Genomic DNA, 142,213 nt, shown 5'->3' on the forward strand with positions numbered 1-142,213 from the left:
TGCTCTCTCCCCCTCCCTCCAGGCCCGCATCTCCTCCTGCCTTCAGGACATCTCCACCTGGATGTCTGCCCGCCACCTAAAACTCAACATGTCCAAGACTGAACTCCTTGTCTTCCCTCCCAAATCCTGCCCTCTCCCTGACTTTCCCATCACTGTTGACGGCACTATAATCCTTCCCGTCTCACAGGCCCGTAGCCTTGGTGTCATCCTCGACTCCGCTCTCTCATTCACCCCTCACATGCAAGTCGTCACCAAAACCTGCCGGTCTCAGCTCCGCAACATTGCCAAGATCCACCTTCTCCTCTCCATCCAAACCGCTATACTGCTCGTTCAAGCTCTCATCCGATCCCGTCTGGACTACTGTATCAGCCTCTTCTCTGATCTCCCGTCCTCTTGTCTCTCCCCACTTCGATCCATACTTCACGCAGCTGCCTGGATTGTCTTTGTCCAGAAACACTCTGGACATGTTACACTCCTCCTCAAAAATCTCAAGTGGCTACCAATCAACCTACGCATCAGGCCGAAACTCCTCACCCTCGGATTCAAGGCTCTACATCACCTCGCCCCCTCCTACCTCACCTCCCTTCTCTCCTTCTACAGCCCAGCCCGCACCCTCTGCTCGTCTGCCGCTAATCTCCTCACCGTGCCTCGTTCTCGCCTGTCCCGCCGTCGACCCCCGGCCCACGTCATCCCCCTGGCCTGGAATTCCCTCCCTCCCAGCATCTGCCAGGCTAGCTGTCTTCCTCCCTTCAAAGCCCTACTGAGAGCTCACCTCCTCCAGGAGGCCTTCCCAGACTGAGTCCCCTCCTTCCTCTCCCCCTCATCCCCTTTTCCATCCCCCCCGTCTTCCATCCTTCCCTTCCCCACAGCACATATATGTGTGTGTGTGTGTGTGTGTGTGTGTGTTTGTACATATTTATTACTCTATTTATTTATTTATTTTACTTGTACATATCCATTCTATTTATCTTATTTTGTTAATATATTTGGTTTTGTTCTCTATCTCCTCCTTCTAGACTGTGAGCCCACTGTTGGGTAGAGACTGTCTCTATATGTTGCCAACTTGTACTTCCCAAGCGCTTAGTACAGTGCTCTGCACACAGTAAGCACTCAATAAATACGATTGATTGATTGATTGATGGGGACCTGGGCAGGTAGGCAGAGGTGGACCAAGACCAGAAGGCAGAGGGGTACCTAGACCAGGAGACAGGGGGACCAGGGCTAGGCGGTAGAGGGGGACCAGGGCCTAGTGGCAGAGAGGGACCAGAGCTAGGAGGCAGAGGGGGGCCTGGCCCGGAGACGGGGTACCAGGGCCGGGAGGCAGAGGAGGATGAGGGCTGGAGGCAGATATGGACCAGGGCAGGTAGGCAGAGGGGGGACTAGATCCACGAGACAGAGGGGTAGCTGGGTCTGGAGTTGGGGGACCAGTGCCAGGAGCCAGAGGGGTACCTGGGCCGAGAGAGTAAAGGGGACCAGAGTCGAAAAGCGGGTTGGGGGGGAGGGCTGGGTGGGCGAGGAGGACCAGGGCCAGAAGGCAGGTGGGTACCAAGCCAGGTAGACAGAGGTCGACCAGGGCCAGAAGGCAGAGGCGTACCTGGACTGGAAGGCAAGAGGGCCAGGGCAGGGTGGCAGACGGGAACAAGGGACGGGAGGCACAGAGGGACCAGGTCCGGGAGGCAGAGTGGGATCAGGGCAGGATGGTAAGGAGGGACCAGGGCCAGGAGGCAGAGGGGTACCTGGGCCGGGAGAAGGGGGACCAGAGCCGGGAGACATAGGGAGTCCAGGGCAAGGTGGCATAGGGGTACCTGGTCTGGGAGGCAGAGGTGTACCTGGGCTGGAAGACAGAGGGATACCAGGGCCGGTAACCGGGGGGACCGGGGCAGGGAGGTAGAGGGGGAGCAGGGCCGAGAGGCAAAGAGGTACCTGGGATGGGAAACAGAGGGAACAGGGCAGGTAGGTAGACGGGTACCTGGGCTGGGAGACAGGGGGACAAGGGCCGGGAGGTAGAGGGGACTCAAGTCTGGGATAGAGAGAGGCACCAGGGCATGGAGGAAGGAGACCAGGACCAGGACATACAGAGGGACACTCTTAATCCCCATTTTGCAGATGGGGTAACTGGGGCACTGAGAGGTCAGGTGACTTGCCCAAGATCACACAGCAGACATATGATGGAAGCGGGATTAAAACCTATTTCATTCTGACTCTCAGGCCCAGCTTCTATTCTCTTTCTTGGCAACAAGTTAAAGTACCCATCCCATTCAATCTTTGCACGTTCAGGTCTCTGCTTTCTCAGGCCACCGCCATCAGTACCGGACAGATTAGGCGTGTAGGGCAGGCTTTGCACTGCCTCAGGTTCCGTCTGGGTGGCACTGATTGGGCCTCAGAAAGTAAGAGGGCAGGACACAGGGAGGCTGGTCTTTGGGGCCTAAGTCAAACCCGTGGCGTAATGGAAAGCACATTTTGCTGGGTTTTTATCCTGGTTCTGCCCCTAACCTGCTGGGTGACCTTGGCTGAGTCACTTAATTTATCTGGACCTCTTTGTCTTACCTGTAAAATGGGGATAAAATGTCTGCCTCTCCTTGTTTCACAGAGGTGTTGGGAGGATAAAATGAGACAACTGACCTGAATGTGATTCAGAAAAGTAAAAGAGCTATAGTATTATTGTCATCATCATCGTGATAATTGTTGAGCCTTTATTATGTGTCAAGCACTATTCTAAGTACTGGAGCGCATTTAATCAGGTTGAACACAGTCCCAATCACACTGGGGCTCATAGTCTAAGCGGGAAGGAGAACAGGTACTTGATCTCCATTTTACAGTTAAGGAGATTAAAGCATAGCATAGTTAGTTGACTTGCTCAAGGTGTCAAAGCAAGCATCTGGAAGGGCTGGGATTACAAACCAGGTTCTCTGACTCACTGGGCCTCGCTCTTTGCACTAGGACATGCTGCTTCCATGAAAAGTATTCTTGTCTTGTCTTAGGCCGACGAGTCTTTTCTGACCCATAGCGACTCCATGGACGCATCTCTCCCAGAACACCCCACTCTCCACCTGCAGTCATTCTGGCAGAGTTTTCTTGGTAGAGATAAGGAAGTGGTTTACCATTGCCTTCTTCTGAGCAATCAACCTTTGTCTCCGCCCTTGACTCTTGTACATATTTACTATTCTATTTATTTTATTTTCTTAATATGTGTTGTTTTGTTGTCTGTCTCCCCCTTCTAGAGTGTGAGCCCGCTATTAGGGAGGGACCGTCTCGATATGTTACCAACTTGTACTTCCCAAGCGCTTAGTACAGTTCTCTGCACACAGTAAGAGCTCAACAAATACGATTGAATGAACGAATGGATGAATGGGCTAGAGAGAGGGACCAGGGCTTGGAGGAAGGAGACCAGGACCAGGACGTACAGAGGTGGACCAGTTCTGGGAGGCAGAGGGGGACCAGTGCCAGGAGGCAGAGGGGGATCACTGCCAAGAGCCAGAGGGGGATCACTGACAGGAGGCAGAGGGGTACCTGGGCCAGGAGGCACAGAGGGTCCGGGGCCGGGAGGCACAGAGGGACCAGGGCTGGGAGCCAGAAGGGGAATATGGCAAGGCAGCAGAGGGGGACCAGGGCCAGGAAGCAGAGGATTACCTGGGCCAGGAGATGGGGGACCAGGGTCGGGAGGCAGAGGGCGACCAGTGCCAGGAGGCGGAGGGGTACCTGCGCCGGGAGGCAGAGGGGGGCCACGGCCGAGAAGCGGGGGGGACCAGAACAGGGAGTTAGAGGGGTCCAGGGCAGGGAGGCAAAGTGGGACCACGGCAGGGTGGCAGAGGGGGATCAGGCCTAGGAGGCAGAGTGTGCCTGGGCTGGGAGAAGGGGGAGGGACCAGGGCAGGGAAGCAGGGGGGACGCAGAGGGGGACCAGGACTGGGAGGCAGAGGGGGACCTGGGTCGGGAGTCAGAAGGTGACCAGGGCCGGGAGGCTGAGGGATACCTGGACCGGGAAACAAAGGGACCAGGGCCGGGAGGTAATGGAGTACCTGGGTCGGAGGCCATGGGGACCAGGGCTGGTTGGTAGAGGGGAACCAGGGCTGTGAAGGAGAGGGACAAGGCCCTGGAGGTAGAGGGGCACCGGGGCAGGCAGGCAGATGGGGACCAGGGCCAGGAGGCAGAGGGGTACCTGGGCCGGGATACGGGGTCCGCGGCCGGGAGGCAGCGGGGTTCCTGAGCCGGCAGTCAGGGGGACTACGCCCGAGTGGCAGTAGGGGACCAGAGCCGGAAGGCTGAGGGGGACCAAAGCCGGGAGACAGGGGGACCAGAGCCGGAAGGTAGAGAGTTACCTGGTCCCGGAGTAGGCTGACCATGGCCGGGATGCAGAGGTCGACTACGGCCAGGAGGCAGCGGGGTAACCTGGCCGGGAGGCAGAGGGGTACACGTGATGAGAAGCTGGGGGGACCAGGGAAGGAAAGCAGAGGAGGACCAGGGCGAGGAAGCAGAGGGGTACCTGGACTGGGAAACGGGGACCAGGGCTGGGAGGTAGAGGGGTACCTGGGCAAGGAGGCAGAGGGTGACCAGGGCAGGTCGGAAGAGGGGACCAAGGCCGGGAGGAAGAGGGGTCCCTGGGCTGGGAGATGGGGTCCTGGGCCGGGTGACTGAGGGGGACCAGGACCGAGAGTTAGAGGAGACCCTGAACTGGGACTGAGAGAGAACCAAGGGCCTGAAGGTAGAGGGAGAACAGGACCTGGAAGCACACTAGGTCCAGGGCCGGGAGGCAGAGGAGGACCAGGGACAGGAGCCAGAGGGGTACCTTGGCTGGGAGCCAGAGGGGTACCTTGGCTGGGAGACAGATGGACCAGGACAGGGAGGCACAGGGTGTGCCTAGGCCGGGGTACAAGGTGACCAGGGCCGAGAGTTAGAGGGGGACCAGGGCTAAGAGTCAGAGGGCAACCAGGGCTGAGGGGCAAGAGGGGACCCTGGCGGGGAGGCAGAGGGGGAGCAGGGCTGGGAGATAGAGGGGAACCCGGGTTGGGACGAAGAGAGACCCAAGGGCCTTGAGGGAGAAGGAGACAAGAACCGTGAGGCATAAAGGGTCCAGGGCTGGGAGGCAGAGGGGAACTAGGGAAGGTCGGCAGAGGTGGACCAGGGCAAGGAGGATGAATGGTCCCTGGGCTGGGAGACAAGGCAACCAGGGCCTGGAGGTAGAGGGGACCCAGGGCCAGGATGCAGAGAGACCCAAGGGCCTGGAGGTAGAAAGAGACTAGGGTCTGGAGGCACAGAGGGTCCAGGGCCGGGGAGCAGCAGAAGACCAGCGCAGGGCAACAGAGGGGTGCCAGGGCCAGGAGGCAGTGGGGTAAATGGGCCACGATGCAGAGGGACCAGGACAGGAAGGCAGAGGGGTACCTTGGCCAGGAGATGGGGAACTAGGTCCTGGAGGTAGTGGGAGACCAGGGCTGAGTGGCGGGGCGGATTGGGGCAGGGAGGCATGGGGGACGAGGGCCGGAAAGTAGAGAGGACCCTGGGCTGGAAGGGAGAGAGACCCAAGGTTCTGAAGGCAGAAGAAAAACTGGTCCAGGAGGCACTTAGGTACGAGGGCCGGGAGGAAGAGAGGGACAAGGGCAGGCTGGTAGAGGGGAACCAGGGCCAGGAGGCAGCGGGGTACCTGAACCATGAGACCTGGGCACTACGGTGTGGAGGTAGAGAGGTACCTGGGCCGGGAGATGGGGACTAGGGCCTGGAGGGACTAGGCCAGGAGACCGGGGATCAGGGCCGAGAGGGAGGGGGTACACAGGGCTGGGACGAAAAAAGACCCAAGGGCATGGAGGTAGAAGGAAACCAGGGCAAGGAGGCACAGAGGGACCAGGGCCGGAAGGCAGACGGGAAGCAGAGCAGGGAGGCAGAGGGGGACCAGGGCCAGGAGGTATAGGGGTACCTGTGCAGGGAGACAGGGGGACAAAGGCAGGCAGGCAGAAGGGTACTTAGGCTGGGAGACGGGGGACCAGGGCCGGAAGGTAGAGAAATACCTCGGCCGGGAGTTGGAGGGGACCCAAGGCCGGGACGTACAGAGACCTAAGAGCCTGGAGGTAGAGGGAGCCCAGGGCCAGGGGGCACGGAGGGACCAGAGCCTGGAGGCACCAAGGGACCAGGGCAGGGAGGCAGAGAGGGACCAGGGCCAGGAGACAGAGGGTTACCAGGTCCGGGTGGCAGACGGGTACCTGAGTCGGGAGACAGGGGACCAGGGCTGGGAGGCAGTGGGGCACCTGGGCTGGGAGATGGGGTCCTGGGCCGGGAGGAAGAGGGGGGCCAGGGCTGCGAGGGAGAGGGGACCCTGGACCAGGACGGAGTGAGACCCAAGGACCTGGAGGCAATAAGGAGACCAGGGATGGGAAGCACAGAGGGAACAAGTTCAAGAGGAATAGGGAGACCATGGCAGGGCCGCAGAGGGGGACCAGGGCCAGGAGGCAGAGGGGTATGTGGATTGGGAAACAGCGGGACCAGGGCCAGTAGCTAGAGTGGACCCCGGGACGGGACAGTGAGTGACCCAAGGTCCTGGAAGTAGAAGGAGACCAGGGCTGGGAGGCCCAGAGGGACCAGTGCCGGGAGGCAGAGGGGAACTATGCTGCCAACGTGTACTTCCCAAGCGCTTAGTACAGTGCTCTGCATGCAGTAAGCGCTCCATAAATATGATTTAATGAATAATGAATGAATAGGGCAGGGCACCAGAAGGAGGTCAGGGCCGGGAGGCACAGGGGCACCTCAGCTGGGAGACGGGGCACTTGGCTGGGAGGCAGAGGGGGACCAGGGCCAGGAGACAGTGGGGTACCTGAGCGCGGAGGCAGAGGGGGACCAGGGCTGAGAGGCCAGTGGGACCAGGGCCGGGAGGTAGAGTGGGACCAGTACTGGGAGGGAGAAGGGGCCCAGGGCCAGGAGCAGGGGGGACCAGGGCAAGGAGGCAGAAGGGGACCCGGGCCAGGAGGCAGGAGGACCAGGGCCTAGAGGCAGATGGGTACCTGGGTCTGAAACCAGGGGGACCAGACCTGGGAGGTAGAGGGGACTCAGGGCCAGGACAGAGAGTGACCTAAGGGCCTGGAGGTAGAGGAGACCAGGGCCGGGAGGCAGAGTGGGACCAGGGCAGGGCGTCAGAGGGGGACCAGGCTCGGTAGGCAGAGAGATACCTGGGCTGGGAGGCTGAGGAGGACTAGGGCAGTGAGTTGGGGGGGACCAGGGCAGGGAGGCAGAAGGGGACCAGTACCGGGAGGTAGAGGAGAACCAGGGCCGGGAGCCAGGGGGGTATCTGGACCGGGAAACAGGAGGACCAGGGTTTCGTTGTAGAGTGGTACCTGTTGTAGAAGATATGAGGACATGGGCCGGTTGGTAGAGGGGATCCAGGGCCGGGAAGGAGTGAGGGACAAGGGCCTGGAGGTAGAGGAATACCAGGGCCGGGAAACAGAGTGCCAAAACCGGGAGGCAGAGGGCGACCATGGTGGGGAAGCACAGGGACCAGGGCCAGGAGGCAGAGGGGTACCTGGTCCGGGAGACAGGGGGACCAGGCCCAAACAGCACAGTGGGACCCGGGCAGGAAAGCAGAGGGGGATTAGTGCCAGGAGGCAGATGGGTACATGGGCTGGGAGGTAGAAGGGGACCAGGGCCAGGAGGCAGCGGGGTACCTGAGCCGGGAGGCAGATGGGGACAGGTGCTGAGTGGCGCTCCGGACCAGGGCAGGGAAACAGAAGGGGACTAGGACTGGGAGGCAGAGGGGGACCAGGGAAGGGTGGCAGAGGGGTACCTGGGCTGGGAGACGGGGTCCCGGTCTGATAGCCTGAAGGGGACCTGGTCGAAGAGGCAGTGGGGTACCTTGGCCGGGAGGCAGAGGGAGACCAAGGCTGAGAGACCTTGTGGACCAGGGCAGGGGGGTAGAGGGGGACCAGGACTGGAAGGCGGGGGTTACCTGGGCTTGGAGGCAAAGGGGAACCAGGGTCAAGGGGCAGAGGGGTACCTGGGCCCAAGCACGGGGGGACTAGGGAAGGGAGGCCCTGAGGGACCTAGGTGGGAAACTGGGGGCACAAGGCCGGGAGGTAGAGGGAACCAGGACCTGCACGGAGAGAGTCCCATGGATGTAGAAGGAGACCAGAGCCGGTACTAGCAGAGGGTCCAGGGTCAGTAAGCAGAGGGGAACCAGGGCTGGGCAGCAGAAGGGGGCCAGAGCCAGGAGGCAGAAGGGTACCTGGGCCAGGAGACGGGGACCAGGGCCAGGAGGGAGAGAGAACCAAGGGCCTGAAGGTAGAAGGAGACCAGGGACGGGAGGCACAGAGGGACCAGGGTCGTGAGGCTGAGGGTGACCAGGGCGGGGCGGAAGAGGGGGACCAGGGCCAGGAGGCAGAGGGATACCCGGGCCTGGAGACAGGGGGACAAGGGCAGGGAGGCAGAGGGGAACCAGGGCTGGGAGGCAGAGTGGGATCAGGGCGGGGAAGCAGAGGGGGACCAGGGCCACGAGGCAGAGGGGTACCCGGTCCTGAAGACAGGGAAGACCAGGTCTGGGAGGCAGAGGGGTACCTGATTTGGAAGACAGGTGGACCATGTCCGGGAGGCAGCGGGACGTAGGCCACGAGGAAGAGGAGACCCAGGCAGGATCGAGAGAGGGGCCAGGACCTGGAGGTAGAGGGAGAGCAGTGCTGGCAGGCAGAGGGGGACCAGGGCAGGGTGGCATTGGGGAGACCACGACTGAGAAGCCGGGGGTGACAAGGACCTAGAGGCAGGGAGGGACAGGGCTAGGAGGCATAGGGGTACCTGCGCCAGGAGATGGGGACCAAGGCCGGAAGGCAGAGGGGGACCAGGGCCAGTAGACAGGGGGACCAGGGCCGGGTGTCAGAGGGTTACCTGTACCGGGAACAGAGGGACCAGGGCCGGGAGGAATAGGGGTACCTGGGCCTACAGACAGGGGGACTAGTGTCTGGAGGCAGAGGGGCCCAGGGGCGGCAGGCTGAGGGGAACCAAGGCCAGGAGGCAGAGGGGGACCAGGGCCAGGAAACGGGGACCCGGGCCCACATGTAGGGCGGTACCCCTGCTTCCCTACACTTGTCCCCCTCGCTTCTCGGATGTAAAGGGGAACTAGAACTGAAAGGCAGAGGAGGACCGGGGATGAGAGGCCCGGGTGGACAAAGGCAGGCTGTCAGAGGGGTATCTGGGCTGGGAGGCAGAGGGGAACCAGGGCCGAGAAGTGGAGCGGACAATGGCAGGGAGGCAGAGGGGTCCCTGGGCCAGGAGGCAGAGGGGTACCAGAGCCGAGAAGTGGCAGGGACCAGGGCAGGTTGGCAGAGGGGTACCTGGGTTAGCAGACAGGACCTAGGCCGGGAGGTAGAGCGTCCTGGAGCCGGGACGGAGAGAGGGGCCAGGGCCTGGAAGTAGAATGAGAACAGGGGACCAAGGCCCGGAGGTAGAGGGGACCCATGGCCGGGACGTAGAGAGACCCAGTGACCTGGAGTTAGACGGAGACCAGGGCCCGGAGGCTCAAAGTGACCAGGGCCGGGAAGCAGAGGGTGGGCAGGGCCTGGCAGCCGAGGGGGACCAGGGACGGGAGGCAGAGGTGTACCTGGGCCTGTAGACAGGGGTAAATAGGCTGGTAGGTAGAGGGAATCCATGGCCGGGACGGAGAGATGGGCCAGGGCCTGGAGGAAGAGGGAGACCAAGGCTGGCAGGTACAAGGGGATCAGTGCCGGGAAACACAGGGGGACCAGGGCCGAGAGTTCCGAGGCGACGAGGGCTAGGAGTGACCGGGGCACTAATGCCGGTAGTCAGAGGGCGACCAGGTCCGGGCAGAAGATGCGGACCAAGGCAGGGAGGTAGATTAGACCTAGGGCCGGTGGGAGAAGGGTAACGGGGCCAAAAGATAATCTGGGACAGGTGCTGAAAGCCAGAGGGTGACCAGGGCCAGGAGGCAGAAGGGGACCATGGCCAGGAGGCAAAAGTGTACATTGGCCGGGAGACAGGGGGATTAGGGCCGGTTGGTAGAGGGGACCCAGGTCCGGAAATGAGAGAGACCCAAGAGCCTGGAGGTAGAGGGAGACCAGGGCCAGGAGGCGGAGAGGGACCAGGGCCTGGAGGCAGAGAATGACCTGGGCTGGGAGGCACAGAGAGACCTGGATAAGGAGGTAGAGGGGGACCAGCGCGGGGAGGCAGAGGGGGACCAGGGCCAGGAGGCAGAGGGTTACCTGGGTCGGGAGTTGGGGGACCAGGGCAGGATGGCAGAGAGATACCTGGGCCAAGAGACGGGGGACTAGGGCCTGGAGGTAGAGGGGACCCAGGGCCGGGACAGAGAGAGACCCAAGGGGCTGGAGGTAGAAGGAGACCAGGGCTGGGAGGCACAGAAGGACCAAGGCTGGGAGACAGAGGGGAACCAGGGCAGGCTGGCAGGGTGGGACCAGGGCCAGGAGGCAGAAGGGTACCTGGGCCGGGAGACAGGGAGACCAGGGTCGGGAGGCAGAGGTGTTCCTGGGCCGGGAGACAGAGGTGTACCAGGGCCGGGAGGCAGAGGGGGACCAGGGCAGTCTGGCAGAGTGGGACCAGGGCGAGGAGGCAGAAGGGTACCTGGGCCGGGAGACAGGGGGAGCAGGGCCGGGAGGCCGAAGGGTACCTAGACCGTGGAACAGGGGGACCAGGGCCTGGACGTGGAGGGGTAACACGGTCGGGTGACAGGGGAATCCGGGCCAGGTGGTGGAGGGGATCTAGTTAAAGGAAGGAGAAAGACCCAAGGGCCTGGAGGTAGAGGGAGTGTAGGTCCAGGAGGCAGAGAGGGACCTGGGCCGGGAGGCAGAGGAGTACCAGGGCCGGGAGCTACAAGGCGACGAGAGCTGGGAAGACCCGTGTCACAAATGCCGCTAAGGCAGAGAGGGACAAAGTTTGGGCGGAAGATGGGGCGAAGGAGGGGAGGTAGAGGGGACCTAGGGCTGGAGGGAGAAGGGGACCAGGGTCGGAAGTTTGACAGGGGGCCAGGGTCAGAAAGTAAAGTGGGGTCAGAGCTGAAAGACAGAGGTGTCCAGGGCCGAGAGAATGGGGGGACCAGGGCAGGGAGGCATATGGGGACCAAGGCCAGAAGGCAGAAGAGTACCTGGGCAGGGAGACGGGGGGACTAGGGCCGGGAGCTAGAGGGTACTCAGGGCCGGGACGGAGAGAGACCAAAGGGACTGGAGGTAGAAGGAGATCAGGCCCAGGAGACAGAGGGGTACCAGGGCAGGGCGTCAGAGTGGGATCCGGGCCAGAAGACAGAGGGATACCGGGGCCGGTAGGCAAATGGGGACCTGGGCTGAGAATTGGGAGGGACCAGGGCAGAGAGGCAAGAGGGGACCAGGTGCAGGAGGCCGAGGGGGACCAGGGATGGGAGGCAAGGGAGACCGTGGGTGGGAGACAGAGGGGCATCCGGGCCTGGAGGCAGTAGGGTACCTAGGCCAGGAAGTAGAGGGGGACCAGGGCTTGGAGGCGTAGTGGTACCAGGGCAGGTATTCAGAGGGGGACCAGGGCCAGAAGGCAGAAGGGTACCTGGACCGGAATACAGGGGGATCAAGGCTGGGGGTCAGAGGGTTAACTGGGCCGAGAGATGGGGAAGCAGGGCGGGGAGACAGAGGGTGACCAGGCCTAGGAGGCTGTGGCGTAACTGGGCCGGGAGGTAGAGAGGGACCAGGGCCTAGACGTGGGGGTGTTCAGGGCCAGGAGGCAGAGGGGGACAAGGGCCTGGAGGCCTAGTGGCACCGGGACAGGTAGGCAGAGGGGGACCAGGGCCAGAAGGCAAAGGGGTACCTGGGCCGGGTGACAGGGGGACCAGGTCTGGGAGGCAAAGTGGAACCAGGGCCGAGAAGCAGGGCGGGACCAGGGAAGGGAGGCAGAGGGGGACCAGGGTGGGAAGGCAGAGGGGAACCAGGGTCGGGAGGTATTGGGGTAACTATCATCTCTACGATGATGACACCCAAATCTACTCTCTGCCCCTGCTCTCTCTCCCTCGCTCCAGACTCGCATCTCCTCCTCCCTTCAGGACATCTCCATCTGGATGTCTGCCCACCACCTAAAATTCAACATGTCCAACACTGAACTCCTTGTCTTCCCTTCCAAACCCTGCCCTCTCCCTGACTTTCCCATCACTGTTGACGGCACTACCATCCTTCCCGTCTCACAAGCCCTCAACCTTTTTGTCATCCTCGACTCGGCTCTCTCGTTCACCCCTCACGTCTAATCCGTCACCAAACCTGCCGGTCTCACCTCCGCAACATCACCAAGATCAATCAATCAATCAATCGATCAATCGTATTTATTGAGCGCTTACTATGTGCAGAGCACTGTACTAAGCGCTTGGGAAGTACAAATTGGCAACACATAGAGACAGTCCCTACCCAACAGTGGGCTCACAGTCTAAAAGGGGGAGACAGAGAACAGAACCAAACATACCAACAAAATAAAATAAATAGGATAGAAATGTACAAGTAAAATAAATAAATAAATAAATAAATAAATAAATAAATAAATAAATAAATAAATAAATAAATAGAGTAATAAATATGTACAACCATATATACATATATACAGGTGCTGTGGGGAAGGGAAGGAGGCAAGATGGGGGGATGGAGAGGGGGACGAGGGGGATAGGAAGGAAGGGGCTCAGTCTGGGAAGGCCTCCTGGAGGAGGTGAGCTCTCAGCAGGGCCTTGAAGGGAGGAAGAGAGCTAGCTTGGCGGATGGGCAGAGGGAGGGCATTCCAGGCCCGGGGGATGACGTGGGCCGGGGGTCGACGGCGGGACAGGCGAGAACGAGGTACAGTGAGGAGATTAGCGGTGGAGGAGCGGAGGTTGCGGGCTGGGCAGTAGAAGGAGAGAAGGGAGGTGAGGTAGGAGGGGGCGAGGTGATGGAGAGATCCGCCCTTTCCACACCATCCAAATCGATACCCTGCTCGTTCAAGCTCTCATCCTATCCCTTCTGGATTACTGTGTAAGCCTCCTCTCTGATCTCCCATCCTCCTGTCTCTCCCCACTTCAATCGATAATTCACGCCGCTGCCCGGATTGTCTTTGTCCAGAAACACTCTGAACATGTTACTCCCCTCCTCAAAAAACTCCAGTGGCTACCAATCAACCTACGCATCAGGCAGAAACTCCTCACCCTCGGCTTCGAGGCTCTCCATCACCTCGCCCCCTCCTACCTCACCTCCCTTCTCTCCTTCTACAGCCCAGCCCACACCCTCCGATCCTCTGCTGCTAATCTCCTCACCGTGCCTCGATCTCGCCTGACCCGCCGTCGACCCCCGGCCCACGTCATCCCCTTGGCCTGTAATGCCCTCCCTCCGCACATCCGCCAAGCTAGCTCTCTTCCTCCCTTCAAGGACCTACGGAGACCTCACCTCCTCCAGGACGCATTCCCAGACTGAGTCCCTTCCTTCCTCTCCCTCTCCTTCCCCTCTCCATCTCCCCCGCCTTAGCTCCTTCCCCTCCCCACAGCACCTGTATATATGTATATATGTCTGTATGCATTTATTACTCTATTAATTTATTTTATTTGTACATATTTGTTCTATTTATTTTATTTTGTTAATATGTTTTGTTTTGTTCTCTATCTCCCCCTTCTAGACTGTGAGACCACTGTTGGGTAGGGGACGGTCTCTATATGTTGCCAACTTGTACTTCCCAAGCGCTTAGTACAGTGCTCTGCACACAGTAAGCCCTCAATAAATACGATTGAATGAATGAATGAAATAGGGGTACCTAGGCCTGGAGACTGGTGGACCAGGGCCAGGAGGTAGAGGGGACCAAGGGCCGGGATGGAGAGAGACCCAAGGGCCTGGAAATAGAAGGAGACCATGTCCGGGTGGCACAGTTGGACCAGGGACGGGAGGCAGCTGGGTTCCTGGGTCAGGAGACATGGGGACGACGGCCAGGTGGCAGAGGTGTACCAGGCCGGGAGATGGGCAGCAGGGCCGGGTTGTATGGGGGACCCGGGCCTAGAGACAGAGGGGGACCAGGGCCTGGAACCATAGGGAGCCCAATGTCAGAAGGCAGGGGGGTACCTTGGCCGGGAGGCAGAGGATGACCTGGGCCAGGACAGAGAGGGGTACCTGAGCCGGGAGGCAAAGAGGGACCAGGGCGGAAAAGCAGGGGCGACAAGGGCAGAGAGGCAGAGGGGAACTAGGCCCGGGAGTTCGAGGGAGACCAAGGCCTGGAGACGGAGAGCGAACAGGACTAGGAGGCAGAGGGGTAGCTGGACCAGGAAACAGAGCGACCAGGGCCAGGAGATAGACGTGACCCAGGGCTGGGACAGAAAGAGGGACCAGGGCATGCAGGTTAAGGGAGACCAGGGCTGGGAGGCACAAATTAACCAGGGCAGGGAGCCAGATTGGGATCAGGGTGGGGAGACAGAGGGGGACCAGGGCCAGGAGGCAGAGGTGTACCTGGGCAGTGAGGCAAAGTGGGACCAGGGTCTAGAAGGAGGGGCGACAAGGGCAGGGAGGCAGAGGGGTACCAAGGTTGGGAGGCTGAGGAGCATCAGAGCCAGTAGGCAGATGGAGACCAGGGCCAGTAGGCACAGGCGTACCTGGGCCGGGAGTTGGGAGACCCGGTCTGGGAGGCAGAGGGGGACCAGGGCTGGGAGCCAGATGGGGACCAGGGCAGGTAGGCAGAGGGGTACCTGGACCAGGAGGCAGGGGGACCAGTGCAGGGAGGCGGAGGTGTCCGTGGGCCCGACACAGGGGGACCAGAGCCGAGAGGCAGAGGGGGACCGGGGCTGAGTGGCGAAAGGGGGCAGGGACCGGGAAGCAGAAGGGAGCCCGGGCCAAGAGACAGGGGGACCACGGCCTAGAGGCAGAGGGGGACCAGGGTCAGGAGACGGGCAGCAGGGACGGGTGGTATACCGGACCCAGGGCTGGGACGGAGAGGGGGATCCAGGCCTGGAGACATAAGGGGACCCGGGCCTGGAAGCATAGTGGGACCAGGGCAGGTAGGAAGAGTGGGACCAGGGCCAGGTGGCAGAGGGGTACCTGGGCCCGGAGATGGGGGACCAGGGCCGGGAGGCAGAGGGGGACTGGGGCTAGGAGGCAGATAGCGACCAGGGCACGTAGGCAGAGGGGCACCAGGGCCAGATGGCAGAGGGTTACCTCTACCGGGAGACAGGGGACCATGCCTTGGAGGCCGTGCGGGAGCACGGCCGGGAAGCAGAGGGGTACCTGGGCCAGGAGGCATGGGGACCAGGGCAGGGAGGCAGAGGGGTACCTGGACCGGAAGTCATGGGGACCAGGGCAGGGAGGCAGAGGTCTCCCTGGGCTAGACCCAGGGGGAACAGAGCCGAGAGGCGACGGGGGGAAAGGACCGGGAGGCAGAAGGGAGCCTGGGCTGGGAGACAGGGGGACCGCGGCCTAGAGGCAGAGGGGGACCAGGGCCAGGAGACGGGTAGCAGGGCCGGGTGGTATATCGGACCCAGGGCTCGGACGGAGAGGGCGACCCAGTCCTGGAGGCAGAGGGGGACCCGGGCCTGGAGGCAGAGGATTACCTAGGCCAGGAGATGGGGAACCAGGGCCAGGAGGTAAGAGTGATCCAGGATCGGGATGGGGAGAGACCCACCGGCCTTGATGTAGAAGGAGACCAGGGCCGGGAGGCAGATGGGGACCCGGGCCAGGCTGCAGAAGGGTACCTGTACCGGGAGACAGAGTGGGACCAGGGCTGGGAGGCAGAGGGGCATCAGAGCAGGGAAACGGGGATCAGGCTGGCAGGCAGAGGGATATCTCCCTGCCCTTGTCCCCCCACCTGCTTCTCGGACGTAAAGGAGAACTAGGGCCGAAAGTCAGAGGAGAACCATGGGCGTGTGTCGGGGGGTGACCAGGGCAGGGAGGCAGAGGGGGACCAGGGTGGGGAGGCAGAGGGGGACCATGGCCAGGGTTAAGAATGTTACCTGGTCCAGATGACCGGGGAAACAGGGCCCGGAGGCTGAGGGGATGCAGGTCTGGGAGGCAGAGGGGGACCCCGGTAGGCCGGCACTGGGGGACCAGGGCCAGGAGGCAGAGGGGTACCTGGGCTGGGAGACGGGGGACCAAGGCCGGGAGGAAGAGGGGGACCAAGGCCAGAGGCAGAGCGGTACCTGGGCCGGAAAGCAAAGATCGACCAGGGCCGAGATGTGGGGATCAGGGCCGACAGGCAGAGGGGTTACTCTTCCTCCCTGCCCTTGTCCCCCTGCTTCCTGGAACTAAAGGGAAACAAGGGCTGGCAGGCTCAGGGGAACCAGCGATGGGAAGCAGAGAGGGAACAGGAAAGGGTGGTACGAGGGATCCAGGCCAGGAGGATGGGGGGCCCAAGGCAGGGAGGTAGAGGGGGACCTGTGCAGGGAGGCATAGGGGGACCAGGACCAGGAGCCAGAGGGGTACGTGGGCCGAGAGGAAAAAGGGGACCAGAGTCGAAATTCCTTTTCGGTCCTTTCCCACTGGGTTTTCTATGCCACCCCCTGCAGAGGAAACCCCCCTCCACATCCCACGCATTCTGCCAAGCAGGTACGGTGTTTGTTCTGGAAAGGATGAGCTGCTCACGGGCATAGTTCCCTCAAATGGTGGCCCACTACTCAGCTGCTCCCAATGAAGGGATTGCCAGGCGGTTGAATCCCGCCCCTTTCCTATTCCATATAAGGCCCCCGGAGGGTGGGCCTTCTCCCGGTTGCTGCCGTTTCAGTACCTTCCCGGTGCCTGCCCTCCTGTCTGTATTCCCGGGTCATGGTGAATGAGGGTAGGGGGCTTATTTTGACTTTTTCACTGCTCCCTGGGGGTAGGGGCTTTTGCTCTGTCGGAGTTTGTGTTGTTGATCCTGATTCGGGTCGTGGGCAGATGCATGTAGGTGTAGTTTCTCTGTGCGGAGGGGGCCGTCTCGAGTTTGGTCCGAGAGGTCAGAATGACCCACCTGCCCCAGTTACGGTGTGGCTGCACGAGTTCCATTGGAATAATAATTCCATCTAATATAGTAGCATTTATTAAGGATTTATTATTTGCAAAGCACTATTCTAAGCGCTGCAGAGGTTACAAGGTAATAGGGTTGTCCAACAAGGGGCTCACAGCCTTAATCCACAATTTACCGATGAGGGAACCGAGGCACAGAGAAGTGAAGTGACGTGTCCAAAGTCACACAGCTGGTAATTGGTGGAGACTGGATTTGAACCCATGACCTCTGCCTCCAAAGCCCGTGCTCTTTACAGTGAGCCACGCTGCATCTCTAATTATTTTTGTCTTTCTATTTAGATTAATGACTGACCCAGAGCCTTGGGAGACGTGGCTGTTCCTCCACAAAACCTCTGCAAGTGAGGAGCATACAGACTTTTTTTTTCCCTGGTGCTTCCTTTCCCCTTTTCTCTATCTAGTTCTTCTCATAAAAAGGAACATCTGTAGAAGGTTTTAATCCAAAACCCCACAACCTCCCAATTTTTAAAACGAAAATCACTCTCCCCAAGTGAAGCCTGCAAGAGCAAGCGCTTTCTTGGTGATCATGGCAGAACAAATCTGTTGATTTGTGCCCACGGTCGCAAAAACGATTTTTAGGTGGTTACAGATATCTGTCCGTAGATACCCTAATGAGTGTTTTGGGAACCAAGGGGAGGCGTGGCCGTCGGTCGAGGTTATTGTCGATGCCCACACATGCCCGAAAGTGCGATTGGGGACCACAGGGTCACAGGTTAAACTTAAATCACCGTGTGGGGGCCTAAACCGGTTTTCGGTCCGCAGCGGTGCCCAAATTGATTTTTGGCTGGTGATTTGGATTTCCTGATGCGAGGAGAAAGGATATCAATATTCTAGATGTCCAGAGGTACTTTGATTTCCTTGAAAATCCATGGAGATCACTCTGGAAAATGAAACAGACTCGGTTGAGTTGCCCGGCTAACCATGTGTCCACCCCCATGCTGGAAGGAAAGTGGATGGGCCTTTCAAAAAAATCCCCAAAACACGAAAACTTTTTCTGGCTGGCAATTCCATTTGTCCATCCTCTAAAGGAACCACCTCCCTTCCCGGGACACCATGGATATTAATAGTCAGATGATGCATTGGCTTTTTCATTTCCTCTTAAATTAAACAAATTTAAGCGGAAATCAAAACGCCAATTACTTTTTCATTTCGGTTCCTTTGTGGTTCTGAGGTTTCTAAGGCATGTTTCAAACCTGTCTATTCTTTTGGGGGCCATCGTGGTTTTTTTTTTTTCAGTTTCATTTCCCTGTGGGATTTAGGGCACTCTTCCCGGGGTCCACCTCTTGCGATGGACAGTTGAAAATCGGCGTTGGTCCAGTTCCAGTCTCGTTGGGTCCTCACTGTCCAAACCGAAAGAAATTTGATTTAATTCCCGCCTCATGGGGACAGAATGTTGGATCGGGAAACTTTCAGTTCCGTTTATTTTTCCTTCTTTTTAAATAATCATCTAGGCCGTACCCTAGCTCTCCCATCCCCTGGGTACATTGGAGTACCCGAGATTCCTTTTCGGGCCTTCCCCACGGGGTTTTTCATGCCACCCCCTGCCGAGGAAGCACCCCTCCACTTCCCACGCACTCTGCCAAGCAGGTACGGTGTTTATTCGGCAAAGGATGAGCCGCTCAAGGGCACAGTCCCCTCCAATGTTGTTCCACTACTCAGCTGCTCCCAATGAAGGGATTGTCAGACGTTTGAGTTCCGCCCCTTCCCTGCTCTATATAAGGCCCCCGGAGGTTGGGCCTTCTCCCAGTTACTGCCGTTTCAGTACCTTCCCAGTGCATGCCCTCCTCTCTGTATTCCCTGTTCGTGGTGAGTGAGGGTAGGGGGCTTATTTTGACTTTTTCACTGCTCTCTGGGGATACGGGCTTTGGCTCTGCCGGAGTTTGTGGTGTTGATCCTGAGTCGGGTCGTGGGCAGATGTCTGTAGGTGTAGCTTCTCCGTGCGGAGGGGGCCGTCTCGAGTTTGGTCCGAGAGGTCATAATGACCCACCTGCCCCAGTTACTGTATGGCTGCTCGAGTTCCATTGGAATAATAATTCCATCTAATATAGTATTATTTATTAAGGACTTATTATGTGCAAAGCACTGTTCTGAGCGTGGCAGAGGTTACAAGGTAATCGGGTTGTCCAACGCGGGGCTCACAACCTTAATCCCCACTTTACCGATGAGGGAACCGAGGCACAGAGAAGTGAAGTGACGTTTCCAAAGTCACAAAGCCTGTAATTGGTGGAGGAGGGATTTGAACCCATGACCTCTGACTCCAAAGCTCACGGTCTTTACACTGAGCCATGCTGCTTCTGTAATTATTTTTGTCTTTCTATTTAGATTAATCACTGACCGAGAGCCTTGGGAAACGGGGCTGTTCCTCCACAAAACCCCTGCAAGTGAGTAGCTTACAGACTTTTTTTTCCAGGTGCTTCCTTCCCCTTTTTCTCTATCTAGTCCTCCTCATATAAAAGGAACAACTGTAGAAGGCTTTTAATCGAAAACTCCACCACCTCCCCATTTTTAAAACGAAAATCACTCTCCCGAAGTGAAGCCTGCAAGAGCAAGCGCTTTGTTGGTGCTCATGGCAGAATAAATCTTTTGATTTGTGCCCACGATCGCAAAACCGATTTTTAGGTGGCTACAGGGTCCAAAAAAATTTCTAGTGCCCGTAGATAACCTAATGAGTGCTTTGGGCACCAGGGGGAGGTGTGGCCGTCCGTCGAGTGTATTGTCGACGCACACACATGCCCGAAAGTGCTACTGGGGTTCACAGGGTCACAGGTTAACCTTAAATAACCGTGTGGGTGCCTAAACCGGTTTTCGGTCCCCAGCGGTGCCCATATTGATTTTCGGCTTGTAAGTTGGATTTCCTGATGTGAGGATAAAGGGTATCAATATTGTAGATGTCCAGAGGTACTTCGACTTCCTTGAACATCGATGGAGATACCTCTGGAAAATGGAACAGACTCGGTTGGGTTGCACGGCTAGCCATGTGTCCATCCCAGTGCTGGAAGGAATGTGGATGGGCCATTCAAAAAAATCCCCTAAACACGACAAATGTTTAGGGCCATCAATTCCCTTTGTCCATCTTCTAAGGGAACCACCTCCCTTCCCGGGACACCATGGATATTAATAGTCAGATAGTGCATTAAATTAAATAAATTTAAGAGGAAATCAAAACACCAATTACTTTTTCATTTCTGTTCCTGTTGTTTTTGTGAGGTTTCTAAGGCATGTTTTAAACCTCTCTACTCTTTTGGGGGCCATCGTGGTTTTTTTTTTTTCAATTTTATTTCCCTGTGGGATTTAGGGCACTCTTTCCGGTGTCACCTCTTGGGGTGGACTCTTGAAGATCGGCAGGGTCCCAGTTCCAGTCTCGTTGAGTCCTCACTGTCCAAACCGAAAGAAATTTGATTTAATTCCCGCCTCATGGGGACAGAATGTTGGATCGGGAAAATTTTAGTTCGGTTTATTTTTCCTTCTATTTAAATAATCAGCTAGGCCGTACCCTAGCTCTCCCATTACCTGGGTCCCTTGAAGCACCCGAGATTCCTTTTCGTTCCTTCCCCACTGGGATTTCCATGCCACCCCTTGACGAGGAAGCCCCCCTCCACATTCCCCGCACTCTGCCAAGCAGGTAGGTGTTTGTTCTGCAGAGTATGAGCCGCCCACGGGCACAGTCCCCTCCAATGGTGACCGACTACTCAGCTGCTCAGAATGAAGGGATTGCCAGGCGGTTGAGTTCTGCCCCTTCGCTACTCTATATAAGGCCCCCGGAAGTTGGGTCTTCTCCGGGTTGCTGCCGTTTCAGTACCTTCCCAGTGCCTGCCCTCCTCTCCGTATTCCCGGGTCATGGTGAGTGAGGGTAGGGGACTTATATTGACTTTTCCACTGCTCTCTGGTGGTAGGGGCTTTGGCTCTGTCGGAGTTTGTGTTGTTGATCCCGAGTCGGGTCTTGGGCAGATGCCTGTAGTTGTATTGTCTCTGTGTGGAGCGGGCAGTCTGGAGTTTGTTTCGAGAGGTCAGAATGACCTACCTGTCCCAGTTACGGTATGGCTACACGTGTTCCATTGGAATAATTTTATTTATTTTACTTGTACATATTTATTCTACTTATTTTGTTTTGTTTTGTTCTTTGTCTCCCCCTTCTAGACTGTGAGCCCATTGTTGGGTTGGGACCGTCTCTATATGTTGCCAACCTGTACTTCCCAAGCGCTTAGTATAGTGCTCTACACACAGTAATCGCTCAATACATATGATTGAATGAATGAATGAACCTGGTCTGGGAGGCAAAGGGGGACCAGGACGGTGAAGCAGGGGCAACAAGTACAGGAAGGTAGAGGGGGATCAATTCCGGGAAGCAGAGGGGGGCCAGAGCCTGGAGGCCGAGGTGTACCAAGGCCTCGACTCAGAGAGGGACCACGACTAGAGGTGTACCTGGGCCGGTAGACAGCGGGGCCCGGGAAGGTAGGCAAAGGGGGAACAGTGCCAGGAGGCAGAGTTGTACCTGGGCCAGAAGCGATAGGGGTACTAGGACCGAGGAGCAAGGGGAACCAGAGCAGGGAGGTAGAGGGGGAGCAGGGCTGGGAGGCAGAGAGGTATCGGGGCAGGGCGGCAGAGGGGGACCAGGGCCGAGAGGCAGAGGGATACCTGCTTCGGGAGACATCAGTACCAGGGCCAGAAAGTAGAGGGGTCCCAGAGCAGGACGGAGAGAGACCCAAGGGCTTGGAGGTAGAGGGAGACCGTGACCGGGAGGCACAGAGCTGCCAGGGTCGGGGGGCAGAGGGCGAATAGGGAAATGTGGCAGAAGGGGACCATGGCCAGGAGGCAGAGTGTTACTTGGGCCGGAAGACAGAGGACCAGGGTCGCGAGGAACAGCAGGACCGGGTCAGGGAGTCAGAGGAGCATCTGGGCCAGGAAACAGAGGGACCAGAACCTAGAGGAAGAAGGGGCCCTCGGCTGAGAGACAGATGGGTACCAGGGCCGAGACGCAGTGAGGGACCAGTGCCAGAGGCAGGGGTGCACCTGGGCTGGGTGATGGGGTCCAGGGCCGGGAGACAGAGAGGAACCAGGGTCAAGAGGCACTGCGGTACTTGGGCTGGGAGGCAGACAGGTACCAGGGCCGAGAGGCGGGAGGTACCACGGCAGGGAGGCAGTAGGGGACAAGGACTGGTAGGCAAAGGGGTACCTGGACGGACCGGGAAACAAAGGGACCAGGGATGGGAGATAGTGGGGTACCTGGACCGGAAGTAATGGGGACCAGGGCCGGTTGGTAGAGGGGAACCAGGGCTGGGAAGGAGAGAGGGCCCAGGGCCTGGAGGTAGAGGGAGACCAGGGCCGGGTGGTACAGAGGGACCAGGGCGGGGAGGCAGAGGGGGACCAGGGCCAGGAGGCAGAGGGGTACCTGGGCCGGGATACAGGAGGACCCGTGTCGGTAGGTAGAGGGGACCAAGGGCCAGGCCCGAGAGAGCGGCCAGGGCCCCGATGTAGAGGGAGACCAGAGCTGACAGGCACAGGGGGACAAGGGCCCGGAGGCAGAGGGGCACCAGGGCCAGGAGGCTGAAGGTTTCCCGGGCCAGGAGGCAGAGGGGTTCCTGGGCCGGGAGGCAGAGCGGCACCAGGGCCAGGGACAGAGGTGTACCGGGACTGGGAAACGCGGACCAGGCCACGGAGGCAAAGGGGGACCATGGCAGGGCGGCAGAGGGAGACATGGACCAGGAATACAGAGTGGTACCTGGACCAGGAAGCAGAGGGGTACTAGGGCCAGTAGGCAGAGGGGTACCTGGGCCAAGAGTCAAGGGGACAAGGGACTGGAGGTAGAGGGCACCCAGGTCCGGGGCAGATTGAGACCCAAGGGACTGGACGTAGAGGGAGATTTGGGCTGGGAGGCACAGAGCGACAAGGGCCAGGAGGTCCAGGGGGACCTGGGCCGGGAGGCAAAGGAACTAGGGCCGAGAGGTGGGGGGAAACCAAAATAGGGAGGCAGAGGGTGACCAGAGCCTGGAGGCACAGGAGGACCAGGATGGGCAAGCAGAGGAGGGAATTAGGCCCCAGAGGCAGAGGGGGTACCTGGGCCTAGAGACAGGGAGACCAGGGCCTTGATGCAGAGGGGCAAAGGGCCAGGATGCGGCAGGGTACCTGGGCAGGAGGCAGAGGGGGACGAATTTCGAGAGGTGGGGAGGAACAGGGCAGGCAGGGGGTGACCAGAGATGGGAGGTAGAAGGGGAAAAGGGTGGCTAGGCAGAGAGGGACCAGGGTCGGGAGGTAGTGGGGTACCTGGACCGGGAAACAGTTGTACTAGGGCCTGAAGGTAGAGGGAACCAAGGGTCGGGATGGAGAGAGACCCCAGGCCTAGAGGCAGCAGGAGACCAAGGCCGGGAAGGACAGAAGGACCAGGTCCGGGAGGCAGAGGAGTACCTTGGCCAGGAGACAGGGGGCCTACGACCAGGAGGCAGAGGCGTACTAGGCCAGGAGATGGGCAGCAGGTCTGGGGTGTATATGGCTGGGATGGAGAGGGGAAGCCGGGCCTGGAGGCAGAGGAGGACCAGGGCCGGAAGGCAGAAGGATACCTGGGCTGGGAAATGAGGGACCAGGGCCGGGAGGCAGAGGGTGACCTGGGCCAGGAGAGAGAAGAACCAGGGTCGGGAGGGAAAGGGGGACCAGGGCAGGGAAGCAGAGGAGGAGCAGCGCCGGGAGGCGGAGGGGGACCAGGGCCTGAAGTCAGAGAGGATCAGGGTTAGGAGGCAGGGGGGTACCCGGCCCGGGAAACGGGAACTAGGGCTTGGAGGTAGAGGTGACCCAGGACCGTGACGGAGAGAGGGACCAGGGCCTGGAGGTTGAGGAAGACCAGGGCCGGGCGGCACAGAGGGACCAGACCCGGGATGCAGATGGGGAACAGGGCAGGGAGTAAGAGGGGGTCCAAGTCCAAAAGGCAGAGGAATACCTGGGCTGGGAGACAGGGGGATCATGACCCGAAGGCAGAGGGGTAACTGGGCCGAGAAACGGGGCACCAGGGCCGGGAGGCAGAGGGGCAACTGGGCTGACAGACGGGGCACCAGAGCCGGAAGGCAGAGGTTGACCAGGGCCAGGAGGTAGAGGCGTACCCGGGTCAGGAGGTAGAGCGGGACCATGGCCAAGAAATAGTGGGGACTGGGATCGGGAGGCATAGGGGGACCTGGGCCGGAGACAAGGGGACCAGGGCTGGGAGGTAGAGGGTACAAGGGGCGGGAGGAAGATGGGGATCATGGCGCGGAGGCAGAGGGGGACCAGGGCCAGGAAGCTTAGGGCTATCTGGGCCGGGAGACAAGGGATCAGGTCCGGGAGGCAGACGGGTACCTGGGCCAGGAGAAAGGAGGACCAGGCCTGAGAAGCAGAGGGGGACCAAGGTCGAAAGTCACGGGGCGACATGGTCATAGACACAGAGGCGGACCAGGGCCGGGAGGCAGAGTGGAACCTGGGCCAGGAGACGGGGGACCAGGGCCGGTGGGTAGAGGGGACCTGGGCCGATATAGAGAGAGCGACCAGGGCCAGGAGACACAGAGGTAACAGGGGCAGGTGGCAGACGGGGATCAGGGCAGGGCGGCAGATGGGGACCAGGGCCAGGAAGCATAGGGAAGCATAGGGAAGCATAGGTAAAGGTGGCCTGCTGTAGGAGCATGGCCCACAGGAAGCTGTCCCTGGCTATCGCCTCAAGGTCTCCCATGGCTATCCCGACATGGACTACAGGGTAAGTGGCTGAGAGCGCCACTACCCTCTGTATGGCGTTCTGGCAAAAGCGACCGAGAAGCTCAGTCTCCTTTGGGAGAACACGGGAGGGGTTTCGAGGATAACACCATTCGAGAATCACGGCTCCTTGGTGTACAGCCACGAAAAGGCTACCCTCCCGAAATATGGTGACCTCCATGGTGAGGTGGGGTTCAGCTCGACAAGTATGGCTACCCACCAACCGCTGTGTGATTTCTCGGAGTGCGCTTTTCGCGGACTCCGTCCATTCGCGGTGCGATTTAAGATTGGGGTCTCCTTTTAGGAGATCGTACAGGGGTTGCATGAGGGCGGAGGGGATGGGCGTTCTCACGCGCATCCATTGAATCTTCCCTAACAAACCCTGCATATCGTTTAATGTGACATATTTTCGGGGGTCAATTTGGGGTGGTCTTTGAGTCACCCGGGTCTCGGTGACGTCAAACCCAAGGTACGTGTACGGGGCTGATTCTTGTACCTTCTCAGGTGCTACGAATAAACCCTGGGCTGCGAGGGCAGCCACCACTCGCCGGGTGAGCGTCTGTACCTGCCCTTGGCCGGGCATACCCAGAAGGATGTCGTCCATGTAATAGACGATCGTCGCCCCCGGGTATTCCTTGCGGAAAGGGGCGAGTATCCGCCCCACGAACCACTGGCATATGGTGGGACTACAAGACATGCCCTGTGGCAGCGCCTTCCACTGGTACCGGAGTGCTGGTTCCGCGAAATTCGGGCTCGACACAGTAAAAGCAAACTTCACCCTGTCGTCAGGGTGTAACGGGATGCTGTAAAAGCAGTCCTTAATGTATATGACCCGGATCTGGTGATTGTTTGGAATCATGTTAGGGGAGGGCAATCCGGGTTGTAGGGGTCCCATTGGCACAATGAGCGCATTGATTTTTCTTAAATCCATGAGGAAGCGCCTCTTCCCCGCGGCTTTCTTTTTTATAACGAATACAGGGGCGTTCCAGGGGCTGAACGATTCCTCTAGGTGCCCCTGTGCAAATTGGTGCGCAACTAGGTCCCTCAGCGCCTGCAGCTTGTCCTTGGTCAGGGGCCACTGGTCCACCCATACCGGTGGGTGTGGAAGCCATACCAGTGGGGGTGTTGACAAGCCCCGGAACCCAGTGGCCCCACCTAAAAAGGATCAGCTTCATCTATAAGGTGGGCTCCCAGCCCCAGCAGAACATCTCTACCCCACAGATTCATACGGAGCCCTTGAACGCACAGCGGGACGAACGCACCTTGCCGTCCCCGGCATGACCAAATCAACGAACGGCCCGCCTCTCTTGCGGCTTGCAGTCCCCCCACGCCTTGCACCCCCATCGAGTGGTTTGCTAGTGGCCACTCCGCTGCCCAGCAGCAATCCTGAATAACGGAGCTGTCGGCCCCGGTGTCCAGGAGCCCTTTAAGGGGCTTTCCCTCAACTAAGAAGGTCGGCCACAGTTTATCAAGGGTTATTTCCTGTATTATTCCAATAGCTGGGGGCGGGGCATCAGGGGGCGGGGGGTCAAGGGGCGTAGCGCGAGCAATGACCATTACCGATCCTAGGTATATACCATACGGATGATGGTTGGTGAGGGGAATCTTCCCGGGCCCTTCCCCCCGTTCGGACGAATGAACGACCCCCGCCGCTCTTGTCTGAAGCCACACCACTAGGGCCCTCCAAGGGAGGGGCTGTATTGGGACGTTTACAGTGTCCCCGGGTCGGATTTCCACTGGGGCCAGGCATCGGACTTCAGCCCAAGTGGCTCCCGGGACCGAAGCCTCTGGTACTCCTCTTTCCTGCCCCGCTTCCTCCTTGTCAGTCTGGCAGGTCGCGTCAAACTTACGAACGAGTCTCTCTGGCCCTTGAAAGGCCGCACGGAGGATACCGTGTATAAGAAAGTCCACGTCCTTTAGCTCCCCCGGGTGGGAGTCTTCATAGGCCGTCATCTGTTACCCAATAACGTCCCATCGCTCCTCCGTGATCCCGGAATCAAGTATCCACGGGGAGGTCATAGTTACCTTCCCTATAAATTCCCTTATTGTTTTCAGCTCAATCTTTACCCCTTTACTTTTCAATATCTTGTAACAGTGCCGGGTGTACAATTCCTTATCTTCTGGCTTATATATGGGCAGCGATCGTACCGTCCCCATCTTCCCGCCTGACCTTTAGCTACCTGGCCTACGGGGCACTCTCCCTGGTCTTCCCCTATGGGGGTACCCGAGCCCCACTTTGGGCGCCAGTCGTTGCTCCCCGGGGTTTCGGGGGCAACGCTCGGGTTCTTACCCTCTCCGGGTCTTCGGACGTCTCCGGACGCAGGCCGCGCCTTCACACCAGGAAGAGTCAGCCAGAGGTCCAAAGCTTGGTTGCCGTTTATTTGCTATCAGCGATTACATAGTTAATAAAGAAAGAGAGAACGAGAAAGAGAGAGAAAAGGAGGGAGAGAGGGCACGTGTGTGTGTGTGTGCGTGCGCGTGCACCGCTCCCTTGTCTTGTTCGTCTCTTATACCCCCCGTTGCCCGGGGGCAGGATTTTCTCAGGCCATGTAGCACACTCACTCGCCACCCTCCAGCCACTAGCCTAACAACAGCTCTGTCCATCACGAAAGCGTTTGCTCTGGCTGGCCCCCAGCCACCCGTTGCCAACCATTGCTGGCTGCGGATATGGCCTTGAGGTTGCCTCCGAGCTTTGCAGGTGCAAGCTTGTTTTTCTTGCCCTGGTCCCTTTATCTCCTATTGTTGAGTCTGTTTGGCTTTGAGCCGTTGGGTACAGTTTGTGTGCACATACTCCCTATCTTTCCCACGTTCCCCACGGGCTGGGAGGCAGAGGAGGACCAGGGCTGAGAGACGGGGGGCACCAGGGCAGGAAGGCATAGGGGACCATGTCCAGGGGGCTGTGGGGTATCAGGGAAGGGCTGGGAGGCAGAGAGGGGCCAGTACTGGGAAGCAGAAGGGGACCAGGGTAGGGAGGAAGAGGGGTCCCAGGGCTAGGACAGAGAGAGAACCAAGGGCCTGAAGGTAGAAGGAAAACATGGCAAGGCAGGGTGGCAGGGGAGAGCAGGGCCAGGAGGCACAGGGTTACCTGGGCTGGGAGACTGGGGACCAGGGCTGAGTGGCAGAGGGGGACCAGGGCCGAGAGGTATTGGTTACAAGGGCCTGGATGCAGAGAGTGACCAGGGCTAGGAGGCAGAGGGGTACCGGGGCCCGGAGAAGGGGGACCAGGGTCGGGAGGTAGAGAGGGACCAGGGCTAGGAGGCAAAGGAGTACCTGGGCGGGGAGACTAGAGTTCCAGTGCCAGGAGACAGGGGGACCTAGGCCGGGAGGTAGAGGGTCCGTGGGCCTGGACGGGGAAATGGACCAGGGCTTGGAAACCAGGGCTAGTAGAACAGGGGGATCCATGGCCGGGAGAGTGAGAGATCCTTGGCCAATGGTTTGGAGGGAGAGGGGGACCTGGGCCAGGAGACAGGGGGACCAGGGCCAGATGGTAGAGGGAGATCAGGTCTGGCAGAACAGGGGGACCAGGAGCAGCAGGCAGAGGGGGACCAGGGCCCAAAGGTTAAGGGGGACCAGATCAGGGAAACGGGGATCAGTCCGGCAGGAAGAAGGGTACCTCTAACTCCCTGCCCTTGTCCCCCGCGCATCTCGGAAGTAAAGGAGAACTAGGGCTGAAAGTCATAGGGGGACCAGGGACTTGTGGCAGGGGGCGACCAAGGCAGGGAAGCAGAGGCGGAACAGTGCTGGGAGGCAGAGGGGGACCATGGCCCGGATTTAGAAGGGTACCTGGGCCAGGAGACTGGGGGAACAGGGCCCAGAGATTGAGGGGACGCAGGGCTGGAAGGCAGAGCGGGACCCCGGTAGGGCGGCACTGGGGTACCAGGGCCAAGGGGCAGAGGGGTACCTGGGCCGGGAGATGGGCTACTAGGGTCGGGAGGAAAAGGGGGACCGAGGCCAGGGGCAGAGCGGTACCTGGGCTGGAAGGACAAAGGGGCCAGGGCCTAGAGGCAGGGGGCGACCACGCCAGAGAGGCAGAGGCCTGCAAAGTCTGGGAGGCAGACTAGGACCAGGGCCAGGAGGCTGAGGGGCACCTGGGCCAGGAGATGGGGGACCAGGGCCAGGAGGCAGAGATGGACCAGAGCCCGGAAGCAGAGGGGTACCTGGGCCGGGACGCTGAGGGTGACCAGGGCCGAGAGAGGGGACCAGAGCAGCGAGGCAGAGGGGGACCACGACCGGGAGGCAGAGGGGGACCAGGGCCGGGAGGCAGAGTGGGACCAGGCCTGGGAAGTACAAGGCGACAAGGGCCGGGAAGAATCTGGCCTCCAATGCTGATAGGCAAAGAGGGACCAGGTCCGATCAGAAGACGGGGACCAAGGCAGTGAAGTAGAAAGGACTTACGGCCAGAGGGAGAAGGGCAACAGGGCCGGAAAGCTTGAGGGAATAAGGACCAGGGAGCAAAGGGGTACCAGGGCCGAAAGTCAGCGGGGGACCAGGGTTGAGAAGTAGAGGGGGACCAGGACGAGAGGCAGGGGATGACCAGGTCAGAGATGCAGAGGCAGACCAGAGCCGTGAGGCGGAGGATTCCCTGTGCTAGGAGGCAGGGGGATCAGGGCAGGGAGGCAGCGTGGGACCAGAGCAGGGCGGCAGTGGAGGACCAGGGACGGGAGGCAGAGGACGACCAGGGCAGGGAAGGCAGAAGGGCACCTGTGTCTGGAGACAGGGGGACCAGGCCCAGGAGGTTGAGGTTACCCAGGGCTGGGATGGAGAGAGACCCAAGGGCCAGGAGGTAGAAGGAGACCAGTGCTGAAAAGCACAGAGTGTCCATGGCGGGAGGCAGAGACATTTCTGGGCCGGGAGACCGGGGTACCAGTGCTGGGAAGCAGAGGGGTATCTGGGTCCGGATACGGGAGGACCAGGGCTGAGAAGCAGAGGGGGACCAGGGCCGAGGTGCAGGGTGGGACCAGGTCCGGGAGGCAAAGGGGGACCAGGGCTGGGTAGCAGAGGAGGACCGGGGCCAGGAGGCAGAGTGGGACAAATGCTAGGAGGCAGAAGGGTACCTGGTCCGGAAGGCTGAGTGAGACCAGGGCCGAGAAGCGGGGGGACTAAGGCCGGGAGTCAGAGGGGGACCAGAGCTGGGTGGTAGAAGGGGACCAGGGCTGTGACGGAGAAGTACCCAAGGGTCTGGTGGTAGAAGGACATCAGGGACGGGAGAGAGAGGGGGACCAGGGCAGGGAGGCAGAGGGGTACCTGGGCCGGAAGACAGGGGGACTAGGGATGGTGGTGTAGAGGACCCAGGACCAGGACAGAGAGACAGAGGGCCTGGAGGTGGACGGAGACCAGGGCCGGGAGACACAGAGGGACCGTGGCCGGGAGGCAAGGGGTACCAGGGAAGGACGGCAGATGGGAACCAGGGCCAGAAGGCAAAGGGCTACCTGGGCCGGGAGGCAGATGGGGACCAGGGCTGAGACGGGCGTTGGGGGGTGGGGACAGGGCAGGGAGGCATAGGGGGACCGTGTCTGGGAGGCAGAGGGGGACCAAGGTAGGGAGGCCGAGGGGGACAAGGGCCAGGAGTCAGAGGGGTACCTGCGGTGGGAGACAGGGGGACCAGGGCATGCAGGTAGAAGGGACCCAGGGCCGTGACGGAGAGAGACCGAAGAACCTGGAGGTAGAAGAACAGGGCTGGGAGGCACAGGGGGACCAGGGTCAGGAGGCAGCAGAGGACCAGGGTAGGGTGTCAGAGGGGGACCCGGGCCAGGAGGCAAAGGGGTACCTAGGCTGGGAAACAGGGTGACCCGGGTAGGGAGGGAGAGGGGTACCTGGGCAGGTAGCCAAGGGGACCAGGGACCGGAGGTAGAGGGGACTCAAGTCCAGGATGGAGAGAGGGACCAGGGCCTGGAGAAAGGATACCAGGACCTGGACGTTCAGAGTGACCAGGTCCGGGAGGCCGAGGAGGACCAGTGCCAGGAGGCAGGGGGACCAAGGCTGGGAGGCAGAGGGGTACCAGGGCCGGCAGTCAGGGGGACGAGGGCCGAGCGGTAGATGGGGACCAGAGCCAAGAGATGGGGGGGGGGGGTGACCAGAGCTTGGAAGCAGAGTGGGACCAGGGCCAAGAGGCAGAGGGGTACCTGGGCCGGGAGACAGGGGGACCATGGCCGGGAGGCAGAGGGGCACCTGGGCCAGGAGACAGTGTGGTACATGTGCCGGGAGGCAGAGGGGGACCAGGGCTTAGAGGCTGGAGAGACCAGGGCTGGGAAGCAGAGGGGGACCAGGACTCGGAGGCAGAGGGGTATCTGGGTCGGGAATCAGTAGGTGACCAGGGCCAGGAGGCAGAGAGGTACTTGGACCGGGTAACAAAGGGACCAGGGCGGCGAGGTAATGGGGTACCTGGGCCGGAGGTCATGGGGACCAGGGCCGGTTGGTAGAGGGGAACCAGGGCTGTGAAGGAGAGGGACCAGGCCCTGAATGTATAGGGGCACCGCGGCAGGGAGGCAGAGGGGGACCAGGGCCAGGAAGCAGAGGGGTTCCTGGGCCGGCAGTCAGGGTGACCAGGGCCGAGTGCCAGTAAGGGACCAGGACAAGGAGGCAGAGGGGACCAGGGCCTGGAGACAGGGGGACCAGAGCCGGAAGGTAGAGGGGTACCTGGGCCAGGAAACAGTGGGGTACATATCAATCAATCAATCAATCGTATTTATTGAACACTTACTGTGTGCACAGCACTGTACTAAGCGCTTGGTAAGTACAAGTTGTCAACACACAGAGACGGTCCCTACCCAACAGTGGGTTCACAGTCTAGAAGGGGGAGACAGAGAACCAAACAAAACATACTAACAAAATAAAATAAATACAGTAGATATGTACAAGTAAAATAAATAAATAAATAGAGTAACAAATACGTACAAACGTATATACATAAGTACAGGTGCTGTGGGGAAGGGAAGGAGGTAAGGCGGAGGGGATGGAGAGAGGGAGGAGGGGGAGAAGAAGGAGGGGGCTCAGTCTGGGAAGGCCTCCCGGAGAGGGTGAGCTCTCAGTTGGGCCTTGAAGGGAGGAAGAAAGCTAGCTTGGCGGATGTGGGGAGGGAGGAAGGACGGGAGGCGGGAGGGACCAGGGCAGGGACGCAGAGGGGGACCAGGACTGGGAGGCAGAGGGGGACCTGGGTCGGGAGTCAGAAGGTGACCAGGGCCGGGAGGCTGAGGGATACCTGGACCGGGAAACAAAGGGACCAGGGCCGGGAGGTAATGGAGTACCTGGGCCGGAGGCCATGGGGACCAGGGCTGGTTGGTAGAGGGGAACCAGGGCTATGAAGTAGAGGGAACAGGCCCTGGAGGTAGAAGGGCAACGGCGTAGGGAGGCAGATGGGGACCAAGGCCAGGAGGCAGAGGGGTACCTGGGCCGGGAGAAGGGGTCCACGGCCGGGAGTCAGAGGGGTTCCTGGGCCGGCAGTCAGGGAAACCAGTGCCGAGTGGCAGTAGGGGACCAGGGCAGGGAGGCTGAGGGTGATCAAGGCCAGGAGACAGGGGGACTAGAGCTGGAGTTTAGAGAGGTACCTGGGCCCGGAGTAGGCTGACCAGGGCCGGGAGGCAGAGGTCGACTACGGCCAGGAGGCAGCGGGGTACCTTGGCCGGGAGGCAGAGGGGTACAGGTGATGAGAAGTTGGGGGGACCACGGCAGGAAAGCAGAGGAGGACCAGGGTCAGGAAGCAGAGGGGTACCTGGACTGCGAAACGGGGACCAGGGCTGGGACGTAGAGGAGTACCTGGGCCGGGAGACATGGTGACCACAGCCAGAAGGTATAGGGGACCCAAGGCCGGGAACGAGAGAGGGACCAGGGCCTGGAGGTAGAAAGTGACCAGGGCGGAAAGACAAGGAGGGATCAGGGGCGGGAGGCAGAGCGGACCAGGATGGGGAGGCAGAGGGCTACCGGGGTCGGAGAAAGGAGGCCAGGACCTGAAGTTAGAGAGGACCCAGGGCTGGGAGAGAGAGAAGGGCCAAGGCCAGGAGGTAAAGGGAGATGAGAGCTGGCAGGCACAAGGGGACCTGATCTGGTAGGCAGAGCGACCAGGTCTGGGCGAAAGATGGGGATCAAGTCAGGGAGGTAGAGGGGAACTAGGGCCAGAGGGAGAAGGGGACCAGGGCCGGAATGTCGGGGGGGACCAGGGCCAGAGAGTAAATTGGGACCAGGGCTGAAAGGCCGGGGGGGGTGAAAAGGGCCAGGAGGAAGAGGGGGACCAGGACCGAGAAGCCGGAAGGGGGGACGGGGACCAGGGCAGGGTGCCAGAGCAGAACCAGGACCAGGAGGCAGAGGGGAACCAGGGCCAGATTTCAGATGGGGACCAGGGCCGGGAGCCTGAGGTATATCTGGGCCAGGGATCATTGATACCAGTGCCGGGAAGTAGCGGGTACCCAGGGCCGGGATGGAGAGAGACCCAAGGGCCTGGAAGTAGAGGGAGACCAAGACCGGGAGGCACAGAGGGACCAGGTCCCGGAGGTAGAGGGGGACCATGACAGGGTGGCCGAGGGGGATCAGGCCCAGGAGGCAGAGGAGTACCTGGGCCAGGAGGGAGGGGTGACCAGAACAGAGAGGCATAGGGGTACCTGGGCCGGGAAACAGGGGGACCAGGGCCAGAAGGTATAAGGGACCCAGGGCCGGGACAGAGAGAGGACCAATTGCCTGGAAGTAGAGGGAGACTAGTGCCGGGAGGCACAGAAATCCCAGGGCCTGGACGCACAGAGGGACCTTGTCCAGGAGGCAATTGGGGACCAGGGCCTGGAGACAGAGGGGTACCTGAGCCAGGAGACCGGGGGACCACGGTGTGGAAGTAGAGAGGTACCTGGGCCGGGAGATGGGGACTACAGCCTGGAGGGACTAGGCCAGGGGATGAGGGGACTAGGGCCGAGAGGTAGGGGGTACCCAGGGCTGGGATGGAGAAAGACCCAAGGGCCTGGAGATACAAGGAAACCAGGGCAGGGAGGCAACGACGAACAAGGTCCGGGGAGCAGACGGGGAGCAGGGCAGGGCGGCAGAGGGGGACCAGGGCCAGGAGGTATAGGGGTACCTGCGCAGGGAGACAGTGGGACAAGGGGAGGGTGGCAGAGGGGGTACTTGGGCTGGGAGACGGGGGACCAGGGCTGGGAGACAGCGGGGCGCCAGGTTCAGGAGGCAAAGGGGTACCTGAGCAGGGAGACGGGGGGACCAGGGCCGGAAGGTCGAGAGGTACCTTGGCCGGGAGGTGGAGGGGACCCAAGGCCGGGACGCAGAGAGGCCTAAGGGCCTGGAGGTAGAGGGAGCCCAGGGCCAGGGGGCACCGAGAGACCAGGGCTGGGAGGCACCAAGAGACCAGGTCAGGGAGGCAGAGAGGGACCATGGCCACTAGACAGAGGGGTACCCGGTCCGGGTGGCAGAGGGGTACCTGAGTCGGGAGACAGGGGGACCAGGGCTGGGAGGCAGTGGGGCACCTGGGCTGGGAGATGGGGTCCTGGGCCGGGAGGCAGAAGGGGGCAGGGCTGGGAGGGAGAGGGGACCCTGGGCCAGGACGGAGTGAGACCCAAGGACCTGGAGGTAGTAAGACCAGGGATGGGAAGCACAGAGGGAACAGGTTCAAGAGGCATAGGGAGAACATGGCAGGGCGTCAGAGGGGAACTAGGGCCAGTAGGCAGAGGGGTACGTGGGTTGGGAAACAGGGGGACCAGGGCCAATAGTTAGAGTGGACCCCGGGACGGGACGGTGAGTGACCCAAGGTCCTGGAGGTAGAAGGAGACCAGGGCTGGGAGGCCCAGAGGGACCAGTGCAGGGAGGAAAAGGGGGACTATGTTGCCAACTTGTACTTCCCAAGCGCTTAGTACAGTGCTCTGCACGCAGTAAGCGCTCAATAAATAAGATTGAATGAATAAGGAATGACTAGGGCAGGGCAGAAGAGGGGACCAGGGACGGGAGGCAGAGGGGCACCTGGGCTGGGAGACGGGGCACTTGGCTGGGAAGCAGAGGGGGACCAGGGCCAGGAGGCAGTGGGGTACCTGGACGCGAATGCAGAGGAGGACCAGGGCTGAGAGGCCGGTGGGACCAGGGCCGGGAGGCAGAGTGGCACCAGTACTGGGAAGGAGAGGGGGCCCAGGGCCAAGGGCAGGGAGGACCAGGGCCAGGAGGCAGAAGGGGACCAGGGCGTGGAGGCAGAGGGGTACCTGGATCTGGAAACAGGGGGACCAGACGTGGGAGGTAGAGGGGACTCAGGGCCAGGACAGAGAGAGACTCAAGGGCCTGGAGGTAGAGGAGACCAGGGCAGGGAGGCAGAGTGCGACCAGGGCAGGGCGGCAGAGTGTGACCAGGCTCGGGAGGCAGAGAGGTAACTGGGCTGGGAGGCTGAGAAATACTAGGGCCGTGTGGTGCGGGGGACCAGGGAAATGAGGCAGAAGGGGACCAGTACCGGGAGGTAGAGGAGAACCAGGGCCGGGAGGCAGGGGGGTATCTGGACCGGGAAGCAGGAGGACCTGGCTTGGTGGTAGAGTGGTACCTGTTGTAGAAGACATGAGGACCTGGGCCGGTTGGTAGAGGGGATCCAGGGCCGGGAAGGAGTGAGGGACCAGGGCCTGAAGGTAGAGGAATACCAGGGCCGGGAAGCACAGACTGCCAGAGCCGGGAAACAGAGGGCGACCGTGGTGGGGAAGCACAGGGGGACCAGGGCCAGGAGGCAGAGGGGTACCTGGTCCGGGAGACAGGGGGACCAGGCCCAAGCAGCAGAGTGGGACCAGGGCAGGGAAGCAGAGGGGAACTAGTGCCAGGAGGCAGATGAGTACCTGGGCTGGGAGGTAGAAGGGGACCAGGGCCAGGAGGCAGCGGGGTACCTGAGCCGCGAGGCAGATGGGGACGAGGGCTGAGTGGCGCTCGGGACCAGGGCAGGGATACAGAAGGGGACTAGGACTGGGACGCAGAGGGGGACCAGGGCAAGTTGGCAGAGGTGTACCTGGGCTGGGAGACGGGGTCCCGGTCTGATAGCCTGAAGGGGACCTGGTCGAAGAGGCAGTGGGGTCTCTTGGCCGGGAGGCAGAGGGAGACCAGGGCTGAGAGGCCTTGGGGACCAGGTCAGGGGGGCAGAGGGAGACCAGGACTGGACGGCAGAGGTTTACCTGGGCTGGGAGGCAGAGGGGAACCAGGGTCAAGGGGCAGAGGGGTACCTGGGCCGTAGCACGGCGGGGACTAGGGCAGGGAGGCAGAGAGGGACCTGGGTGGGAAACTGGGGGAACAAGGCCGGGAGTTAGAGCGGACGAGGGCCGGCACGGAGAGAGACCCAAGGGCCTGGAGGAAGAAGGAGACCAGAGCCGGTAGTAGCGGAGTGTCCTGGGCCAGTAGGCAGAGGGGAAGCAGGGCTGGGAAGCAGAAGGGGGCCAGGGCCAGGAGGCAGAAGGGTACCTGGGCCAGGAGACGGGGACCAGGGCTGGGAGGTAGAGGGGACCCAGGGCTAGGAGGAAGAGAGACCCAAGGGCCTGAAGGTAGAAGGAGACCAGGGACAGGAGGCAAAGAGGGACCAGGGCCGTGATGCAGAGGGTGACCAGGGCGGGGTGGCAGAAGGGGACCAGGGCCAGGAGGCAGAGGGGTACCTGGGCCGGGAGACAGGGGAAAAAGGGCAGGGAGGCAGAGGGGAACCAGGGCTGGGAGGCAGAGTGGGATCAGGGCGGGGAAGCAGAGAGGGGCCAGGGCCACGAGGCAGAGGGGTACCCGGTCCGGAAGACAGGGGGGACCAAGTCTGGGAGGCAGAGGGGTACCTGATTTGGAAGACAGGAGGACCAAGTCCGGGAGGCAGGGGGACGTACGCCACGAGGAAGAGGGGACCCAGTCAGGATCGAGAGAGGGGCCAGGACCTGGAGGTAGAGGGAGAGCAGTGGTGGCAGGCAGAGGGGGACCAGGGCAGGGTGGCAGTGGGGAGATCAGGACTGAGAAGCCGGGGGAGACAAGGGCCTAGAGGCAGGGAGGGGCAGGTCTAGGAGGCAGAAGGGTACCTTCGCCAGGAGACGGGAGACCACGGCCGGAAGTCAGAGGAGGACCAGGGCCAGTAGAGAGGGGGACCAGGGCCGGGTGGCAGAGGGCTACCTGTACCGGGAGACGGGGGGACCAGGGCCGGGTGGCAGAGAGGTACCTGTGCCGAGAACAGAGGGACCAGGGCCGGGAGGAAGAAGGGTACCTGGGCCGGGAGACAGGGGGACCAGGGCCGGGAGGCAGAGTGGTACCTGGGCCGGGAGACAGGGGGACTAGTGTCTGGAGGTAGCGGGGGACCAGGGCCGGCAGGCTGAGGGGAACCAAGGCCAGGAGGCAGAGGGGGACCAGGGCCAGGAAACGGGGACCCAGGCCCGCATGTAGGGCGGTGCCCCTGCCTCCCTACACCTGTCCCCCTCGCTTCTCGGATGTAAAGGGGAGCTAGGGCTGAAAGGCAAAGGGGGACCGGGGACGAGAGGTACGGGTGGACCAAGGCAGGCTGGCAGAGGGGTACCTAGGCTGGGAGGCAGAGGGGGACCAGGGCCGAGAAGCGGGGGGGGGGGGACAAGTGCGGGGAGGCAGAGGGGTACCTCGTCCAGGAGGCAGAGGGGTACCAGAGCCGAGAAGTGACAGGGACCAGGGCAGGTAGGCAGAGGGGTACCTGGGTTGCGAGACAATACCTAGGCCGGGACGGAGAGAGGGGCCAGGGCCTGGAAGTAGAGTGAGAACAGGGGGACCAAGGCCCGGAGGTAGAGGGGACCCATGGCCGGGACGGAGAGAGACCCAGTGACCTGGAGGTAGACGGAGACCAGGGCCCGGAGGCTCAACGGGACCAGGGCCGGGAAGCGGAGGGTGACCAGGACCCGGCAGCCGAGGGGGACCAGGGTCGGGAGCCAGAGGGGTACCTTGCCCTGTAGACCGGGGTACCTAGGCCGGTAGGTAGAGGGAATCTAGGGCCGAGACGGAGTGATGGACCAGGGCCTGGAGGAAGAGGGAGACCAGGGCTGGCAGGTACAAGGGGATCAGTGCCTGGAAACACAGGGGGACCAGGGCCGAGAGTTACGAGGCGACGAGGGCTGGGGGTGACCAGGAAGCTAATGCCGCTAGTCAGAGGGCAACCAGTTCCGGGCAGAAGATGCGGACCAAGGCAGGGAGGTAGATTGGACTAGGGCCGGAGGGAGAAGGGTACCGGGGTCAAAAATTTAGGTGGGACAAGTGCTGATAGGCAGAGGGTGATCAGGGCCAGGAGGCAGAAGCGTACATTTGCTGGGAGACAGGGGGATCAGGGCTGGTTGGTAGAGGGAACCCAGGGCCGGGAAGGGGAGAGACCCAAGAGCCTGGAGGTAGAGGGAGACCAGGGCCAGGAGGCAGAGGATGACCTGGACTCAGAGGCACAGAGGGACCTGGGCAGGGAGGCAGAAGGGGACCAGGGCGGGGAGGCAGAGGGTGACCAGGGCCAGGAGGCAGAGGATTTCCTGGGTTGGTAGATGGGGAACCAGGGCAGGATGGCAGAGAGATACCTGGGCCAGGAGACGGGGGACTAGGGCCGGGAGGCAGAGGGGACCCAGATCCGGGACAGAGAGAGACCCAAGGGGCTGGAGGTAGAAGGAGACCAGGGCCGGGAGGCACAGAAGGACCAGCGCCGAGAGACAGAGGGGGACCAGGGCAGGCTGGCAGAGTGGGACCAGAGCCAGGTGGCAGAAGGGTATCTGAGCCGGGAGACAGGGTGACCAGGGCCTGGAGGCAGAGGAAGACCTGGACCGGGGAACAGGGGGACCAGGACCTGGAGGTAAAGGTAGTCTAGGTCCGGGAGGCAGAGAGGGACCTGGGCCGGGAGGCAGAGGGAGACCAGGCCCGGGTGCTACAAGGCGACGAGGTCTGGGAAGACCCGGGTCACCAATGCCGCTAGACAGAGAGGAAGCAGGTATCGGCGGAAGATGGGGAATAAGGTGGGGAGGTAGAGGGGACTTAGGGCTTGAGGGAGAAGGGGACCAGGGTCGGAAGTTTGGCAGGGGCCAGGGTCAGAAAGTAAAGAGGGGTCAGGTCTGAAAGGCAGAGGCGTCCAGGGCCGAGAGGCCGGGGGAATCAGGGCAGGGAGGCATATGGAGACCAAGGCCAGAAGGCAGAAGCGTACCTGGGCAGGACAACGGGGGGAACAGGGCCGGGAGCTATACGGTACTCAGGGTCGGGAAGGAGAGAGAACCAAGGAACTGGAGGTAGAAGGAGATCAAGCCCAGGAGGCAGAGGGGTACCAGGGCAGGGCGCCAGAGTGGGACCAGGGCCAGAAGACAGGGATACCGGGGCCGGTAGGCAAAGTGGTCCGAGGCTGAGAATTGGGAGGGACCAGGGCAGAGAGGCAAGAGGGGACCAGGACCAGGAGGCCGAGGGGGAACAGGGATGGGAGGCAAGGGGGACCGTGGCTGGGAGACAGAGGGGGATCCGGGCCGGGAGGCAATACGGTACCTTGGCCAGGAGGCAGAGGGGGACCAAGGCCTGGAGGCGTAGTGATACCAGGGCAGGTATTCAGAGGGGGACCAAGGCCAGAAGGCAGAAGGGTACCTGGACCGGGATACAGGGGGAGACCGAGATACAGGGGGATCAAGGCTGGGGATCAGAGGGTTAACTGGGCCGAGAGATGGGGGAGCAGGGCAGGGAGGCAGAGGATGACCAGGGATAGGAGGCTGTGGCTTACCTGGGCCGGGAGGTAGAGAGGTACCAGGGCCTAGAACTAGGGGTGTTCAGAACCAAGAGGCAGAGGGGGACCAGGGCCTCGAGACGTAGTGGCACCAGGACAGGTAGGCAGAGGGGGACCAGGGCCAGAAAGCAGAGGGGTACCTGGGCCGGGTGACAGGAGGACCTGGTCTGGGAGGCAAAGGGGAACCAGGGCCGAGAAGCAGGGTGGGACCAGGGAAAGGAGGCAGAGGCGGACCAGGGTGGGAAGGCAGAGGGGAACCAGGGTCCGGAGGTATTGGGGCAACTATCATCTCTAGCTGATGACACCCAAATCTACATCTCTGCCCCTGCTCTCTCTCCCTCCCTCCAGGCTCGCATCTCCTCCTGCCTTCAGGACATCTCCATCTGGGTGTCTGCCCGCCACCTAAAACTCAACATGTCCAAGACTCAACTCCTTGTCTTCCCTCCCAAGCCCTGCCCTCTCCCTGACTTTCACATCACTGTTGACGGCACTACCATCCTTCCCGTCTCACAAGCCCGCAACCTTGGTGTCATCCTCGACTTCGCTCTCTCGTTAACCCATCACGTCCAATCCGTCACCAAAACCTGCCGTTCTCACCTCCCCAACATCGCCAAAATCCACCCTTTCCACTCCATCCAAACCGCTACCCTGCTCGTTCAAGCTCTCATCCTATCCTGTTTGGATTACTGTATCAGCCTCCTCTCTGATCTCCCATCCTCCTGTCTCTCCCCACTTCAATCCATACTTCACGCTGCTGCCCGGATTGTCTTTGTCCAGAAAAGCTCTGGGTATATTACTCCCCTCCTCAAAAACTCCAGTGGCTACCAATCAACCTACGCATCAGGCAGAAACTCCTCACTCTCGGCTTCAAGGCTCTCCATCACCTCGCCCCTCCTCCCTCACCTCCGTTCTCTCCTTCTACAGCCCAGCCCGCACCCTCCGCTCCTCTGCCGCTAATCTCCTCACCGTGCCTCACCGGCCCACGTCATCCCCCTGGCCTGTAATGCCCTCCCTCCGCACATGCGCCCTGTTAGCTTTCTTCCTCCCTTCAAGGCCCTACTGAGACCTCACCAGGAGGCCTTCCCAAACTGAGCCCCTTCCTTCCTCTCCCCCTGGTCCCCCTCTCCATTCCCCCCGCCTTACCTTCTTCCCCTCCCCACAGCACCTGTAAATATGTATATCTGTTTGTATGTATTTATTACTCTATTTATTTATTTTATTTGTACATATTTATTCTATTTATTTTGTTAATATGCTTTGTTTTGTTCTCTATCTCCCCCTTCTAGACTGTGAGCCCACTGTTGGGTAGGGACCGTCTCTATATGTTGCCAACTTGTACTTCCCAAGCGCTTAGTACAGTGCTCTGCACACAGTAAGTGCTCAATAAATACGATTGAATGAATGAATGAAATTGGGGTACCTGGGCCTGGAGACTGGTGGACCAGGGCCAGGAGGTAGAGGGGACCAAGGGCCGGGATAGAGAGAGACCCAAGGGCCTAGAGGTAGAAGGTGACCAAGTCCGGGTTGCACTGAGGGACGAGGAAGGGGAGGCAGATGGGTACCTGGGTCAGAAGATATGGGGACGATGGCCAGGTGGCAGAGGTGTACCAGGCCGGGAGGTGGGCAGCAGGGCCGGGTTGTATATGCGACCAGGGCTGGGACGGAGAGGGGGACCCGGGCCTGGAGACAGAGAGGGACCAGGACCTGGAAACATAGGGGGCCCAGTGTCAAAAGGCAGGGGGGTACCTGGGCCGGGAGGCAGAGGGCGACTTGGGCCAGGAAGCAGAGGGGTACCTGAGCCGGGAGGCAAAGGGGGGCCAGGGTCGAGAAGCAGGGGCGACAAGGGCAGGGAGGCAGAAGGGTACTAAGGTTGGGAGGCTGAGGAGCACCAGGACCAGGAGGCAGATTGGGACCAGGGCCTGGAGGCACAGGGGTACCTGGGCTGGGAGTTGGGGGACCCGGGCTGGGAGGCAGAGGGGTACCAGGACTGGGAGGCAGATGGGGACCACGGCAGGTAGGCACAGGGGTACCTGGGCTGGGAGTTGGGGGACCCGGGCAGGGAGGCAGAGGTGTCCCTGGGCCAGACACAGGGAGACCAGAGCCGAGAGGCAGAGGGGGACCAGGGCTGAGTGGCAAAAGGGGGAAGGGACCGGGAAGCAGAAGGGAGCCTGGGCCAGGAGACAGGGTGACCACGGCCTAGAGGCAGAGGGAGACCAGGGCCAGGAGACGGGCAGCAGGGACGGGTGGTATACCGGACCCAGGACTGGGACACAGAGGGGGACCCAGGCCTGTAGGCATAAGGGGACCCGGGCCTGGATGCATCGTGGCACCAGGGCAGGTAGGAAGAGTGGGACCAGGGCCAGGTGGCAGAGGGGTACCTGGGCCGGGAGATGGGGGACCAGGGCCTGGTGGCAGAGGGGGACTAGGGCTGGGAGGCAGATGGTGACCAGGGCAGATAGGCAGAGGGGCACCAGGGCCAGGAGGCAGAGGGGTATCTCGGCCGGGAGACGGGGGACCAGGGCTGGGAGGCAGTGGGGGACCATGGCCGGGAGGCAGAAGGGTACCTGGGCCAGGAGATAGGGGGACCAGGGCAGGGAGGCAGGGAGTTCGGGGCAGGGAGGCATAGGTCTCCCTGGGCCAGACCCAGGGGGACCAGAGCCGAGAGGCGACGGGGAGAAAGGACCGGGAGTCAGAAGGGAACCTGGGCTGGGAGACAGGGGGACCACGGCCTAGAGGCAGAGGATGACCAGGTCCAGGAGACGGGCAGCAGGGCCGGGTGGTATATCGGACCCAGGGGTGGGACGGATGGAGGGACCCAGGCCTGGAGGCAGATGGTTACCTAGGCCAGCAGAAGGGGGACCAGGGCCAGAAGGTTAGGGTGATCCAGGGCCGGGATGGGGAGGGACCCACCCGCCTTGATGTAGAAGGAGACCAGGGCTGGGAGTCAGATGGGGACCCGGGACAGGAGGCAGAAGGGTACCTGGACCGGGAGACACAGGGACCAGGGCCTGGAAGCAGAGGGGTACCTAGGCTTGGAGACGGGGTGCCAGGGCTGGGAGGCAGAGTGGGACCAGCCCCAGGAGCCAGAGGGGGACCAGGGCCAGGAGGCAGAAGCGTGCCTGGGCTGGGAGATAGGAGAACCAGGGCCGGGAGGCAGAGTGGTACGTAAACCAGGAGAAGGGGTACCAGATGGGGAAAAGGGGCCAGGATGCTTCCAGGAGGAGACAGGGTACCTAGGCCAGGAGTCAGAGGGGGAATCGGGCAGAGAGATGGGGGAGACCAGGGCAGGGAGGTAGAGGGTGACCAGGGCTGAGTGGCAGAGGGGGACCAGGGCTGGGAGTCAGAGGGGGACCAGGGCCGGGAGGCTGGGGTGGGCCATGGCAGGGAGGCAGAGGTGGACCATAGCCGGGAGGCAGAGGGCTACCTGGACCTGGAAACAGGGGGAACAGTGCCGGGAGGTAGAAGGGTACCTGGGCCAGGAGACAGGGAAACCAGAGTGGGCAGGTAGAGGGGACCCAGGCTGCAACGGAGAGAAGGACCAGGGCCTTGAGTTCAGGGAGTCCAGGGCCGGGAGGCACAAAGGGAGCAGGGAGAAGGAAGACAGGTAGACCAGGTCCGAGAGGCAAGGGGACCTAGGCCACGAGATAGAGGGGACTCAGACGGGATGGAGAGAGGGAGACCAATGCTGGTAGGCACAGGGGAACCAGGGACTGGATGCAGAGTGGGACCAGGGCAGGGAGGCAGAGGGGTCCTTGGGCCAGGAGACAGGGGGACCAAGACCGAGATGCTGAGGGGGACCAGGGCCGAGAAGCAGGGGTGGATCAGGACAGGGTGGCAGAGGGGGACAAGGCCAGGAAACGGGGACGACGACCAGGAGGCCAGGAGGCAAAATCTCCTCACCCTCGGCTTCAAGGCTCTCCATCACCTCGCTCCCTCCTACCTCACTTCCCTTCTCTCCTTCTACAGCCCAGCCCGCACCCTCCACTCCTCTGCCACTAATCCCCTCACTGTGCCTCGTTCTCGCCTGTCCCGCCGTCGACCCCAGGCCCACGTCATCCCCCTGGCCTGAATGCCCTCCCTCCACACATCCGCCAAGCTAGCTCTCTTCCTCCCTTCAAAGCCCTACTGATAGCTCACCTCCTCCAGGAGGCCTTCTCAGACTGAGCCCCCTCCTTCCTCTCCCCCTCCTCCCCCTTCCCATCCGACCCCGCCTTACCTCCTTCCCCTCCCCACAGCACCTGTATATATGTATATGTGTTTGTACGTATTTATTACTCTATTTATTTTATTCGTACACACTCATTCTATTTATTTTTTTGTGTGTTAAAATGTTTTGTTCTGTTGTCTGTCTCCCCCTTCTAGACTGTGAGCCCGCTGTTGGGTAGGGGCCTTCTCTACATGTTGCCAACTTGTACTTCCCACGCGCTTAGTACAGTGCTTTGCACACAGTAGGCACTCAATAAATACGATTGAATGAATGAATGATGCAGAGCGGGACCAGGGTCGGGAGACATGCATTAGGGCTGGGTGGTATATCTGACCAGGGGCTGGGATGGAGAGGGGGACTCGGGCCTGAAGGCAGAGGGGAACCTGGGCCTGGAGGCACAGTAGGACCAGGGCAGGTAGGCAGAGGGGGACCAGGGCCAAAAGGCAGAGGGGTACCTGGACCGGGAGACAGGGGGATTAGGTCCAGGAGCCAGAGGGGAACCTGGTCCGGGAGACAGACGGTCCAGGGTCGAACTTCCCAAGCGCTTAGTACAGTGCTCTGCACACAGTAAGTGCTCAATAAATATGATTGAATGAATGAAAGGCAGAGGTTAACCAGGACTGAGATGCAGGTGGGAACAAGGGCAGGGAGGCAATGGGGGACCCGGACCAGGAGGCAGAGGGGGACAAGGGCGGGGAGGCAGAGGGGTACTTGGGTCGGGGGACAGGCGGACCAGGGCCGCAGATAGAGGTGAACCAAGGCCGGGGCGGAGAAAGACCCAAGGGCCTGGAGGTAGAAGGAGACCAGAACTGAGAATCACAGAGGGACCAGGGCCGGGAGCCAGACGGAGACCGGAGCAGGGCGGCAGAGGGGGACCAGGGCAAGGAGAGCTGAATGGTCCTTGGGCCGGGAGACAAGGCGACCAGTTCATGGTGGTAGAGGGGAGCCAGGGCCGGGGAGGAGAGAGACCCAAGGGCCTGGAGGTGGAAGGAGACCAGGATCTGGAGGCACAGAAGGTCCAGGGCCGGGAGGCAGAGGGGGACCCGGTAGGGCGGCAGAGGAGTACCAGGGCCAGGAGGCAGTGACGTAACTGGGCCATGACACAGAGGTACCAGAACAGTGAAGCAGAAGGGTACCTTGTCCAGGAGACAGGGGACCAGGCCTGGAAGGTAGTGGGTGACCAGGGCTGAGAGGTGGGGTGGACTGGGGCAGGGGGGCTTAGGGGAACAAGGGCCGGGAGGTAGAGGGAACCCTGGGCTGGGACGGAGAGAGAACCGAGGTCCTGAAGGTAGAAGAAAAACATGTCCGGGAGGCACTTATGGACGAGGGCTGGGAGGAAGAAGGGGACCAGGGCTGGGAGGTAGAGGGGACCCAGGGCCGGGACGGAAAGAGACCCAAGGGCCGGGATGTAGAAGAAGACGAGGGCCCGGAGGCAGATGTGGACCAGGGCAATGTGGCAGAAGGCGACCATGGCCAGGAGGCAGAGAGATACTTGGGCTGGGAGACGGGGGATCAGGGCCTGGAGGAAGAGGGGGACCAGGGCCGGGAGTTAGAGGGGTACCTGGCCGGGAGGCATTGGTGGACCAGGACCAGGAGGCAGAGGAGTACCTGGGCCAGAAGACAGGCGGACCAGGGCAGGGAGGAAGAGGTGTATCTGGGCCTGGAGACAGAGTGACCAGGGCCGATAGGCAGAGGGGTAGCAGGGTCGAGACGCAGGGGGGGATCAGGTCCAAGAGGCAGAGGGGCACCTTGGCTGGGAGACGGGATCCAGGGCCGGGAGGAAGAGGGGGACCAGGGCAAGGAGGCAGTGCGGTACCTGGGCCGGGAGGCAGAGGCGGACTAGGACTGATAGGCGGGAGATACCAGGGCAGAGAGGCAGAGGGGGACCAGGACAGGGAGGCAGAGGGGGACCTGACTCGGGAGGGGGAGGGGATCCACGACTAGGAGGCAGAGGGGTGCCTGGACCGGGAAACAAAGGGACCAGGGCTAGGAGGTAGTGGGGTACTTGGACCAGAAGTCATGGGGACTAGGGCTAGTTGGTAGAGGGGAACCAGAGCTGGGAAAGGGAGAGGGCCCAAGGCCTGGAGGTAGAGGGAGACCAGGGCCGGGAGGCACAGAGGGACCAGGACTGGGAGACAGAGGGAGACCAGGGCGGGGATGCAGAGGGGGACCACACACCATGCCAACCTCGTTCACTTCAGGTTTATCCTTTCCTGCCTTAACTCAGCCCTCTCCTCTGCCAGACAAAACTATTTCTCCTCCCTTATTGACACCCATGCCCATCATCCCCGCCAGCTCTTCCGTACATTCAACTCCCTTCTCATGCCCCCGGTTTCTCCCCCTCCTCCTTCCCTCACCCCCAACGATCTGGCCTCCTACTTCATTAACAAAATTAAATCCATCAGGTCCAACGTCCCCAAAGTTACTCCCTCCCTTCTTCAACCCCCCGGCTCTCACCACTCTCTGCTACTCTCCCATCCTTCCCAGCAGTATCCTCAGAGGAGCTCTCCTCCCTCCTCTCAAGTGCTACTCCGGCCACCTGTGCTTCTGACCCCATTTCCTCTCATCTCATGAAATCTCTCGCTCCATCCCTTCTCCCCTCCTTAACTTCCATCTTCAACCGCTCCCTCGCCACTTGTTCCTTCCTCTCTGCCTTCAAACATGCCCATGCCTCTCCCATCCTAAAAAAACCCTCTCCTGACCCCACCTCACCTTTTAGTTATCGCCCATATCCCTCCTACCATTCCTTTCAAAACTCCTTGAACGCGTTGTCTACTGGCCCTGCCTCGAATTCCTTAACACCAACTCTCTCCTCGGCCCCCTCCAGTCTGGCTTCCGTCCCCTACATTCCACGGAAACTGCCCTCTCAAAGGTCACCAATTCCCTGCTGCTTGCCAGATCCAACGGCTCATACTCTATCCTAATCCTCCTCGACCACTCAGCTGCCTTCGACACTATGGACCACCATCTTCTCCTCAACACACTATCCGACCTTGTTTTCACAGACTCCGTCCTCTCCTTGTTCTCCTCTTATCTCTCCGGTCGTTCATTCTCAGTCTCTTTTGTAGGCTCCTCCTCCCCCTCCCATCCCCTTACTGTGGGAGTTCCCCAAGGTTCAGTGCTTGGTCCCCTTCTGTTCTCCACCTACACTCACTCCCTTTGTGACCTCATTCGCTCCCACGGCTTCAACTATCATTTCTACGCTGATGAAATCCAGATCTACATCTCTGCTCGTGCTCTCTCCCCGTCTCTCCAGGCTCGCATCTCCTCCGGCCTTCAGGATATCTCCATCTGGATATCTGCCCGCCCCCTAATACTCAACATGTCCAAGACTGAGCTCCTTGTCTTCCCTCTCAAACCCTGCCCTCTCCCTGACTTTTCCATCACTGTTCACGGCACTACCATCCTTCCCGTCTCACAAGCCCGCAACCTTGGTGTCATCCTCGACTCCGCTCTCTCATTCACCCCTCACATGCAAGCCGTCACCAAAACCTGCCGGTCTCAGCTCCGCAACAGTGCCAGTATCCGCCCTTTCCTCCCATCCAAACGGCTACCCTGCTCGTTCAAGGTCTCATCCTATCCCGTCTGGACTACTGCATCAGCCTTCTCTATGATCTCCCATCTTCGTGTCTCTGCCCACTTAAATCCATACTTCATGCTGCTGCCCGGATTGTCTTTGTCCAGAAACGCTATCGGCATGTTACTCCCCTCCTCAAAAATCCCCAGTGGCTACCAATCCATCTGCACACCAGGCAGAAACTCCTCACCCTCGGCTTCAAGGATCTCCATCACCTCGCCCTCTCCTACCTCACCTCCCTTCTCTCCTTCTACAGCCCAGCCCGCCCCCTCCGCTCCTCTGCCGCTAATCTCCTCACCGTGCCTCGTTCTCGCCTGTTCCGCTGTCGAACCCCCGCACACGTCATCCCCCTGGCCTGGAATGCCCTCCCTCTGCATATCCGCCAAGCTAGCTCTCTTCCTCCCTTCAAGGCCCTACTGAGAGCTCACCTCCTCCAGGAGACCTTCCCAGATTGAGCCCCTTCCTTCCTCTCCCCCTCGTCGTCCCCCTCTCCACCCCCCCATATTACCTCTTTCCCTCCTCCACAGCATCTGTATATATATATATAGATATATAGATATATATAGATACATATATGTATGTATATATGTATATAGTGTATATATGTATATCTTTGTATGTATGTATATATGTTTGTGCATATTTAGTACTCTATAGATTTATTCATTTATTTTACTTGTACATATGTATTCTATTTATTTTATTTTGTTAGTATGTTTGGTTTTGATCTCTTTCTCCCCCTTCTAGACTGTGAGCCCACTGTTGGGTAGGGACTGTCTCTATATGTTGCCAACTTGTACTTCCCAAGCGCTTAGTACAGTGCTCTGCACACAGTAAGTGCTCTATAAATACAATTGATTGATTGATTGATTGACCAGGGCCAGGAGGCAGAGGGGTACCTGGGCCAGGAGACAGGGGGGACGGCGGACGGGAGGCAGAGGGGTACATGGACCGGCAGTCAGGGGGACCAGGGCCGAGCATCACAGGGAGGCCAGGGCCGGGAGGCAGGAGGACCAGGGCCAGGATGCAGCGGCGTACCTTGGCCGGGAGACAGGGGGACAAAGGCCGGGGGGTAGAGGGGTTATGTGGGCCAGGAGACCCGGGGACCAGGGTCGGTACGTAGAGGGGTACATGGGCCCATAGACGTTGGGACCTGGGCCATGAGGCAGAGGGGGACCACAGCCGAGGCAGAGGGATACTAGGGCTGAAACACAGAGGGGAACCCGAGCCGGGAGGCAGAGGGGCACCTGGGCTGGGAGACGGGGTTCAGGGCTTGGAGGCAGACGGGTACCTGGGCTGGTAGACGGGGGACAAGGGTCGGGAAGCAGAGGGGGACCAGGGCCAGGAGGCAGAGGGGTACCTGGGCTGGGAGATGGAGAACCAAGGTCGGGAAGCAGAGGGGACCAGGGCAGGGAGGCAGAGGGTCATTATGGCCCGGAAACGGGGACCAGGGCCGGGAGGCAGACGGGGACAAGGGCCAGGAGGCAAAGTAGTACCTGAGCCCAGAGGCAAAGAGGGACCAGGGCCGGGAAGAGAGGGGGGACACGGGTCGGGGCACAGAGGGGCCGGGAGATGGGAACGAGGGCCGGGAAGCGGTGGGGACAAGGTCAAGGAGGCAGAGGGGGATCAGGGCCGGGTGAAAGAGGGGGACCAGGGCCGTTAGACAGAGGTACCCGGACCGGGAGGCAGAGGGTTACCTGGTCTGGGAGACGGGGACCAGTGCTGGGAGTCAGAGGGGTACCTGTGCCCGGAGACAGTGGAGTTAAGGCTGAGGAGCAGATGGGAACCAGGGCCGAGAGGCGGGCGGTCACCAGTTCAGACAGGCAGAGGCAGATCAGGGACGGGAGGCAGAGGGGGTCCAGGACGTGAACGCAGAGGGGGACCAGGGCCGGGAGATAGAGTGGAACCAGGGCTGGGAGGCAGAGGGGCACCAGAACAGGGAAACGGGGATCAGGCTGGCAGGCATTGGGGTATCTCCCTGCCCTTGTCCCCCCGGCCCCCGCTTCTCGGAAGTAAAGGAGAACTAGGGCCGAAAGTCAGAGGGTAACCAGGGACGGGTGTCAGGGGGTGACCAAGGCAGGGAGGCAGAGGGGGACCAGGGTAGGGAGGCAGAGAGGGGCCATGGCCAGGATTTAGAAGGGTACCTGGGCCAGAAGACCGGGGAAACAGGGCCCGGAGGTTGAGGGGATGCAGGACTGGGAGGCAGAGGGGGACCCCGGCAGGCCGGCACTCGGGGACCAGGGCCAGGAGGCAGAGAGGTACCTGGGCTGGGAGACGGGGCACCAGGGCCGTGAGGAAGTGGGGTACCAAGGCCAGGGGCATAACGGTACCTGGGCCGGAAGCCAAAGAGCGACCAGGTCCGAGAAGTGGGGACCAGGGCCGACAGGCAGAGGGGTTACTATGCCTCCCTGCCTTTGTCCCTCTGCTTCCTGGAACTAAAGGGAAACTAGGGCTGACAGGCTCAGGGGAACCAGGGATGGGAAGCAGAGAGGGATCCGGAAAGGGTGGTATGGGGGATCCGTGCCAAGTGGAGGGGGGGCCTAAGGCAGAGAGGTAGAGGGGGACCTGGGCAGGGAGGCAGAGGGGGACCAGCAGGGTCAGGAGCCAGAGGTGTACGTGGGCCGAGAGGAAATAGGGGACCCCTTCTGTTCTCAATCTACACTCACTCCCTTGGTGACCTCATTCGCTCCCACGGCTTCAACTATCATCTCTACGCTGATGACACCCAGATCTACATCTCTGCCCCTGCTCTCTCCCCCTCCCTCCAGGCTCGCATCTCCTCCTGCCTTCAGGACATCTCCATCTGGATGTCTGCCCGCCACCTAAAGCTCAACATGTCGAAGACTGAGCTCCTTGTCTTCCCTCCCAAACCTTGTCCTCTCCCTAACTTTCCCATCTCTGTTGACGGCACTACCATCCTTCCCGTCTCACAAGCCCGCAACCTTGGTGTCATCCTCGACTCCGCTCTCTCATTCACCCCTCACATCCAAGCCGTCACCAAAACCTGCCGGTCTCAGCTCCGCAACATTGCCAAGATCCGCCCTTTCCTCTCCATCCATACCGCTACCCTGCTAATTCAAGCTCTCATCCTATCCCGTCTGGACTACTGCACTAGCCTTCTCTCTGATCTCCCATGCTCGTGTCTCTCTCCACTTCAATCCATACTTCATGCTGCGGCCCGGATTATCTTTGTCCAGAAACGCTCTGGACATATTACTCCCCTCCTCAAAAACCTCCAATGGCTACCGATCAATCTGCGCATCAAGCAGAAACTCCTCACCCTGGGCTTCAAGGCTCTCCATCACCTCGCCCCCTCCTACCTCACCTCCCTTCTCTCCTTCTACTGCCCAGCCCGCACCCTCCGCTCCTCCACCACTAATCTCCTCACTGTACCTCGCTCTCGCCTGTCCCGCCATCGACCCCCGGCCCACGTCATCCCCCGGGCCTGGAATGCCCTCCCTCTGCCCATCCGCCAAGCTAGCTCTCTTCCTCCCTTCAAGGCCCTGCTGAGAGCTCACCTCCTCCAGGAGGCCTTCCCAGACTGAGCCCCTTCTTTCCTCTCCCCTCGTCCCCCTCTCCATCCCCCCATCTTACCTCCTTCCCTTCCCCACAGCACCTGTATATATGTATATATGGTTGTACATTTTTATTACTCTATTTATTTATTTATTTATTTATTTTACTTGTACTTTTCTATCCTACTTATTTTATTTTGTTGGTATGTTTGGTTCTGTTCTCTGTCTCCCCCTTTTAGACTGTGAGCCCACTGTTGGGTAGGGACTGTCTCTATGTGATGCCAATTTGTACTTCCCAAGTGCTTAGTACAGTGCTCTGCACATAGTAAGCGCTCAATAAATACGATTGATTGATTGATTGATTGACCAGAGTCGAAAAGCGGGGGCGGGGGGGGGGGAACCACGGCAGGTAGGCAGAGGGGGACCTGGCTCTGGAGACGGGGTGACCAGGGCCAGGAAGTAGAGGGGACCCAGGGCCAGGACGGAGAGAGACCCAAGGGCCTGGATGTAGAAGACCAGGGCCGGGAGGCACCGAGGGAGACCAGGAAAGGGCGACAGAGGGGGACCGAGGCCAGGAGGGCTACCTGGGCCGGGAGGCAGAGGGGGACCAGGGCTGAGAGACGGGGGGTACTGGGGCAGCAAGGCATAGGAGGACGATGGTCGGGAGGTAGAGGGGGACCAAGGTAGGGAGACAGGGGGGACCAGGGCCAGGAGGCAGAGGGGTACCTGGGGTGGGAGACAGGGGGACCAGGGCCGGCAAGTAGAGGGAACCCAGGGCCGTGACGGAGAGAGACCCAAGAACCTGGAATAATAATAATCGCATTTATCAAGCGCTTACTATGTGCAAAGCACTGTTCTAAGCGCTGGGGAGGTTACAAGGTGACCAGGTTGTCCCACATGGGACTCACAGTCTTAATCCCCATTTTACAGATGAGGAAACGGAGGCCCGGAGAAGGGAAGTGACTTGCCCAAAGTCACACAGCTGACAAGTGGCGGAGCCGGGATTTGAACCCACGACCTCTGACTCCAAAGCCCATGCTCTTTTCCACTGAGCCACGCTGCCTCTCTGGAACTAGAAGGCGAGCCGGGCCGGGAGGCACAGAGGGACGAGGGCCGGGAGGCAACGGAGGACAAGGGCAGGGTGGCAGGTGGAGACCAGTGCCATGAGGCAAAGGTGTACCTGTGCTGGGAAATAGGGGGACAAGTACCAGGAGGAAGAGGGGTACTTGGGTCGGAAGGCAGAGTGAGACCAGGACCGAGAAGCAGGGGAGACCAGGGCAGGGAGTTGGAAGGGGAGCAGGGCAGGGCGGCAGAGAGGGACCAGGCCTAGGAGGCAGAGGGGTACCTGTGCAGGGAGAAGGGGGACCAGGGCCGGGAGACAGAGAGGATCCAGGGCCAGGAGGCAGAGGGGTACCTGGTCCAGGAGGCAGAGGGGTACATGGTCCAGGAGGCAGACGAGTTCCTGGTATAGGAAGTAGAGGGGTACCTGGTCCGGAAGGCAGACGGTTCCCTTGGCTGGAAGGTAGAGGGGGACCAGGGCGAAGAAACAGGGGGAGACCAGGTCATGGAGGTAGAAGGGGACCCGGGCTGGGAGGCAGGGGGTGACCTGGGCAGGGGGGCAGAGGGGGACCAGGTCCAGGAGCCAGAGGGTTACGTGGGCCGAGGGGAAAAAGGAGACCAGAGTCGAAAAGTGGGGGGGAACAAGGGCAGGTAGACAGAGGGGGACCTGGCTCTGGAGACAGGGGGACCAGGGCCAGGAGGTAGAGGGGACCCAGGGCCAGAACGGAGAGAGACCCAAGGGTCTGGAGGTAGAAGTCCAGGGCCGGGAGGCACCGAGGGGGACCAGGAAAGGGCGGCAGAGGGGGACCCGGGCCAGGAGGCATAGGGCTACCTGGGCCGGGAGGCAGAGGGCGACCAGGGCTGAGAGACGGGGGGTACTGGGGCAGGAAGTATTAGGAGAACGATGGCCGGGAGGCAGAGTGGGACCAAGGTAGGGAGACAAGGGGGACTAGGGCCAGGAGGTAGAGGGGTACCTGGGGTGGCATACAGGGGGACCAGGGCCGGCAAGTAGAGGGGACCCAGGGTCGTGATGGAGAGAGACCCAAGAACCTGGAACTAGAAGGAGAGCAGGGCCGGGAGGCAGCGGAGGACCAGGGCAGGGTGGCAGAGGGGGACCAGTACCAGGAGGCAAAGGGGCCCCTGGGCTGGGAAACAGGGGGACAAGTGCCAGGAGGAAGAGGGGTACCTGGGTCGGAAGGCAAAGGGGGACCAGGACCGAGAAGCAGGGGAGACCAGGGCAGGGAGGTAGAAGCGGAGCAGGGCAGGGAGACAGAGCGGGACCACGGCAGGGGGGCAGAGGGGTACCTGTGCCTGGGGAAGGGGGCAGGAGCCGGGAGACAGAGGGGGTCCAGGGCCAGGAGGCAGAGGGGTACCTGGTCTAGGTGGTGGAGCGTTACCTGGTCTGGAAGGCAGAGGGGTACCTGGGCTGGAAGGCAGAGGGGGACTAGGGCCAAGAGACGGGGGAGGAACCAGGGCAGGGCGGCAGAGGGGGACCAGGGCCCAGAGGCAGTGGGGGTCCAGGGCTGAGAGGCAGGACGAACCAGGACTGGGATGCAGAGGGGGAGCAGGGATGGGAGGCAAAGATTGTCCAGGATGTGGAAGCAGAAGAGGATCCGCGCCAGGAAGCAGAGAGGGCTAGATTGGATGGGAGACAAGGGGACCAGGTCTGGGAGGTAGATGGGACCCCGGGACAGGACGGCGAGTGACCCGAGGTCCTGGAGGCAGAGGGGGACCAGGGCAGGGCAGAAGAGGGGGACCAGGGCCGAAAGGCAGGGGATCCCTGGGCCGGAAGTCAGAGGGGTACCTGGGCTGGGAGACGGGGTCCTGGGCCAGGAGGCAGAGGGGAACCTGGGCCGGGACGGAGTGAGACCCAAGGGCCTGGAGGTAGTAAGGAGATCAGGGATGGGAGGCACAGAGTGACCAGGTTCGAGAGGCATAGGGATACCATGGCAGGGCGACATAGGGGGACCAGGGCCGAGAGGCAGAGGGAGAACAGGACCGAGAGACGGGGGGGATCCAGGACTGGGAAGAAGAGGGGGACCAGGGCCAGGAGGCAGGGGGTACCTGGGCTGGGAGATGTGGGAACGGGTTCGGGAGGCAGAGGGGGACAAGGGCCGGGCGGCACAGGGGGACCAGGACGTGGAAGCCGAGGTGGACCAGAACCAGGGCCAGGAGGCAGAGGGGTACCTGGGCCTGGAGGCAGAGGCGGACCAGGGCCGGGAGGCAGATGGTTACCTGGGCCGGGAGTTGAGGGACCAGGGCCTGGAGGACAATGGGGACCAGGTCCTGGAGGCAGAGGGGTACGTGGCCAGGAGGCATAGAGGGACCAAGGCCTGTGGCGCGGGGGACCAGAACCAGGAGGCAGAGGGGAACCTGGAATCGGGGACAGGGGTACACGAGCCGGGAGGTAGAGAGGAACCCACAACAGGGACGGAGAGAGACCCAAGAGTGTGAAGGTGGAGGGAGACCAGGACCAGGACCAGGCGGCACAGAAGGACCAGGGCTGGGCGGCAAAGGGGGACCAGGGACTGGAGGCAGAGGAGGACCAGGGCCAGGAGGCAGAGGGCTACCTGGGCTGGGAGACAGGTGGACAAGGACAGGGAGGCCAAGGGGTATCTGGACCAGTGGACAAGGGGAACAGGTCCAAGATTCAGAGGGGGACCAGGGCTGGGAGGCAAGGTGGGGACCAGGGCCAGAAGGCAGAGGGGTACCTGGCTGGAAGGCCTAGGGGACCAGGGCCTGGTGGCAGTGGGCTACCAGAGCCAGGAGGCAGAGGGGTACCTGGGCCGGGAGACAGGGGGACCTTGGCAGGGAGCCAGAGGGGTACCTGTGCCGGGAGACAGAGGGACCAGGGCTGAGAGGCAGAGGGGGACCACGGCCGAGAGTCAGAGGGGGACCAGGGCTAGGAGGCAGAGGGCTTCCTGCACCGGGAAACAGGGGGACCAGGGCCATGAGGTTGCGGGGACCTTGGGCCAGGACAGAGAGTGAGACCAGGGCCTGGAGGTTGAGGGAGACCAAGGCCGGGAAGTACAGAGTGACTAGGCCCGGGAGGCAGACGGGGATCAGGGCGGGGAGGCAGAGTGGGACCAGGGACAAGAGACAGAGGGTACCGGGGCCGGGAGACAGGGGGACCAGGACCGGGATTCAGAGGGGTACAGGAGGACAAGAGGACTGGGGCTGAGAAGCAGAGTAGGACCGGGGTTGAGAAGCAGAGGAGAAGCAGGCCAGAGAGGCAGAGGGGGACCAGGGCGGGGAGTCAGATGGGGACCAGGGCGGGTAGGCAGAGGCTGACCAGGGCCAGGAGGCAGAGGGGTACCTAGGCCGGGAGGTAGAGGGGACCCGGGGCCGGGACAGAGACTCACCCAAGGTCCTGGAGGTAGAAGAAAACCAAGGCCGGTGATCAGGGCGAGGAAGCAGAAAAATAAATGGGCCGGGAGACGGGAGACCAGGACTGGGAGGCAGAGGGTTACCTAGGCCAGGAGGCAGAGGGGTACCTCGGCAGGGAGGCAAAGGGGGACCGGGGCGGGGGGGCAAGGGCAGGGAGGCAGAGGAGGACCAGGTTCGGGAGGCCGTTGGGGACCAGGGCAGGTAGGCAAAGGGGAACTAGGTCCAGGAGGCAGAGGGGTACTTGTGTCGGGATTTGGGGAACCAGGGCCAGGAGGCAGAGGGGGACCAGGTCCATGAGCCAGAGGGGTACCTGGGCCGAGAATGAAAACGGGACCAGAGTCGAAAAGCGGGGGCGACATGTTCAGGAAGGTAGAGGTGGACAAGGTCCTGGTGACCGAGGAGGACCAGGGCCGGGAGGCAGATAGGTACCAGGGCAGGTATTTATTTATTTATTTATTTTACTTGTACATATCTATTCTATTCATTTTATTTTATTAGTATGTTTGGTTTTGTTCTCTGTCTCCCCCTTTTAGACTGTGAGCTCACTGTTGGGTAGGGACTGTCTCTACATGTTGCCAACTTGTACTTCCCAAGCGCTTAGTACAGTGCTCTGCACACAGTAAGCGCTCAATAAATACGATTTATGATGATGAGGTAGGCAGAGGGCGACCAGGACCAGAAGGCAAACGGGTACCTGGTCCAGAAGGCAGGGGGACCAGGACAGGGAGGCAGAAGGTTTCCTGGCCCGGGAAACAGGGGGACCAGGGCCAAGAGACAGTGGTAGACCAGGACAGAGTGGCAGAGGGGGACCAGCGGCGAGAGGCACAGAGGGACCAGGTCTGGGAGGCAGAGGGGAACCAGGGCAGGATGGTACGGGGGGGACCAGGTCCAGGAGGCAGAGTGGTACCTGGGCCGGGAGACAGGGGCCCAGGGCCAGGAGGCAGAGGGGACCCAGGGCCGGGAGATGGGCAGCATGGCCGGGTGATATGTGGGAGATGGGTGATGTGTGGGGTACCTGGGCCTGGAGACAGAGGGGTACAGGTGCTGAGAAGTTGGGGGAACCAGGGCAGGGAGGCAGAGGTGTCCCTTGACTGGGAAACGGGGACCAGGGCCGGGAGGTAGAGGGGTACCTGGGCTAGGAAGCGGAGGGGTAGAGGTGCGGTGCTGAGAAGTAAGGGGGATGAAGGCAGGGAGGCAGAGTGGGAACAGGTCCAGGAGGCAGAGGGGTACCTGGGCCAGGTGACAGGTGGACCAGGTCAGGGAGGCAGAGGGGTACCTGGACCCGGAGACAGAGAAACCAGGGTCGGGAGCCAGAGTGGTATCAGGGCCATGACACAGAGGGACCAGAACAGGGAGGCAGAGGGTTACCTTGGCCAGGAGACGGGGTCCAGGTTTGGGAGGTAGTTGGGGACCAGGACTGAGACGCGGTGCGGACTGGGGCAGGAGGGCAAAGGGAGACCAAGGGCAGGAGGTAGAGGGGTCCCTGGGCCGGGGCGGAGAGAGACCCAGGGTTTTGAAGGTAGAAGGAAAACAGGTCAGGGAGGCACTCAGGGACGAGAGCCGGGAGGAAGAGGGGGACCAGGGCGGGGTGGTTTAGGGGGACCAGGACCAGGACGCAGAGGCCAGGAGATGGGGGACCAGGACCTGGAGGTAGAAGGAGACCAGGGACGGTAGGCACAGTGCTACCATGGCCGGCAGGTAGAGGAGGTCCAGGGCAACTAGGCAGGAGGGGACCAGGGCCAGGAGACAGGGGGAGCAGGGCAGAGAGGCAGAGGGGTATCTGGGCCTGGTGACAGAGTGGTCAGGGCCAATAGGCAGAGGAGGAGAGGAGGACCAGCGCAGGGACACAGAGGGGGACCAGGACTGCGAGTCAGAGGGGTACTCGGTCAGTAGTACGAGGGTGACCACGTCCGGGAGGCAGAGGGGTACCTGGACCGGGAAAGAAAGGGACTAGGGCCGGGAGGTAATGGGCTACTTTGGCCGGAGGTCATGGGGACCAGGACCGGTTGGTAGAGGGGAACCAGGGCTGTGAAGGAGAGGGCCCAGGCCCTGGAGGTAGAGGGAAACCAGGGCGGGGAGGGAGAGAGGGACCAGGGCCAGGAGGCAGAGGGGTACCTGGGCCGGGAGACAGGGGATCCATGGCCTGGAGGCAGAGGGGTACCTGGGTCGGCAGTCAGGGGGACCAGGGCTGAGTGGCAGAGGGGAACCAGAGCCGAGTGGCAGAGGGGAACTAGGGCTGAGAGACGGGGTGACCAGGGCCTGGAGGCAGAGGGGGACTAGGGCCAGGAGGAAGAGTGTTACCTGGGCCGGGAGACAGGGAGACCAGTGCTGGAAGGAAGTATGGGACCTGGCCCGGGAGGCAGAGCAGGACAAGGACCGGGAGGAATACGGATACCTGGGCTGGGAGATATTGGTACCAGGGCTGGGAAGTAAAGACCCAGGGCCTGGAGGTAGAGGGAGAGCAGGGCAGGGAAGCACAGAGGGACCAGGGCCTAGAGGCAGAGGGAGATCACGACAGGGAGGCAGAAGGGGACCAGGGCCGGGAGGCAGAGGGATACATGGGCTAGGGGGCAGAGGGTTACCTCGGTTGGGAGACAGAAGGCGACCAGGGCAGTGGTGCAGAGGGGTACCTAGGCCAGGAGACGGAGACCAGTGTTGAACGTTAGAGGGGACCCAGGGCCGGGACGGAGAGACATCCAAGGGCCTGGAAGTAGAGGAAAAATGGGGCCGGGAGGCACAGAGGGACCTGGGCCGGGTGGCAGATGGGGACCGGGGCCAGGAGGCAGAGGGGTACCTGGGCCAGGAGACCCGGGGGACCAGGGTCTGGAGGTAGAGGGGACAGACGGACGGGATGCAGAAGGGGACCAGGTATGGGAGGCAGAGGGGGACCAGGGCCAGGAGGCAGAGAGGTTCCTGGGCCAGAAGGAAGACGGGGATCAAGGCCGATAAGCTGAGGGGACCAGGGTCTGGTGGCAGTGGCAGACCTGGGCCGGAAGGCAGATGGAGACCAAGGCCGGGAGGCAGAGGTGTTACCTGGGCCAGGAGACCCTGGGACCAGGGTAGGGAGGTAGAGAAGTACCTGGGCCGGGAGACAGAGGGACCAGGCCCGGGAGGTAGAGTGGTACCTGGGCCCATAGACAGAGGGACCAGGGACGAGAGGTAGGGGGGACCACAGCCAAGAGGCAGAGGGGGACCAGGGCCAGGAGGCAGTGAGGTACATGGGCCTGGAGGCAGAGGGGGACCAGGGCTGAGAGGTGGGATGGGCCATGGCAGGAACGCAGAGGGGGACCAGGACTGGGAGGCAGAGGGGTCCTGGGTCAGTAGTCAGGGGGACCAGGACCAGATTGGACCAGGACCTGAAGGTGGAGCGGAACCAGGGCCAGAAGACCGAGGGGTGCCTGGGTCTGGAGACGGGGACCAGGGCCAGGAGTTAGAGGGGACCTAGGGCCGGGATGGAGAGAGACCCAAGAGCCTGGAAGTAGAAGGAGACCAGGGCCGGGAGGCAGAGGGGGACCAGGGCTGGGCGGCAGGGGTGACCAGGACCAGGATGTAGATGGGGACCAGAGCTGGGCGCCAGGGGGGGACCAGGTCCGGGAGGCAGAGGGTTACCTGGGCTGGGAGACGGGGGATCAGTGCCGGGAGGTAGAGGGGAACCAGAGCCGGGACAGAGATAGACCAAAGGACCTGGAAGTAGAAGGAGACAAGGGCTGGGAGGCACAGAGGGACCAGTGCCTAAAGGTAGATGGGGACCAGGGCCAGGAGGCAGAAGGGTACCTGAGCCATGAGACGGGGACCAGGGCCGGGAGGTAGAGGGGACCCAGGGCCGGGAGGGAGAGAGACCAAAGAGCCTGGATGTAGAAGGATACAAGGGCCGGGAGACATAGAGTAACTAGGGCCATGAGGCAGCGGGTGACCAGAGCAGGGCGGCAGAGGGGGACCAAGGGCAGGCAGCAGAGGGGGACGTGGACCGGAAAGCAGAGGGATCAGGGCAGTGAGGCAGAAGGGTACCTGGGTTGGGAGATGGGGGGCCAGGGCCGGGGTCATTGGGAGACCATGGCCAGGATGCAGAAGTGTACGCAGGCCGGGACATGGGGTGACGAGGGTCAAAAGGTGGAGGGGACCCAGAGCTGGGACGGAGAGAGACGCAAGGGCCTGGAGGTAGAGGGCGACCTGGGCCAGGAGGAGAGGGGTACCTTGGCCAAGAGACAGGAGGACCAGGGCCAGGAGGTTGAGGGGTCCCGAGGCTGGGACGGAGAGAGACCCAAGGGCCTGGAGGTAGAAGGAGACCATGGCAGGGATGTACAGGGGGACCATGTCCGGAAGGCGGAGGGGGACCAAGGTAGAGCGGCAGAGGGGGAGCAGGACCAGGAGGCAGAGTGTTACCTGAGCCGGGAGAGCATGGACCAGGTGAAAGAAGAAGAGGGGGACCAGATCAGGGTGGCAGGGGGGACCAGGGCTAGGAGGCAGAGGGGTACCCGAGCCGGGAAATGGGGAACCAGGGCCGAGAGGTAGAGGGGGTCGAGGGCTGAGAAGCCAGGGGGACAAGGGCCTGGAGGCAGAGGTGTACCTGAGCGGGGAGGCTGGGCGACCAGGGCCGAGAAGTAGAGTGGATCTAGGGCTGGGAGGTAGAGGGGGACCAGGGCAGGGCTTCCCGGGGGTGTGGACCATGGCCAGGAGGCAAGGGGAACCAGGGCCGGTAGACAGGGGACCAGGGCCAGGAGGCAGAGGTGGACCAGGGCCAGGAGGCTGAAGAGTACTTGGGCCGGGAGACAGGAGGACAAGGGCAGGGAGGCTGTGGGGTACTTGGGCTGGGAGACTAACGACCAGGGAGTGGAGGTAGAGGGAGACCAGGGCCGAGAGACAGGGAGGGACCAGGGCCGGGAGGCAGAGGGTAACCAGGGCGGGGAGGTAGAGGGAGGCCAGGGCCAAGCGGCAGAGGGGTACCTGGTCCAGCAGACATACGGACAAGGGCAGGGAGGCAAAGGGGTTCTTGGGCTGGGAGACGAGGGACCAGGCCCAGGAGGCATAGGGGTACCAGGGCCTGGCAGTAGATGACGGGACTAGGTCCACGAGGTAGAGGGGACCCAGGGCAAGGACAGAGAGAGACTCTAGGGCCTGGAGGAAGAAGGAGACCAGGGCCTGGAGACATTGATGGACCAGGTCCAGGAGGCATTGAGGGACCAGGGCCGGGAGGCACAGGGGGTCCAGGTCCAGGAGGCATTGAGGGACCAGGGCCGGGAGGCACAGGGGGTCCAGGACCGGGAGACCCAGGGAGACCAGGGCCGGGAGGCACAAGGGGACGAGGGCAGGGCGGCAGAGGGGGACCAGAGCCTGCCAGGAGGCGGAGGGTTAACTGGGCCGGGAGGCAGAGGGGGACCAGGGCCCAGAAGAAGAGGGGCTTAGGGCAGGGAGGGAGAAGGGGAGCAGCGTTGGGCGGCAGAGCGGGACCAGGGCGGGAAGGCAAAGGGGACACAGGGCCAGGAAGCAGAGGGGTACCTGGGCCAGGAGACAGGGGGAGCAGAGCCGGGAGGTAGAGGGATTCCAGGGCCGGGATGGAGGGAGACCCAAAATTCTGGACGTGGAAGATCCTGGCCAGGAGGCAGAGGGGTACCTGGGCCGGGATACACGGAGACCAGGGCCGGGAGGCAGAGAGGTATCGGGGCTGGCTGATAGGGGTACCAGGGCCGAAAGGCAAGAGGGACCAGGGGGGTCGGCAGGGGGGGACCATGGCAAGGAGGTAGCGAGGTACCTGGGCCTGGAGGTAGAGGGAGATCAGGGCCAGGGGGCACAGAGAGACCAGAGCATAGAGTTAGAGGGGGACCAGGGCAGGGTAGCAGAGGTAGATCAGGACCAGGAGGCAGAGGGGTACCTGGATCGGGCTACAGAGGGGGACCAGGGCCGATAAGCAGGGAGGAACAGTGCAGGGAGGCAAAGGGGGAGCAAGGCTGGGGGACAGATGGGGAACGAGGGACAGGAGGCAGAAGAGGAGCAGAGCCACGAAGCAGAGGGGTACCAGGGCCGGGAGGCAGAGGGGTACCTGGACGGGAGAACTGGGTACCAGGGCCGGGTGGTATGAGGGACTCAGGGACGGGACGGTGAGTGGCCCAAGTGCCTGGAGGTAGAAGTAGACTAGGGCCGGGAGGCAGAGAGGGACCAGGGCCAAGAGGAGTGTGGGACCAGGGCAAGCAGGCAGAGGTGGACCCGGGACGGGAGGCAGGGAGGGACCTGAGCAGGGAGGCGGAGGGGGACCAGGGCCAGGAGGCAGAGGGGTACATGGGACAGGAGATGAGGAGATAAGGGCCGAGAGGTAGAGGAGACCCTGGGCTGTGACGGAGAGAGACCCAAGGGATTGGAGGTAGAACGAGATCTGAGCCGGGAGGCACAGAGGGACCAGGGACCTGAGGCAGAGGGGGCCCAGGGCCGGGAGGCAGAGGGGTAGCTGGGCTAGGAAAGAGCAGGAACAGTGGCGAGAAGTAGGAGGGACCAGAGCAGGGAGATAGAAGGGGACCAGGGACGGGAGGCAGAGGGGGCCAAGTGCCGGGAGACAGAGGGGGCCCAGGGCTGGGGGGGAGAGGTGTAGCTAGGTCAGGAAACAGCGGGACCAGTGCCAAGAAGTAGGGGGGACCATAACAGGGAGGCAGAGGGGAACTAGGGCCGGGAGCCAGATGGGGACCAGGGCCGGGAGGCAGATGGGGATCAGGGCCGGGAGGCAGAAGAGGACCAGGTCCAGGAGGCCAAGGTTGCCTGGATAGGAAAGAGGGGGACCAAGGCCGGGAGGTAGAGAGGTACCGGGCCCAGAGGTAGACGGGACCAGGGTCCGGGACGGAGAGAGACACTAGGGCCTGGAGATCTATCTGTTCCTGGGAGACTCGGAACAGGAGGCACAGAGGGTCCAGGTCTGGGCAGCACAGAGGGACCAGGGCCTGGAGACAGAGAGCTACCTTGGCTGGGAGACAGGGGGAGCAGGGCCTGAAGGCAGAGGGGTACGTGGGCCGGGAGACTGGGGGACCACGTCCGAGTGGCAGAGGGGGATCATGGCCAAGAGGCAGAGGGGTACCAGGGCAGAGACGCAGAGGGGCACCAGGGCCGGGATGCAGAGGGGGACCAGGGCCGGGGTGCAGAGGGGGACCAGGGCAGGGAGGTAGAGGGGAACCAGGGCCGAGACAGAGAGACTCAAGGGCCTGGAAGTAGAAAGATACAAGGGCCGAAAGGCACAAAGTGACCAGGGCCGGGAGGCACAGGGGAACCGGGGCTGGGCGGCAGAGGAGGACCAGGGCCAGGAGGCAGAGGGGTTCCTGGGCCGGGAGGCATAGGGGATCCAGGGCCGAGAAGCTGGGATGACCAAAGGCAGGGAGGCGGATGGGACCGGGGCCGCAAGGCAGAGGAGCAGGACCGGAAGGCGGAGGGTTACCTAGGTCGGGAGACGGGGGATCAGGGCCGGGAGTTAAAGGGGAACGAGATCCGCGACGGAGAGAGACCCAAGGGCCTGGAAGTAGAAGGGGAAAAGATTCGGTAGGCACAGAGGGACCAGGCCCAGGGGACAGAAGGGGACCACGGCTGGGCGGCAAAGGGGGACCAGGGCCAGGAGGCAGAGGGGGACCAGGGCCAGGAGGTTGAGGAGAACCAGAGCCGAGAAGCGGGGTTGACCAGGTCAGGGAGGCATATGGGACCTGGGCCGGGAGGCAGAGTGGTTCCTGGGTCAGGGGACGGGGGACCAGGGCCGAGAGGTAGAGGGTAACCAGGGCCAGGAGGCAGAGGAGTACCTGGTTCTGGAGACACTGGGACCAAGGCCAGGAGGTAGAGGCGACCCAGGACGCGGACCGAGAGACACCTAAGGATCTGGAGGTAGAGGGGCCCCAGGGCCGGGAGGCAGAGGGGACCAGAGCCGGGAGGTAGAGGGGGACCAGGGCCAAGAGGCAGGGTGATACCTGGGCCAGGAGGTAGAGGGACACCGGGGCCGGGAGGCAGAGTGATAGCTGGGTCAGGAGACAGGGGGACCAGTGCTGGGAGGTAGAGGGGAACCAGGGCCAGGAGGCAAAGGGCTACCTGGGTCTGGAGATAGGGGGACCCGGGCCGAGAGGTAGAGGGGACCCAGGGCCAGGGCAGAGAGTGACCCAAGGGTCTGTAGGTAGAAGGATACAAGGGCCGGGAGGCACAGAGGGAGACAGAGGGGGAACAGGGCTGGGCGGCAGAGGGGGGACCTGGGCCAGGAGACAGAGGGGTACCTGGGCTGGCGGGCACAGGGTAACCAGGGACGGGAGGCAGAGGGGTAGCTGGGTCAGGAGGGAGGGGGACCAGTGCTGGGAGGTAGAGGGGAACCAAGGCCAGGAGGCAGAGGGGTACCTGGGTCTAGAGATAGCGGGACCAGGGCCGGGAGGTAGAGGGGACCCGGGGCCGGGATGGAGAGTGACCCAAGGGGCTGTAGGTAGAAGGATACAAGGGACGGGAGGCACAGAGGGACCAGGGCCGGGAGACAGAGGGGGAGCAGGGCTGGGCGGCAGAGGGGGACCTGAGCCAGGAGACAAAAGGGTACATGGAACGGCGGGCACAGGGTAACCAGGGCCGAGAGGCAGAGGGGTCATGGCCGAGGCGTAGAGTGGGACCAGGGACGGGAGGCAAAGGGGGACCAGGACTGGGCAGCAGAGGGGGATCAGGGCCAGGAGGCTGAGAAGTACCTGGGCTTGGAGGCAGAGGGGGACCTGGACCAGGGTGCCAAGGGGTACCTCGGCTGGGAGATGGGGGAACAGGTGTGGGAGGCAGACGGAGATCAGGGCCGATAAGCAGGGGGGACCAGAGTATGCAGGCAGAGGCAGAAAAGGGCCGGGAGGCAGATGGGCACCAGAGCCAGGAGGCAGAGGTGGATCAGGGCAGGGAGGCAGAGGGGGACCTGGGTCCAGAGACAGGGGACCAGCCCCGGGAGGGAGAGAAGGGCCAGGGCCAGGAGGTAGAGAGAGATGAGGACTGGCAGGCAAGGGGGACCAGGGCCGGGAGGTACAAGGCGACGAAGGCTGGGAAGAACCGCGGCACCATGCCAGTGATAATAATAATAATATCATTATTATTAATAATAATAATAATAATAGCATTTATTAAGCACTTACTATGTGCAAAGCACTCTTCTAAACACTGGGGAGGTTACAAGGTAATCTGGTTGTCCCCCGTGGGGCTCACAGTCTTAATCCCCATTTTACAGATGAGGTAACTGAGGCACAGAGAAGTTAAGTGAGTTGCCCTAAGTCACACAGCTGACAATTGGCAGAGCCGGGATTCAAACCCATGACCTCTGACTCCAAAGCCCATGCTCTTTGCACGGAGCCACGAGAGAGACTAGGTCTAGGAGGAAGATGGGGACCAATGCAAAGAGGTAGAGGGGAAATAGGGCCAGAGGGAGAGAGGGACCAGGGCCGAAAGTTCTGGGGGGACCAATGCCACAAGTAAAGTGGGACCAGGGCTGAAAGGCAGAGGGGGTCTAGTTCCGGGAGGGAGAGGGTGACCAGGGCCGGGAGGCAGAGGTATACCTGCATCGGGATACAGGGGGACCAGGGCCGGGATTTCTACGGGTACCAGGGCTAGGAGACAGGTGGAACAGGGCCGGGAGGTAGAGGGGACCCAGACCCGGGAACAAGAGAGTCACCAGGGCCCGGAGGTATAGTGAAACAGGGAAAGAGAGGCAGAGGTCGACCAGGGTCGGGAGGCAGAGGTGGACCAATGAGGGGAGGCAGAGCAGGACCTGGGCCAGGAGGTAGAGGGGTACGTGGGTCCGGAGACGGGGGACCAGTGCCTGGAGGTAGAGCGGACCCAGGGTCGGGACGGAGAGAATGGCCAGAGCCCGGAGGTAGAGGGTGATGAGAGCTAGCAGGCACAGGGGGACCAGGGAAGGGAGGCAGAGGGACACCAGGGACCTGAGGTAAAAGGCGACAAAGGCTGGGTAGAACCGGGACACAATGCCGGTAGACAGAGAGGGACCAGGTCTGGGCGGAAGATGTGGACCAAGGTTGGGAAGTAGAGGTGAACTAGGGCCAGAGGGAGAAGGGGACCAGGGCCGAAAGTTCTGGGGGGGACCAGAGCCAGAACGTAAAGTGGAACCAGTGTTGAAAGGCAGAGCGGGACTAAGGCCGGGAGGCAGAGGGGCACCTGGGCCGGGAGCCAGAGGGGGACTAGGGCCAAGAAGCTGGGGGTACCAGGGAAGAGGGGGACTAGAGCCGGGATGCAGAGGGGGATCGGAGCTGGGACGTAGAGGGGTACCTGGGCCGGGAGACATTGGTACCAGGGACAGGAAGTAGAGAGGTACCTGGGCCGGGAGACATTGGTACCAGGGACAGGAGGTAGAGAGGTATCTGGGCCATGAGACGGGGGACCAGGGTCGGGCGGTAGGGGGCGACCCAGGGGTAGGACGGAGAGAGACCCAAGGGCCTGGAGGTAGAGCGAGACCAGGGCCGGGAGTTCTTCTAGTCCTCTAGACTGTGAGCCTGTTGTCGGGTAGGAACTGTCTCTATATGCTGTTGACCTGTACTTCCCAAGCGCTTAGTACAGTGTTCTGTACACAATAAGCGCTCAATAAATGCGATTTAATGAATGAATAAATACTATTGAATGAATGAATGAATGAGAGGCAGAGGGGTCCCACGCCCGAGACACAAGGGAGGACCAGGTCCGCTAGGCAGCGGGGCACCTGGGCTGCAAGACGGAATTCAGGGCTGGGAGGCAGAGGGGGATCAGGGCCAGGATTCAGTGTGGTACACGGGCCGGGAGGCAGAGGAGGGCCAGGGCTGAGACGTAGGAGGGACCAGGGCAGGGACGCCAAGAGGGACCGGGAATGGGAAATAGAGGGGGACCTAGGTCTAGTGACAGAGGGTGACAAGGGCCAGGAGGCAGAGGTGTACCTGGACCGGGAAACAAAGGGACCAGGGTCGGGAGGTAGTGGGGTACCTATCCCGGAGGTCATGGGGACTAGGGCCGGTTGGTAGATGGGGACCAGGGCTGGTTGGTAGAGGGTAACCAGTGCAGTGAAGGAGAGGGACCAGGCCCTGGAGGTAGCGGGGCACAAGGGCGGGAGGCAGAGGCGGATCAGGGCCAGGAGGCTGAGGGAGACCAGGGCCAGGAGGCAGAGGGGTACCTGGACCTGCAGTCAGGCGGACCAGGACCTGAGACAGGGAAACCTGAGCCGGAAGGTAGAGGGTCCCGGTGCCGGGACTGAGAAAGGGGCCAGGGCTTGGAGGTGGAGGGAAACCAGGGCTGGCAGAACAGTGGGACCCTTGGCCGGGACGGAGAGAGACCTAGTGGCCTGGAAGTAGAGGGAGGCCATGGTCGCGAGGCTCATAGAGACCAGGCCCGGGAGGCAGAGGGGGACCTGTTCCTGGAGTTACAGGAGGACCAGGGTCAGGAGGCAGAGGAGTACCTGGGCCAGGAGACGGGAGACCAATGTCGGGAGGCAGAGAGGTACTAGGGCCAGGAGGCAGAAGGGGACCATGGTTGGGAAATGGGGATCAGGGCCGGGAGGCAAAAGGGGACCAGGGCCGGGAAGCATGGGGGACAAGGTCAGGGAGGTAGAGTTGGACCACTGAATGGAGATAGAGGGGGACCAGGGGCGGTAGACAGGGGGACCGGGGCCAGGAGGTAGAGGGTTACCTGGACCAGGAGACGGGGCCTAGGGCTGAGAAGCAGAGGGGAACCAGGGCCGAGAGGCGGGGGTGACCTGGTCAGAGAGGCAGAGGGCGGCCATGTCTGGGAAGCAGAGGGAGACCAGGGCCGGTAGACAGGGGGAACAGGTTCGGGAGGCCGAGGGATACCTGGGCCGGGAGATGGGAACGAGGGGTGAGAAGCAGTGGGGACAAGGTCAGTGAGTCAGAGCGGGGGATCAGGGCTGGGAGAAAGAGGAGGACCAGGGCCGGTAGACAGTGGGACCGGGGCCGGGAGACAGAGGGGTACCTGGGCTGGGAGAGAGTCGTGGACCAGGGCAGAGAAGCAGAGAGATACCTGGGCCGGGGTACAAGGGGACCAGGGCCAAGGGTCAGAGGGGGACCAGGGCCAATAGGCAGGAGGGGACCAGGGCGGGGAGGTAGAAGGGGACCAAGGCCAGCAGGCTGAGAGGTATCTGGGCAGTGAAGCAGATGGGGACCGGGACCAGAAGGCGGGGGAGGACCAGGTGCAGGAGGAAGAGGGGTACCAGGGACGGGAGGCCAAGGTGGCCAGGGCTGAGAAGCGGGGGTGACAAGGGCAGGGAGTCAGAGAGGGACCAGGGCCCGGAGGCAGAGGGGGACCAGGGCCGGGAGGTAGAAAGGTTCTTGGGCTAGGAGACAGGGGAACCGGGGCTGAGAGGCAGGGGGCAACCAGGTCATAGACGCAGGGGCTTACCAGGGTCGGGAGGCAGCGGGGTACCTGCCCCTCTCTCTGCCCCTCTCTCTCTACATCTCTGCCCCTGCTCTCTCTCCCTCCCTCCAGGCTCGCATCTCCTCTTGCCTTCAGGACATCTCCATCTGGATGGCTGCCCGCCACCTAAAACTCAACATGTCCAAGACTGAACTCCTTGTCTTCCTTCCCAAACCCTGCCCTCTCCCTGACTTTCCCATTGCTGTTGACGGCACTACCAACCTTCCCGTCTCACAAGCCCGCAACCTCGGTGTCCTCCTCGACTCCGCTCTCTCGTTCACCCCTCACATCCAAACCGTCACCAAAACCTGCCGGTCTCACCCCCGCAACATTGCCAAGATCCGCCCATTCCTCTCCATTCAAACCGCTACCCTGCTCGTTCAAGCTCTCATCCTATCACGTCTGGATTACTGTATCAGCCTTCTCTCCGATCTCCCATCCTCCTATCTCTCCCCACTTCAATCCATACTTCACGCTGCTGCCCGGATTGTCTTTGTCCAGAAACGCTCTGGACATGTTACTCCCGTCCTCAAAAATCTCCAGTGGCTACCAATCAACCTACGCATCAGGCAGAAACTCCTCACACTCGGCTTCAAGGCTTTCCATCACCTCGCCCCCTCCTACCTCACCTCCCTTCTCTCCTTCTACAGCCCAGCCCGCACCCTCCGCTCCTCTGCCGCTAATCTCCTCACCGTGCCTCGTTTTCGCCTGTCACGCCGTCGACCCCGGGCCGACGTCAGCCCGCTGGCCTGGAATGCCCTCCTTCCCCACATCCGCCAAGCTAGCTTTCTTCCTCCCTTCAAGGCCCTACTAAGAGCTCATCTCCTCCAGGAGGCCCTCCCAGACTGAGCCCCCTCCTTCCACTCCCCCTCCTCCCCCTCTCCATCCCCCCTCCTTACCTCCTTCCCTTCCCCACATAACCTGTATATATGTATATATGTTTGTGCATATTTATTACTCTATTTATTTTACTTGTACATATTTATTCTACTTATTTTATTTTGTTAATAAGTTTTGTTTTGTTCTCTGTTTCCCCCTTCTAGACTGTGAGCCCACTGTTGGGTAGGGACCGTCTCTATATGTTGCCAACTTGTACTTCCCAAGGGCTTAGTACAGTGCTCTGCACACAGTAAGCGCTCAATAAATATGAATGAATGAATGAATGAATGAATGAACCTGGGCTGGGAGGCAAAGGGGGACCAGGACGGAGAAGCAGGGGTAACAAGGGCGAGCAGGCAGGTAGAGGGGGATCAAGTCCGGGAATCAGAGGGGACCAAGGCCGGGAGGCCGAGGGGTACCAAGGCCTAGAGGCAGATAGGGACCACGGCTTGGAGGCAGAGGCGTACCTGGGCCGGTAGACAGCGGGCCCAGGAAGGTAGGCAGAGTTGTACCTGGGCCAGAAGGGAGAGGGGGACTAGGGCCGAGGAGCAGGGGGAACCAGGGCAGCGAGGTAGAGGGGGAGCAGGGAAGGACGGCAGAGGGGGACCAGCGCCGACAGGCAGAGGGATACCTGCTTCGGGAGACATCAGTATCAGGGCCAGAAAGTAGAGGGGACCCAGAGCGTGACAGAGACCCAAGGGCTTGGAGGTAGAGGAAGACCGTGTCCGGGAGGCATAGAGCTACCAGGGTCGTGGGGCAGAGGGCGAGCAGGGAAATGTGGCAGAAGGGGACGATGGCCAGGAGGCAGAGGTTTAGTTGGTCCGGGAGACGGAGGACCAGGGCCGCGAGGAAGAGGGGTACTGGGTCAGGGAGGCAGAGGTGCAACTGGGCCGGAGACAGAGGGACCAGGGATTAGAGGCAGAAGGGAACATCGGCTGAGAGGCAGAGGGGTACCAGGGCCTAGACGCAGTGGGGGACCGGTGCCAGAGGCAGGCGTGCAACTGGGCTGAGAGGTGGGTTCCAGGGCCGGGAGGCAGAGAGGAACCAGGGTCAGGAGGCACTGCGGCACTTGGGCCGGGAGGCAGACAGCGACCATGGCCGAAAGGCCGGAGGTACCAGGGCAGGGAGGCAATAGGGGACGAGGACTGGGAGGCAAAGGGGTACCTGGACTGGGAAACAAACAGACCAGGGATGGGAGGTAGTGGGGTACCTGGATCGGATGTAATGGGGACCAGGGCCGGTTGGTAGAGGGGAACCAGGGCTGGGAAGGAGAGAGGGCCCAGGGCCTGGGGGTAGAAGGAGACCAGGGCCGGGAGGCACAGAGGGATCAGGGTGGGGAGGCAGAGGGGGACCAGGGCCAGGAGACGGAGGGGTCAGAGGGGTACTTGGGCCGGGAGACAGGAGGACCCGTGTCGGTAGGTAGAGGGGACCCAGGGCCAGACCCGAGAGAGCGGTCCGGGCCTGGATGTAGAAGGAGACCAGAGCTGACAGGCACAGGGCGACAAAGGACGGAGGCAGAGGGGCACCAGGGCCAAGAGGCTGAAGGGTTCCCGGGCCAAGAGGCAGAGGGGCACCAGGGCACCAGGGGCACCAGGCCGGGAGGTAGAGGGGTACCTGGACCAGTAGGCAGAGGGGTACCTGAGCCGGGAGCAGAGGGATATCTGCGTCGGGAGGCATTGGTACCAGGGCCGGGAAGTTGAGGGTACCTAGGGTCGGGATGGAGAGAGACCAAAGGGCTTGGACGTAGAGGGAGACCGGGGCCGGGAGGCACAGAGGGAAGAGGGCCGGGAGGCACAGAGGGACTAAGTCCCAGAGGTAGAGGGGGACCATGGCAGGGTGGCTGAGGGGGACCAGGGCCATGAGGCAGAGGGGTACCTGGGCCATGAGGGAGAGGGGGACCAGGGCCGAGAGTCGGGGGTGATCCAGGACTGGGAGGAAGAGGGGGACCAGGGCTGGGAGGCAGAGGGTAATCAGGGCCGAGAGGAACAGGGGGACCAGGGCCAGGAGGCAGAGGAACACGAGGGTCGGGAAATAGAGGGACCAGGGCCAGAAGGCAGAGGGGTGGCTGGGCTGGAAGGCGGAGGTAGACCAGGGCCGAGAAATGGGGGACCAGGGCAGGGAGGTAGAGGGGGAGCAGGGACGGGAGGCAGAGGGTGTCCAGTGCAGTGAAGCAGAGGGGGATCAGGGCCAGGAAGCAGAGTGGTACGTGTGTCGGGAGACAAGGGAACCAGGGACGGGAGGTAGAAGGGACCCCAGGACAGGACGGTGAGTGAGCCAAGGGCCTGGAGGTAGAAGGAGGCCAGGGCTGGAAGGCACAGAGGGACCAGGGCTAGGAGGCAGAGGGGGACCAGGGAAGAGTGGCAGAGGGGGACCAGGGCCGGGAGGCAAATAGGTACATGGGCCGGGAGACGGGGACCAGGATCGGGATGCACTGGGGCACATGGGCTGGGAAACGGTGTCCTGGGCCGGTAGGCAGAAGTGGACCAGGCCCGGGAGGTAGAGGGGACCCCGGGCCGAGACGGAGTGAGACCCAAAGGCCTTGAGGTAGTAAGGAGACCAGGGATGGGAGGCACAGAGGGACCAGGTTCAGGAGGCATAGGTAGACCATGGCAGGGCAGCAGAAGGGGATCAGGGCTAGGAGGCAGAGGGGTACCTAGGCCAGGAGGCAGGGGGACCAGGGCCGAAAAGCAGAGGGGACCAGTGCCGAGAGGTAAAGGAGATCTAGGACTGGGAGTCAGAGGGGGACCAGGCCGGGTTGGCAGAGTTGGACCAGGGCCAGGAGGAGACGGGTACGTGGCTCGGGAAACAGGGTACCAAGGCCAGGAGGTAGAGTGGACCCCGGGTCGGGACGGTGAGTGACCTATGTTCCTGGAGGCAGAAGGTGACCAGGGCTGGGAGGCACAGAGGGACCAATGCCAGGAGGCAGGGGCGGACCAGGGCAGAGCAGCAGAGGAGGACCAGTGCCGGGAGGCAGAGGGGTACCTGAGCTGGGAGACGTGGTCCTTGGCTGCAAGGAAGAGGTTGACCAGGGCCAGGAGGCAGTGGGGTACCTGGGTGCCGAGGCAGAGTGGGACCAGGACCAAGAGACCAGGGGGACCAGGGTAGGGAGGCAGAGGGGGACCAGTACCGAGAGGCAGAGGAGGACCAGGGCTGAGAGCCGAGGGGACCAGGGCAGGGAGGAAGAAGGGGATCAGGGCCTGGAGGCAGAGGGGTACCTGGGCCAAGAAACCGAAGGACCAGGGCCTGGAGGCAGAGGGGTACCTGGCCTGGAGACAGGAGGACCAGAGCCTGGAGGCAGAGGGGTACCTGGGTCTGGATACAGGGGGTCCAGACCTGGAAGGTAGAGGGGACTCAGGGCCAGGACAGTGAGAGACCCAATGGCCTGGAGGTAGAAGGAGATAAGGTCTGGGAGGCACAGAGGGACCAGGGCCTGGAACCAGGGCCAGGTACCGGAGGGACGAGGGGCAGAGCGGTACCTAGGCAGGGAGATGGGGTTCCAGTTCCGGGAGGCAGAGAGGGACCAGGGTGGGGATGCAGAAGGGGACAAGGGCTAGGAGGCAGAGGGTTACCTAGGCCAGGAGATGGGGAACCAGGGCTGGGAGGTAGAGGTGACCTAGGGCAAGGATGGGGAGAGACTCAACGGGCCTGGATGTAGAAGAAGACCAGGGCCGGGAGGCAGATAGGGACCAGGTCAGGGTGGCAGAGGGGGACCTGGGCCATGAGGCAGAAGAGTACCTGGGCCGGGAGACAGGGCGACCAGGGCTGGGAGGCAGAGGGGTACCTAGGCGGAGAGGCGGGGTACCAGTGCCGGAAGGCAGAGGAGGAAAAGGGGCGGATGCAGCGGGGTAGCTAGGCCGGGATTCACAGAGGGATCCGGGCCGAGAAGCGGGTGAGACTAGGGCAGGGTGGCAGAAGCTGACCAGGGCAGGGAGGCAGAGGGGGACCAGGGCCGGGTGGCAGAGGGGGACCAGGGCCGAGAGGACGGGGAGACCAGGGTAAGGAAGCAGAGGGGGACCATGGCCGGAAGGCAGAGTGGTACCTGGACCAGGAAACAGGGGGACCTGTGCCGCGAGGTAGAGGGGTACCTGGGCCGGGAGGCAGGGAGACCTGAGCGGGAAGGTAGAGGAGACCCAGGGCCGCGACGCAGAGAAGGATCAGGGCCTGGAGGTAGCGGGAGAACAGTGCCGGGAAGCACAGAGGGACCAGGCCACGGAGGCAAAGGGGGACCATGGCAGGGCGGCAGAGTGAGACAAGGACCAGGAGGCAGGGGGGTACCAGGGTCAGTAGGCAGAGGGGTACCTGGGCCAGGAGGCAAGGGGCCAAGGGCCTGGAGATAGAGAGCACTCAGTCCCGGGACGGATTGAGACCCAAGGGCCTGGACGTAGAGGAAGATTTGGGCTGGGAGGCACAGAGCAACGGGGCCAGGAGGCCCAGGCAGACCTGGGCCGGGAGGCAGCGGAACTAGGGCCGAGAGGTTGGGGGAACCAAAATAGGGAGGCAGAGGGTGAACAGGGACTGGAAGCAGAGGGGGTACCTGGGCCGGGACCAGGATGGGGAGGCAGAGGAGGGAATCAGGGCCCAGAGGCAGAGGGGGTACCTGGGCCGAGAGAGGGGGAACCAGGGCCTTGATGTAGAGGGGGCAAAGGGCCAGGATGCGGCAGGGTACCTGGGTCGGAGGCCGAGGGGGACCAGGTCCAGGAGGCAGAGGGGAACGAGTTCCGAGAGGCGGGGAGGACCAGGGCAGGCAGATGGGGACCAGAGATGGGACGTAGAAGGGGCCAAGGTTGGCGAGGCAGAGGGGGACCAGGGTCGGGAGGTAGTGGGGTACCTGGGCCGGGAGACAGTTGGACCAGGGCCTGGAGGTAGAGGGAACAAAGGGTCGGGATGGAGAGAGACCCCAGGCCTGGAGGCAGAAGGAGACCAAGGCCGGGAAGGACAGAGGGACCAGGTCCGGGAGGCAGAGGAGTACCTTGGCCAAGAGACAGGGGGCCGACGGCCAGGAGGCAGAGGCGTACTAGGCCTGGAGACGGGTAGCAGGGCTGAGATGTATATGGCTGGGACGGAGAGGGGAAGCCGGGCCTGGAGGCAGAGGAGGACGAGGGCCAGAAGGCAGAAGGATACCTGGGCTGGGAGATGAGGGACCAGGGCCGGGAGGCAGAGGGTGACCTGGCCCAGGAGACAGAAGAACCAGGGTCGGGAGGCAAAGGGGATCCAGGGAGGAATATTGGGGGCGACAAGGGCAGGGAAGCAGAGGGGGACCAGCGCCGGGAGGCGGAGGGGGTCCAGGGCCTGGAGGAAGAGAGGATCAGGGATAGGAGGCAAGGGGGTACCCGGCCCGGGAAACGGGGACTAGGGCCTGGAGGTAGAGGTGACCCAGGGCCCTGACGGAGAGAGGGACCAGAGCCTGGAGGTTGAGGGAGACCAGGGCTGGGAGGCACAGAGGAACCAGACCCGGGATGCAGATTGGGATCAGGGCAGGGAAGAAGAGGAGGACCAAGGCCAAGAGGCAGAGGAATATCTGGGCTGGGAGGCAGGGGGATCATGACCCGAAGGCAGAGGGGTAACTGGGCCGAGAGACGGGGCACCCGGGCCGGGAGGCAGAGGGGTAACTGGGCCGGGAGACGGGGTACCAGGGCCGGGAGGCAGAGAGTGACCAGGGCCTGGAGGTTGAGGCCTACCCGGGTCAGGAGGTACAGCGGGACCATGGCCAAGAAGTAGTGGGGACTATGATCGGGAGTCATAGGGGGACCTGGGCCGGGAGACAGGGGGACCAGGGCCGCGAGGTAGAGGGGACCAGGGCCGGGAGGCAGATGGGGACCAGGGCGGGGAGGAAGAGGGGGACCAGGGCCAGGAAACATAGGGCTACCTGGGCCGGGAGACAAGGGACCAGGGCCAGAAGTCAGAAGGGTACCTGGGCCAGGAGAAAGGTTGACCAGGGCTGAGAAGTAGAGGGGGACCAGGGCCGAAAGTCACGGGGCGACCAGGTCATAGAGGCAGAGGCGGACCAGGGCCGGGAGCCAGAGGGGTACCTGGGCCGGGAGACAGGGGACCAGGGCCGGTGGGTAGAGGGAACCTGGGCCGGGATGGAGAGAGGGACCAGGGCCTGGAGGTCCAGGGAGACCCGGGCCGGGAGGCACAGAGGGACCAGGGGCAGGAGGCAGACGGGGATCAGAGCAGGGCGGCAGATGGGGACCAGGGCCAGAAAGCATCGGGGTACCTGGGCCGGGAAACAAGGGACAGATGGGGACCATAGCCAACAGGCAGAGGGAAACCAGGGCCAGGAGGCTGAGGTGTTCCTGGGCCGGGAGGCAGAGGGGAATCAGGACCGATAAGCAGGGCGGCCAGGGTATGGAGACAGAGTCGGAACTGGGCCAGAAGACAGGGAGACCACGGCCATGAGGCAGACGTGACCCAGCACTGGGAATGAGGGAGACCCAAGGGCCTGAAGGTAGAGGGAGGCCAGGACCAGGAGTCACAGAGGGACTAGGGCCGGAGGTAGAGGGGTGCCTGGTTCTGGAGATAGGGAGGCCAGGGCCTGGAGGTAGAGGGGACCCAGATCCGGGACGGAGAGAGACCCAAGCGCCTGGAGGTAGAAGGAGACCAGGGCCGGGAAACACATAAGGACCAGGGCCGGGAGGCAGAGGGGGCCCAGGGCAGGGCGGCAGAGGCGCACCATGGCCAGGAGGCAGAAGGGTAGATGGGCCATGAGACAAGGGTACCAGGGCCAGGAGATAGAGGGGTCCTAGGACCAGAAAGCAGAGGGGAACTAGGGCCGGGAGGCAGAGGGGGACCAGGGCCGGGATGAAGAGGGGTACCAGAGCTGGGCGGCATAGGGAGACAAGGGCGGGAGGCAGAGAGGAACCAGGGCCGGAGATAGAGGGGTACCTGGTTCAGGAGACAGGGGGGCCAAGGCCGGGAGGTAAAGGGAACCCAGGTCCGTGACGGAGAGAGACCCAAGGGCTTGGAGGTAGAAGGAGAAAAGGTCCGGGAGGCACAGAAGGACCAGGCCCGGGAGGCAGAGGGGGACCAGTGCAGGGTGGCAGAGGCGTACCAGGGCCTGGAGGCAAAGGGGTAGCTGGGCCAGGAGATAAAGGGACCAGGGCCAGGAGGTAGAAGGAGACCAGTGCTGAGAAGCACTAAGTGTTCATGGCGGGAAGCAGAGGGGTACATGGGCCGGGAGGTGGGCGACCAGGGCCGGGAGGAGGAGGGGTACCTGGGCCAGGCGGCATAGGGATACCTGGGCCGGGAGGCAGAGGGGACCAAGGCCGGGAGGCAGATGGTGACCAAGGCAGGTAGGCAGAGGGGTACCTGGGCCGGAGGACAGGGGGACCAGAGCCGGAAGGTAGAGGAGACCCAGGGCTGGGACGGAGAGAGACCCAAGAGTATGGGTGTAGAAGGAGAACACGGCTGGGAGGCACGGAGGGACGAGGGCTGGGAGACAGAGGAGGACCATGGCCGGGTGGCAGAGGGGGACCGTGGCCAGGAGGAAGAAGGGTACCTTGGCAGGAAGACAAGGGGACCAGGGCCGGGAGGTAGAGGGGACCGCGGCCAGGAAGTAGAGAGGACCCAGGGCCAGGTCGGAGAGAGACCCAAGGGCCTGGATGTAGAAAGGAGTCCAGGGCCGGGAGGCAGAGCTGGACCATGGCAGGGCAGCGGAGGGGGACCAGGGCCATGAGGGAGAGGGGTACCTGGGCCGGGACACGGACCAGGGCCGTGAGGCAGAGGGGGACTAAGGCCAGGAGGCATGAGGTACCTGGGCCGGAAGGCCGGTGGGGACCAGGGCCGAGAGGCGGGAGGGACCGGGGAATGAGGCATAGGGGGACTAGGGCCAAGAGGCAGTGGGGACAAGGGCCAGGAGGCAGGGGGGTACCTGGGCCGGGAGAGAGGGGGACCAGGCCCAGGAGGTAGAGGGGACCCAGGGCCAGGACGGAGAGACCCAAGGGCCTGGAAGTAGAAGGAAACCAGGTAGAAGGAGACCAGGGCTGGGAGGCAGAGGGGGACCAGGGCCAGGAGGCAGAGGGGTACCTGGGCCGAAAAACAGGGCGACCAGGGCAGGGAGGCAGAGGGGTACCTGGGCCGGAAGACAAGGGGACCAGGCCTGGGTGGCACAGAGGGACCAGGGCTGGGAGGCAGAGAAGGACCCGGTCCTGGAGGGACAGAGGACCAGGGCTGGGAGGCAGAGGGGGACCAGGGAAGGGTGGCAGGGGTTGGCCAGGCGCAGGAGGCATAAGGCTACCTGGTCTGGGAGGCAGAGGGAGACCAGGGCTGAGGGACGGAGGGCAACAGGGCAGGGAGGCATAGGGGGACTATGACCAGGGGGCAGAGGGGGATCAGGGAAGAGCTGGGAGTCAGAGAGTGTTCAGTACTGGGAAGCAGAGCGGGACCAGTGTTGGGAGGTAGAGGGGTCCCAGGGCTAGGACAGAGCGAGATCCAAGGGCCTGGAGGTAGAAGGACACCATGGCAGGGCAGGTTGGCAGGGGGGAGCAGGGCTAGGAGGCACACGGCTACCTGGGCTGGGAGACTGGGGACCAAGGCTGAGTGGCAGAGGGGTACCAGGGCTGAGAGGTGGGGGGGGACAAGTGCCTGGAGGCAGAGAGTTACCAGGGCCAGGAGGCAGAGGGTTACCGGGGCCCGGAGAAGGGGGACCAGGGTCGGGAGGCAGAGAGGGACCAGGGCTAGAAGGCAGAGGAGTACCTGGGCGGGGAGACTAGGGGTACAGAGCCGGGAGACAGGGGGACCTAGGCCGGGAGGTAGAGGGTCCGAGGACCGGGACGGAGAAAGGGACCAGGGCTTGGAAATCAGGGGTGGCAGAACAGGGGGACCCATGGCCGGGACGGTGAGAGACTCTTGGCCAATGGTTTGGAGAGAGAGGTGGACCAGGGCAGGGAGGCAGAGGGGTACCTGGGCCAGGAGACAGGTGGACCAGGGCCGGAAGGTAGAGGGAGATCAGGTCTGGCAGAACAGGGGGACCAGGGCCCGGAGGCTAAGGGGGACCAGAGCAGGGAAACGGGGATCAGGCCGGCAGGCAGAGTGGTACCTCTGCCTCCCTGCACTTGTACCGCCCCGCATCTCGGAAGTAAAGGAGAACTAGGGCTGAAAGTCATTAGGGGACCAGGGACTTGTGGCAGGGGGCGATCAAGGCAGGGAAGCAGAGGCGGACCAGGACTGGGAGGCAGAGACGGACCATGGCCCGGATTTATAAGGGTACCTGGGTCAGGAGACTGGGGGAACAGGGCCAGGAGGCAGAGGGAAACCTGGGCCGGGAGATGGGTTACTAGGGTCTGGAGTAAGAGGGGGACTGAGGCCAGGGGCAGAGCGGTACGTGGGCTGGAAGGCATGAAGGGACCAGGGCCGAGAGGCAGGGGGCGACCAGGCCAGAGAGGCGGAGGCCTACAACATCTGGGAGGCAGAGGAGAACCAGGGTGGAAAGGCAGAGGGGGACCAAGGCCTGGAGGCCGAGGGGCACCTGGGCCAGGAGATGGGGGACCAGGGCCGGGAGGCACAGATGGACGAGAGCCCGGAAGAAGAGGGGTACCTGGGCCGGGCCGCTGAGGGGGACCAGGCCCGAGAGAGGGGACCAGGGCAGAGAGGCAGAGGGGGACCAGGACCGGGAGGCAGAGGGGGACCAGGGCCGGCAATCAGAGTGGGACCAGGCCTAGGAGGTAAAAGGCGACAAGGGCCGGGAAGAACCTGGGCTCCAATGCTGATAGGCAAAGAGGGACCAGGTCCGATCAGAAGATGGGGACCAAGGCAGTGAAGTAGAAGGGACTTACGGCCAGAGGGAAAAGTGGAACAGGGCCGGAAGGCTTGCGGGGACAAGGACCAGGGAGCAAATGGGTACCATGGCCGAAGGTCAGCGGGGGACCAGGACGAGAGGCAGGGGATGACCAGGTCAGAGAGGCAGAGGCGGACCAGAGCCGTGAGGCGGAGGATTCCCTGTGCCAGGAGACAGGGGGATCAGGGTCGGAAGGCAGCGGGGGACCAGGGCAGGGCGGCAGCGGGAGACCAGGGATGGGAGGCGGAGGACGACCAGGGACGGGAAGGCAGAAGGGCACCTGGGTCTGCAGACAGGGGGACCTGGGACTGGAGGTTGAGGTGACCCAGGGCTAGGACGGAGAGAGACCCTAGGGCCAGGAATTAGAAGGAGACCAGTGCTGAGAAGCACAGAGTGTCCATGGGGGGTGGCAGAGGGGTTTCTGGTCCGGAAGGCCCGGGGAACAGGGCCGGGAAGCAGAGGGGTATCTGGGTCCGGGAACAGGAGGACCAGTGTTGAGAAGCAGATGGGGACCGGGGCTGAGGTGCAGGGTGGGACCATGTCCGGGAGGCAAAGATGGACCAGGGCTGGGCAGCAGAGCGGGACCAGGGCCAGGAGGCAGAGGGGGACAAATGCTCGGAGGCAGCAGGGTACCTGGTCCGGAAGGCTGAGTGAGACCAGGGACGAGAAGCGGAGGGACCAAGACCGGGAGTCAAAGGGCGACCAGAGCTGTGACGGAGAGGTACCCAAGGGCCTGGAGGTAGAAGGAGATCAGGGCCGGGAGAGAGAAGGGGACCGGGGCCGGGAGGGAGAGGAGGACCAGGGTAGAAAGACAGGGGGACCAGGGCAGGGAGGCAGAGGGGTACCTGGGCTGGAAGACAGGGGGACTAGGGATGGGTGGTATAGAGGACCCAGTACCAGGACAGAGAGACAGAGGGCCTGGAGGTGAAAGGAGAACAGGGCCGGGAGGCACAGAAGGACCATGGGGGGGGGGGAGGCAGGGGGGACCAGGGAAGGACGGCAGAGGGGAACCAGGGCGAGGAGGCAGAGGGCTACCTGGGACGGGAAGCAGATGGGGACCAGGGCTGAGACGGGCGTGGGGGCGGGGACCGGGAAAGGGAGGCATAGGGGGACCATGGCTGGGATGCAGAGGGGGACCAAGGTAGGGAGGACGAGGGGGACAAGGGCCAGGAGGCAGAGGGGTACCTGGCGTGGGAGACAGGGGGACCAGGGCCTGCAGGTAGAAGGTACCCAGGGCCGTGACGGAGAGAGACCCAAGAACCTGGAGGTAGAAGAACAGGGCCGGGAGGCACAGAGGGACCAGGGCCAGGAGGCAGTAGAGGACGAGGGCAGGGAGGCAGAGAGGTACCTGAGCCAGGAGACAGGGGGACCGGGGCCGGAAGCTAGAGGGGTACCTAGTCTGGGAGAAGGCTGACCAGGCCCGGGAGAAGGCTGACCAGGTTCGGGAGTCAGAGGAATACCTGGGCCAGGAGGCAAAGGGGGAAGAGGGCCGAGAAGCCGGGGTGACAAGGGCAGGGATTGCAGAGGGGTATCAGGGCCTGGAGGCAGTGGGGGACCAGGGCCAGGAGACAGAGGGGTACCTGGGCCAGGGGATGGGCGATCAGGGTAAGAAGGCAGAGGCGACCAGAGCCGGGAGGCAGTCAGGGGTCATGGGTTCGAATCCTGACTCGGCCAATTGTCAGCTGTGTGACTTGGGGAAAGTCACCTAGCTTCCCTGAGCCTTAGTTCCCTCATCTGTAAAATGGGGATTAAGACAGTGAGCCCCCCTTGGGACAACCCGATCTCTTTGTAACCTCCCCAGGGCTTAGAACAGTGCTTTGCACTTAACGCTTAATAAATGCCATTTTTATTATTATTATCTTATAGAAGAGATGGACGTTAATTAGAGATAGGGGAAAGGGCAGAGTAGAAGGGCATATAGAGAGTAATAATTGTGGCATTTGTTAAGTACTTACTATGTGCCAGCAACTGTACTAAGCGCTGAGTTGGCTACGGTTAGATCAGGTTGGACACAGTCCCTGTTCTTCATGGAGCTCACAACCTTAATCCCCATTTTACAGCTGAGTGAACTGAGGCACAGAGAAGTGAATTGACTTGTCCAAGGCCACACAGCAGAAAAGTGGTGTAGCTGGGATTAGAACCCATGACCTTCTGACTCCCAGGGGATTTCCAGGCCCAAGCTCTAGCCACTAAGAAATGCTGCTTCATGCTGCTCTGGGCCAAGCACTGGGGTAGATAGATACACGGTAACCAATCAGACACAGTCCCTGTCCCTCTCATTCAAAGCAGGGAGAGCAGATTGTGGATCCCCATTTTACAGAGGAAAAAACTGAGGCAGCAGTTGGGTCGAAATATCCAGTGAAATTAGGAGTTATTGCGGCAGAGCTAAGTGTAGCTTTGATGGTGGGCGTTGGATCAGAAGGCTGAGAGTCCAACTGGAGCTTTGATGTGCACATTAAGAGAAAAGTGGACTACACTAAAAAAAAACAAGTTCATAATCAGTGATGAAAGAAACATCTTCATATCTGTTAGGACAGTGGGCCCCTCAGAAGAGTTATCTTGCGATTGAGTGATCGAGTGGGGCTCTTTAATGTTTATACAAAGGTCTTCCATCTTTAATCACGATTGCTGGAGAGTTTTCATGCTTTTGTGACCCAGTGCCACCAATTTTGTTGAAACCTTCCATGCGTATTCATCTTCTAAGTTATTATTATTATTACCAGCATTATTATTACTATTATCATTTTTCAGATCATATCTTGTCCAAACGACCTTCCCCTGTTAAGCCTCTTTTCTGTTAAGACAACTTCCCCTCCCTCCTGGGTGGCCTTCGCACTTGTATCTGTACCCTTTAGTACTTGGTGAATATTCACCACAGGCCCACAGCAGTCAGGTACATATCCGTAGGCTAGACTGTAAGGTCCGGGTGGGCAGGGAATCCGTCTACCAACCCTGTCATATTGTCCTCTTCCAAGAGCTTAACAGAGTGCTCTGCGCACAGTAAGTGCTCAATAAGTACCATTAATTGATTGATTGCCAAGGAGGGGTGTCCCCTCAGCCACGTTGCCAAAAGTCACCTAAGCCGCAGTCTGCTGGAGTGAGCCTGCCCTGGGCGCTGTCTGTCCTAGGATTTCTGTTCCGCTGGGGAATCTCTGACTGAAACCCACCCGTTGGGTGTGCGCAGCTCTGAGCAGTGAAACACCGGTTCTTGGGGCAGGGGTCTTGGGCAGGTTTCCGCCAGCTGCCTGGGCCAGCTGCCGGTGGTCCCTAGTGAGGCCGGCTGGCAGATGCACTGACTGCTTCTTTGGAGCAGGCAGGGTGGAGGGGGGTGGGTCAGTGTACTTGGCAATACAGGGACCTTAAACTTCTGTTCAGTTGCCTGTGGGAGTGCCGAGAGCGTCTGCCCATTAGTAGGGCATGCCCCGCTGACTCTGCTAGTCTTCCTTAGTCTTCTTTAGTTCGGGAAGTCTTCCTGGAGGAAATGAGGTTTTCTAAGGGCTCTGAAGATGGGAGGAGCTGTGGCCTGTCGGATGTGAAGGGGGAAAGTGCGGTGGAGCGAGGGGAACTGGGAATGGGCTTTGAGGATCACTGAGGAGAAGCACTGAGAGAAGCAGCATGACTTAGTGGATAGAACATGGGCCTGGGAGTTAGAGGGTCATCGGTTCTAATCCTAGCTCTGCCATTTGTCTGCTGTATGACCTTGGGCAATCACTTAATTTCTCTGGGCCTCAGTTCCCTCATCTGTAAAATGGAGATTAAGACCGTGAGCCATATGTGGGACAAGGGCTGTGTTCAACCTGATTATCTCGTATCTACTCCAGCCCTTAGAATAGTGCTTGGCACGTAGCAAGTGTTTAACAAATACCATTATTATTGTCATTATTGTTTTAAACAGCTGCAATAGCAGGCCAATCCCAAATTGAAATCAATCAGTTAGTGGTATCTGTTGAGCACATAATGTGCTTCTAGTCTAGTCATTAATAATGAATAAGTAATTTATAATATGCCATATTAAAGTTATGTACATAACGGCTATAGTGCCTCGAGTGGGGCAGAGATCAAATATCAAAGGTCACAGATCCAAGTCCATAGACTACACACAAGGGAAAGCAATCCCTTCATACCCATGTTCTTTTATTCCACCTTACTGGTTGAGACCTGCTCTGCAAACCTGGGCAGGGGCCCCCACGGGCTGTTTTCCTTAGCTGGGTCCAGTAATTGAAGCAGTGGCCATCCTCACGGGTCCCGATAACATGGCATGGTATCAGAGGGTCCAGCTCCAACTTTGCATACAGAGGTTCTTTGAAGAGTCCGTGTACCACATTTGCCCAGTGAAGGGCTGTTTTGATTTCCCAACCACAGACAGGCCGAAAGGAATAGGATTTGCTGCCTCTCAAACAAGAGCTTTGTGTGCTCCTATTAACACCTAATTAGTTCCTAATTAAACTGGTGTGTGGGTGGGGGAGGGGGCGCGTGGGAGAGGGGGCAGGTGGGGAGACTATTACCAGAAGGAAAGGGGTTCTTGAGCAGAGCCCCTTCCAACCAAGCTGCAGGCTGGGCTCGGGGACTCGGGACTAGTTTTTTCAGGAGCTTTCATTCGTTCAGCCATATAGAGTGCGTATTTGTGCAAAGCATTGTTTTAAGCGCTTGGGAGAGCACAATATAACAATAAACGGACGCATTCCCTACCCACAGCGAGCTTACGGTCTAGAAACGAACCTCCAGTGTAGAGGAGCTCTTTCGGTGATGTCCGCTCCTTTTTTCTCCCTTTCCTCCTCTTTTTGAAAACTGGGCGAGACCATACTGGAGCTGCCACGTCCCGCAACTGCTACGGTAGGGTTCCAGAATGTCCCTTGGGAAAGGTCCTGCCCCTCTGAGGTAAGACCTTTGGGTGGGATCCTGGTGCTCCTTCCCCGGGGTGTCCGAGGCTCGGCCGGTCGCCCAGAAGGGCTGGACGTTCTCCCCAGAGCAGTTGAAAACAGTGGCCCCAGTTTCCCCCGAGATTTATCTCCTTGCCACCACCCCAGGGGCCCTGGGCACACATTTTTAGTGGGGGAGGAGGGCATTAATCCTGTGTTGTTTTAAGTGGGCTTAATGTAATAAAGATGATAATGTGTTAGGAACCGCTATAATTACAGGCGGGGAAAGGCTGGCTGGTTCTGTTAGATGGTGTTTTAGTAGAGACAATTATAGGGTTCATAAGAGGAGGTGGCATCTGCTCGCAATATGTTCCGGTTCAATCACGGCAGTTCCTTAGTGGTGTTTCCCCGAGGGGCATTCTTTCTGCACATTCCAGAGTGGTCGGGGACCCTAAGATTCCCTTTAAGGGTTGTCCCTTTACTTCAGCCCACTGCCATAACAACCAACTCTGAGGGGGGCCCTTGGGCGGGGAGAGCGCTCCCAGAGATCTCCAGCTATGGGGATGAACCCGTTTACACCCCTCTACAGTTTGTGGAGGCTGGAACGGCAACCTGATTCCTTCTAGATCGCCGGCATAAGACCTCCACCCTCCCAGGGAGGGTAGAAAAGGCCCCCAAACCACATCGTGACCCATCAGGTCTCTGAAGGCTTCCTGGCTCTGACTTTGGCCGCCCCCTCAATGGTTCAGTTTTTGTGCCCTGTCTTTGTCCTTGCCTGGAACCAAGTCTTGGCTGAGAGTTCTCGTGACCTACAGTTGCCCGCTTTCAGAATCCTTTTGGTTTGCGGGGAATGAGTTTGACTTCTTTCCATGAAGGGACTCGGGGGCAAGTGTCCTATAGGCTTCGGAGTTAAGTAGGTAGGTAATTAATGTTGTTTATTGAGCATCCATTGAGCACAGTGCTCTGAGACCCCTTCCCTTCCCTCAAGGAGCCCACGCTCTTAATGGGGGAGAGACATTACAAATCCTTACAAAGCAGGAGATGGAAGTAGATTGACTGTTCAGTTGATTATGCATACACAGAAGTGCCATGGGAGAGTTGAAATCAATACGGAAGTGTAAGAAGGGCTGTTGGGTTGAGGTGACTCTGGAGACTGGAGTTTTATTGGGGAGGGTTGCTGGAAGCATTCAGTACAGTGCTCTGCACACAGTAAGCCATCAATAAATGCCACTGATGGGAAACGTTGGGACCCCAGGAGGGTGGCTTTGAATGTGAGAGAACCTGTCTGTGGAGGGAAGAAGGGAGGAAGGGAGTGTCAGTCCGGGGAGCCAGCAAGAGCAAGGGGTTGAAAGTGGAGGAGTTGAAAGTGAGGTACAGCAATGAAGGCTTAGCTGAGAGGAACAAAGAGAGCGAGCTGGAGAGTGGAGGGGAAGAGGGTTGAATCAGAAGATGGAAACAGCTGGTGAGTAGTCCACAACGAGTGGTTCTTTCAAGTGCAAGTAGAGTTGTCCTGACTTGTAGTTATGAACTTGACATCACCCCCGCCACACCCCCATTTGGGGAACAAAATTGTGGGTGAGGCGACTGGCAAGTACTGGAGGAATTGAGCCACTCAGGTAAATTTTTCAAATTGACCCTGAATAATTCACTCGGCTTGATGAAGCTTCTGCCGAAAGCATCAGTTTTGGTTGGCACCCAGAACGATATGGTGGACATGGAATGGGGCAGCGTGGGGTCCATGTCTCCCAGCATTCTCAGGTGTCCACACTATGGGACCCAGAATGCCACGGGACAAGAACGGAGCACGGTCCAGCCCTTCTAAAACAGTCGCAGCATATCAAATAACCCGGAGCAGCTGCGGAAGTCAGCTCAGGGAAGGCAGAGCAGTTCAGCTTCCCTTCTGGGACGTCCGTATGTTGTTTCCCAGTTACGCAGAGTGGCCTACATCAGTCTTGCCCTATCCAGGTTGTAGCTGGGTCCGCTGGGTACAGCAAAGCCACTGCATGGAGGCTTGAGGGTGGGAGCGGAACATGAGATCTCCGAGAGAAAGGCTCGAGCCTGTCTCTGTGCCAGGTAAAGTCTCCATGCCACCCCCTCCCTTGCCTCAGGGCCCGGGGTTGCCGGCCACCTGACACTCTCGCTCACTCCGAGACAGTTTGGAATGTGCGGCGGTGGCCCTGGGGGAGACACGAGTGGGCTGGCCTCTTTCTGCAGTGCTCTTGGGGTGGAACTGACCTGCTGTATGGATTCTGCTCTTTGCTTTCACAACTCACCTCTCCAAGAGAAGCAGCATGGCTCAGTGGAAAGAGCACGTGCTTTGGAGTCAATGTTGTGGGTTCAAATCCCAGCTCTGCCAATTGTCAGCTGTGTGACTTTGGGCAAGTCACTTAACTTCTCTGTGTCTCCGTTCCCTCATCTGTAAAATGGGGACTCAAACCGTGAGTCCCCCTGATCATCTTGTAACCTCCCCGGAGCTTAGAACAGTGCTTCACACATAGTAAGCGCCTAATAAATGCTATTATTATTATTATTATTATTATTATTATTAGTACCCGGGCAGGGAGGCAGAGGGGAACCAGGGCCGAGAAGCAGAGATGAGCAGGGCAGGGAGGCATATGGGACCTGGGCCAGGAGGCAGAGCGGTACCTGGGTCAGGTGACAGGGGGACCAGGGCCAGGAGGTAGAGGGGAACCAGAGCCAGAAGGCCAAAACGGAGAGAGACCCAAGGGCCTAGATGTAGAAGGAGAACGGGGTCAGGAGGCAGAGGGGTACCTGGGCCGGAAGGCAGAGTGGGACCAGGGTCACAAGGCAGGGAGTCAGAGGGGGACCAGGGCTGGGAGGCAGAGAAGGACCAGGGCCGGAAGGCAGACGGGTACCTGGGCCCGGAGATGAGGGACCAGGCCTGAAAGGTAGAGGGGACCCAGGTCCAGGACGGAGAGAGACCCAAGGGTCTGGTTGTAGAAGGAGAACGGGACCAGGAGGCAGAGGGGGACCAGGGCCGGAAGGTAGAGGGGGATCAGGGCGAGGAGGTTGAGGGGTACCAGGGCTGGGAAAAGGGTGAAAAGACTGGGGAGACAGAGGGGTACCTGGGCGGGAGAACGGAGAACCAGGCCTGGGAGGGTGAGGGGACCCAGGGACGGGACGGTGAGTGACCCAATGGCCTGGAGGTAGACGTAGACTAGGGCCGGGAGGCAGAGGGGGCCCAGGGCCAAGAGGAGGGGGGCCTGTGCAGCGAGTCAGAGGGAGACGCGGGCCGGGAGGCAGTGGGGGTAGCTGGGCCAGGAGACAAGGCGACCAGGGCTGAGATGTAGAGGAGACCCAGAGCCACAACGGAGAGTGACCCAAGGTCCTGAAGGTAGAACGAGACCAGATCCGGGTGGCACAGTGGGACTAGGACCGGGAGGCAGAGGGGAACCAGGACAGGGCGGCAGAGAGAAAACAGGGCCAGGAGGCAGAAGGGTTACCTGGGCCGGGAGACGGGGGACCAGGGTCGGGAGGTAGAGGGGAACCAGCTCCGGGATGGAGAGAGACCCATGGGCCTGGAAGTAGAAGGAGGCAAAGGCCAGAGGCACAGGGGGAAAAGGCCCGGGGGGCAGAGGGGGACCAGGGCCTGGAGGCAGAAGGGGACCAAGGCCAGGAGGCAGAGGGGGACCAGGGCCAGGAGGCTGAGAGGTACCTGGGCTGGAAGGCAAAAGGGGACCAGGGTCAAGAAGGGGGTAGAAAAGGGAAGGGAGGCAGATGGAGATCAGGGCCTGGAGGCAGAAGGGGACCAGGTCCAGGAGGCAAGGGGTTCCTGGGCTGGGAGACGGGAGACTAGGGTCGGGAAGCTTGGGTGACCAGAGCCGGGAGGCAGAGAGGGATCAGGGCCAGGAGGCAGAGTGGTACCAGGGCCCGGGCAAGGGGGACTCGGGTCGGGAGGCAGAGGGGGACCAGGGCTAGGAGGCAGAGGAGTACCTGGGCGGGAGACTTGGGTTCCAGGGCCGGGAGACAGGGCGAACTCGGCCGGGAGGTAGAGGGTCCCAGGGCCGGGACGGAGAAAGTGGCCAGGACTTGGAGTTAGTGTGAAAACAGAGCTGGCAGAACAGGGGAACCCATGGCCGGGACGGAGAGAGTCCCATGGCCCATGGCCTGGAAGGAGAGAGAGACCAGGGCAGGGAGGCAGAGAGATACCTGGGCCGGGAGACAGGGGGACCAGGGCTGGCAGAATTAGGGGGATCAGGGCATGGAGGTAGAGGGGACCAATGGTAGGGACAGAGAGAGACCCAGTGGCCTGGAGGTGATGGGAGACCAGGGCCGGGAGGCCCAAGGGGACCGGGAGATGGGGGCCTAGGGCTGGGAGGCCCATTGTTGGGTAGAGACCGTCTCTATGTGTTGCAAATTTGTACTTCCCAAAGGCTTAGTACAGTGCTCTGCACACAGTAAGCGCTCAATAAATACGATTGAATGAATGAATGGGTGACCAGGGCCCGGAGGCAGAGAGGTACCCGGGCCGGTAGACGGGGAACCGGGGCCGGGAAGCAGAGGGGAACCAGGGCCGGGAGGCAGAGGGGCATCTGGGCCGAGAAGCGGTATGACAAGGTCAGGGAGGCAGACGGCGACCAGGACCGGGAAAAAGAGGAGGACCAGGGCCGGTAGACAGAGCGACCAGGGACGGGAGACAGGGGGACAGGGACGGGAGTCAGAGTGGTACCTGTGCCGGGAGACAGGGGGACTAGAGCTTGTACCCCCGGCTTCTCCGAAGTAAAGGAGAACCAGGGCCGAAAGTCAGAGGGGGACCAGGGACTTAAGGCAAGGGGCGACCAAGGCAGGGAGGCAGAGGGGGACCATGGTGGAGAGGAATAGAGGGACTAGGGCTGGGACGCAGAGGGACCATGGCCGGAAGATGGAGGGGACCCAGGACCGGGAGGAAGAGGGGGACCAGGGCAGGGAGGCAGTGGGGGACCAGGGCCAGGAGGCATAGGGGTACCTGGGCCAGAAGATGGGGGTTCAGGGCTGGGAGGACGAGGGGGACCAGGGCCCGGAGGCAGAGGGGTACCTGTGCCGCAAGGCAAAAGGGGACCAGAGCCGAGACGGGGCGGGAGACAAGGGCAGCAAGTCAGAGGGGACCAGGTCCTGGAGACAGAGGGGGACAAGGGCAGGGTGGCACGGGAGACCAGGGCCAAGGGGTAGAGGGGGAGAGGGACTAGAGTAGGAAGGCAGAGGAGTACCCGGGCTAGTAGATGGTGGACCTGGGCCGGGAGGTAGAGGGGAACCGGGGCCAGGAGGCAGAGGGGTGTCGGGGCCAGGAGGCAAACGGGGACCAGGGTCGAGTAGCGGGGTGGTCAAGGGCGGGGAGGCAGGGATTTACCTGGGCCGAGAGACAGAGGGACCAGGGCCGGGAGGCGCTTAGTACAGTGCTCTGCACACAGTAAGCGCTCAATAAATACGATTGAATGAATGAAAAGGAGACCAGGGCCCGGAGCCACAGAGGGACCAGGGCCGAGAGATAAAGGGGGACCAGTTCAGGGTGACAGAATTCGATCAGGGCTTGGTGGCAGAGGGGTACCTATGCCGGGAGACAGCGGGACCAGGGCCTGGAGGTAAAGGTGACCCAAGTCCGGGATGGAGAGAGAAACAAGGTCCTGGAAGCAGAAGGAGACCAGGGGCTGTTGGCACAGAGTGTCCAGGGCCGGGAGGCAGAGGGGGACCAGTGCAGAGAAGCAGAAGCAGACCAGGCCCAAGAGGCAGAAGGAGACCAGGGTAGGAGGCCGAGGGGTTCTTGGGCTGGGAGGCAAAAGGTGACAAGGGCAAATAAGTGGGGGCGACAAAGACAGGGATGCCGAGGGGGATCAGGGCCTGGAAGCAGAGAGGGATCAGGGCTAGAAGGCATAGGGGTACCCTGGCCGGAAGACAGGGGAACCGGGGCCGAGAGGCAGATTGGGACCAGGGCGGGTAGGCAGAGGGGGACCTAGGACGGGTGACATGGGACCAGGGCCAGGATGTAGAGGAGACTCACCCAAGGGCTTGGAGGTAGAAGAAACCAAGGCCGGGAAGGCCGGTAGGCACAGAGTAACCAGGTCCGGGGGTCTGGGGGGAACAGGGCAGGGTTGCAGGGGCGGACCAAGGGAAGGGCGGGGTTGCAGGGGCGGACCAAGGGCAGGAGGCCGAGGGGTCCCTGAACTGGGTGACAGGGGACCAGTGCCAGGTGGTGGAGGGGTACCTGGGGCCGGGAGGCAGATGGGGACCAAGGCGGGTTGGCAGGGGGGCACCATGGCCAGGAAGGAATAGGGGGTACTTAGGCCAGGAGACAGTTGACCAGGGGCCAGGAGGCAGAGGGGCACCTGGTTCTTGAGGCTGGGGGACCAGGGCCGGGAGGTCGGGGGAACCCAGGGCCGGGAGGCGGAGTGGGATCAGGGCAGGGAGGCAGTGGGGAACCAGGTCCAGGAGGCAGAGTGGTACCTGGGCCGGGAGACACGGGATCAGGTCTGGGAGGATGAGGGGGACCAGGGCCTGGAGGCAGAGGGGTACCTGGGCCGTAATGCAAATGGGGACCAGGGCCGAGAAACATTGGGGGACAAGGACAGCGAGCCAGAGGGGGAGCAGGTCCTGGAGGCAGAGGGGGACCAGGGCCAGGAGGCAGAGGGGTACTTGGGCCGGGAGACGGGGCAACAGTGTAGGGAGGCAGAGGGGGCCCTGGGCCTGGAATAGGAGACCAGATCCTGTGGGCAGATTTGTTCCTCTGCTTCCCTGCCCTTGTTCCCCCGCTTCTAGGAACTGAAGGGGAACTAGGGCCGTCAGGCACAGGGGAACGAGGGATGGGAGGCAGAGCTGGACCAGGGCAGGTTGGCAGGGGGAACCAGGGCCAAGAGGAGGGGGGCGACCAAGACAGAGAGGAAGGAGGGGGACCAAGACCTGGAGGCTGGGGGTGACCTGGGCCGGGAGGCAGAGGGGGACCTGGTCCGGGAGGCAGAGGAGTACCAGGGCCGGTAGGATTCTGGACCGGGGCCGGGAGGTAGAGGGGGGACCAGGGCCAGGAGGGCAGTGGGGTACATGAGCCGGGATGCAAAGGGGGGACCAGGGGCCGAGTAGGGTGGGGGCCAAGGTCAGAGAGGCAGAGGGGGACACGCTCCGTTAGACAGGGGACCAGTGATGCGAGGCAGAAATAGCACCTGGGCCGGAAGACAGGGAGCCTGGGGGCTGGGAGGCAGAGCGGTACTTGTGCCAGGAGACAGGTGGGACTAGGGCTTGAGAAGCAGAGGGGAAACAGGGCCGAGAGGAGAGGCGGGGGGCGACCGGGTCAGAGAGGCAGAGGCCGGCCAGGGCCTGGAAGCAGAGGAGAAGTAATCATGATGATGGTATTTATTAAGCCCTTACTGTGTGCCAAGCACCGTACCTAAGCCCTGGGGTAGATAAAAGAAAATCAAGTTGGACACAGACCCTATCCCATGCAGATAAATTCATTCAATCGTATTTATTGAGCGCTTACTGTGTGCAGAGCACTGTACTAAGCGCTTGGAAAGTACAAGTTGGGAACATATAGAGACGGTCCCTACCCAACAGTGGGCTCACAGTCTAGAAGGGGAAGACAGAGAACAAAACAAAACATATTAACAAAATAAAATAAATAGAATAAATATGTACAAATAAAATGAATAAATGAATATAGTAATAAATATGTACAAACATATATACATATATACAGGTGCTGCTGGGGAGGGGAAAGCGGTAAGGCGAGGGGGATGGTGAGGGGGAGGAGGGGGAGAGGAAGGATGGGGCTCAGTCTGGGAAGGCTTCCTGGAGGAGGTGAGCTCTCAGTAGGGCTTTGAAGGGATCTCAGTCTAAATTGGAGGGAGAACGGGAATTTAATCCCCACTTTCCAGATGAGAAGTCTGATGCACAGAGATGTTACGGGAACGTGACTACCAGCTCTGTTTGATTTTACTCTGCCAAGCACTTAGCACAGTGCTCTGCACACAGTAAGTGCTTAGTAAGTACAGTTGCTTAATGAACTTGCCAAAGGTCCCGCAGCGGGCAGGTGGTGGAGCTGGGATTAGAACCCAGGGCCTCGTACTCCCAGGTCCATGCTCTTACCTCTAGGCCACACTTTCCCCCTTGGTGCTTACCACTGCTTTTTCTCCTAAGGACTGGGTGTTTTATCATCTTGTCCAATTTTGAGCATTGTCATTTTTTTTCTCAAGATTCAAACATGATCCTATTTTACAGATGTCAAAGGTTCCACTTGTAAATGAGCCAAATGGATTTTACATGGCTCAGTGGGACAGTGGGTGACACAAGTAAGTGCTCTAAAGCTGTTGACCCCTGTTAACGGCTTGAAGAGTGCTTGGTCTCAGTGGGTCTGTAAGCCATACTGTGGAGCGCGGTATTTCAGGAAGCGGATAATGATAATAATAATGATGATATTTATTAAGCGTTTACTGTATGTCCATTACTGTACAAAGCGCTGGAGTAGAGAAAAGCCAGTCAGGTTGAACACAGTACCTGTCCCAGATGGGGCTCACGGTTTTAATTCCAATTTTCCAGCTGAGGGAGAAATCAAGTGACTTGGCCGAGGTCACCCAGCAGACAAATGGGAGCTGGGATTAGAACCCAGGTCCTCCCGAGCCCTGGGCCCGGGCTCTATCCACTAGATTGGCCGCTTCCCATAGCGGGATGGGATGTCGGCGGACGTAAGTCTTACAGCGATTGCTCTTTCCTAGGGAAGGCTTTCGATTCTGAAAATCTGCACTGAGAAAACCCCGCTGGGGGCGGACCTATCCTTGGAAAGTTTGGCAGTGCAGACCCACCAGTTCTCCGGAGCCGACCTCAGAAACCTGTGCCTAGACGTGAGTTCCCACATGGGGGTCAGTTAGCGTAGGGCTCAGAGCAGAGGAAGTGCTCAGGAAATACTGTGAATTGGAGAAGATGCCAGCGGGAGAGGGGAGGCCACCCTGGAGAGGATTGAGACAGAGCTCGGTATTCCGGCCTGACTCTGTTCAGATGTCCCGGGAGATCGGAAGTCTTCAGTCTGGACATCAGCTCTCCCTGGATTCCATCTACACCCCCCCCGCCACTTTCTGCAGGCAGCCATCCCAGGTGAACCAGTGGTTTAGGGAGAAGGCCGTTTCCCACCCCCCAAACTCAGCCTCGCCTTTTTGTTGCCCCTCCCAGACGGCATCTCCTTCGCCCTAGCCAACCCAACGAACCGGAGAATTCATTTTAGGTTTTGGTTATTTTGGTTCAAATTTCTCAAAGGGCTCAGGAAGTCTGAAGGATATTTGGAGGAGAATCCTGTCATTCTAGACTGTACACTCCTTTTGGGCAGGGAATGTGCCTGCTAGTTTGGGGAGAAGGTAAACGGCACCAGAGGAGTGGAGTGTGCGGGCTGGGATGTAGAAGAAGAGAAGGGAGGTGAGGTAGGAGGGAGAGAGGTGATAGAGGGCTTTGAAGCCAATAGGAGTCTTTGCTTGATGCAAAGGTTGGTAGGCAACCACATACAATGTACCAGGCACTTTACTAAACGCTGGGGTAGGTCCAAGCTGATCAGATCGGACACAGTCCCTGTCCTGCCTTAGCTCACGATCTTCATCTCCATTTTACAGATGAGGTGACTGAGCGAAAGAAAAATGAAGTGACTTGCCCAAGGTCACGCAGCAGAGTGTTACATTATTAACCATATTTATTGAGTGGTTACTATATGCAAAGCACTGTGCTAAATGTTTGGGAGAGGACAATATACCATCAAACACATTCCCTGCCTACAACCGAGCTCACGGTCTATAGGGGGAGACAGACATTAATATAAATAGACAAATAAATTACATATATGTATATATGTGCCATGGGAAAGGGAGATAGGATGAGTGAAGGAGCAAGTATGAGTGGAAAAGAAGGGAGTGGAAGAAAAGGGCTCAGTCAGGGAAAGCTTCCTGGAGGAGATGGGCCTTCGATAAAGCTTTGAAGTGGGGGAGAGCAATTATCTGTATGAAAGGAGGAAGGGAGTTTCCAGGCCAGAGATAGGTTGCGGGTGACAGGTCGGCAGCGCGAGAAATGAGATCGAGGTACAGTGAGAAGGTTAGCAACAGAGGAACAAATTTACAAGCTGGGTTGGAGGAGAGTAGCAAGGTGGGGTAGGAGGGGGCAAGGCGTTTAAGTGCTTTAAAACCAATGATGAGTTTTGGTTTGTAGATGGACAACCTCTACAGTTTCTAGTGTGGAAACAAGATATGAATGTTTTTGAAGGAAAATGATTCGGGGAGCAGAATGGAGTATGGACTGGACTGGGCAGAGACAGGAGGCAGGGAGGTCAGCAAGGAGGCTGATAAAGTAATCTAGGCGAACTAGGATAAGTGCTTGAATTAATGTGGTAGTTTGGATGGAGGGGAAGGGGTGACGTTTGGCAAGGTTGGGAAGGTAGAACTGACAGGATTCAGTGATGACTTGAATATGTGGGTGGAATGAGAGAGGAGTCAAGGGTAATACAAAGGTTATGGGCTTGAGAGACAGGAAGGATGGTGGTGCCGTCGGCAGCGTCGGGAAGGTGAGCAGGAGGACAGGGTTCGTGGGGGAAGAAAAGTTCAGTTTTAACAATATTAAGTTTGAGGTGACGAGAGGACATCCTTGAAGTAAAGAGGAAATGCAAGACTGCAGAGAAGGAGCGAGATCAGGGCTGGAATTGTAGATTTTGGTGTCATCAGCATAGAGGTGATAGTTGAAGGTGTGTGAGCGAATGAATTTTCCAAGGGAGCGTAGATGGAGAAAATACAGGGACGAAGAACTGAACCTTGAGGGACACCCACAGTTAGGGGATGGGCTCAGAGGAAGCGGTGTGGTGAGAGACGTCCCCCACTCACACCAGTGGAGCGAATGTCTGTTGGGTTTTTGGGGCCAGGAAAAAGGGGGCTTGAGAATGTACCACTGTCGGGCAGGGGGTTGTTCTGGTGAGTAGGCAGGGGGAGGTAGAAACATCCACTTGGGCTCCTTGGAGTTCAGCCATCAAATGCGCCCAAGGAGGTTTCTGGGAATCAAGTGACAAAACCCGGAGTTCCTACGTTTTCCAACTGATGGTGAAGAATATAGGGCAGGAGTTGGGGAACTGGCCCAGTCTCCCCTCTCCCCTTAGTACCATCCAAAGGAGGGAGAACGTTCTCCAAGCCACTGGCAGCTGGGACACGGAGAGGGCTGTGGAGGCCTGTAGTGAATCCCTGTCCGTGGCCGATTTATCCTGCTCTACCTGGGTGTTGTCTGGTGAGTGACTTATTCGATTAGGAGATGGGGGAGACCAGTGTTTGGGGGTGGGGGTTGTCTTTGAGGGGACCCATCCTCCTGGGTCCAACAGGTGGCCATAGCCCAGCATAGCAGTAGCATCCCTAAGGCAGCCATCTAAGGCAGACTTGTTACAGCCTGCCGTGATGGTGGCGGCAGCCCCTCAAGACTCAGCCTAGTGGGAAATGACGCTAATAATTATGGTATTTATTAAGCGCTAACACTTTGCCAGGTACTGTTCTAAGTGTCAGGGTAGATACAAATTAATCAGGTTGGACACAGTCACTGTTCCCCGTGTAGCTCACAGCCTTAATCCCATTTTACAGATGAGGGAACTGAGGCCCAGATAAGTGAAGTGACTTGGCCAAGGTTCCGCAGCAGACAAGTGGCAGAGCCGCGATTAGAACCCAGGTCCTCGTAACTCCAAGGCCCATGCTCTACCCACTAAACCATGCTGCTACTGCCCCTCCTTCCTCTCCTCAGGATGCCAAGCCCTGGGCATATAGCTGTCCACACGCCAGCACTTTTGAGTTGCTAACCTCAGGTGGCATCCGTTTTGGGTAGGGACCATCTCTATATTGCAGACTTGTACTTCCTAAGAGCTTAATACAGTGCTGTGCACACAGTACGCGCTCAGTAAATACGATTGAATAAATGAAGGGCCACCCCTGTTGGGAACATTCATTAATAAACGGCATTCATTCATTCAATCGTATTTATTGAGCTCTTATTCTGCGCACAGCACTGTACTGAGCGCTTGGGAGAGGACAGTAGACAATAGGGCATGGGTTTGGGAATCAGAAGTATATGGGTCCTAATCCCCGCTCTGCCGTTTACCTGCTGTGCGATTTTGGGGAAGTCACTTCGCTTCACTGAGCATCAGTTCCCTCATCTGTAAAATGGGGATTCAACACATGGATTGTGTCCAACCTGATGACCATGTGTCTACCTCAGCGCTTAGAACAGTGCCTGAAACAAAGTGCTTATAAATGCCATTTTAACACAAATATAGTAGAGAGAGACTAGAGCTCTAATCCCAGCTCTGCCAGTGGCCTAATCTCTGTGTCCTTGGACAAGTCTTCTCATAGTTTCTTCATCTCCTTCCCTATTAATTAATATAGTTTTGGTTATGGTACTTGTTGAGCACTTACGCTGTTCTAAGCACTGAGGTAGATACAGACCACCCCACGACCTGCCGGCCCTGCCCTTAACAGTTATTTTCAAAGGCCACCCTCCCTCCTTTCTTCCTCCTTAAAGGTATTTTGTTAAGCACTTACAATGTGACAAGCTCTGTTGTAAGAGCTGGGGTTGATACATAGTAATCAGGTTGTCCCACTTGGGGCTTACATCCTAATCCCTATTTTACAGATGAGGTTACTGAGGCACAAAGAAGTTAAGAGGCTTGCCCAAGATCACACAGCAGACAGGTGGCAGAGCTGGGATTAGAACTCTTGGCCTTCTGACTCCCAAGCCCATGCTCTTTCCACTGTCACTCTGATTTCCTCTCTTCCCCCTCTTTTCCATCTCCCCTTCTTCCTCTCTCATTGCTCCCTCCTGCTCCTCTCACTCTTCTGCCCCTCTCCTTCTCCCTGCCCCTCTCCCCATCTCCTGGGCCCACTCCCCCTCCTCCCCTGGGGGCCGCCTGTCCCAGCCAGTCCTGACCAGACTCTCCCCTGCATGCTTGCTCCCTCCTAGACTGGCCACCTTGGGCATCTTCCAAATCCTGATGAAGAAGAAAGAAGTCAGCAGTCCTCCCCTCCCTAGGCCCCTTCCCCACATCCCCCTGCCCCCGTCTGTTCCTTCGACTGGGCTGGGGGAGATGCCACCCCTACTTTCCTTATCTCCTCCCTGCTACTCCCCCCAACCCCGCCCTCCCTACTTTCTCCCCACTTCCTTTGCCTCCCTGCTATCCCCACCTCTCTCTTCCCAAATCTCTCCCCTGCAACAACCTTAACCTTCTTTCCTCTCCTCCTCCTCTGCTCCTCCTCTGCTCCCTGCTACACCTACCTCCGTCCCCCACCTCTTTCTCCCCCAGTCTCTTTCCCCTGCTACTCCTTCCCTTGCCTCTCCCACTTATTCCTCCATTTCCTCCCCATCTCCACCCATCTCCTCCCTCCACCTACTTATCCCCAAACTCCTCCCTCATGTCCTCTTACCATCTGCTCCCCTGCTAACCCTACCTCCTTTCCCCAACTTCCTCCTCCCTATTTTCTCCCCCACTTTCCCCCATTTCCTCCTCTTCTACCCCCTACCTTTTTCCAACTTCTTTATTCCCCTACCTCCTCCCCATCTCCTTCCCTCACCTGCTTCTCTCCCATTTCCTCCTCTGCTACTCCTACCCTCCTTCCCCCAACTTTTTCCTCCCCATCTCCTCCCCCCGACTATGCCTATTTCCTCCCCCCTACTTTCTCCTCCCCCATCTTCTACCCCCACTTTCCCCCATTTTTCTCCTTGGCTACTCTTACCTCCTTTCTTCCCACTTCCTTCTTCCCCCATCTCGTCCCATCTCCTCTTCCCAACTCCTTCTCCCTCAATCTCTACCCCTCTCTATCCCTCCCTCCTCCTCAATCTCCTCCCTGGTACCTCTATCTCCCCACCCCCAACCCCGGTTCCTTTTTTTCCTCAATCTCCTCCGCTCTTCCGCCTCCCCAGCCCAGCTGCCCCAGGGCCACCTGACCCTTGACCCCGGCCCCTGACCACAATCTGTGCCTTGGCTGCTCCCCAGCCCATCCCGCTGACCACCATCGTCACCATCGTCGGGTTGGGAGCCATCTCCGTGCCCGTGTACTCTCTCTTCGAGACGGCCGTCATGTGAGTAGCAGGCCCCAGGACCTGTCTGACAGTCAATCGATCAGTCGGTGGCATTTATTGAGCACTCACTGGGTGCAGAGCACAGCACTAGTCCTCGTGAGACTACAGTAGAACAATGTAACGGACACACTCCCTACCCACGGTGAGCTTACAGTCTAGAGAGGGAGGCGGATAAGTATGAGAAGTGACAGAGTGTAGGGATAGAAACCTAAGTGCTTTGGAATAGGGATAGGGTGAGTATCAGTGGCTTAAGGGGCATCCATACAGCAACTACTCTCCCTGCCTTCAGAGCCTTATTGGAGGCACATCTCCTCCAGGAGGCCTTCCCCAACCAAGCCCTCCTATTCTCCCACTCCCTTCTGCATCTACCTGACCTGCCCCTTTATTCATCACCCAACTCCCAAAACTAGCTCCACAGCTTGCACGTACATATCTGTAATTTATTCATAATTAATGCCTGTCTCTCCTTCTAGACTGTAAGCTTGTTTTGTAGGAAGGGAACGCATCTGGTAATTGTGTCGTACTGGGCTCTCCCAAGCATTTAGTACGGTGTTCTGCATACAGTAAGTGCTCAATAAATACAGCTGATTGATTGATTGATTCAGTTCCTGTTCAGGGCTGCTGGGCTTTGGTGGGGTTGAAGGAGAGTACAACATAATTAAATCAATCAATGGTATGATCAATCAATTAATGAGCACTTGCTGTGTGTGGAGCACTGTACTGTTTGGGATTACAACAGAACAATACAGTCAATCAATCAATGGTATTTATCAAGCACTTACTGAATGCAGAGAACTGCACTAAGTGTTTGGGAGAGTACAAAAACAGAATCGGTAGACACGGTCCCTGCTCACACCGGGCTTGCAGTCTAGAGACGAGCTAACAATCACTGCTATCGATTGGGTTCTCTCTGTGTGCGGAGCACTGCATTAAGTGCTTTCGCGTGAGCAATATAACAGATTTGGTAGACACGGTTTCTGCCCACAACAAGCTTAGAGTCTAGACACGAGCTTACAATCGATGGTACTTACTGATCTCTTACTGTGTGCAGAGCACTGCACTGAGCGCCTGAACGAGTACAATATAACAGAGTTGATAGAAACGTTCCCTGCCCTCAATGAGCTTCCAGTCTGGGAGTGGGGGGATGGCGATGGAAAGTTCAGAAATGTCATTTTCAGGGGGACACTACAACTGCTTAGCGTCCTTCCTAACGGATGCCATCTTGGGCTTCAGCCTCAAAAGGTCCAAACATCCAGAGCCATGGGAGAACGTGGATCCTACCTAGCCTCGAAATGTAGCGGGCCCACCTCTGCCCCTTCTTCTGAAGGGCCCCTCCGTCCCCCGCTGAACATGGCAGGCTCCTTGACCTGATGACCTTGATCCTTACCCCAATCCTATCGGAGGGGCAGCTACCCGCAGCCTCCCTGCCCAGCCCAGCCCTGCCCTCTGGGCCCCGGAAAGAGGGGCATTGGTGCCACTTCTCGGTGTGTGGGTGGGGAAGGGAGGAAGCACGGGGGCATTTGGGCAGGGTGGGCCCGTCGACTTCGTAGAGCAGGTGAACCAGAAAGGCCATCTCCTGGATCTTTATGATCCCAGTCTGACCCAGCGATGAGGAGGGACACTGTGGGAGTGAAACAACCATTTTGTTTTTGTTTTTTATGGTATTTATAAAGCACTCACTGTGGGCCAGGCACTGTACTAAGCATTCAAGTAGATACAAACTAATAATAATACACTTACTAGGTGTCAGGCACTGTACTAAACATTAGCATAGATACAACGTAATCTGGTTGGACACATCCATGTCCCACGTGGGGCTCACAGTCTTAATTCCTATTTTACAGATGAGAGAACTGAGGCACAGCGAAACAAATGGACTTTTTTAAATGCTATTTGTTATGTGCTTATTCTGTGACAGGAACTGTACAAAGTGCTGGGGTAGATACAAGGTAATCTGGTTGGACACAGTCCCTGTCTCACATGGGCCTCACAGTCTTATTCCCTATTTTACAAATGAGGTAACTGAGGCACAGAGAGGTGAAGTAACGTTTCTTAATGGCATTTGATAAGCACTTACTATGTGCCAGGCACTTGTTCTAAGCACTGGGGTAGATACAAGGTAATCTGGTTGGTCACAGTACCAGTCCCACAGAGGGTTCACGGTCATGGGGATCACGGTCTTAATCACTATTTTACAGATGAGGTAACTGAGGCCCAGAGAAGTGAAGTGACTTGCCCAATGTCACCAAGCAGACAAATGGTAGAGCCAGGATCAGAACCCATAACCTTCTGATCCCCAGGCCCATTCTCTGTCCACTCGGCCATGCTGTCGCAGTCCCTGTCCTACATACAGCAGAGAACTATTTTCTGGGTTAAAATCAAGGGAAATCACTTTCTATTCACTTATCAATCAGCAATATTTCCCAATCACCTACTGTCTGCAAAACAGTATACAAAATACCCGGGAAAGGACAATAATGTTAATAAATACCATTCCTGCCCTCAGTCAGTCAATCAGTTCGTATTTGTTGCACACTTTCATTCATTCATTCAGTCGTATTTATTGAGCGCTTACTGTGTGCAGAGCACTGTACTAAGCACTTGGGAGAGTATAATATATAACAATATAACAGAAACGTTCCCTGCCCACAGTGAGCTTGTAGTCTAGCAGGGGAGGGAGAGATTAATAGAAATAAATGAATTACAAATATGGACATGAGGAGCTTAGGAAGCTTAGGATCTAGCAGAATGTATTCTCCAGGGTTGCGGTTCCTGGAACACAGGTTTTGTCTCTATGCTCTGCAGTTACTCTCGATTAACCAGCAGTAGAAACCCATCGAGGAACTGCAGAAGTTGAGAAGGCTGAGCAAGTGACCAAGAGACTGAGCCACCAGCCCCCACCCACCGGGAATCCAGAGAAATCACCTCTGCACAAATTCACCTTCCGAACCAGTGAACAAAGATACTTCCGCTGCATTCTCGAGGTCATCCCCCAATCTGGGGGCCTTCTTGGTCCGGGGTCTCCCGCCCCACGGAGGGACCACCTTGCAGGCTGGCGACCGCACAAGTGACATCCGACCCTAACCCAGCACTCCTACTTTGGCGTCCACAGTCTTCTCTGGAAAGGTCAGTGGTGGGCTCCCCTGCTGCAGCCTTCCTTGAGTGGATATGGGTTCGCATCTACTGCTTTGTGAGGTAGATTGAATAAAGTCCGTTTTTTCCCACCCAAATAAAGGCAGAATGCATGCTTCCTCATTCAGACAATTTTAGCTCATCCAAAGGAAACACATTTTGAATAAAAAGAAACACCCACAATTCACAGTTAGGGAACTTGGAATGTCAGAATTCATTCATTCATTCATTCTTTCATTCAGTCGTATTTATTGAGCACCTACTGTGTACAGAGCACTGTACTAAGTGTTTAAGAGGAAACAGTAGGATAATAAATAGACACATTCTCTGCCCACAAGAAGTTTACAGTCTAGAGGACCTGGGTTCTAATCCCAGCTCCCCCATTTAAGAATTGTGGTAAGCAGCATGTCTCAGTGGAAAGAGCTCGGGCTTGGGAGTCAGAGGTCATTCTTTCATTCATTCAATCGTATTTATTGAGCACTTACTGTGTGCAGAGCACTGTACTAAGCGCTTGGGAAGTACAAGTTGGCAACATATAGAGACGGTCCCTACCCAACAGCGGGCTCATTTTCTAGAAGTCATGGGTTCTAATCCCAGCTCCACCACATGTCTGCCGTGTGACCTTGGGCAAGTCACTTAACTTCTCTGAGCCTCAGTTACCTCATCTTTAAAATGGGGATTAAGACTGTGGGCCTCACATGGGAAAACCTGATCACCTTGTATCCCCCCAGTGCTTAGAACAGTGCTTTGCATATAGTAAGCGCTTAACAAATGCCATTATTATTGTTATTATTATTATTATTATTATTATTGATATTATTATTATTATTATGGGACTTGTTAAGCCTTTAGTATGTGCCAAACACTGTTCTCTGCACTGGGGTAGGTATAAATTCATCAGGATGGACACAGTCCTTGTCCCACATGGGACTCATTGTCTAAGTAGCAGGGAGTAGGATTTCATCCCCATTGTACAGATGGGGTAACCGAGGGACTTGTCCAAGGTCACAAAGCAGACAAATGCCAGAGCAGGGATTAGAATCCAGGTCCTCTGACTTCCAGGCCTGTGTTCTTTCTACTGAGCCAAGCTGTTTCTTTGCCTACTGTGTGACCTTAGGCAAGTCACTTCACTTCTCTGGGCTTTAGTTCCCTCATCCGTGAAATGAGGATTAAAATTAAGAGCCCCATGTGGGACATGGCCTGTGCTGTGGGCACCCTGATTGCCTTGAATCTACCCAAGCAACTCCCCTCTCCCGGTTATACATGGAGGGTTTCCAGTACTCTATCAGTCTCGGCTGTGGGAGAGAGAGTCAAGCGGCCTACCCATTCCATTCCTAGCTCGGGCAGTGGCTAGCGAGTGGAAGACAATCTGCTACAAGTCAAAGCTCACCCATGCTGGGCAGCGGCGGAATGAGAGAGAGTCGAGGGCGGAAACTCGAGTTTACTACGCAGAAGGCGGCAATGGTAAACCTCCTCAGTAGTTTTTACCAAGAAAAATCTATGGATACATTACCAGAACGATTGCAGATGGAGAGCCAGGGGTTTTGGGGAGAGATGGGTCTGTGGTGTCGCTATGGGTTGGCAATGACTCGACCACATAAGACAAGACTCAAGCCCTTAGAACAATGCATGGCATCTAGTAGGCACTTTACAATAACGTAAGAAAAAGGAAAAAAAAAAAACAAGATCAGATGAGAAGGCTCATGAGTCATATCTGAAGCTTGACCTTACCATAGGGATTGTCTCTGATGCCGGTTTGTACTTCCCAAGTGCTGTGCACACAGAACGCGTTCAATGAATATGATTGAAGGAGTGAAGGAATGAAGGAATGAACCATTCCTTCCCATCGTCTGCCCAGAGAAGGATCTCCAGGAAAAATCTTTCAGGCTTTTCAAAAGACATAAATGAATTCCACATTCCCCAAAGAGATTTTCATGCATTTATGCATTACAATAAAAATATTATTATTATCCTTCACAATACAGGTATATCTACCAACTGTAGTATGTTCCCCCAGGTCAATGCTTTGCAAGAGAAAGCAGCCAGTAAATACCATTCATTGATCCCCTCTAGACTGTTTAGCTCGTTTTGTCAGGGAGCACGTCTGCTAGTTCAGTTGTACCATACTCTCCCAAGCACTTAGTGCACATAGTAAGCGCTCAGTAAATACGGTTCATTGATTGGTTGAAGTGGCTTTGTGGTCTCGCTATATTCATTCATCTGATAGTATTTTTTGAGCATTTACTCTGTGCAGGGCACTGTACTAAGCACTTGGGAGAGTATAATATAACAGACACGTTCCCTGCTCAGAATAAGCTTACAATTTAGAGGGGGAGACAGACGTTAATATAAATAAATAAATAAATAAATAAATAAATAAATAAATAAATAAATAAATAAATAAATAAATAAATAAATAAATAATAGATGTGGACATTCTCCTGCTGCAACCCAGCCCACACACTTGGTTCCTCTGGTGCTGACCTTCTCACTGTGCCTCGGTCCCGTCTAGCTCGCCGCTGACCTCACGCCCACATCCTGCTTTTGACCCGGTACCCCCTCACTCCTCATGTCAGACAGATCTCCTCCAAGGGGCCTCCCCTGACTGGGCCCTCCTCTCCTCTTCTCTCACCCTCTTCTCCGCCGTTCTTGCTTGCTCCTTCATTCATCCCCCCTCTCATCCCCACGGCATGTATGTTGATGTCTTGCACGTGGAAGCAGCATGGCTCAGTAGAAGGAGCCCGAGCTTTGGAGTCAGAGCTTATGGGTTCAAATACCAGCTCTGCCACTTGTCAGCTGGGTGACTTTGGGGAAGTCACTTCACTTCTCTGGGCCTCAGTTACCTCATCTGTAAAATGGGGATGAAGACTGTGAGCCCCACGTGGCACAACCTGGTCACTTTGTAACCTCCCCAGTGCTTAGAACAGCCCTTTGCACATAGTAAGTGCTTAATAAATGCCATTATTTTATTATTATTATTATATCTGTGTGCATATATATAATACACATAAAATATATATCCATAATTAATTAATTTATATTTATATCTGTTTCCCCCTCTAGACTGTGAGCTCATCGTGGGCAGGAATGTGTCTGTTTGCCGTTATAGTGTACTCTCCCACTGCTTAGTACTGTGCTTTGCATACAGAAACGTTCAATAAATATGATTGAATGAATGAATGAATGAAAATGCTATGGGGCTGGGACAGAGAATGAAGAAAAGGGAGCAAGTCAGGGTGATGCAAAAGGGGAATGGTGAAGAGGAATATAGGGCTTATCAGGGAAGGACTCTTGGAGGAGATTCATTCATTCATTCAATTGTAATTCATTCATTCCATTGTAAAACCTGACCCCTGACCCACCACCTGCCTGATCGATGGACAGCTGCTGCTTAGGATCCCAGAACCCTGATTTCTGCTCCCTTAATAATAACAATAATAATTATGGTATTTGTTAAGTGCTTACTAAGTACCAAGCACTTTTTAATGGCATTTATTAAGCGCTTACTATATGCAAAGCTCTGTTCTAAGAGCAGGGGAGGTTACAAGGTGATCAGGTTGCCCCATGTGGGGCTCACAATCTTAATCCCCATTATACAGATGAGGTAACTGAGGCACAGAGAGGTTAAGCCAAGCTGCCTCTCTAATCACTGTTCACTGTTCACTCTTCTAAGCACTGGGATGGGTAGAAAAATGCAATCAGGTTGGGTACAGTCCTATCCCACTTGGGGCTCCCAATCTCAAACCCATTTCACAGATGAAGTAACTGAGACACAGATAAGTGAAGTGATTTGTCCAAAGTCACACAGCAGACAAGTGGCAGAGCCAGGATTAGAACCCACAACCTCCAAATCCCAAGCCCCTGCTCTTGCCACTAGGCCCTCACCTTGCCTGCTTGACAGACGGCTGCTGCTGTAAGCTGTCCCCTTACCCTATCTCCACTTACAGCGCTTTGGGAAACCACCTGGAGGAAGCCAGTGACAATGAGGAAGTTCATTCATTCAATTGTATTTATTGAGTGCTTACTGTGTGCAGAGCACTGTACTCAGTACCTGGGAAAGTACAATACAGCAATAAAGAGAGACAATCCCTGCCCACAACGAGCTCACAGTTTAGAGGTGGGGAGGCAGACATCAAAACAAGTAAACAGACATCAGTATAAGTAAATAAAATTACAAACATATACACAAGTGCTGTGGGGCAGGGAGTAGGGGAAGAGCAAAGGGAGTCGGTCAGGGTGACGTGGAAGGGACTGGGAGATGAGAAAAAGTGGGGCATAGTCTGAGAAGGCCTCTTAGAGGAAATGTGCTTTCAGTAAGACTTTGAAGATGGGGAGAGTAATTGTCTGGCGGGTTTGAGAATGGAGGGAGTTACAGGCCTTGGGTCAGGGGTCGGCGGCGAGACAGGCGAGATCGAGGCATGGTGAGAAGGTTAGCATCAGAGGATTGAAGAGTTCGGGCTAGGTTGTAGAAGGAGAGAGGTGAGATGAGTTAGCACGGTGATGGAGTGCTTTAAAGCTCATGCTGAGGAGTTTTTGCTCGATATGGAGGTGGATAGGTAACCACTGGAGATATATGAGGAGGGGGGTGACATAACCTGAACTTTTCTGTAGAAAGATAATATGGGCAGCGGAGTGAAGTATGGATTGGAGTGGGGAAATAGAAGGAGGATGTGAGGTCAGAAAGGAGGCTGATGAAGTAATCTAGGTGGGATAGAGTGAGTGATTGTACCAACTTGGTAACAGTTTGGATGGAGAGGAAAGGGTGGGTTGTAGCAATGCTAAGAGGAGACCGACAGGATTTGGTGATGGATTGGATATGTGGATTGAGTAAGAGAGAGGAGTCAAGGATAATGCTGAGATTCTGGGCTTGTGAAGGAAGGATGGTGGTGCCGTCTTCAGTGATGGGAAAGTCCAGGAGAGGACAAGGTTTGGGCGGGAAGCTAAGGAGCTCTGTTTTAGACATGTTAAGTTTGAGGTGATGGGAGGACGTTCGAGGTAGTGATATCTTGAAGACAGGGGCAGATGAGAGCCTGGAGAGAGGGAGAGAGATCAGGGAGGAGATGCAGATTTGGGTATTATCTGCATAGAGATGGTAGTTGAAGCCATGGAAGTGAATGAGTTCTCCTGGGGAATGAGTATAGATGGAGAATAGAAGGGGACCCAGAACTGAGCCCTGGTGGACCCCCACGGTAAGGGGGTGGGAGGGAGAGGAGGAGCTCGCGAAAGAGACTGAGAATGAACGGCCAGAGAGATAAGAGGAGAACCAGGAGAGAAGATGCAGTGGTCTCACTGATCGGCAGGCAAACTGAGTACAAGGTCCCTGACAGGGTGGGGTGTAGGACCAGGTCTGTTTGCCCCAGGCAGAGCGGGATCCCAAGCCGAATTTCTTCTAGGAAAACTGTGGAAATTGAGACTAGAGAAGCAGCATGGCCTAGTGGATAGATCCCGGGCCTGGAAGTTAGAAGGACCTGGATTCTAATCCCAACTCGGTCACCTGTTGGCTGTGTGACATTGGTTAAGTCACTTCATTTCTCTGGGCCTCAGTTCCTTCATCGGCAAAATGGGGATTAAGGCTTGAAGCCCCAGCTGGGACAGGGACTGTGTCCCAGTTGATTAGCTTGTATCCACCCCAGTACAGTACCTGGCACGGGGTAAATGATTAACAAATGCCTTAAGGAAAGAAAAAGGTGCTTAACAAATATCATTCATTCATTCAATCGTATTTATTGAGCGCTTACTGTGGGCAGAGCATAGTATTTGGGAAGTACAAGTTGGCGACATGTAGAGATGGTCCCTACCCAACAATGGGCAAGACCTTAGTCCAGTGATCTGCACATAGTAAGGGCTCAATAAATATTGATTGATTGATTGGCACATAGTAAGCACTTAACAAATACTGTAAGACAAAATAGATGTGCTTAAGGAATAACAACTGCTTAGTCTAGTGCTCTGCACATAGGAAACACTCAATATATACCATTGATTGATTGATTGGCACATACTAGGCACTTAACAAATAACATAAAAAAAGAAAGTCGGGTTTTTTGCCACCCTGGCTCCTCTCCTGGGACAGATAAAGTTTTGGGTGCAGCCCACTGACAATGGGAAAATGGGCAAATCGTGTAAGTTGTCACAGACTAATGGCCAGAGCCAGGGCCTGATAGTCAGAGAATCTGACAGTAAGTTTCTTAAGGGCAGGGATCATGTTTCCCAACTCTACCATACTCTGTATTGCAGTATACCAAGCAGCATTGTTCAGTGGAAAGAGCACGGGCTTTGGAGTCAGAGGTCATGGGTTCGAATCCCAACTCCTCCACATGTCTGCTGTGTGACCTTGGGAAAGTCACTTTACTTCTCTCAGCCTCGGTTACCTCATCTGTAAAATGGGGAGTAAGACTGTGAGCCCTACGGGGACAACGTGATCGCCTTGTATCCCCCCCCAGCACTTAGAGCAGTTCTCTGCACATAGTAAGCGCTTAACAAATGCTATCATTGTTATTATATTCTGCAAAGCACTGTATTAAATGCTCTGCACAGGTACGCTCTCAACGAATACCACTGATTGATTTTCTCAGCCTTGACACAGGCCTGATATATGAGCTTGAGCTAGACACTTAACCATTCTGGGCATCAGTTTCCTCATCTGGAAAAGTGGCTGGGAATGTTGATGCCTATTGTATTGGTGATGAAGATGACAATGACCGTAATGATGATGTGGGGTTATCAGGGTTGAGCAGGTGGGGTGGAGAGGAGGTTGGAGGAGGTGTTGATTTCACCGTTTCAGAAATTATTTAAATGTTCATTTTGTTGAACTGTGTGGGGATGAAGATTGGGGGGGCAAGGGAGAGGTGATTGATGTTGATGGTTTGTGGCGCTGCTAATGCTATGTATACATTGTGCACTGCCTGGGTGTGGGACAGTAGGGAAACTGGGGAGGAGTTGGGGTGGTGATGATTGTTTTGGGGGTTCTGATGATGTTTCCAGGATATTGCCTCTGGGCTGGCGTGGGGTCCGAGGTGGAAGGTGGGGACCGGAGGCTGAAAGCTGCCCTTGCTTTTTCAGGACGGGGGTGGAGAGCATATGCAAGAGGAGAGGGCATGGAGGAAGACCTTGGGATCAGATGGGCTTGGGGAAGGCCGGGCCTGCTTTGGGGGTGACTGCTGGACCTGGGATTGAGTGTTCTGGGAGGCTGGGATAGATGACCCCTTACATATGGGGGTATGTAGCGTGGCTTAGTGGAATGAGCCCGGGCTTTGGAATCATAGGTTATGGGCTCAAATCCAGGCTCCGCCAATTTTCAGCTGTGTGACTTTGGGCAAGTCACTTCACTTCCCTGGGCCTCAGGTACCTCATCTGTGAAATGGGGATGAAGACTGTGAGCCCCCCATGGGGCAACCTGATCACCTTGTAACTCTCAAGCTCTTAGAAAAGTGCTTTGCACCGAGTAAGCGCTTAATTAATGCCATTATTAAAAAAATGATGAAAACATAACTTGGTGCATTCTCGGTGTCTGTCTGTGTCTGTGGGTCTGTCCATTCTGTGTCTCCCCTGTTCCCACTAGATTGAGGGCCAGGACGGTGTTCTCTCCATTCCTCTAGACCTCACCGCGGCGATCGGTGCCCAGTTGGTACTGGTCATGGTGTGCGAGGGGCCACTCCTGATGTAGCTGCAGTGCTCATCCCACCGCTCCTACCCCTGTAAGGCTGAGGGCAAGTTTCCGGTGTGTGGGGGCAGAGACTGTGTCTCTTCTTCAGTGGGCTGCCCCCTGCTTTATCTCTCTTCTTAAACCTTCCTCTCCCTGCTATCTATAAGGAATTATACTAATAAATGGTATTTATCGAGCGCTTGTTGAGTACAGAGCACTGTCCTATATCACATGGTCAACTCCTTAAAAGCAGTGATGGTGTGTCTTGTCTGTGTTGAATCGCCCCCAGTGCCTAGCAGGCAAAAATGTCCTTAATATGAGATGTGCTGACTAGGGTTCGCTGCACAGTAAATGACAGACAGTAGGTCGGTCATTTATTTATTTATTTATTTATTTATTCATTCATTCTTTCATTCAATCATTTATTGAGCATTTACTGTATGAAGAATACTGTACTAAGCTCTTGTAAAGTACAGTTCAGCAACAAATATTCATTCAATCATATATATTGAGCGCTTATTGTGTGCAGAGCACTGTACTAAGCTCTTGGGAAGTACAAACCAGTAACATATAGAAACGGCCCCTACCCAACAATGTGCTCACAGTCAAGAAGGAGGAGACGGACAACAAAACAAAACATGTATACAGATGTCAAAATCGTCATAATAAACAGAATTTCACGATACTCCAATAATCACCTTGCCCCAGCTGACTGCCTTTAAACACGTCTTTGGGATTTTGTCAGCGGTAGGGAACCAACAAAATGTAAACCTAGATTCTTTCCTTCCAGAAAGATGAAATTCCTTCAATGGGCTCACAGTCTAGAAGGGGGGAGGCAGACATCAAAACAAGTAAACAGGCATCAATAATATCAATATAAATTAATAGAATTAATGATATATACACATCATCAATAAAATAAATGGAATTATAAATATGTACATATATGTACACAAGTGCTGTGGGCTGGGGAGGGGGGTAGAGCAGAGAGAGCGAGTGGGGGCGATGGGGAGGGGAGGGGGAGCAGAGGAATAGGGGGTGTTCAGTCTGGGAAGGCCTCCTGGAGCCTTCAGTAGGGCTTTGAAGGGAGAAGTGTACTAGTTTGACGGATTTGAGGAGGGAGGGCTTTCCAGACTAGAGGGAGGATGTGGGCCAGGGGTTGACAATGGGACCGGCGAGACTGAGGCACAGTGAGGAGGTTAGCGGCAGACGAGTGTAGTGTGCGGGCTGGGCTATAGAAGGCGAGAAGTGAGGTGAGCTGGGGGGAACAAGGTGATGGAGAGCTTTGAAGCCAGTAGTGAGGAGTTTTTGCTTGATGTGGAGGTTGATAGGCAACGACTGTAGAATTTTGAGGAGGGGAGTGACATGCCCAGTATGTTTCCGTAGAAAGATAATCAGGGCAGCAGAATGAAGTATAAACTGCAGTGGGGAGAGACCGGAGGTTGGGACATCCACAGGGCCTGTCCAACCCAGTGAGGCCATTCAGTGGCCTGTCTAATATTGTGAGCCCCTCGAGGGCAAGGTCACCTTGAGAGTAGGCCTGTCTGATGTTTTGAGCCCCTGCCCTGGAGACAGGGCCACAGGGACTTTGTGACATTCTGACAATGTGAGCCTCCCACAGCAGGGGCTCTGCAAAGGTGAGCCTGTCTGGCTTTGTGAGCCCCCTGAGGGAAGGCTTCGGGTACCAGAGAGACAGAGAAAAAAATGGGTGCATGGAAAAGGGGGCTAACTTCATGCCATGAACCCCAGATTTGAGTCTTCAAATCTCAGGGCACCGGGAAGAACAATACAAATATGGGTGCTGGTAAAAAGGTTTGACATTTGGGTCTTCGTGGCCTGGGAGCCAGGAAGGATAGTAAAAGTTTGGTTGCCAGCAAAAGAGGGGCTAGCTTCAAGCCACAAACCCCAAAGCCCGAGGGCCTGAGAGTAATCACATGGGTGCTGGCAAAAGGAAGTGCGGGGTGTGGGGGAACTGGCTATATGCCATGAACCCAGGAAACTGGAAGAGAGAAAAAAACATGGATGCTGACAAAAGGGAGACTGGCTTCATTCCATGAGTCCTAGATTTGTATCTTCCCATTTGAGTCTTCGTGGTGCAAGCACCAGAAAGATTAATAAAAATATGGGTGCTAGCTAAAGGGGATTGGCTTCATGGTGATGGTGATATTTATTAACTTCTTGCTATGTGTCAAGCACCGTTCTAAGCACTGGGGTAGACAAAATCTAATCAGGTTGGATCTAGTCCCTGTCTCCCAGTATTAATCCCAATTTTACGGATGAGGTGACTGAGACACAGAGACGTTAAATGTCTGCTGTGTGACCTTGGACAAGTCCAGGTGTGGAACTAGGATTAGAACCCAGATCCTTCGCACTCCCAGGCCCATGTTCTGTCCATTAGACCATGCTGCCTCATGCCCCGAACCCCAAATCCAAGTGTTCCTTTTTGGATATTCTTGTCCCGGATACTGGGAAGAACAATGAAAGTAGGTGTGCTGGCAAAAGGAGAGACTGGCTTCATGCCATGAACCCCAGATTTGAATCTTCCCAGAGAGATCTTCATAACCTAAGCACCAGGAAGAAAAATAAAATGGGAGCAGGCGAAAGGAGGCTTGGTTTCATACCAAGAACTCCAGCTTTTTGTCTTCCTATTTAGGTCTTCACGGCCAGGTCCTGGGAAGAGCGTTTGAAAATATTTGTTCTGGCAAAAGGGAGGTTGGCTTCACGCTACTAACCAAAGATTTGCGTCTTCCCATTTGGGTCATTATGGCTAAGGTGCCGGGAAGAAGAATAATATGAGTACTAGCAAAAGAGGGCTGGCTTCATGTCCTGAACCCCAGATCTGAGTCGTCCCACTCGGGTCTTCACGGCTCACACACCATGATGAAGAATGATAAACATGGGTGTCGGGAATCGCGGGTCTGGCTTCGTGCCATGAACCCTCTATTTGAGTCTTCCCATTTGGGTTTTCCTGGCCCAGGTGCCGGGAAGAACCATAAAAGGGTGGGTGCTTGCAAAAGGGAGGTTGACTTCATGCCATGATCCTCAAAGTGGTCTCCCTTTGGGGTCTTCATGACCCAGGTAGTAGAGACAAAGATAAAAAATAAAAGTGCCAGCAAGCCGGATATACACACATCATTAATAAAACAGAATAATAAATATGTACATATATACACAATTGCTGTGGGGTGGGGAGGGGCGGCAGAGAAGAGAGAGGGAGTCGGGTCGATAGGGAGGGGAGAAGGACTAGAGAAAAACGGGGGCTCAATCTGAGAATGCCTCCTGTAGGAGGTGAACTTTCAGTAGGACTTTGAAGGGAGGCAGTGTGCTTATGTGGCGGATGTGAGGAGGGAAGGCAGTCCACATTTCACTCCGCTGCCCCGATTATCTTTCTACAGAAAAGTACAGGGCATATCACCGCCCCCCCTCGAAAAATCTCCAGTGGTTGCCTATAAACCTCCTTATCAACCAAAAAATCCTCACCATTGGCTTCAATCAATCAATCAATCAATCAATCGTATTTATTGAGCGCTTACTGTGTGCAGAGCACTGTACTAAGCGCTTGGGAAGAGCAAGTTGGCAACATATACAGACAGTCCCTACCCAACAGTGGGCTCACAGTCTAGAAGGGCTGAGACAGAGAACAAAACCAAACATATTAACCAAATAAAATAGAATAGATATGTACAAGTAAAATAAATAGAGTAATAAATATGTACAAACATATATACATATATACAGGTGGTTGTGGGGAAGGGAAGGAGGTAAGACGGGGTGGATGGAGTGGGGGGGCGCGGGGGCGAGGAAGGAGGGGGCTCCGTCTGGGAAGGCTTCCTGGAGGAGGTGAGCTCTCAGTAGGGCCTTGAAGGGAGGAAGAGAGCTAGCTTGGCGGATATGCAGAGGGAGGGCATTCCAGGCCAGGGGGATGACGTGTGCGGGGGTTCGAAAGCGGAACAGGCGAGAACGAGGCACGGTGAGGAGATTAGCGGCAGAGGAGCGGAGGGTGCGGGCTGGGTGGAAGAAGGAGAGAAGGGAGGTGAGGTAGGAGGGGGCGAGGTGATGGATAGCCATGAAGCCGAGGATGAGGAGTTTCTGCCTGATGCGCAGGTTGATTGGTAGCCACTGGAGATTTTTTAGGAGGGGAGTAACATGCCCAGAGCGTTTCTGGACAAAGACAATCCGGGCAGCAGCATGAAGTATGGATTGAAGTGTGGAGAGACACGAGGATGGGAGATCAGAGAGAAGGCTGATGCAGTAGTCCAGACGGGATAGGATGAGAGCTTGAACGAGCAGGGTAGCGGTTTGGATGGAGAGGAAAGGGCGGATCTTGGCAATGTTGCTGAGCTGAGACCGGCAGGTTTTGGTGACGGCTTGGATGTGAGGGGTGAACGAGAGAGCGGAGTCGAGGATGACACCAAGGTTGCGGGCTTGTGAGACGGGAAGGATGGTAGTGCCGTCAACAGTGATGGGAAAGTCAGGGAGAGGGCAGGGTTTCGGAGGGAAGACAAGGAGTTCAGTCTTGGTTTGGCTTCAAACCTCTCCATCCCCTTGTCCCCTCCTACCTTACCTCCCTTCTCTCCTTCTCCAGCCCAGCCCGTATTCTCCGCTCCTCTGCCGCCGCTAACCTCCTCACTGGGCCTCGTTCTCGCCTTTCCCACAGTCGGCCCCCTGGGACCGCCGGCCCACGTCCTTCCCCTGGCCTGGAATGCCCTCCCTCCACACATCCGCCAAACTAGGTCTCTTCCTCACTTCAAAGCCGTACCGAGAGCTCACCTCCTCCAGGAAGCCTTCACAGATTAAGCCCCCTTTTCTTCAGCTCCCCGTCACCTCACCCCGACTCGCTCCCTTTGCTCTAGCCCCCTCCCCACCAAACAGAACTTGGGTAAATAGGCACATATTTATAATTCTATTTATTTATATTAAAGATGTGTTTATATCTATTATTCTATTTATTTAAATTGATGTTTTTAATGCCTGTTTACTTGTTTTGATGTCCCTCTCCCCGCTTTTAGACTGTGAGTCCGTTGTGGGCAGGCACTGTCTCTGTTGCTGAATTGTACTTTCCAAGCGCTTAGTACAATATTCTGCCCAGATTAAGCGCTAAATAGATTGAACAAATGTAGTGTAGTTTCCAGTACAATCTTTACCCCCTGCTCTCCCAGCCCACACCCCTGCTGACGGGAGCTCAGCTAGGACCCCACACAACCCTGTCCGGAGCCTCTGCCACTTGTCAGCTGTGTGACTTTGGACAAGTCACTCCACTTCTCTGGGCATCAGTTCCCTCATCTGTAAAATGGGGATTAAGACTGTGAGCACCCGGTGGGGCAAACCCATCACCCTGTAACCTCCCCAACCTCCCTGTAACAGGTCGGACACAGTCCCTTTCCCTCATAGGGCTCACACTCTTAATCCCCGTTTTACAGATGAAGTAACTGAGACTCAGAGAAGTGAAGTAAATTGCCTAAGGAAACACTGCAGACATGTGGTGGAGGTAATAATAGTAATGATAATAATGATGGTATTTGTTAAGCGCTCACTATGTGCCAAACAATGTTCTAAGCTCTGGGGTACATACAAGGTCATCAGGTCATCATCCCATGTGGGGCTTACAGTGGACCTGCAGATAGGAAAGCAGCGTGGCACAGCGGAAAGAACCCGGGCTTTGGAGTCAGAGGTCAGGGGTTCAAGTCCCGGCTCTGCCAATTATCAGCTGTGTGACTTTGGGCACGTCACTTCACTTCCCTGTGGCTCAGTGACCTCATCTGTAAAATGGGGATGAAGACTGTGAGCCCCCGTGGGACAACCTGATCACCTTGTAATCTCACCGGCGATTAGAACAGTGCTTTGCACATAGTGAGCATTTCATAAATGCCATCATCATTATTAGTATTGTTATAGGTAAAATGACTCGGAGACATGAGTTCAGTTACAGCAATAAAGGAGGAAGGTGGCTACCAGCCTGTCTCCCGAGAGAGGTACGAGTGACAATTGGGTAGGGACCGTCCCTATATGTTGCCGACTTGTACTTCCCAAGTGCTAAGTACAGTGCTCTGCACACATTAAGCGCTCAATAAATGCAATTGATTGAATGAATGAATGAATGACAAGCAGCCCCGAGTTCCATTCCCACTGTATCTTTTATTGAGTTACAGCAACGCGTGAGCGAGCAATGGGTACTTAAGGGAACCAATGAGGACCGACAGGATGGTCGTAAATTTTCATTGGTCTCTTATCACAGCCTTGAGATATTTGATATCAGCCCTACAACATTGCATAGACAGGTGTTACTTGTTTACTGGACTTGACGACATTCTGTTGTTGAGCCTTACATAAAATACAAAAAAAGGAGTTGCTCTCGGCCTACACAAAATGGAGGATTACTGTCAGTATGCACAAGATACAGTCATTCATGTCAAGTCCGCTGGCGGAGAACAGAAGGGAAACTCAATTATCTTGCAGACTGGAATTGGAAGGGAAACTTAACTATCTTGCTCGGAAGTGTGAGGAGAACTTGAATTCCAGAGGCGAAACTGAGTAATTTTGCAGAAAAGCCTGAGGAGCACTGTAGTGCATGAGGAAAAACGGATTGTTTTGCAGAGGAGTTTGAGGAGCGGGTAAATTGTTCTCCCTGGCGGGAGAAAGCCTGGCAGATCGGCTGGAGCCCGAGGGGTAAATCAGCACGGGGTTGGAGGCGTGCGTGGTCGCGGTCCTCCCTGGCTTCTCCTGGTAATGAGCTGCTGGGTTTCAGACCCCGCGGAATCGGAGCACCAATGGGGAACTCCCGCTGCCTTCCCCTTCCCCCCCTTCAGCAACCGATTAAAGGGGGAAAGAACTGTTCCCCTGGGGCCGCGGAACAAAGAAATGAAAACCATCCAAGACCTGCGCTGAGACACCTTATTGGGGCCTAGGCCAAAGCACCTAAGACTGGAACCAGGGTGGCGTGCTGCGGGGTCCAGACTTCTTCAAACTCCTCTCACGTGGTACTATCTTCACGAAAGGTGGGGAAGCCCGTCGGATTGGTAGCCGTTTTTTGTGATAATTGTGTGTGTCCGTGATTGTGTGTCGCGATCCATCCCCCTTTTAATTAGGCTGAGCGTGGACTAAAATGTTCCCGCTGTATACAGTGGTAATAATAATAATGGCATCTATTGAGTGCTTATTATGTGCCCTGTTCTAAGCGCTGGGAGGTTACAGGGTTATAAGGCTGCCCCACAGGGGGCTCACAGTCTTTATCCCCATTTTACAGATGAGGGAACTGATGCCCAGAGAAGTGGAGTGACTTGCCCAAAGTCACACAGCTGACAAGTGGCGGAGCTGGGATTCGAACCCATGACCTCTGACTCCAAAGCTCGTGGTGGTGGCATGTTTTCACTTTTCAAGTTGTTCCCAAACACCTGACACTGAAGGGGAGACAATTCCCTGATGAGCTTGGTAGTCAAATTAATGGGTTCTAATCCCGGCTCTGCCACTTGTCAGCTGTGTGACCTTGGGCAAGTCACTTCACTTCTCTGTGCCTCATGTACCTCATCTGTAAAATGGGGATTAAGACTGTGAGTCCCACGTGGGGCAACCCGATTGCCTTGTATCTCCCCCAGAGCTTAGAACAGTGCTTGGCAAATAGTAAGTGCTTAACAAATACCATCATTATTATTCCTTCCTCTCCCCTTCGCCCCCCTCTCCATCCCCCCATCTTACTGCCTTCCCTTCCCCACAGCACCTGTATATATGTATATATGTTTGTACATATTTATTACTCTATTTATTTATTTATTTTACTTGTACATATATATTCTATTTATTTTATTTTGTTAGTATGTTTGGTTTTGTTCTCTGTCTCCCCCTTTTAGACTGTGAGCCCACTGATGGGTTGGGACTGTCTCTATATGTTGCCAACTTGTACTTCCCAAGAGCTTAGTACAGTGCTCTGCACACAGTAAGCGCTCAATAAATACGATTGATTGATTGAGTGATTGATTATTAAGCACTTAGTACAGTGGTCTGCACACAGTAAGCGCTCAACAAATACGATTGAATGAATAATTGAATTCTCCTGTGACAGGCTCGTCCGTTGAGCACCCGAAACCGAAGGGAAGACAATAATAATAATTATAATAATAATAATGGCATTTGTTAAGCGCCTACTATGTGCCAAGCACTGTTTTAAGCGCGGGGGGGGAGGGGAGGGAGGGGGATACAAGGTAATCAGGTCGTTACACATGGGGCTTACAGTCTTAATCCCCATTTTCCAGGTGAGGTAACTGAGGCACAGAGAAGTGAAGTGACTTGCCCAAATTCACACAGCTGAAAAGTGGCAGAGGCTCCGGACAGTGTTGTGTGGGGTCCTAGATGAGCTGAAGTCAGCATGGGTGTGGGCTGGGAGAGCAGGGGGTAGGGATTGTACTGGAAACTACACTTCATTCGCTCAATCTATTTAGTGCTTAATCTGTGCAGAATACTGTACTAAACGCTTGGAAAGTACAATTCAGCAACAGAGACAATGCCTGCCCACAACGGACTCACAGCCTAAAGGCGGGGAGAGGGATATCAAAACAAGTGATGGCGGCGGTTGTTCCGGATGGCCACCAAGTCGCCGGGCGACTAAAGAATTAGTCAGACAGCGTGTGACTCCCGGAAGTTTTAATAAAGTTTTATTGGTAAGACCGAAGACCGAACAGGGGGTAATGCACCCGGCGGGCTCATGTCCTTAAGGGAAAAGGCCCCGAGTGCCCAATACAACGGGCTTATGTACTGCTGTTGCTGATCACAGTGATTGGTAGATTTGAAAACAGTGGGGACTGGATTGGTGCAGATTTGGTACAGAGCTGGGCAGAGTCTATCTCCTTATTTGGTTTGGTTCCTGGACCCAGCCAGTGGGCTGCAGGGTCTAAGGCCCACACCAAATATGGCAACAGGACGACGTGCATTTAAATAATATCTGCAACCTTTCCATGGTGTATGAGGGGGTCCCCATCATTCCCCCCGACAAAGACATACGACCCTTATTCCTAAGGGGTTGCTGAGGGTCGATGGCCCGTCTTCTGGAGCGGCTTCATGCTGACAGTGGGCGGTGAACTCAACTAGATACGTTCAGGGTCGTATGGCTGTACCGCAAACCGGCCGTGAGCCCGACAGCGAGATGGCGGTGGTGTCACGGTTGGGGTGATTTCTCGTACAGCCTGTAAGATGGGGGCACCGTCCCTGTCAGGCTCCTCAGTTGAATTCTGTCCCATGGGTTGGTGCTCTTCCCTGCGGAGCCGGAGGCGGAGGTCGCTAATTCGGTCACAGTTGTATTGTGAGGGAGTGTCCTTCTGGGAAGAATCAGAAAAATCTGGGACAAGAGGTGTCCGCGGTTTTGGTGCGGGCTTCCTGTCGAGCAGCTGAGTCTGCAAAACGATTTCCCTTGATTATTTCAATCAATAAATTGATTTATTCCCCTTTTGGTGTCCCGACAGTGAATTACAGCCACTTCCCGGGGTTCCCCAAGTGCCGCGAGTAGCTGGAGGATTTCCTCTGCATGTTTGATAGGGGTGCCTCTGGCAGTAAGGAGACCTCACTCTTTCCAAATAGTCCCATGAGCATGTAAGACATGGAAGCCATATTTGGAGTCAGTAAATATGTTGACGCATCCCCTTTGCCAATTCCATAGCTTGAGATAGGGCTACTAGTTCTGCTTTCTGCACGGAGGTCTCTGGAGGGAGGGGCCGTGTCTCGGTGACCTCGTGGAGGCTCACTACAGCGCACCCTGCATATCGGACTCCCTGGTCCATGTAACTGGACCCATCAGTGAACTAGTTATCAACCACGTTTTCAAGGGGTAAGTCCCTAAGTTATGGTCTGCTAGAGTAACTATCATCAATTTTGTTTAGGCAGTCATGAACTGGGGCTGGCCAGTCCCCTTCCCCGTGTTCTGGGGAGGGAGAAGCGTTGCTGGGTTCAGAGAGTTACAGGTCTTTAAGATAATCTCAGGGGTGTCAAGAAGGAGGGCGTGGTATTGCAGTAAGCGGCCTCCAGTGAGCCATCGTTCGCCCCTATTTCCTATCACTGCTAGGACTTGATGTGGAGTATAGACGATAAGGGGTTAGCCCAAAGTCAGGTTTCTGCACTCCTGTACCGCTATGGCAGTGGCCACTACCGCATGGAGACATGCTGGCCAACGAGAGGCGACACTATCCAACCACTTGGAAAAATACACTACCGCCCGAATGTCTGACCCCAAGGATCGACTTAGAGCCGCAGCACAGTGGTGTCGCTGCTCGACTACATATAAGGTAAAAGGTTTGGCTAAGTCAGTTCCTGCTAGTATAAACATGGTAGGGAGGCAGTTTGGCGACAAGATTTTGAGATGCCGTCGATCCCCACCACCCAGACTCCAGATGGATGGGAAGGACCGCGAAAACTGGGAAGGACAGAGTAGGTGGCCGCCGTATTGATAAGAAAATTATATAATCTTACCGGACACTTCCGTGCTCACCCTGGGTTTGGCCATGGAGATGGTTCCTGTGGGGGCCCGCCCGTTCCCTGGGCCCCATCAGTCCCGGCTCTGACACTCCAACAGCTGGGAACTGGCCAGCTGCAGGGTCGGCGCTCGTCTCCAGTAGTGGGCAGTTCCGCTTCCAGTGCCCGTGTCCTCGAGACAGGGGGCACGGTCCAGGTGGCCGGCGGCCGCGACCAGGCCTCCGTGCCTGGGGCCACTCCCGAGCCCAATGGCCAGACTGGTGGCACACAAAACAGGGCTTCCCGGACCCTGGGCCAAGGGCAAGCACCATTGCAGCATTGGGCGACCTTCCAGGGTGAGACCGACCCTTCGTCAGGGCCGCCACAACTAACTGGGCCTGGTCTATGCCCTTCAATTTGGCCCTGCAGTCCTTCTCATCCCGGGCTGCCCGGTCACGGTTGTTAAAAACTCTAAAGGCAGCCTCTATCAACTGATTCGTGGGGGTTTTTGGCCCCAACTGCTCCTTCTGTAGTTTGGTGGATATCTTCAGCCAATTAATAAAGTACAGATTTAGAATTACACTTCCCTCTACCGAGTCGGGATCAAGCTGGGTGTACTTTCAAATCACCTACGCCAGCATGAGTCTAAACATGGCACGGTTCTCAGTAGATTCCTGGGTGACAGCTCAGACCCGATCATAGTTAACTTGCTTCCTTATTCCTTTCTTCATGCCCGCCAGTAGGCATGTAATCATCTGATCCTGGAGCTGTCTATCAGAACTCTCCCCCTGATAACTCCACTCTGGTTTGGAGCGAGGGACCGCTATAAAACAACAGGTTAAGATTTTCCCATGACAGATTGTACTGCAGGGTCAGACTCCAGAATTCTTCCCGAAAGTGCGTGGGGTCCGCAAAATCTTGTCCCAATTTCCGTTTTGCCATTTCCAATTCGCTCAAAGAGAAGGGTGCCTGTACCCGCACTATCGGTCCCCTTTTCCCTGTGACGTCCCTCAAAGGGAATATCCTTTCTTCTGTCTCTGGAAGGGCATAGCCTGTGCCTCCCAGGGTGCTGGAAGGGCTTAGAACCCAGGAGGTGGACTGGTATGGAAAGCCATCCTCCCGGGGTCCCCGGTCGAGGAGAGGATCATCCAGTACATCTGGAGAATCGGGCATTAGAGCTGGACCCCCGGGAGGGGCCCAGGAAAATCACATGGTAGTTCTTTCCCTCAGGGCTCTGGGACAAAGCCAGAAAAGCTTGGACATACGGGATTTCTGACCATTTCTCTAACTGCCTGCAATTTAAGAAGTCCAGATGGAGGATGGTATTAAAATTTAGTGACCCATATTCGGGCCAGACCTCCTGATCCTCTAATGTATACTGGGGCCATTTTCTGTTGCACAAAAAAGATCAGTTACTGGCATTTTAAATCGGCCAAACCAAATTTGTCCCTATTTAAACGTTCCTCTTTTGAGGTGATTGAAAAGAAAAAAAAAACTTCCGATAATGGGTGGGAAACGTTCCTTTTTTGAGGTTCTGTGTCTGTTTCGGGTTATGACCGACTCGGTCGGCCTCCCTTCCCCCCTAGTGAACCTGGAGACTAGAGGGTGGCTCCGCGAGAGCAGACAAGAACAATTCCGGTTCTGTGTCTGCCTCGGGCTATGTCCGAGCGCCACGTGGTGTCCCACTAGCGCTGAAATACCCGGACCGTCTCCTAACGAGAGGTCCTTTTCCCAGACCGACTCGGTCGGCCTTTCTTCCCCCCTAGTGTACCCAGGAACTAGAGGGTGCCTCCGCGAGAGCAGACAAGAACAATTCCGCTTCTGTGTCTGTCTCAGGCTATGTTGGAGCGCCACTTGGGTCCCACTAGCTCTGAAATACCCGGACCGTCTCCTAACGAGAGGTCCTTTTTCCAGACCGACTCGGTCGGCCTTTCTTCCCCCCGGTGTACCCAGGAACTAGAGGGTGCCTCCGCGAGAGCAGACAAGAACAATCCCGGTTCTGTGTCTGTCTCGGGTTATGCCTGTTCACCGAGTGGCATCCCACCGGTGTTGAAATGCCCGAACCGTCTCCTGATGAGAGGTCCTTTTCCCAGACCGACCCGGTCGGGTTTCCTTTCCCCCTAGTGTACCCGGGAACTAGAGGGTGCCTCCGCGAGAGCAGACAAGAACAATTCCGGTTCTGTGCCTACCTCGTGTTATGTCCGAAAACCGCGTGGCGTCCCACTTTCTCAAGCTGTGGCCCTTCCAAATCAAGGCGTCGCATGATGAGAGGTCCCGTCCCCGGACCGCCTCCTGACGAGATGTCCTATTCCCAGATCGCCTCCTGACTAGACGTCCTTTTCCCGGACGGCCTCTTACATAGAAGTGAAGTGACGTGTCCAAATTCACACAGCCGGTAATTGGTGGAGGCGGGATTTGAACCCATGACCTCTAACTCCAAAGCCTGTGCTCTTTATACTGAGCCACGCTGCTTCTCTAATTTTTTTGTCTTTCTATTTAGATTAATCACTGACCCAGAGCCTTGGGAGACGTGGCTGTTCCTTCACAAAACTCATGCAAGTGAGTAGCTTACAGACTTTTATTTTCCTGGTGTTTCCTCTCCATTTTTCTGAATCTAGTCCTCCTCATAAAAAAGGAACAACTGTAGAAGGCTTTTAAACCAAAACCGAACAACCTGCCTATTTTTAAAACGAAAAATCACTCTCCCCAAATGAAGCCTGCAAGAGCAAACGGTTCGTTGGTGGTCACGGCAGAACAAATCTGTTGATTTGTGCCCACGATCGCAAAACCGATTTTTAGGTGGCTACAGGGTCCAAATGGATTTCCGGTGCCCGTGAATACCCTAATGAGTGCTCTGGGCACCACGGGGAAACGTGGGCGTCGGTCGAGGATATTGTCGATGCCCACACATCCCTAGAAGTGTGATTGGGGGCCACAGGGTCACAGGTAAACCTTAAATAACAGTGGGGGAGCCTAAAATGGTTTTCGGTCTCCAGCGGTGCACAAATTGATTTTTCGCTAATAATTTGGTCTTCCTGATGGGAGGATAAAGGATAATAATATTCTGGATGTCCAGGGATACTTTGAGTTGCTTGAAACTCGATGGAGATCACACTGGAAAATGGAACAGACTCGGCTGGGCTGCCGGGATAGCCATGTGTCCACCCAATGCTGGAAGGAAGGTGGATGGGCCATTAAAAAAAATCCAGAAATCACGAAAAATTTTTCGGGCTGTCAATTCCCTTTGTCCATCCTCTAAAGAAACCACCTCGCTTCCCGGGACACCATGGATATTAATAGTCAGATGATGAACAGGAGATAAAGGGACCAGGGCAAGAAAAACAAGCTTGCACCTGCAAAGCTCGGAGGCAACCTCAAGGCCATATCCACAGCCAGCAATGGTTGGCAACGGGTGGCTGGGGGCCAGCCAGAGCAAACGCTTCGTGATGGACAGAGCTGTTGCTAGGCTAGTGGCTGGAGGGTGGCGAGTGAGTGTGCTACATGGCCTGAGAAAATCCTGCCCCCGGGCAACGGGGGGTATAAGAGACGAACAAGACAAGGCGGGGCACGCACACGCACACACACACACAGGTGCTCTCTCTCCCTCCTTTTCTCTCTCTCTCTCGTTCTCTCTTTCTTTATTAACTATGTAATCGCTGATAGCAAATAAACGGCAACCAAGCTTTGGACCTCTGGCTGACTCTTCCTGGTGTGAACGCGCGGCCCGCGTCCGGAGACGTCCGAAGACCCGGAGAGGGTAAGAACCCGAGAGTTGCCCCCGAAACCCCGGGGAGCAACGATTGGGTTTCTGATTTCCTCTTAAGTTAAATAAATTTAAGAAGAAATCAAAACGAAAATTACTTTTTCACTTCGGTTCCTGTTGTGGTTCTGTGGTTTCTAAGGCATGTTTTAATTCCCTCTATTCTTTTGGGAACCATGGTGGGTGTTTTTCAATTTTATTTCCCTGTGGGATTTAGGGCACACTCCCTGGGTTCCACCTCTTGGGGTGGACAGTTGAAGATCGGCAGGGTCCCAGATAGAGTCTCTTTGGGTCCACACTGTCCAAATCGAAAAAAATTTGATTTAATTCCCGCCTCATGGGGAACGAATCACTCACCATGACCCGGGAATACAGAGAGGAGGGCAGGCCCTGGGAAGGTACTGAAACGGCAGCTACTGGGAGAAGGCCCACCCTCCGGGGGCCTTAAATAGAGTAGGGAAGGGGCGGGACACAACCGCCTGGCAATCCCTTGATTGGGAGCAGCTGAGCAGTGGACCACTATTGGAGGGGAATGTGCCCTTGAAGGGCTCATCCTTTACAGACCAAACACCGTACCAGCTTGGCAGAGTGTCTGGGATGCGGAGGGGGGCTTTCTCGGCAGCAGGTGGCAAGGTAAACCCAGTGGGGAAGGACCGAAAATGAATCTGGGGCACTCCAATGGACCCAGAGAATGGGAGAGCTAGGGTACGGCCTAACGGATTATTTAAAAAGAAGGAAAAAAAAAACGATCTAAAAGTTTCCCGATCCACCATTCTATCCCCAAGAGGCGGGAATCAAATCTAATTTTTTTCGATTTGGACAGTGAGGACCCAACGAGACTCGATCTGGGACCCTGCCGATCTTCAACTGTCCACCCCAAGAGGTGGACCCCGGGAAGAGTGCCCTAAATCTCACAGGGAAGTAAAATTGAAATAAAAAACCCACGATGGCCCCCAAAAGTATTGAGGGCTTTAAATCATGCCTTAGAAACTACAGAACCACAACAGGAACCGAAATCAATCAATCAATCATTCAATCAATCGTACTTATTGAGAGCTTACTGTGTGCAGAGCACTGTACTAAGCGCTTGGGAAGTACAAGTTGGCAACATATAGAGACGGTGCCTACCCAACAGTGGGCTCACAGTCTAGAAGGGGGAGACAGAGAACAAAACCAAACATATTAACAGAATAAAATAAATCGAATAGATATGTACAAGTAAAATAAATAAATAGACCAATAAATAAGTACAATCATATATACATATATACAGGTGCTGTGGGGAAGGGAAGGAGGCAAGACGGTGGGGATGGAGAGGGGGACGAGGGGGAGAGGAAGGAGAGGACTCAGCCCTCCGCTCCAGGGCTCAGTCTGGGAAGGCCTCCTGAAGGAGGTGAGCTCTCAGTAGGGCCTTGAAGGGAGAAAGAGAGCTAGCTTGGGGAATGTTGAGAGGGAGGGCATTCCAGGCCAGGGGGAGGACGTGGACCAGTGGTCGACGGCGGGACAGGCGAGAACGAGGCACGGTGAGGAGATTAGCGGCAGAGCAGCAGAGGGTGCGAGCTGGGCTGTAGAAGGAGAGAAGGGAGGTGAGGTAGGAGAGGGCGAGGTGATGGAGAGCCTTGAAGCCCAGGGTGAGGAGTTTCTGCCTGATGTGCAGATTGATTGGTAGCCACTGGAGATTTTTGAGGAGGGGAGTAATGTGCCCAGAGCGTTTCTGGACAAAGACAATCCGGGCAGCGGCATGAAATATGGATTGAAGTGGGGAGAGACACGAGAATGGGAGATCGGAGAGGAGGCTGATACAGTAGTCCAGATGGGATAGGATGAGAGCATGAACAAGCAGGGTAGCGGTTTGGATGGAGTGGAAAGGGCGGATATTGGCAATGTTGCGGAGCTGAGACCGGCATGCTTTGGTGACGGCTTGGATTTGAGGGGTGAACGAGAGAGAGGAGTTGAGGATGACATCAAGGTTGCGGGCCTGTGAGACGGGAAGGATGGTAGTGCCGTCAACAGTGATGGAAAAGTCAGGGAGAGGGCAGGGTTTCGGGGTGAAGATAAGGAGTTCAGTCTTGGACATGTTGAGTTTTAGGTGGCGGGCAGGCATCCAGATGGAGATGTCCTGAAGGCAGGAGGAGATGCGATCCTGGGTGGAGGGGGAGAGAGCAGGGGCTCTCCCTGTAATGAAAAATGAAAAATGAAATGAAAAATTAACTGGCGTTTTGATTTCCTCTTAAACATATTGAATTTAAAAGGAAATCAAAAAGCCAATGCATCATCTGACTATTAATATCCATGGTGTCCCGGGAAGAGAGGTGGTTCCTTTATAGGATGGAAAAAGGGAATTGCCGGCCCGAAAAACTTTCGTGTTTTGGGGATTTTTTTTTAATGGCCCATCCACTTTCCTTCCAGCATTGGGGTGGACACATGGCTATCCGGGGAGCCCGACCGAGTCTCTTCCATTTTCCAGAGTTATCTCCATCGGTTTTCAAGGAAATCAAATTTCCTCTGGACATCCAGAATATTGATATCCTTTATCCTCCCATCAGGAAAACCAAATTACCAACCAAAAATCAATTTGGGCACCGCCGGGGACCGAAAACCGGTTTAGGCCCCCACACGGGTATTTAAGGTTTACCTGTGACCCTGTGGCCCCCAATCGCACTTTTGGCCATGTGTGGGCATCGACAATACCCTCGAACCACTCCTCCCCTTGGTGCCCAAAGCACTCCTTCGGTTATCTAAGGGCAACAGAAATCCTTTTGGACACTGTAGCACCCTAAAAATCTGTTTTCCGATCGTGGGCACAAATCAACAGATTTCTTCTACCAGGAGCACCAACAAAGCGTTTGCTCTTTCAGGCTTCAGTTGGGGAGAGTGATTTTCGTTTTAAAAATAGGGAGGCTGTGGGGTTTTGGTTTACAAGCCTTCTACGGTTGTTCCTTTTTTATGAAGAAGACTAGATGGGGAAAAAGGGAGAGGAAGCACCAGGAAAAAGAAAAGTCTGTAAACTACTCACTTGCAGGCGTTGTGTGGAGGAACAGCCACGTCTCCCGAGGCTCTAGATCAGAGAGTAATCTAAATAGAAAGACAAAAAAAATTAGAGAAGCAGGGTGGCTCACTCTAAAGAGCGCGGGCTTTGAATTCAGAGGTCATGGGGTAAAATCCCACCTCCACCAATTACCGGTTGTGTGACTTTGGACACGTCACTTCACTTCTCTGTGCCTCGGTTCCCTCATCGGTAAAGTGGGGATTAAGGCTGTGAGCCCCGCGTTGGACAAACCGATTACCTTGTAACCTCTGCCGCGCTTAGAACAGTGCTTAGAACAGTGCTTTGCACATAATAAGTCCTGAATAAATGCTACTATATTAGATGGAATTATTATTCCAATGGAACTCGTGCAGCCACACCGTAACTTGGGCAGGTGGGTCATTCTGAACTCTCGGACCAAACTCGAGACGGCCCCCTCAGCACAGAGACACTACACCTACAGGCATCTGCCCACGACCCGACTCAGGATGAACAACACAAACTCCGATAGAGTAAAAGCCCTTACCCCCAGAGAGCAGTGGAAAAGTCGGAATAAGCCCCCCACCCTCACTCACCATGACCTGAGAATACAGAGAGGAGGGCAGGCAATGGGAAGGTACTGAAACGGCAGCAACTGGGAGAAGGCCCACCCTCCCGGGACCTTAGATAGAGTAAGCAAGGGGCGGGGCTCAACCGCCTGGCAATCCCTTCATTGGGAGCAGCTGAGTACCACCATTGGTGGGGACTGTGCCCGTGAGCGCCATCCTTTGCAGAACAAACACTGTACCTGCTTGTCGGAGTGCGTGGGATGTGCAGGGGGGCTTTCTCGGCGTGGGGTGGCATGGAAAACCCAGTGGGGAAAGACCGAAAAGGAATCTCGGGTACTCCAAGGGACCCAGGGGATGGGAGAGCTAGGGTACGGCCTAGCTGATTATTTTAAAAGAAGGAAAAACAAACCTAAGTTAAAGTTTCCCGATCCAACATTCTGTCCCCATGAGGCGGGAAGTAAATCAAATTTCTTTCGGTTTGGACAGTAAGGACCGAACGAGACTGGAACTGGGACCCTGCCGATCTTCAAGATCTTCAACAGTCTATCCCAAGTGGTGGACGCCGGGAAGAGTGCCCTAAATCTCAAAGGGAAAAAAAATTGAAGAAAAAACCACGATGGCCCCCAAAAGAATAGAGGGGTTCAAAACATGCCCTAGAAACCTCAGAACCACAACAGGTACTGAAATGAAAAAGTAATTGGCGTTTTGATTTCCTCTTAAATTCCTCTTAAATCCCCTCCAATGGTGGCCCACTGCTCAGCTGCTCCCAATCAAGGGATTGCCCGGCAGTTGAGCCCCGCCCCTTCCCAACTCTATATACGGCCCCCAGAGCGTGGGCCTTCTCTCAGCTGCTGCCTCTTCAGTACCTTCCCAGTGCCTGCCCTCTCAGCTGCTGCCTCTTCAGTACCTTCCCAGTGCCTGCCCTCCTCTCTGGGTTCCCGGGTCATGGTGAGTGAGGGTGGGGGGCTTATTTTGACATTTTCACTGCTCTCTGTGGTTAGGGGCTTTGGCTCGGTCAGAGGTTGGGTTGTTGAGCCTGGGTCGGGCCGTGGGCAGATGCTTGTAGGGGTAGCGTCTCTGTGCGGAGGGGGCCGTCTCGGGTTTGGGCCCAGAGGACAGGATGACGCACCTGCCTCAGGTACGGTATGGCTGCACCAGCTCCATCGGAATAATAATTCCATCTATTATAATATCATTTCTTAAGCACTTACTAGGTGCAAAGCACTGTTCTAAGCGCTGCAGAGGTTACAAGGTAATAAGGTTGTCACACGGGGGGCTCACAGCCTTAATCCCCACTTTACCGACGATGGAACTGAGGCACAGAGAAGAGAAGTGACGTGCCCAAAGTCACACGGCCGGTAACTGGTGTAGGAGGGATTTGAACCTAGGACCTCTGACTCCAAACCCCGTGCCCTTTCCACTTAGCCACGCTGCTTCTTTAATTCTTATTTTTCTGTCTTTCTTTTAAGATTAATCACTGACCCAGAGCCTTGGGAGACGTGGCTGTTCCTCAACAAAACCTCTACAAGTGAGTAGTTTACAGACCTTTGTTTTTTACTGGTGCTTCCTCTCCGTTTGCCCACATCTAGTCCTCCTCATAAAAAAGAAACAACTGTACAAGGCTTTTAAACAAAAACCCCACAACCTCCCTATTTTTAAAACATAAATCAATCTCCCCAAATTGACCCTGCAAGAGCAAACAGTTTGGTAGTGCTCCCGGGAGACCAAATCTGTTTGTTTTGTGCCCAGGATGGCACTACAGATTTTTTGGTGTGCACAGGGTCCAACCGGATTTCTGGTACTCGTGGATACCCTAATGAGTGCTTTGGGCACCAAGGGGAGGAGGGGGCATCGGTCGAGGGTATTGTTGATGCCCACACGTGCCCACAAGTACGTTTGGGGGCCACAAGGTCACAAGTAAACCTCACATAACCGTGGGGGTGCCTAAACAGGTTTTCGGTCCCCTGCGGGGCCCAAATTGATTTTTGGCTGGTAAGGTGGTTTTCTTGACGGCATGATAAAGGATATCAATATTCTAGCTGTCCGGAGGCACTTTGAAGTCATTGAAAATCGATCGAGATCACTCTGGAAAATGGAAGAGACTCGGTTGACCTGCCCAACTAGCCATGTGTCCACTGCAACGCTGGAAGGAAAGTGGATGGGGCATAAAAAAATCCCCAAAACACGAAAAAATTTTCGAGCCGAAAATTCGTTTGTCCATCCTCTAAAGGAAACACCTGCCTTCGCGTGACACCATGGATATTGATAGTCAGATGATGCATTGGCTTTTTGATTTCCTCTTAAATTAGTTAAATTTAAGAGGAAATCAAAACGCCAATTACTTTTTCATTTCGGTTCCTGTTGTGGTTCTGAGGTTGCTAAGGCATGTTTTAACCCCCCCTATACCTTTGGGGGCCATCGTGGATTTTTTTCAATTTTATTTGCCTGTGCGATTTTAGGGCACACTTCCCGGGGTCCACTTTTTGGGGTGGACAGTTGAAGATCGTCTGGGTCCCAGTTCCAGACCCGTTGGATCCTCCTTGTCCAAATCGAAAGAAATTTGCTTTGATTCCCGCCTCTTGAGGAGAGAATGTTGGATCGGGAAACTTTCAGTTTGTTTTTTTTTTCCTTCCTTTCAAATAATTGGCAAGGCCGTACCCTAGCTCTCCCCTCCCTTGGGGCACCCGAAATTCCTTTTCGGTCCTCCCCCACTGGGTTTTCCATGCCACCGGCTGCCGAGGAAGCCCCCCTCCGCCTCCTACGCACTCTGCCAAGCAGGCATTGTGTTTGTTCTGCAAAGGATGAGCGGCTCCCGGGAACAGTCCGCTCCAATGGTGGCCCACTGCTCAGCTGCTCTCAATCAAGTGATTGCCAGGCGGTTGAGCAAGGGCCCTGCCCCTTTCCTACTCTATGTAAGGCCCTCGGAAGATGGGTCTTCTCTCAGCTGCTGCCTCTTCAGTACCTTCCCAGGGTCTGCCCTCCTGTCTGTGTTCAGGAACATGGGTCATGGTGAGTGAGGGTAGGGGGCTAATATTGACTTTTACACTGCTCTCTAGGGGTAGGGGCATCGGCTCTGTCGGAGTTTTTGTTGTTGAGCCTGAGTCGGATCTTGGGCAGATGCTAGTAGGGGTAGCTTCTCTGTGCAGAGGGGGCCATCTCGGGTTTGGGCCCAGAAGACAGGGTGACCCACCTGCCTCAGGTACGGTATGGCTGCACTAGTTCCATCGTAATAATAATTCCATCTATTATAATAGCATTTCCTAAGCACATACTACACGCAAAGCACTGTTCCAAGCGCTGCAGTGGTTACAAGGTAATCGGGTTGTCCAACGGGGGGCTCAAAGCCTTAATCCCCACTTTACCGATGAGGGAACGAAGGCACAGAGAAGTGAAGTGACATGCCCAAAGTCGCACGGCCGGTAATTGGTGGAGGTGGGATTTGAACCCGGGACCTCTGACTCCAAAGCCTGTGCTCTTTCCACTGAGCCACGCTGCTTCTCTAATTATTATTTTTCTGTCTTTCTTTTTTAGGTTTATCACTGACGCAGAGCCTTGGGGGAAGTGACTGTTCCTCAACAAAACCTCTGCAGATGGGTAGCTTACAGACACTTTTTTTCCTAGTGCTTCCTCTCCCTTTTCCCGCATCTAGTCCTTCTCATAAAAAGAGAACAACTGTACAAGGCTTTTAAACAAAAACCCCACACCCTCCCTATTTTTAAAACATAAATCAATCTCCCCAAATTAACCCTGCAAGAGCAAACGGTTTTTGGTGCTCCCGGCAGAAGAAATCTGTTTTTTCTTTGTCCCCACGATGGCACAACCGATGTTTCGGTGGCCACAGTGTCCAAACAGATTTCCTGTCCCCGTGGATACCCTAATGAGTGGTTTGGTCACCAACAGGAGGAGGGGGCGTCGATCGATGGTATTGTCGATGCCCTCACTTGCCCAAAAGTACATTTGGGGGCCACAGGGTCACAGGTAAACCTCACCTAACCGTGGGGGTGCCTAAATTGCTTTTCGGTCCCCAACGGTGCCGAAATTGATTTTTGGCTTGTAATTTGATATTTTTGACGGGACGATGAAGGATATCAATATTCTGGCTGGCCAGAGACACTTTGATTTCCTTGAAAACCGATCGAGATCACTCTGGAAAATGGAACAGACTCGGGTGAACTGCCGGACTAGCCATGTGTCCACCCAAATTCTGGAAAGAAGGTGGATGAGGCATTCAAAAAAATCCCCAAATCACGAAAAAATTTTCGGGCCGGCAATTCCCTTTGTCCATTCTCTAAAGGACCAACCTGCCTTTCCGGGACACCATGGATATTAATAGTCAGATGATGCATTGGCTTTTTGATTTCCTCTTCAATGAATTTAATTTAAATGAATTTCCAATAACTTTCTCATTTCGGTTCCTGTTGTGGTTCTGAGGTTTCTAAGGCATGTTTTAAACCCCTCTATTCTTTTGGGGGCCATGGTGGATTTTTTTCGATTTTATTTCCCTGTGGGATTTAGGGTACTCTTCCCGGGGTCCACCTCTTGGGGTGGACAGTTGAAGATCGGCAAGGTCCCAGTTCCAGTCTCGTTGGGTCCTCACTGTCCAAATCGAAAGAAATTTGATTTGATTCCCGCCTCTTGGGGACAGAATGTTGAAGGGAAACTTTTAGTTCCTTTTTTTCCCTTCTTTTGATATAATCAGCTAGGCCGTACCCTAGTTCTCCGATCTCCTAGGTCTCTTGCAGTACCCGAGATTCCTTTTCGCTCCGTGCCCACAAGGTTTACCATGCCACCGGCTGCCGGGGAAGCCCGCCTCTGCATCCCACGCACTCTGCAAGCAGGTACGGTGTTTGTTTTGCAAAAGATGAGCCTCTCACGGGCACCGTCCCCTCCAATGGTGGCCCATTGCTCAGCTGCTCCCAATCAAGGGATTCCCAGGCGGTTGAGTCCCGCCCCTTCCCTACTCTATATAAGGACCCCGGAGGGTGGGCCATCTCCCAGCTTCTCCCAGTGCCTGCCCTCCTCTCTGTATTCCCGGGTCATGGTGAGTTTGGGTAGGGGGCTTATTTGGACTTTTTCACTGCTTTCTGGGGGTAAGGGCTTTGGCTCTGTCGGAGTTTGTGTTGTTGACCCTGAGTCGGGTCGTGGGCAGATGCCTGTAGGTGTAGTGCCTCTGTACGGAGGGGGCTTCTCGAGTTTGGTCCGAGAGGTCAGAATGACCCACCTGCCCCAGTTACGGTATGGCTGCACGAGTTCCACTGGAATAATAATTCCATCTAATATAGTAGAATTTATTCAGGACTTATTACGTGCAAAGCACTAAGCGCGGCATATGTTACAAGGTACTCGGGTTATCCAACGCGGGGCTCACGGCCTTAATCCCCACTTTACCGATGAGGGAACCGAGGTACAGAGAAGTGAAGTGACGTGTCCAGAGTCACACAGCCGGTAATTGGTTGAGGCGGGATTTGAACGCATGACCTCTGACTCCCACGCTCGTGCTCTTTACACTGAGCCACGCTGCTTCTCTAATTTCTTTTGTATTTCTATTTAGAATAACCACTGACCCAGAGCCTCGGGAGACGTGACTGTTCCTCCACAAAACCCCTGCAAGTGAGTAGTTTACAGATTTTTTTTTCCTCGTGCTTCCTTTCTCTTTTTCCGCATCTAGTCCTCCTCATAAAAAAGGAACAACTGTAGAAGGCTTTTAAACCAAAACCCCACAGCCTCCCTATTTTTAAAACGAAAATCCCTTTCCCCAAGTGAAGCCAGCAAGAGCAAACGCTTGGTTGTTGCTCATGGCAGAACAAATCTGTTGATTTGTGCCCACGATCACAAAACCGATTTCTAGGTGGCTACAGGGTCCCAAAGGATTTCTGGTGCCCATAGATAACCTAATGAGTGCTTTGGGCACCAAGCGGAGCGGTGGGCGTCGGTCGAGGGCAATATCGATGCCCACACATGCCCAAAAGTGCTATTGGGGACCACAGGGTCACAAGTAAACCGTAAATAAACTTGGGGGGGGGGTCCTAAACGGGTTTCCGGTCCCCAGCGGTACCCAAATGGCTTTTTGGCTGGTAATTTGGTTTTCCCGAAGGGAGGATAAAGGATATCAATATTCTGGGTGTCCAGAGATACTTTGATTTCCTTGAAAATTGATGGAGATCACTCTGGAAAATGGAACAGACTCGGCTGGGCTGCCCGGATAGCCATGTGTCCACCCCAATGCTGGAAGGAAGGTGGATGGGCCATTAAAAAAAATCACCAAAACACGAAAATTTTTCGGGCCGGCAATTCTCTGTGTCCATCCTATAAAGGAACCACCTCCCTTCCCGGGACACCGTGGATATTAATAGTCAGATGATGCATTGGCGTTTTGATTTCCTCTTCAATTAATTTAAAAAATTTAATTTAATTTACTAAATGTAATAAATTTAAGAGGAAATCAAAACGCCAATTACTTTTTCATTTCGGTTCCTGTTCTGGTTCTTAGGTTTCTAAGGCATGCTTTAAACCCCTCTATTTTGGGGGGGCCATCGTGGTTTTCTTTCAATTTTATTTCCCTGTGGGATTTAGGGCACTCATCCCGGGGTCCACCTCTTGGGGTGGACAGTTGAAGATCGGCAGGGTCCCAGTTCCAGTCTCGTTGTGTCCTCACTGTCCAAACCGAAAGATATATACTTTGATTCCCGCCTCTTGGGGACAGAATGTTGGATCGGGAACGTTTTAGTTCTTTTTTTTCCTTCTTTTCAAATAATCAGCTACGCCGTACCCTAGCTCTCCCATCCCCTCGGTCCATTGGAGTGCCCGAGATTCCTTTTCCCTCCTTCCCCCTGGGTTTACTATGCCACCGGCTGCCGAGGAAGTCCCCCTCCGCATCCCACGCACTCTGCCAAGCAGTTACGGTGTTTCGTCTGCAAAGGATGAGCCGCTCAAGGGCACATTTGCCTCCAAGAGTGGCCCACTGCTCAGCTGCTCTCAATCAAGGGATTGCCAGGCGGTTGAGTCCCGCCCCTTCCCTACTCTATATAATACCCCCGAAGGGTGGGCCTTCTCCCAGCGTCTGCCTCTTCTCTACCTTCTCAGTGCCTGTCCTCCTCTCTGTATTCCCGGGTGATGGTGAGAGAGGGTAGGGGGCTTATTTTGACTTTTTCACTGCTCTCTGGAGGTACGGGCTTGGCTCCCAAAGTTTGTCGGAGTTTGTGCTGTTGCATCTGCCCATGACCCTTTTGGGACCCCAGCGGTGCCCAAATTGATTTTCGGCTGTTAATGTGGTTTTCCTGATTTGAGGATAAAGGATATCAATATTCCGGATGTCCAGAGGTACTTTGAGTTCCTTGAAAATCGATGGAGATCACTCTGGATAATGAAACAGACTCGGTTGGGCTGCCCGCCTAGCCATGTGTCCACCCCAATAATGGAATGAAGGTGGATGGGCCATTAAAAAAAATCTCCAAAACACGAAAATATTTTCGGGCCGGCAATTACCTTTGTCCATCCTCTAAAGGAACCACCTCCCTTCCCGGAACACCATGGATATTAATAGTCAGATGATGCATTGGCTTTTTGACTCGCCCAAAGTCATGCAGCAGACAAATGGCAACAAACCTTCTGACTCCCAGACCCGTGCTCTATCCCTATGCCATACTGCTGCTCTATCGATGGTTATCTATTGATCTCTGGTATGTAATAAGCGCTCACTTGCTTTGTGGAGCGCCCCGTACAAAACGCTCAGGAGGGTACACTACAACAGAGTTGGTAGATGTGACCCCTTCCCACAAGGGGTTTAGAGGAGGAGTTGGGTGTTAAAAACAGATATTTGGATTGGTTTCATCACAACCCACAGACAAGCGTTTTAAGTAAATGCCTGCCAATGACAAAGTAAGAAATAATCTTTAGGAGGCCTGAAGATGTAGCCATCTAGTCTCGGTCTGCTACCGCTTCAGCAGAACCCTTTAATTTTTGCCTCATGATGGCTTCTGCTTAGTTACTCGGTTTTATGAAGAAAAAGTGGATCTCGCACCTGCAATATTAGGGAACATCCAGCTCCTCAATTTTATTCGCTTTTGGCCCGCTACACACCCGCCATACCCCGCCCCCCGGGCTGGGAATGCCCTCCCTCCCCACATCCGCCAAGCTAGCTCTCTTCCTCCCTTCAAGGCTCTACTGAGAGCTCACCTCCTCCAGGAGGCCTTCCCAGACTGAACCCCCTCCTTCTTATCCCCCTCGTCCCCGTCTACATCGCCCCCCGGTTTACCTCCTTCCCTTCCCCACTGCACCTGTATATTTGTATATGTGTTTGTACGTTTTTGTTACTCCATTTATTTATTTTACTTGTACATATTTATTCTATTTATTTTATTTGGTTAATATGTTTTGTTCTGTCTCCCCCTTCTAGACTGTGAGCCCACTCTTGGGTAGGGACCGTCTCTGTGTGTTGCCACAGTGTACTTCCCAAGCGCTTAGTACACTGCTCTGCACACAGTAAGCGCTCAATAAATAAGATTGATTAAAACAAAATCCCCAAAACACGAAAAAAGTTTTGGGCCTACAATTACCTTTGTCCATCCTATAAAGGAACCACCTCCCTTCCCGGGACACCATGGATATTAATAGTCAGATGATTCAATGGCTTTTTGATTTCCTCTTAAATTAAATAAATTTTACAGGAAATCAAAACGCCAATTACATTTTCATTTCGGTTCCTGCTGTGGTTCTGACGTTTCTAAGGCATGTTTTAAAACTCTCTATTATTTTGGGAGCCATCGTGGTTTTCTTTCAATTTTATTTCCCTCTGGGATTTAAGGCACTCTTCCTGGGGTCCACCTCTTGGGCTAAACAGTTGAAGATCGGCAGAGTCCCAGTTCCAGTCTGGGTCCTCACTGTCCAAATCGAAAGAAATTTGATTTGATTCCCGCCTCTTGGGGACAAAATGTTGGATCGGGAAACTTTTTTAGGTTTTTTTTTTTTTCCTTCCTTTTAAATAATCAGCTAGGCCGTACGCTAGCTCTCCCATCCCCTGGTTCCCTTGGAGCACCCGAGATTCCTTTTCGGTCCTTCCCCACTGGGTTTTCCGGGCCACCGGCTGCCGAGAAAGCCCCCCTCCGCCTCCTATGCACTCTGACAAGCAGGCTTGCTGTTTGTTCTGCAAATGCAAATGATGAGCGGATCCCGGGCACGGTCCTCTCCAATGGTGGCCCACGGCTCAGCTGCTCCCAATCAAGGGATTGCCCGGCGGTTGAGCCCCGCCCCTTCCCAACTCGTTAGAAGGCCCCCGAGGGTGGGCCTTCTCTCAACTGCTGCCTCTTCAGTACCTTCCCAGTGCCTGTCCTACTCTGTGTTCCCGGGTCATGGTGAGTGAGGGTAGGGGGCTTATTTTGACATTTTCACTGATCTCTGTGGTTAGGGGCTTTGGCTTTGCCGGAGTTTGTGTTGTTGAGCCTGAGTCAGGCCCTGGGCAGATGTTTGTAGGGGTAGCGTTTCTGTTCGGAGGGGGCCGTCTCGGGTTTGGGCCCAGAGGGCAGGATGACCCACCTGCCTCAGGTACGGTATGACTGCACCAGTTCCATCGGAATAATAATTCCATCAATTATAATAGCATTTCTTAAGTACTTACTACGTGCAAAGCACAGTTCTAAGCGCTGCAGAGGTTACAAGGTAATCGGGTTGTCCCACGGGGGGCACACAGCCTTAATCCCCCCTTTACCGACGAGGGAACCGAAGCACAGAGAAGAAAAGTGACGTACCCAAAGTCACACGGCCGGTAATTGGTGGAGGCGGGATTTGAATCCAGGACCTCTGACTCCAAACCCCTTGCTCTTTCCAGTGAGCCACGCTACTTCCCTAATTCTTATTTTTCTGTCTTTCTTTTTAGATTCATCACTGACCCAGAGCCTCGGGAGACGTGGCTGTTCCTCAACAAAACCTCTGCAAGTGAGTAGCTTACAGAATTTTTTTCATGGTGCTTCCTCTCCCTTTTCCCGCATCTAGTCCTCCTCATAAAAAAATGAACAACTGTACAAGGCTTTTAAACAAAAACCCCACAACCGCCCTATTTTAAAAACATAAATCAATCTCCCCAAATTAACGCTGCCAGGGCAAACAGTTTGTTAGTGCTCCCGGCAGACCACATCTGTTTGTTTTGTGCCCAGGATGGCACTACAGATTTTGTGGTGGACACAGGGTTCAAACGGATTTCTGGTGCTTGTGGATACCCTAATGAGTGCTTTGGGCACCAAGGGGAGGAGGGGACGTAGGTCGAGAGTATTGTCGATGCCCACACCTGCCCAAAATTACGTTTTGGGGCCACAGGTTCAAAGGTAAATCTCACATAACTGTGGGGGTGCCTAAACAGGTTTTCGGTCCCTAGCGGTGCCCAAATTGATTTTTGGCTGGTAAGCTGGTTTTCTTGACGGAACGATAAAGGATATCAATATTCCGGATATCCAGAAGTACTTTGATTTCCTTTAACATCGATGGAGATCACTCTGGAAAATGGAACAGACTCGGTTGGGCTGCCCGGATAGCTACGTGTCCACCCCAGTGCTGGAAGGAAGGTGGATGCGCATTAAAAAAATCCCCAAAACACGAACATTTTTTGGGCCGGCAATTCCCTTTGTCCATCCTCTAAACGATCCACTTCCCTTCCCGGGACACCATGGATATTAATAGTCAAATGATGCGTTGGCTTTTGGATTTCCCCTTAAATTAAATAAATTTAAGAGGAAATCAAAACGCCAATTACTTTTCCATTTCGGTTCCTGTTGTGGTTCCGAGGTTTCTAAGGCATGTTTCAAACCCCTCTATTCTTTTGGGAGCCATCGTGTTTTGTTTTTTTTCAATTTTATTTCCCTGTGGGATTTAGGGCACTCTTCCCGGGGTCCACCTCTTGGGGTGGACACTTGAAGATCGGCAGGGTGAGAGTTCCAGTCCCGTTGGGTCCTCACTGTCCAAACCGAAAGAATTTGATTTAATTCCCGCCTCTTGGGGACAGAATGTTGGATCGGGAAACTTTGAGTTCGGTTTATTTTTCCTTCTTTTTAAATATTCATCTAGGCCGTACCCTAGCTCTCCCATCCCCTGGGTCCCTTGGAGTACCCGAGATTTCTTTGCGGTCCTTCCCCACTGGGTTTTCCATGACACCCCTGCCGAGGAAGTCCCCCTCCACATCCCACGCACTCTGCCAAGCAGGTACGGTGTTTGTTCTGCAAAGGATGAGCCGTTCACGGGCACAGTCCTCTCCAATATTGGCCCACTACTCAGCTGCTCCCCATGAAGGGATTGCCAGGCGGTTGAGTCTCGCCCCTTCCCTACTCTATATGAGGCCCCCGGAGGGTGGGCCTTCTCCTGGTTGATGCCGTTTCAGTACCTTTCTAGTGCCTGCCCTCCTCTCTTTATTCCCGGGTGATGGTGAGTGAGGGTAGAGAGCTTATTTTGACTTTTCCACTGCTCTCTGGGGGTTTGTGTTGTTGATCCTGAGTCGGGTCGTTGGAAGATGCCTGTAGGTGTAGTGTCTATGTGCGGAGGGTGCCGTCTCGAGCGTGGTCCAAGAGGTCGGAATGACCCACCTGCCCAAGTTACGGAATGGCTGCACGAGTTCCATTGAAATAATAATTCCATCTAATATAGTAGCATTTATTAAGGACTTATTATGTGCAAAGCACTGTTCTAAGAGCGGCAGAGGTTACAAAGTAAACGGGGTGTCCAACGCGGGGCTCACAGCCTTAATCCCCACTTTACCGATTAGGGAACCGAGGCACAGAGAAGTGAAGTGAAGTGTCCAAAGTCACACAGCCGGTAATTGGTGGAGGCGCGATTTGACTCATTACCTCTGACTCCAAAGCCCGCGCTCTTTACACTGCTGCTTTGGTGCTCATGGCAGAACAAATATGATTTGTGCCCACGATCGCAAAACTGATTTTTAGGTGGCTACAGGGTCCAAAAGGATTTCTGGTGTCCGTAGATAACCTAATGGGTGCTTTGGGCACCTAAGTGAGGAGTGGGCTTCGGGCAAGGTTATTGTAGATGCTCACACATACCCAGAAGTGCGATTAGGGGCCATAGGGTCACAGGTTAACCTTGAATAATCGTGTGGGGGCCTAAACCGGTTTTCGGTCCCCAGAGGTGCCCAAATTGATTTTTGGCTAGTACGTTGGATTTCCTGATGGGAGGATAAAGGATATCAATATTCTAGATTGTCAGAGGTACTTTGATTTCCTTGGAAATCAATGGAGATCACTCTGGAAAATGGAACAGACTCGGTTGGGCTGCCAGGCTAGCCATGTGTCCACCCCAATGCTGGAAGGAAGGTGGATGGGCCATTAAAAAAAAATCCAGAAATCACGAAAAATTTTTCGGGCTGTCAATTCCCTTTGTCCATCCTCTAAAGGAACCACCTCCCTTCCCGGGACACCATGGATATTAATAGTCAGATGACGCATTGGCTTTTTGATTTCCTCTTAAATTAATTTAAGAGGAAATCAAAACGCCAATTACTTTTTCATTTCGGTTCCTGTTGTGGTTGTGAGGTTTCTAAGGCATGTTCTAAACCCCTCTATTCTTTTGGGGGCCATCGTGGGTTTTTTTTTCAATTTTATTTCCCTGTTGGATTTAGGGCACTCTTCCCCGGGTCCACCCCTTGGGGTGAACACTTGAAGATCGGCAGGGTCCCAGTTCCAGTCTCGTTGGGTCCTCACTGTCCAAAACGAAAGAAATTTGATTTAATTCCCACCTCATGGGGACAGAATGTTGGATCGGGAAACTTTTAGTTCTGTTTATTTTTCCTTCTTTTTAAATAATCAGCTACGCCGTATCCTAGCTCTTCCATTCCCTGGGTCCCTTGGAGTACCCGAGATTCTCTTTCGGTGTTTCCCAACTGGGTTTTCCATGACACCCCCTACCGAGGAAGCCCCCCTCGACATCCCCCGCAATCTGGCAAGCAGGTACGCTGTTTGTTCTGCAAAGGATGAGCCGCTCACGGACACAGTCCCCTGCAATGGTGGCCCACTACTCAGCTGCTCCCAATTAAGGGATTGCCATGCGGTTGAGTCCCGCCCCTTCCCTACTCTATATAAGGCCCCCGAGGGTGGGCCTTCTCCCGGTTGCTGCCGTTTCAGTACCTCTCCAGTGCCTGCCCTCCTCTCTGTATTCCTGGGTCAGGGTGAGTGAGGGTAGGGGGCTTATAAGTGCTCAGTAAATACGATTGAACGAATGAGTCTTTGTACTCTGTTGTTTCCCCTATTTCTATTATATCTTCCAGTCTGTCTCCCTGACTACATAGTAAACTCCTTGAGAGCATGAATCCTGCCTAGCGCTCTACTGTATTGTATTCTAGACTGCAATAATAATAATAATAATGGTGTTTAAGTGCTTACTATGTGCCAGACACTGTACTAAGTCCTGGGATAGATATATGCTAATAAATTTGGAAACAGTCCATGACTCCCACATGGGGCTCACGGTCTTAATCTCCATTTTACAGATGTGGGAACTGAGGTGAAGAAAAGTGAAATGACTTTCTCAGGGTCACACAGCAGACAAGTAGACGACCTGGGATTAGAACTCATGCCCTTCTGATTACTAGGCCCGTGTTCTATCCAGTAGAAAACACTCCTTCTATTGTGTATTCAGTCAGTTAATGTTTTTTTTTTTATATATATTTATCAAGGTATTTATTGGGGGCTTACTGTATGAGAGCAGTATAATAAGAGCTTGGGAGAGTATAATACAATAAAGGTTGGAGACACATTCCCTGCCCTCAAGAACCTTACAATCTTGTTCTCACTACTCAATATAGGGAGCTTCTCTGATTTCTTATAAATATTTTAACTGTACTTTTAACCCCTTTATTAAGCACTAGCTATGTACACAACACTGAACTAAGCGCTTGGGAGAGTACAATACAACATAATTTGTGAATATGCTCCCTGCCCTCTCTCCCTAGATTGCAAACGCATTACGGATAGGGAACATTTGTGCTTATTCTCTTGTTTTGTGCTCTCTCAAGCACATAGAACAGTGCTCTGCACATAGTAAAGGGCTCGATAAATACCAATTGATTGATTGATTGCCCATAACAGGTTTACAGTCTAGACAGTTGAAAGCACAGTGTTCTGCACACAGTAAGTGTTCAATATATACTTCCAATCTATTGACTGATAGTTGACTATATACACAATCCTGGTAATTTGGATGAAAACATCATTGATAGGTTACTGAGGCAACATCAATTCCAGCTCAAACTGTTCTGATTTCAGATATTACTTCCTGGGTCACTCTTGTGGCATAAAACTGAAGATGGCCAACAGTTGATGTGCCTAGTGGGTAGGGTGCGTGACTGTGAGTCAGAAGGACTTGAGTTCTAATCCTGACTCTGTCACCTGTCTGCTGGGTGACTGTGGGCAAGTCACTTCACTTCTCTGGGCCTCAGTTCTGGCCTCACACAGTTGGAGAAGACCTTGGCCCGGCCCTCGGCAGACGGCATCCTCAGCACGGCCTAATACATATGCACTTAGGAGATGACGATGAGCACGAAGCAGAGCGAGGCCAAGCAAACTGCCGTGGCGACGCTCACATCGTGGCAAAATGGGTCTCAGAGCAGGAGATCTACAGCAGGTACGGGGCGGCACAGAAGAACTGAGGGACAGCGTTGGACCCGCAGAAGCTCAGGGAGAAGGTCGAAGCCACAAACAGGACTTCCATCAGCCCTCCGCTTAACTGTGAGGCGGCGGCCATTTTCCAACAGGCCTCTAGGTCCATGATGACCTTGTAGCTCAGGGGGAGGCAGATGGCGGCATAGCAGTCATAGGACATGGCCGTGAGGACTAAGTACTCAGAGCTCGCAAACAGGATCACCAAGCAGACTGGCACCGCACAGCCCAGGAAGCATATGGATGGCACTGCGACAGAGTGACGAGAATGGATTTGGGGATGGTGATGGAGATGTAGCAGAGATCTGTCACTGAGAGGTTCCTAAGGAAGAAGTACGTAGGGGTGCGGAGGCGCTGGTCGAGGGTGGTGATGGTGATGATGAGGAGATTCCCCATCAGGGTCGCCAGGTAGACCAGAGGAACAGCACAGCGTGGACAAGCTGCAGCTCCCGGACCTCCAAGAAACCCAGCAGAAGGAATCCCCTCACCATAGAAACATTGGCGACCTCTGGCGGGATGCCTTTAGGCACCTTGTGATAGAACCTGTTTGCCGAAAATCAAACAACCAATCGATCAGTCATATTTATTGAGCACTTACTGTGTGCTGAGCGTTGTACTAAGCACTTGGGTGAGTACGATGTAAACTGTAACCGTTTGTAGACATGTTCCCTGCCCACAATGAACTTATAGACTTTAGGGAGTGACACACATTAATATAAATAAATAAATTACGGTTATGAACGTAAGTGCTGAGGGGCTGAGGGAGGGGTGGATAAAAGGGTGGATGAAGACAAGGATGAAAATACTTAGAGAGAAGCTTAGAGACTGTAAGATCATTATGGGCAGAGAAGGTGGTTCCTAATTCCTAGTTGTACTGTAATAATAATTATTATTATTGTATTTGTTAAATGCTTACTATGCGTCAAGAACTTCTTTAAGCCCTGGGGTAGATACAAGGTAATTGAGTTGTCCTACTTGGGGCTCACAGCCTTTATCCTCATTTTACAGATGAGGTAATTGAGGCACAGAGAAGTTAAATGGCTTGCCCAAGGTCACACAACAAAAGAGCGGTGAAGCCAGGATTAGAACCCACGCCTTCTGACTCCCAAGCCTCTGGCCACGCTGCTTATCTCACTGTAATAATAATAATAACAATAATAATAATAGTATTTGTTAAGCACTTACTATGTGCCTAGCACTGTTCGAAGCGCTGGGGGGCATACGAGGAAATCAAGTTGTCCCACGTGGGGCTCACAGTCTTTATCCCCATTTTACTGTTAAGGGTATTGAGGAACAGAAAAGTTACATGACTTGCCCAAAGTCACACAGCTGAGAAGTGACGGAGCTGAGATGAGAACCCACGTCCTCTGACTCCCAAGTCCATGCTCTTGCCACTAGGCCATGCTGATTCTCTCACACTACTCTCCCAAGCACTTAGTACAGTACTCTGCACATAGTAAGCTCTCAATAAATTCCATTAATTGATTGAGCAATGGGGCAACACCGTGGAAGGAGCCTCATCTTCACATCCCTGAACTACGATATTTCGGCTGCCAAGATGCCTGTTGTATTCTTAAATATCAGAAAAGACCAAGACTACACAGATTCTCATGCTGCTTTTTCATATCCACCCATCTCCCCTCTCCTCAAAAACGTCCCGTGATTCCCCTTCCCTCGCCACATCCAACACCAATTCCTTACCTTCAGCTTTACGGCATTCAAATAACCTCTTTCCCTCTAATAAGTCAGAAAATCGTATTTATTGAGCGTCTTCTGTGTGCATAGCTGTACTAGGCGCTTGGGAGAGTATAATATAAAAATAAACAGGCACACTCCCTGCCCACAATGGGTTTATGAACTACTTTACTTCTACCTTACCTCATTAGTCTATTACAACCCAGCCCATACACTTTGCTCCTTTAACCCCAACTTATTCACTGTACCTCGATCTCGTCTATCTCATCGCTGACCCCTTGCTTACATCCTCTCTCTAGCCTGGCATTCCATCCCCCTTCATATTCATAAGCACTTTAATACCCACCACAACAC

Source organism: Tachyglossus aculeatus, assembly GCF_015852505.1.
Source record: "Tachyglossus aculeatus isolate mTacAcu1 chromosome 12 unlocalized genomic scaffold, mTacAcu1.pri SUPER_6_unloc_2, whole genome shotgun sequence".
NCBI lineage: Eukaryota > Metazoa > Chordata > Mammalia > Monotremata > Tachyglossidae > Tachyglossus > Tachyglossus aculeatus.